Genomic DNA, 144,179 nt, shown 5'->3' on the forward strand with positions numbered 1-144,179 from the left:
ATATATATATATATATATATATATATATATATATATATATAAATGTGTGTGTGCATATTTACTGAATGTGGAATATGTGCCAGTAAGCTAATACAAGTAAATGGACCGAACTTCACAAAGTGCTGTTCTACAAAGTGTTTTAAGTTAATACCTGCCATTGACACATTTTCTCACACACATTAATATATTTGGCAATCAAAGAAATTACTAGAGAGCGTTTCTAACTTTAAAGAGCACAATTAAATTAAAGAGCACAATGTTTTATTTGATAGAAACGATTCTGAAAATTTTTATAATGACATTGATGAACAGACACACTTTTACAGTGTTTTATTGAAGAATATATTTACATAATTCCATAATTTAATGTACATTTAACATTTCAAGACAAGAAACAAATAATTTTCCTGTATTTATTTTTTATACATTATTGAGAAATGACTTTTGATTTATAAATCAGTCATTGTCAAACATTAAACTACATATTTTTCTTACTTTTTTCCAGAGAATTTACAGTATGTCAACTCTGCTATTGATAGCAAAGAGTGAAAATAATTCCAACAGAGTAAATTATTTTTTATTTCATTATATAAGCTACATTAACACAATAATACTTCAGATTGAGATATTTAAAAATACACAAAAAGTGAAAGAATAAAACATTTATTTATTATACTGGGAACACTGGTCACAGGCAGAGCTTCAGTCTGCTGTTCACTGGAAGAACTCAATGACTTCTGAGACGTCCTGGTTCACAGGCTGAAGCCAAGGATAAAAGAGAAATGATCCAAAAGTGTAATAGAAAATACATGCGATATGTTTCGTATAGGTTTCCTTCACATTCAGAAAAAGACATTTTCAGCATGTTGGGCTCTGACTCGTAGCATCTTTATAGCTAAATACCGACATGGTGAAGCTGAGCTGGGAAACAGACTGAAGAACAGCAGCTCCAGCTCTGATCCTGACTGATCTTTCCTCACTAAATCCTCTGGTTTTTAATGAACTTCTCCTCTAACAGCGGTTTTTCATCAGCTCTCTCTCATTAGAAAACAGTATGAAAACATTAGCTGCTAAGCTAACAATCAGCGGTTATTTCGGGCCAATTTAGCTACATAGGAAATATTTTTCGGTTGTTTAAAAGCGAATTTCTGGCTGCAAAGTCAAGTAATTCTGATCTTTCATCCTTACCTGGGGAAGGTAATCCTAATGAATCCAGTTTGTTTCGTAAAACGGTTGAAACAAGTCCACACAGCACAGGACTTAAGGAGCTCCGATCGCTCTGCTGCCACATACAAGATGGCGGACGCAGTTACGTACGGCTCAGCGCTCCATGAGGCGTCTACATATTGATGTCTATGCTTATGCCAACTCTTGTTTCCCAATCGCCAATAAAACCACGAAGAAGAAGATTTAAGCCAGTAAGTGGCAACAAAACACAAATTTCGTTGTTTGCCAGCCGCCAATAACATCAAATCTAAATCTTCTTCTGAAGAAGACCCTCTTATGCTATATTCCACTTGTACTCGGAACTAGGAAATCCCCACTTTCCTGTCGAAAATAAAATTAACAGTAATGCCCTCCTATGTCCGACTGCCCTCAACTTATGAGTGATTTTGCATTTCAAAATGGCCGCATAAACGGATGTAGTTCAAATGTGTTTATTTCATAAGACACACATGTAAAATCTATGCTACGTGTAAATTGAACAAATTAAAAGTGTTGTTTGGAAAATAAAGCTTAAAATGAAGCTTGTAAGATATATTACAATACAAACAACCTCTACGGGCGTCGCCATATTGAAATCTCGACTAAATAACTACAGTTGTTACCTGGGGTTTGACGTCAAACCCAGCCCCGATATCCGTCTTCCGAAGTGACTGGACTGGACAGCATAAACCCACAGCGCGTAGGCAGGTCAAGGAGCCATCTTGCCACCACACGCTGGGCAGATTTCCAGAAAAGCAGCATGAAGTATCATGTCAGGGTCACAAGTCTCCATAACAACAATTCTATGATATTTGTGGGCAGTGCCGTCTGGTTGATTGGGAGTGATGCCTTAAAAATAAAAAGCTTTCTCTGATCTGCCATGGCAAACATAAATGTGAAGAGTTTGCCAAATTTGACTTGGACTTTTAAAAAAATTTTATTTATTTATTATAAATAAAAAAAAAGGTGTGCTCTAGTCATGCGAGACTGGGACTGAGTGTTCGAGTGAAACAAAAATTCACTCCATGTTGAATTGGTGTGAAACAATCAATTACTAGCCAACCCACACTGAGTAGAAAAGCACCTTCTATACCATGGAGTACAGCAGATGATGTATGATGCTGTGGGCCCGTTTCACTTCCAAATTTTTAGGGTGTGTTGTGTCATGAAGGAGACGAGGAGATATTAAATAAAAATCTGAGATGCAACTGAGAAGAAAATGAAGAAAATGGAAAAGGTGTCATTACTGGGTCTCTGAGCAGATTAATTATCCAAAACATGTTCCCAAATCAACACAGAAGTGTTCGACTAAACAAAAAATATATATTCCACAGACCTACATCCCACAGAAACCCTGTGAGAGGAGCTATAGAGACAACAGCAGAGGACTCGGAACACTGGACAAGATGTTGTAAAGAGTACAGGTCAAAGATTAAATGTTATAGAAGACTTGCCCTATCGGGCAAAGGTCATTGCACCAAGTATTGGCCTGAATGCCTAAAATATCTGAGCGAGAAGTGGCAACTCAGGTTCCATCAGATGCTTAAATTTGCAGGGGTTTTGCTTGTGACATTTCAATAAGTTAGTATTTTGATCATGTTTTGATTTGCATTTTGGTAAGGCCACTGCACCACCATTCTGCCATTTTGATATAGATTAACTTCTGAACTCGGGATCATTGAAACAATGCATGAGCCAGTTTCAGCTGTCGCAGAGCCGGCCTCACCTTTCAGTTGAGAACATTTAGGAATACCTATCCCTTCTCTGTAGTGGATTAGCAGTTCAAAGAACCAACAGGGTGCTACAACTGGACTAATACAAGTTATAACTAATACCTTATGTTTCTCAAGTCTGTCATCAAAATTAGTCTCCACAGATTCCCCTGCCTGTAGGAATCTGCGCGTCATTCAGCGATTGGTCGGCTCTGTCCTAGCTAGTGTTTCAAAACAAACATCATGGAAGATAATAGGTCTGATTCCCTGTAAATGAGTTGAGTCACAAATGTTTTTCAGAGATCTGAAGTTTTGTAAATGATTCCAAGTTAGGCGACGAATTCCAAAAACATTATCCGGGGATTTCTGGGTAGATTAACCAATCGATGAAACATTTGGTCAATGGATTCAAGCTCCTTATAATCAAATCTCTGCCTTTGTGACAATAAATGTGGCATTGCGTGTTATGGTTGCACAATTTCACCTTAGTCATGAATGTCTAGAGGAAATTTTTCCAGAAATCTGGCAGTTTGTTCTGATGCAACTTTGGAAAACATGCTGACATTTTATTTCTCTAGAACCAAGAAACTTCTACTGGCAGCAGCTCCAAACCAACCATACATGTTCAGGCTTATTCTAGCATTGATCCATTGCATTAACTTATTATTGGCAAGACCTGACCTCCGTGTTGTTACGTCTCCTCATGTGCATCATGCCAACTCATCCAAACATTTGAGACGAGTAAACGGCCAAAGTATCTGCTTCAACAAAGATTGCTTTTGGTTGTTAAATTAAGCTTGCCTTACGAACTGGTTGATATGAAAGAGAACGCGTGTTTATCTCCATGGCTTTCCTGGCTAATTGTGCCCTTTATACAACTTTAGGAAGAGGTTTGGAGGTTTCCAAGGGAACCGCAGCTAGACGAACTGGTCTATCTGGTGTGTCCAAGAAGCAATGAGTCCTTTCTTTACGTAACTGAACCCAGACGAGGCATGCGCCATCTTGTTGCAGTGTTTGTTTGAGGAGAGAACAAGTGTGGCATAATAGAAAGTAAATCTCATCTGCCAGGACATGCAGAGAGGTCCCAGCACTATGGCTCTCTAAGGATAACATAAGCATCATGTGACTTGTCTGTGAGGACTGGAGGCTATTTTAGTAGGAACAGCAGCAGCATAAGACAGCGCATGGCAGTGACTGTAGAGCCAGAGTCTGGAAAGGACGGGAGTTCATCTCAGCATTTCTCAGGTTTTGATAAAATTAAAAAAATAGAAGATGGAGTAATATTTACATTTATGTGGTTTATGTCTTTTAACCTAGTTTAATGCATTTCTTCCTTCTTTGAATCCTCTCTTCCTTCCTTGTGTCCATCTTTTCTCTGTTTCCTCCTGCCTTGATGTCTTTCCTATATTTCTCCTTTCTTCCTCGTGACCTTCTCTCCCTTTATCACTCACTCACTTCCTCTATCCAGTATATGGGGGCGCCTATTCTACCACTGATCCACGTGCAATCACTTTCTTTTCATTCTTTTCTCCCTCCTTTCTTGCTTCCTTTATGTCTTTCAGCTTTCAAACTTTTGTCCTTCCTTTATTTTCCCTTTAAGTCTTTACTTCTTTTATAGCGTCCTATCACATTCCTTGTGTCCTATTTTTCCTTCCTCCCTTCCGTTATTCTTTCCTTCCATCCTTTCTTCTTTGCCTCCTTCCTTCTTTGTGTCATGCTTTTCAGTCTCTGTTTTCTTTCAAGTTTTCATTGCTAAATCCCGCCCGATTTTCTAGGGAACTTTTTAATGACCGGGTCTGGAAAAGTGTGAAAGATTGACACCAAACTGTCCAAGCAGAGCGAGTGGCTGCACGTCTGTGAGTTAATGAGGCGCTCACACTACGTAAACACAACTAATCAGACGTTTCAATCCGAGCCAAAAAAAAACAAAAGACATAACCAGAAGGCATCAGGGAAAGTTCGGACAGCACTGGACTATGCATGACAGGGAGGTCAGGTGACATTTGTAGGTTACAGAGCTCTTCATTGACCCCCTCCTCCCTCCACAACACATTCCTTCCCAAAAGGCCAAACTGATCAGTGTCCCTGCTCCACCCGCGAGACACTCCTCACGTCCTCCTGACTCCAAACAGCCAGGAACATACCAGTCCTGCTGGTCTGAGATCAAGCTATTAAAATGTGCCTACATAGAATGACTGAGCAGATCATCAACAACATCAAGGAATGTCAGGAGCTTCAGCATCAGACACTTCACAGGCCTGTTTGTTTGTAAACCACAGGTGAGGGCGGGGGACTTTTGTGGAATACCGCCAGCAGGAAGTTCAGGAGTCACTGTTGCACCACCATGTTAACCGTGCATCAGCGACGCAGTGGATGGCGTAATCGTGACCAGCTTTGTTTTTCGTGAAATGACTCATAATCACAGACAAAAACATCTCGCTGCTGCTGCTTCAAGATGAAATTCACAATCTGTGATAACTTGATAACTTTTGACTTTCCCCATCAAGAAAACAGCGTGTTCCAGGTGTGGCCAGGTGTGTTCCAGGTGTGATTCCAATTAACTCAATTATGTCAGTCTATCTATCAAAAAAAAAAAAAAATCCAGATCATGACATCATGATCTGGGCTTTCCTCAATTGCTTAAAGAGACAGTAACCATTCTGTCGTTCTGATTTTGAAGATATTGACAAATAAATCTGACAGATTCTCTCGTTATTGTGGCAAACAGAAATGTTTTCGGTCATTCCGACTGTCCGAAAACACATGAAGTTTGGTTGGATTTAACTTTAGAAAAAATGTGTATTTCTATTCACGGCATGCAAACCTTTGCTTTCAACTGTATAATCATTGTCATCGTCTCGTTGTTCCAGGAGTTTATGATCCCCTGACCCATAATCCTGCACAGCCATATGATTGAAGTGGGGGAAAGGTTATTTTCTTCTAAACATAATATTGTTGACCTTTTAGAGTGTAGTGGCATGTCAGATGACCAAGTACCCTAAAAGCACTTCACTGCTGCTATTTATAACAACCTAACAAAGCTTCAAGGACCCCAGTTACAGGAATGATGATAAAAAAAAGCCTTGCACGTAACAGGGCGCTTTGCTGGTACTGGGAAGTCAAAAGTTCAGAGTTCAGTGTCGGAAAAAATCAAACACAACTCTCTGTGCGGTCAGGAGAGTCGGACATCCTCAGCTAATCTGAGTTCAGATTAAATATGGCGGTTGCTCATATAGTTGAGGGTACAAATGAACGCTGTGTTTGGGTGTTTCACTCTCAGTTCTCAACTCTTGAGACACAGACACATGAGGAGACCTTTGACCTTTCCAGTTAGACTTCAGGATGCCTTTCTTGTTGCATTAATCCTCAAAGTTTTACAAGGACCAAACATGGAGACATAGCATTCAGTTTTTATGCTGCTCTAATCAGGAACAAACTTCCAGAAAACTGTAAATATGCTGAAACACTGAATTCCTTTACGTCAAGGCTAAAAAAAGACAACACCTGCGTAGAGTATGGATGTATATCTGCTTGATGATGGCATTTGATAAAATTTAATGTTTATTGCTTATTTTACAATTGGTTACAGTAATACTTTTATTGGTGTGAAGCACTTTCAGTTGTCTTTAGTCAAATCAAGTCAATAAACTTGACTTGAATCCTCATGGATTTAAGTCAAGTCAAATTTCAACTACCTTCATGAGGCGTAATCCGAAAGCAACTTAGAAGCGCTTCACTCAGCTGTCACACTCAATGTTTCTTAAGCTGAATGTCATAAATCCATGTCACACCACTGGTAACCCACCGGTTCTTGCGTAAAACTCCATTGCATGACTTTTGTTGCTCCATTTACGGGAACTGGCAGCGTTCCTCAAAAACACCACAGAGTAACAAAAAATAAATCTTACTCGTTAGTGAACATGACGCTATGTTTATTGCTGCTTCAGTGAAAAATATTACTTCTGACGGAACTGTAGGTCGATACGGAAGCTACATTTTAATAACGGGACAGTCGGCGGGAGACTGGGCTTTAATTCTGAAAGGAAAGCAGCAAAGGACAAAGTTAAGACAACACAGGCAATGAGGAGTGCTTCACAGTCTCTCTTTCTCTCTCTGTGCAGTTTGTTTCTTTGTGATCTTCACAATTGCTCCAAAGGAGGTTTTAGGCATTCAAATACACAAAAATATCACCGCAGATATGTTGTGTCTGCACACCTAGTGCTACAAAAAAATAATAAATCCACAAATAAAAATAATTAACACAGACAGCACAGACACAGACACAGCGAGCAGAGCTGTCGGTTTCTACCACTGACAGGAACGAATGTCCAGCTTTAATTCTTCCCAGGGTGCATTTCAACTTCCAGTCTCGGAGGTTCAGACCGGCCCTCTGAGTAACGTCATCCGGCGCTTCCTAACTCCATGTCCGAAGCTGCTCCTCTTCCTCGGCTGACGCTGTTCAGTCAGGACTCTCCACAGAGTTTCCTCGTCGTCTCACTGGCTCTGGCAGACGGTGGAGCCGCCCTTCCCCCCCGCCGCGGCCTTCTTGCGCCTCTTGTTGAGGAGAGGGTTGCTGGATGTGTCGAGGTCCTTGATCTTCACCTGGTCGTAGTCCACGCGCATGGTCGCCAAGGCGCTGGTCATCTCCTCCTGCGAGAGACAAGGAGGAAGGGCTTGACTGTGGTTTTCGAGGTGGCAAACAAAGAAGTTAATTATTCTGGTACTTTCTCAAACTGGAACTAATGTTTTCCCTACAGGAGACAGGAAGACATCAGTTTTTAAAAGTGTACAGTCACATTAAATAAATTGGAACAGACGTTCCGAGGAGTTATTTGTTAGATTAACAGCCATGTTTTTGAGTTAAAAAATGTTTAAAGTTTACAGGAAATGTGAAAATATCACTTGATAGCTTTGTGTTATCAAAAGACTGGAATATTAATACCTAAACACCAATTACAAAGTCTTTAAAAAATAGTTTATAGTTTATATACAATTTTATTAGTAAATTGTTTTTAAACCCTGTGTTTTTTGTTTTACTATTCACTGTATAATTATGCAATATTTTTTTGCTCTGTCACATAAAATCCAAGTAAAATGCACAAGTGTTACATGATGAAATGTAAATAATCATTGAAAGGCACTCTAGTAGCAAAAAACATAAAAAAATAAAAATATATGCAGAGAAAAAATAAGAAAAAGTGGACAGGCTGAGCCCAGATCCCAGGAAAGCTGGTTAGTGCTGATGTTAAGATGGGGAGTATTTTTATAAACCGGGTGAAAGGTCAAAGGTCTCTAAGCCAAGGTCAAGAGAAACTGGAGTCTCAGAGCCTTTTCCAGTTCGTCAGCCATGATCCACTCAGCCTGTACAAAAAGAATTACAATATTTTCTGGTTTTGCACCTCTATGTGCAGTTTGCCTAATTTTTACGCAACACAGCAGTGGTTAGTTGCAACACAGAAGCCCATTGTGAGCTTCTCATTTAAAAAAAAGGTCTATTCACTTTTTATCACTTCAGTCACGCACATTTGGTTGCTTGTGACGGAATGTGCAAATCTACCCTGGACATTTTGCTCAGTCGAATCAGGCCTGTGTGACTCTCACGGAGCGTCTTATGTTTGTGTATAACAAACAGAGATAGCTGGAAGGAGGCCATGACTAGTGTTAACAGAACATATTTAAAGAAAAAGGCTTGGGCCTCTTCCTCCACCTAGTGGCAGATGAGGAGTGTGACAAAAAACTTAACAGGAGTCGAACTCTGTCATCTAGTTTGCCGTTTTTCTGCCAATTAAATTTTTACTTAAACATAATTTATTAAATCAAAGTCTTTGCAGGTTTCACCAGCTCAAATTTGAAGATCATTATGAATAAAATTTAAGAACTGTATCATGACAGAAATTTACTGAAGAAAATATATTTTTGCTATGATCTTTACAGCCTTCATTCACCCCTACAGTGGCAAGCTTTTTTGCACATAATGCACATAGTCTTGTATAGGTTGACAACAGAAATGAGCCAATAACAAAGACAAACGTTGCGCAGAAAAATGGCGACAAATTTCATGACAGATGCAAAAACAGCTAGCTAGCTAGCAAGGATATACATATTAGCAGCTTTAGTTTTTAGTTCAGTCTCTAGGTTGTAATGGCAGAGTGTGACCAGAAGGTGTCAGTGTTGACAGTTCTCCAGCTTACCTTCACATCCTCCCACAGCTCCTTTTCTTCGTTCAGGACCCGAGTGGTGTGGAGCGGAGTGGAGGGAACCATCATGGACTGCTGCAGAGCGGGGAAACACACACAAACACTTACACACAAACTGAGACACACACATGATTGATGGGAGGGGATTTACAGGGTCAGCTGCTTACATTGATCCAGGGGTGGTTGGTGAACTGAGTGATGGTCATTCTCTCGTTCGGGTCCGTCTTCAGTAGCTGTTGGATCAGATCTTTAGCTGGGAAACAAAAAAACAAACAAACAAAAAAAAAGAAACGCATTGTCATTATTATAAGGTTAGTAGCTGCAAACAAGTGAATTATTGTCTCTCTGGGAGGGGCAGTGTGGCCTACTTATACAATTTCCATAAGTAAGGCAGAATCACCTTACAGCTTGAGTTTGAACAAAACCATACACCAACGTTTGGAACAAGAAAACTTGCACCACAGACGAAGCTGGAGCTGCAACTACTGGGCTGGTTACAAGAAGGCACACATGAGAAAAAGCTGAGGGTTTTGTGGCGAGACGCTGTACACATCTTGCAGCTCAGCCTGCTGCATCCAGGGCAGTTGAGTTTGAAGCCGCCCGTTGAGGCTTTCTGCATTAGCAGAACCGGCGAGTCAAACTAATCGGACCGCAGAAAGAGGCTGGGGTTGTAGTTGGAGATCACACTCCTTTACACAAAGCAGCACGTCATTTTGAATCAGAAGGAACGTGATGTTTACGTTTCCATTATTTTTTTTAATCTAATTTAGATCTAAAAAGTGTGGCTTGCCATTGTATTCAGCTCCTCTTTACAAAGTCGCCTTCCGGCGTCTCTTGTCGGCTTTACACAACCAGACCTATTGGCCCGTTTTCAATAAGGCCTCTGTGAAGGTCAGTTTTCAGGAATTTTGGAATAGATTCTCATTTTGATTTAGAAGTTTGACTAGGCCATTCTAACTCATCAATATGCCTAACTCATCAATATACACTACATGTATTTTAAAGTTGTAGTCCTGCTGGACGGGGGTACCCGGCCATCCTCCTCCATCTTAATATCAACACTAACCAGCTTTCCTGGGATCTGGGCCCAGAAGCTTCACTTCGGTCTCATTGTAAAAGAGGACGTTCTTCCAGATGTTTGCTTTTCACGGCTTGATGTGAACTGAAAATAGGACTTCTTATGCCTTTCTCTTTTCCACTGTGTTGTAAAAACCATATTTTGAACCTGCAGCCCTCTTCAACTGAATTAACTAAACAACATTTGGAATGTTTTTCTCTCCAAGTCTACAACTAATGCTCAATTTTGGTAATTAATTATTCTGATGATCTGTCTATTAATCACATACATACATTTGTCACATTCTGCAGATTTTTTGTCGAACCGCATAAGCCTTTTTGTGCAATGTCAGAAATACATGAAAAGGTGCAAGCAAATAAAAAATGTAGCTCCTTTTGTTGAGAAGAAAAGCCGATTACTGCATGTAGTGCAACAACATAGCATTCCTTGTAGCAAAAGATGCGTCTGCAGCTGAAAAAGACTTCTAATATCAACATGTGAAAAGCTTTCTGCTTGTCTTGACGTTAATACAGTGTAGGGCTAATCTGATTATTATGTTTTCCATTTACTGATTATAAACTGCATAGTAAAATGTGTTTCACAGGAAATTTTCTCCTTGAGGAATTTGAACCAGTTGAGGTTAAAACGAGGTTCTGAGTGGAACATATTTAAATAAAAATGGCCTATTTTAAAAATGCTAAATAGCTATATATGTTTTTTTTTGTTGTTGTTTTTTTTTTACAGTTTTGGCTTAATTACGACTGAGTAAATCGTTCTTTTAGCAAATTGACTTTGTTTTCTTTAGTTAGTTAACAAGTAATCAATTGCTAAAGTAGTTGATTATTTTACATCTCCACAGTGTTCCTTAATCTTCAGGATGATGGTTGTTCGCTAACAAATATTTGGGGCCTTCAAAGACCACACAAAGTTGGAGTCTGTTTACATATTTGGTGACTTATGAAAGCAGTTGGTTGCACTAGGTTGTTTAATTGTTGTGGAAATGTATGGTACACATTTTGATTATTTGTAAAAAAAAAAAAAAAAAAAAAAAAAACTGAAATGGGTGTGCTATTTTCATTCTATGTCATATTATGCACAACATTGTGATGTACTGGAGTGTTGTTATGGTTTGGGGAAAAACAAAAACATCAACTCAAGTGGGATTTAAATAAGAAAAAAAAAAGAACAAGGGGATTGACTCATCCGCTGTCATTGTTGGGTAAAAGGAGATCAGCTGGTTGAGGTCGGAAAAAAGAAAGACTAGAGACGAGACAGATCGTCTGATAGGTTACGAAGGCCCGATGGTTTAAGCTGAAGAAGACTGCCAACCTCACGCAAGCCACACAGAACAATGGGCCTGTTTTTATTTTGAAACCCGCAACAAAGATGCAAAGCAGTCCGATTAGTCAAAGCTGAGATGTTATCTTGTCCTGCGTGTATGGCCGCCGGTCACCTGACTAAAGTTTTCCTCTGTGTGAATTAGTAGGTCACCCAGTCAAGCTGCAGAGTCACTCTGTGCAGCCCCACGGTTTCCTGTTTCTGGTGCGGCTTGCTTCAGAATAAGGTCAACTCCACACAAAGGTGAGAGTAATAGGTTTCATAACCTTCCTTAAAACTTCGTTTGCTCGCTTTAGTAAAAAACTGACATGACTAAAGATATAGAATGTCTATATATCTATAGGAGAAAACCACAGAAAAAGAATCCTTCAGGGTTTTTTTGTTCATAAACTCTAATTCCCTGTCTAAGTGTTGAGGATTGTTTGATCTGCGTGTCCTCTCATGTTCAGGTGATTCCGGAGGTTTTTGACTTTGTTTGCCACAGATCCACTTTGGCGTTTGAACTCCTACCTTCCTGCGACACGTCGGACCACTCTGGGTTAGGGAACTCGTACTGGCCCATCCTGATCCTCCTCTTCATCCCGGGGGAAATAGCTTGGCCGGTGTTGGAGTAAAAAGGAGGGTAGCCGCACAACCTAGTAGGGGAGGCAAACAGATACGAGCGTTTTTTAATCTGCCTCCGATACACTTCTGTATCCACAGTACTTTACAAAAGTAACCATTGCCTTGATTTATTTTTTTTTAATCTTTTGTAACATTACATACACAAATGTTATGCATTTTATTTGGAACATCACATTGTGTGGTGCGTTTTTGTACTTTGACAGCTGTGAACAATACTGTAATTTAATCCCACAGCACAGGAAGCCCTTTGTGACATTTGTCTCAAAAATACAGGGCACGGCAGACATGGTCACATGAAACCAAGGTGGAAATTTCTGGCCTACATGCAGAATGCTACTTGTGGTGGAAGATTAAACACCAGCCTGAATGCATCACCGCCACAGCAAAGCACGGTGGTGGCAGCAGAGGACGGAGTTCACCAGAAGATAAATGGGAAAAAAAATAAATACAGGGAAATCCCAGGAGAAAACATCTTAGAGGCTGCCAATGGAATGATTCAGATCGAAGGGTATTTATGTTAGGACGGCCTAGTCAAAGTCCAGATCCAAATTAGAATCTTTGTCAAATCTGAATGAGAAATTCTGGGGGGAGAAAAAGAATGGTCAAGATGGATTGTCGCTAGGTGTGGTAGAGACAAAACCGAAAGGAGAGGAAGTGAAACGGGGATCCAACAAAATATCCACTGGACGCAAACGCACGCCACATTTTCCAGATCTTTATTTATTTGAAAACAGTTTCATCAAGCAAAAAAGCTCAACAGGTGTATCTATTATTGGAAAGCACAGCTTAAATCATCACCACCCTCACCCCAAAGAAACCCCTGACTCTACCGTCTTGGTACTTACAGGATGTACATGATGACGCCCAGAGACCACATGTCACATGACTTGTCATACTTCTCCGGACCCAAAACCTCAGGAGCTTATCAATGATAACACACCAAAACATAAACACAGAATACATAAAACAGTTCACATTATCAGACAGAAAAAGATGTTTGGTTTTTTTTTTTGCTTTGAAGCAACAACTCCAACTCCTGATATCATTTTACACATCTCAAAGACAAAAACATAAAAAGAAAAAAAAAAAAGTAATGAAACCTCTTACCCACATAGTACGGTGTGTAGCAGGGAGTCTGCAGGGGGTTATGTAATGTTGTCTCTTTCGCAAAGCCAAAGTCTGTCAGCTTCAGCACCGCGTTTTTGGCTTTGGTGGTGTACAGCAGGTTCTCCGGCTGGAGACGCGAGCAGAGAAGTGGACGGAGCCGGAGATTAGGATGCGTTTTTTTTTTGCAATTTGGAGGTTCTCATCTGGATACCTCTACGCACCTTGATGTCTCTGTGGGCGATGTCGATGTTGTGGAGAAACGAGATGGCGGTCCCGATGTCCCTCATGATCTCAGACGCCTCTGGGAGGAAACACATAAACAGACTCTCTCAAACCAGAAGCGGATCGGGTACGGCAGGATATGAGGAGATGGAGCGCAGGCCCGCTTTGGTTTTAACCTGCATGTTCGGTGGAAGTTTCACTTCCTATTTGTACCGGCGCAGATGAAGCCATGTGACCTTACACTGTTTCACACAAAAGATTTAAAATAATTTAAACTTCACACATGAGTTTTTTTTTTTTTAAAGATGACTCAGAGTGGCAGCTGCATTCTCGTGATTTAGCGTTAAAGAGGCGCATCCGATGCTTTCGGCTGAAGTGCATCTGACTCCACGGATCTGTCCTTTCCTGGGTAACGCCGTCTAAGGAGAGAGAGTCTGATGTGGTCGTTTATTCTCACCTTTCTCAGTGAAGGCCTGGTCTCCTCTGGCCTGGATTCTGCTGAACAGCTCTCCTCCTTCCATACTGGATAAACAGAGATCAATACATGACGGTTAGTTTTTCACGAACAAAATGACAAAGTCCAATTTATTCCTTAGTAGACACTGAGATTGTGTATTTTTTTTAATAACCAGTTTACTTTAAAACAAAGAATTTTAATTGATTCTACTGATTCTAAATCCCTTGAAATCGTTTCTTTAGTAGCTCTAAAAGATACTGGAATAAGTGAAGGAAACGTTTAAATCTGTTTTTGTTTTTTTGGCGTGGGTTTCCATGGTGAAGCAGATGCATTCAAGTAACATCCCAAGTGGGTCTCAGTGGTGTAAGTAGGACAGGGCAATAAATCAATAACACTGTACATACACATAATATCATCAAAAAATACGTCTGGAAAAATGTTCAACTAACTCACTCGTTTTTTGGTTACCTAGCAACAACCATTGAGTAACTTGTACATAACTGCTTACTAACAAAAAAAACAACAACAATGGTGTGGAGTGAAAAGTTGTGGATAAAACAGGAAATGTCACGTCAACAGTTTGGCTGTATTTCATATATTTAAAACAATATATGCCAGGTGCGTTCCAGAACGAGCACGTAGATTCACACGCTGCACAAGTTCAGCTTGAAATAAAACAATAACAAAACATTTTTTTTACGCACTGGCCTCGTCTGAGCTTATTTTTATGAGTCCTTCTTTCCCCTTGAGGAATTCACTCCTCCTCGGGTTTCACATGGCATCTCTGCTAAGATGAGAGACTAAATATAGAAAGATTTTATCAAAGCCCCTCAGCTTGTCTATAGTGTGAGCCTAAAACTCTCCAGTCAGTGATTGGAGGAAGGCACCTCTGTCCTCATACGGAAAAATAAGATTGTTTTGTTTGTGGAGTGCCAGAAAATGCTTTGCATCGACTATAGAAGCATAAAATTTTCTGTGGGTTTCTCTATAGTGGGAGTGTTTTTCAATTTACCAAAAAATGGTGACATTGGGTCTTCAACATTTATCTTATTTTTTTTTTTCTTTTTTACAAAACTTATACTGGTCTGGCGATCACCAGTCGGAGTCGATTCATGAAAAACCAGTAGATTTTAATCAATGGCAACACGTTCTGGAAACTAAAACGTCTTAGACAATGATCGACCTCGTTTACCACCCACGATATTTATTGTCGTTTTCAGATAAGGTTTTACTCAAGGATTACTGAACTCATTTACAGTTTTATTTTCATTTTTTGATTCAAATCATTCCCAGCATATGCAGCTGCGTTGCTTGAAAGTTTTGAGGGTAACGTCACCAAAATGTTCCAAGATCAGTTAAAAGTCTGCTCTCCCCCACTCAGTGACTGATACCTGAAACTCCCGTCTGCTGCTGAGCAAAGTGTGTCCGTTATCATTGCTGGGTGGATCTGTGAGCATTAATGAGTGTGTACTTTTTGTGGTTTACAGATGAGCAGATAGGTGAAGGACAAGTGTGACTGTGAGTGCGTTTTGGTCCACTATTTGCAGTGTCCTCCCAGCAGTGAATCTTCTTTTAGCTGCAGCTATGAAACATAGTTAACAAATTAGAGCAGCTGTAGCCGCTCTCTACTTCGTCAAAAACAACTAACTTATCACACACACACACGCACACGCACACGCACACACACACACACACACACACACACACACACACACACACACAAAATGAGCAGATGTGAAAGCTGATGCTGTTTAAATGCTGACATTTTGGGTGGTGACTCTGAGGACAGTCCTACTGTAGAGATGCACAGAGAAATGGGAAGTTTGACAGGAATTAGCAAACTTTCAGGTTGACTGATGACAGGTGGACGAAAGCCCAAAAAAACATTTCTTTTCCAGTCAGCGAATGCACCAAATTTAAGCACTGCACTGCAAAAAGCACACGTCTCAAAAGAAGTTAGAAAAAATATAGAAAACAAAACATTTTTCCCATGTTATAAGTGAAAAAAAATTGCCAGTATTGAAGAATCATTGCCTTAAAACAAGCTCCTATATCTTTCTGAGTTACTTTTAAGTTTTCTCTTATTTCAAGTGTACTAAGATATTTCCACTAAAAACTACACAAAAATATAGATATATATTTTTTGCAGCTTATCACAACATAACATGAACAACATTACTCTGCAATGTAAAAGTTGTTACTGAGTGAATAAAACCTAAATTTTGTGTTAGATTTGAAGTCAGGGAGATCACAGACTTATAAGCCAACAGAAACTGTAAAACAGTATTTTATATGTGAAGATGTGTCTACTGTTCATTTAGGGTTAGACAGAGAAACAACTCAGATAAAAGGAAGGGTCCATTTTGTTTTAAAGCTTTCATCACCTGTGTGTCATAAATCAGGCTGGATTTTAAATAACTATAATCCTTTAAGAAAACTCTGAGTTGGGGAAAGGAGCTACATTTTCAAGATGCACACATGAAGACTGCTGCTTTAGTAGTAATGTTAGTTTGCCATCATCAATAATACAAAATACTAAAGACAGTTTAAAATGCCAACCACATTCTCATTTAGTTCATCTCTAAAACCTTAGTAAAACTAAAGTGATATGGCCTCTACTTCTGATATAAATAATTATTGACTCTTCACAACAGGAACACACCTTCATTGTTGCTCTCATCGTGTAATTATGTTTTATAATTCTCAAGCTGAAATCAGAATCAAAATTTGCAGGGCTTAGCTTTACAGAAGAACAAACCGATATGCTAAACATACAGCACAGATGAGATAACTAACACAAAACAGGTTGCTATGTCTGCACTTGGATTTATTAAATGGAATTCTATAAAAAAAAAAAAAAGTGAAGATTTACAGGCTTGTACCAAAAGTTTGTATTGTTTGGACACTTTCTATCCTGCAGAGCTCTCCTGGCCCGTTTCTGTGTCTGAAGGAAAACGAGCTACTGAAACTTTTCTTAGTCTGATTCCTCTTTTGAGTTCAGAGGTAAAAATGTATTGTTGACTTGGAGCCTTATCTAAAGCTGTCACGGCCCGGCGGTGTTAATCAGCGGTTAAAGGTCATGAAGCGACAGTAGAAACGATATCGGGCTTTGATAGGCCTTCACTCACACGCTTCTGAATCAACAGCGATGCAGCATTACTCAGACCTTTCAACTTCACACCTCCCTACACACACGTACACACTCAGACAGTGAGAGCACAAAAAGTAGCAAAGAGCTGCGGCTTAAATAAAAGTGGTTACAATGATCAGCTGCTGTGTCAAGACGGTCATTTCCCTTCAGTCACTCCCTCCCTTCTTTTGATCTCTAAAATTATGCTTAACCATCAAAACCAAGATGGGATGGGTTTTAGTTGTTTTTGTAGGGATAAGTTTTCTACTCTTGTTGATAAAAAAAAACAAAACAACAACTATCTTTTCTCACAGCTTGTGAGCGAATCAAAGGTAGTGGGCCTCGAGTCTGGAAAGACAGCCATTTGCTTTTCTAAAAGAGAAGGGGATCTACATGAACTCAGCATAAAAACATGAGAGCCGCAGGCCTACCTTTAGATTTTTGGTCTGGGATTGTTAGATACAGGAAAGTATTTAACTCTGTTGCCATTTTTTAAAAACCTTAATCAGCTAGAGTAAGATTAACATGATAAAATCTTCAAACTTTAGCAAACAGAAATCCTGCCTCAAAAAAAAAAGAAAAACCCTTTCCATGACTTTCAGCTGAGGAGATACGAAACTACATTAATACAATACACAGCACTGTGAAAAAAAAAAAAAAACTCAGAGAGTGTGCTTGGGCTTCAAGTTACAAACTGACGGGCGGACGTTTTCATTCACGACTTCGTCAGAGAGCAGAATCCGTGGTCCCTTCAATTACAACGCAGCCCCAGACCATCACACAACCTCCACCATGTCCGACTCCTGCTTTTTTCTGAAAAGCTGTGTCGGTTTTATGCAAGACACCTAACGTCCAGAAACACCAACTTTTGTCCTGTTTACTTTCTCATAGTTTTGGGAATCATCCAGCTGTTCCTTTTGATCAGAGTTGTTTTGTCATGGAAGCCATTTTTGCAGAGACTCTTTCCTAATGCTAAATCATGAACACTGACATCAACTCAGATGTTGTTCTGGATTCTTTTGCGACCTCTTCCATGATTCATCGGTCTGCGTTTTGAGTATTTTCTGGTTGGCTGGCCACTCCTGGGAAAGCTCCCCAGTGTCTCATGTTTGCTTCATATGTTTGGATTTCTACAGATTTGTGGTTAATGACAAGTCTACGATTTTGCTTTACTTTCAATTTTTCTTTCTACTGTGAACCACAATGGTTTCAGTTGCTTCTTCCCTTAATAAATTAAATCATAATTTTAAAACTGCTTCTGTGGCATAAAAACGTGTTTTATTGTTTAAAGTGTGACCAAAGAAAGAAACAAACAAAAAACGCTAAAGTTAGAAGAAATCTGTTACGGAAAAATACCTATCACCATACGTTTGTCATTTTAAAAAACTTCTAAATTGTGACTTTATTTTATTACAAATATAGGATGTGTTGGTGTGTACAAAGCTGAGTTAGGTCAACATTTGTAAAGTGTCATCCTACCACTCCATGATGATGAGCAGGCATTTCTTCCCGTGGTGCATGTTCTCGTACAGACTCAGGATGCGAACGATGTACGGCCCACCAGACACTCGCCAGTGTAGCTCCACCTCCCGTCTGGCTTTGGGACTGTCGTAGAGAATCTGTTGGGTCAACAGACATGGAACAAGTGAGAAGCACTTCTTTAAGTTATTACTAAACGCCTATGAAGATGGGTGCAGATGCTACAAATGTAGAAAAGCCAGGTGTCCCTAAGAAAGGCTGAAAACAAATGTAAATAAAAAACTGAAACAAAAGTCTGTTCTTGTCTGATTGCTTGTTTCTGTGGGTATAGGATCTAATGCTATTATTAGCAAGCTTTATTTTGTCACTGTCTCTTAAATGTCGCTGCATTTAAGGGGCAGTGACATGTTGGGGGACAACTAACTCTAGATGGACTAATAAAGTTTTAGTGGTAATACAGGCCAGTGTCATCAATATAATGCTTAAATTCTCACAAATAAAACAAATCAGTGAGACTTTCAGCTGCTTCCATTCACTGCTAATGGAAGCCTAATAACTATTTCCTGTTACAGTCGTTCTGAGAAAGGGGGTTGCTGTACACAGATTGGAGTTACAATGCTGTTCAGAATCAGAGCAGGTGTAACTGTAATTATCTAAATGCCTCTAAAAATATGTTTTGTGAATGTAACTTTACTCTACTGTGTTAAATCAGTGACTCACCATGTGTTGCTTTTAAATGCATTGGTAGGGTCCTGGTAAAGTCTCCAAGCTGCTGTTCTCACATGTTATTCATGCGTTCTTACGCCTCAGAGGGAAAAATCATGAAATAAACATTTTCCTTAAAAAAGAAAGTGCATTCAAACTAAGGGCTGTACCAGAAACATGCATAGATGAAAATTGGTATGAATTGGTGAGAAAAAGATGACCTTAGTAAAGGTTTAAATTTAATGAACTTTTAGATGTGGGGAATTGTTTTGTTTTTCTTTCAGTAGAAATTGTCATAACAAGAGAATGTAATTTCCACATGTCAAACAGAAATGAGATAACTAGTAAGAACTCAGCTTTTAATAATGTGCTGTAGGTAGAAAAACTTGTTGTTGCTGCAGCCAGCATTAACTCAAGGCAAGATGGCTTCAAAATTGGTTCCTGTGGTAAAAGACTGACCCACATAAAGTAGCTAATAACATGAGGGTCTAACCTTGGGGCCTGCCCAAAGGAAACGGAGGAGCAGAGCGCAAGCTCTGCTCCTCTGCGTGGTTTCAAACTGTGACTTCCTAAAACCTAAAACTAAGAAACAGGTGATCAGTCAATGCTTGCTGCTTGCGTGACAAGGTTGGTGTGCTGGGTGTTTCAGTTCTTCACCTGTGTTTTTTTGTTGTTGTTGTTTTAAAATATTGTTGCCTTTCTGTTTTTGGAAATGTGTGCGCATTTCCAAAAACACATTCTTCATTAAAGTTAATGAAGTCAAGTGTCGCAGTACGCTTCCTAAAAAGTTTGCTAAACGGCCTGTTTAGCCCACAAGCTGAAAAGGCTAATTAGCGAGCGCTAATAGAAGCGCTCCACACGTCAGCAGTACTGAACTGAGCATGTGTGTCGCCTTTAAGGGCATTCGTTCAGATGGTTGGGTGTGTTTGACATATGCAGATGCAGGACGCGGTCACCCTCATTTAAGCTCACATGTAGACGTACGCAGCAGGTGTTTGACTTGGACGCCACATGCAGTCAGAGAGTATTTTTGGGTGCAGCAGTGATGGAGTGATATGCCGTTCACAAGGCCAAATAAACTGCAGTTCCTAACGCACACACAGTTTGACTGAGTAGCACGTGGCAGACACACAACATAAATCTGCGCTGTGTTAAATGGCGTCGAACTGTTGAGGTGACCCAAGAGCGAGCGCAGTCTGCCAGCAGCGAGCGCCTGCTTCGGTAACGTCTTTACTGCCCGGTTCTTCGTTCCATATTCCCCTGTCTGTCTTCACTTCTCTATCTCTTTCGAAACAACAACCATAAAGGGAAAAAAAGGGGACTATTTTAGGACTTTCACATTCAGCTACTAACGGAAAGAAAGGAAACTTCCTGGAAACCCCAAAATGTCACAAAACAACACCTAGCTGGTGTAAAGCCATGTTTCAGCTGGCTAAAGCTGAGGAGGAAGTCAAGAGATCAAGTGGAGCAGGGTGTTGAAAGAAGAAGTTGAGGATTTCCGCTGACTAAACTTGTCCGATCCAACACACTCTGTGTCTCATTTCTTTTTTAGCTTCACCCACTTGAGGCTGACTTTGACAAAAAAGCAGTGGGCAGGTTTTGTTTCTAATTGTGTTCTTTATGACTTTATGGCTTCAGTCTGAGCAGCAGGTTTTTCCTTAATTTCCTGGATAGGAAGAGATTGGGGGGCAGGAGGGGGGCTGGAGATAATAAAACTGAATTAAACACACCACAAAAACCGGGGGGAGGGGGGAAGCAGAACGTTGAGCGAATACGACGAGCTAATCTCATGATGGACTTTGAACACATAAACCAATCAAAAACGTCCCAGCACTCAAAGCCGTCTGATTTGTGTCAGGAGAGGCTTAACTCGCACCGAGACGCACGATTTGCCTGATCACTTCGCTCGTTTTAATTGCCCCGATACGTCTCAGAGAACCTTAATTACACGCATGCACACACTACCACACGGAGATGTTGACGCGCTATTAAGTATCGGCACGGTTCGACGAGGCCGTGTGTACAGCTTCATAAAGCTGTGGTTGATCTTTACAACCTTTTACCAATAAAGCAGGACTCATAAAGTGAACAACAAAGCGTGGGTTGAACATCCGATCTGTGAGGGTTGATTAAGCAAAGAAAAAAAAAAAAAGAGAGACAGGCCATTCACAAGTCTTGTATAGTCAATACAAAGACTTTTGAAGATGTTTAAACCAGGTTTAGGTTTGGAAGATAATATACCGAGCTCTGAACATCATTGTTCAACCCATCATCTGAAGGCATAAAGAGTATGATGAAGCTCCAAACCTAACAAAGACATGACTGCCCACCTGTATATCTCCTGGAAACCCCAGGACTGTCCTGGGTGGACAGTCATGTCTGGCAAGAAGAGCATTAACCAGAAAAGCAGCCAAGAGGCCTGAAGTAACTCAGGAGGAGATGCCGAGACCCATGGCTCCGGTGGAAGAATCTGTCGACGGTACAACTATTAGTTCGATTCTCCACTGATCTGGATTTTATGGTCGAGTGACGAGAAGAAAGTCAAATTTGAAGAAGTTGTAGTCCAGTTTACGGTAAGCCAGGTAAAGAAGCAGAAAGAAAAGACAATCTGTTTCAGGCTGTAAAAGAAAAGGTACGAGGTTCACCTTATGACAGACAACTCTAAACATAAAATAATGTTTATTCAAAGTACCGTATTTTCTGGACACTAAGGGTGTTTCCACACCTCATAGTCTGGTACACTCGGTTGAACTGGGAACCAAAATTGTAACCTTTGTTACTATTTCAGTAGCTGCGGTTCGCTTTCGCATTGCACTATGTCAAACAATACAAGCTAATTAAAAAAACCTACTCCTTGCCCTCAAACTAAAAAGTTCAATCTCTAGATGTGCAGAACTTGAGAGAAACATACGGCAAATTACATGCAGCTGTAAATATTGTAAAAGGTGGTTCTGAAAGGAGGCTGAATCCAACTGCGCACCAAGATTGATTTAATTTTTTCTTCAAAGCTTTAAAAAAAACATTTACAGTATGTGCTTTCACTTTCAAGTCACAATTATGCTGCATCCTGCTTTAGTCTTCTAGTGTTGGTTAATCCCAATGAATTACATTGGGATTGGAGTTTGTTCTTTTAATGTAAAAGCACATTGTGGGGAAAAGTTTCAGGGGAATAAATACATCTGCAAGATGCTGAACGTAAAATTTCTAAAATCGGTTTAAACAGAACCATCAGTGAATAAAGTCTGGCTCCATCAGCTAAAGGCAGATATATGAATAATTCACACTAAGAGAGACTTTAATTTCTTTTACAGGAGACTAGAAACAGCTGTCATGCTCCTCTTACAATCTCCTGATGTGTTCAACCGAGATGTCCTTGAAACCTGGGAGACTGATTAACTTGTTTAACAAGACCAACTACTAACGGAGAGCATGCAAGATATGAAACAGCAGCTTAGGAAATATTGATATTTTGTATTTGACTTGCAGCACAGCCATAAACACAGCTACCTCTGCTATAAAGGAGATCTATCCTATTCATAGAGACCTCTAAAATGAAATAATTACCGGCAAGATTTGTGCTTAATGGAGAGGTGCTCAAAAGGCCATCCAAACAACACGAGGAACCCTTTGTCCTGTCGCTAAGTGAGACAAATCTGAGTTAAAAGACGACAGTAACCGAATTACATTAAAAGGAATGGCTCCCGGCCAGCACTGCCGTAAAGTAGATTAGACCTATATCCATCTATCACATTTAGGGCTCAAAGCAACTTTAATTTAAGACACAAAATGGACGACTCTTTCGAATCCACCTTAGACCTTTGATCATTTCTACTCCAATTCTATTTATTTAGAGGCAAAAGGGGAGAAAAAAAAAACCTTCACCTGAACCCCGTCAACCTAGTTGACATTGTCACCACAACATACGATGGTAAAATACCTCACATCTATACAGTTTTGGGTTTTTTTTATACCTCCAAGAGGTGTCAGTAGGTGCAGACTAATGTGCATATGAACGTCCTTGGATAGACATTTGACAAATGAGAACAATGAGACATGTGACATCGCTCTGAGTCACTTGCCTCGATGTTAAAGCCAATATAAATGAGTGTGAGAGGCCTGGTCTGAGCAGAAGGGGCGCCTTATGCGATCCGTCAGAGCAAATGAAAGATGAGCTCTCGGGGCTGTCTGGCTCCCAGACGAAGCCAAACCACACACCACAGAGGGAGAGCTACATTAGAAGCATGTGTGTGTGTGTGTGTTGGTCTCCATCATTTTCCTGTAAAATCTTTAAATTTCATACGATATCTGCACGGTTTGTGATGTTTTCTCACACTTTGTGTCACAATGACCCTCTGTGGGCTCACGCTGATGAAAGCTAAAATCTGCCAATCATGAAAGCTGTTAAGCGATCAGACAAGAATTCGAGGAATTACATAACGCTGCTGTTAAACCTTGATAACATTTCATGCGAACAGCTCACTTTATCAGTAGGAAATTCGCCTTGTAGCCTCAAATTTTTAGGCAACATGCATTTTATCTCTCTCCTCACGGATGTTTGTTTCTGCCACAATATTTTGACTTTAGCATGTCATCTGTCGGTCGTGGTCTAATTTTATCAATTTTTTTCATCTTTTCTGAGGCTTTCGAATACACAGCAACACAGCTGCTGCTGGTTTTGGTCACTCAGACAGATTACAATAAGCCTGCAAATCTCTGAGCGTCTGACATTGTGCTGACAGGTGAGAGGTAAGTGTGCTGCGCACGTGCCTGACTTTAAGCGTGCGCTATAGTTTCCGCTGCTCACAGAGAAAGATATCACCATCAAAATGCACGCGTCTCTTTCAATAAGTGATATCACAAAGTGCTTCACGAGAGACCACCAACCTCACGTCTCAAGTCTGAGGGCCACTGAAGGTTTGTCTGCATCTTAGCACAGGGAACCACCTCATCATAGGACGTCAGAAACCTGCCAGGGACGTTATGGGTGCAGAAACTCTCCGATATAAACCTAAGGAAGAGCTCTAACTGGAAACCAATGCATCAAGATTGAAGTCACATGTGAAAACTTGGTGGATTTTCTCAGAAGCCTGGTAGAAGCATTTTGAACAACTTCGTTAAGACCTTTTTGTGCGTGAAAAACACGTCTAAGCATGATGAAACAAAAGAATGAATAATTGTTCTTCCATTCATAAGGCGAGTCAACGGAGCTTACTTTGGTAATATTTCTCAGAGGATAAAAACAAGAACAAACCAGAGACTTGACATGTGCATCCAAATTAAAAACCACAAAGTCTGGTAAAGATCCAGGAGGTCCAAATATCTCCTTTATCAACACATGGATATTTCTGGTGCAAAAACAATTATTTAAGTTTTTCTACGTTTAACGAAAGAAAACTGTCACCCTCCGCATTAACACCGTCTACGCACACTAACAGACTGCAGAGTTCAGACATTGTGCAACTGAATATCATTGCATAGCAGTGATTAGAGATGTCTTTTGATGTCTTTAAAGACAAGTGCATTAAACACAGAGTGACATTTCCTGAACATTTGCATCTGTTCCTCGGATAAGTAGATCTTCTCACCTCAGACATGTAAGCAACTTACAAAAGTTACTCGCACGTCTTGAACTTTTTTGTGATGTTACAACAAACTTCAATGTATTTTATAGGAGTCTCAAAGGTAGGCCAACAAGTTTGTGGACAATTGTGAACTGGATGGAAAATGATCCATATATTCCAACTTTTTACAAATAAAAATTGAACAATTTAGCATGCACTTGAGTCAATATTTTGCAGAGCCTCCTTTCACTGCAATTACAACCGCAATTCTGCTGGTGTGAGCATTAACTTGGTTTGCGCGTCTGAAGTTTTGCCTATGCTGTTTTACAACATTGGATGATCCCAGCCAGATTGGACAGAAAGCATTTCTGAAGACTTGCCACAAATTTTCAATTGTATTCAGGCTTGGGATTTACATAGGCCATCCTACCTCACAAACATAGTTTGATCTATATCATTCAATTGTAGGTCTGACTGCATGTTTAGGGTTGCTGTTCCACAGGAAGGCTAATCTTCAACCCATTCTCAAGTTATTTTGCACCCTCTAACTGGTGGATTTAGCTTCATCCGTCTTCCCGTGAACTCTGACTAGCTTGCATGTGCCTGCTAAAAAAAAACCAAAAAAACAAAAACAAATAAGCTGCGGCCACCATATATCATCATGTATTTGTGGCAAAGTATAAAAAGGATTTCTAATGGCTTTCTCTTCACAGATATTTACTTCTTCCCACTCTTCCATAAAGGCCGGAGTTTTGGAGCACATGTCTAATAGTTACTGTGGGTCCCTGGGATGTTTCTTTCTGCCATAAACCCATAGAGATAAGATGCCTCCCTAAGTGGAGACGATGTTATCTCACATAGCTCTGGGTTAAAGAAAAAAGGAATAAAACAAAACGTCAACAACATGTGTAAAATCTGAGTCAGAAGTCTTCCATATTATTCATTTCAAAAGAAAACAATTAAAAAGAAAAAAAATTGTAGTTATTACATAATCAAATAATAGGAGTGATTGTCTAAGGTGTCTATTGCTGCAAGGACTAAAAAATAAATAAGTAAAAACGATCTTTGGTCAGTATTAGTCTGCTTCCCACAGTTCTCCAGCTCAGCATTTTCCTCTCCCAGCTGCTCCACCTTCCTCTGATTAGCTCATCTGGACTCGGTGTCACTCTTCACTCTTTCCTCAGTTTATAAGTTCACTGACCTTCGTTGTCCTGTATTTGTTCCTCCCCTTACTCTGTCCTGTTCTCCTTGCGGACAATCAGAAAATTCTCTCTTTTATTAAAACTCCGCAATGCTTATCCCAAGCTTCTGTCTGCATTTTGTTCCTGCTCTCAACACGCAAAACATGACAGTGCTGAAAACTAAGCCGTCCTAACCACAATCAGCTGACAAAGTGAAAGGAAATGTTTAAATTAATTCAGTATTAGGTCATCTTGATTCTATTTCGGTGAGTCTGAGAGAAAATACTGCCCTTTCAAGTGCTTCCTTAAGTTACAGTTAAGATAAAGTGTCAGATGGTTCTGATGCCATTACAAACCAAAGTTGGTATATGATTTCTAGCAATCTGGAAAATCAGTTTCACTTATTTAACCATTAAATTAATAGCGACTTTAAATCAAATGTTAGTTTTTTTTCTGTGTTTTTCATCTTCCAGCTTATCTATAATCTTTATTTATTTATGGCAATCTAACTTTGAATGAAATAGTGAAGAACACTGGCCACATTTAAATATCCTCAAGAGAGTAAAATGTTGCTGGGTAGGGATACACGTCTGATTATGTGTGCTAATTGGGGCTTCACAGTACACTGTGAAGCTCTGCTGTTGTATGTCGACTGATTATTCTAGGCTAGTTTAACTAAAAGAAAGCAAAGTTGCCTAAAGCAAAGTGTTGTGCAGCGTCTTTTATTAAAGAGGCTAGCTTCATTATTACAATAAATAATGAAATTAAATGCATCAAGCAGTCTGTTTGTTGTAGCTGCATGCGCCCGTTGCACTACTGATTCAGCAACAGATAGATCTAATCTAAAGTAAAACAGCTAAACCTTTTAAAAACTGACACACTGATGGTAAACAACATGGAGCGCAGTGCAGCTTTTTAAAAGTACTTCATTTAAGAATAGCACACCTTTTATCTTATGAACCTCTATGTGTGAGTCAAACAATAATCTTGCCCAGGGCACCAGAACAGTGAGAGTCGGCTCTGCTTGGTAGGTTTAGACTTGTGCCATGCTCCTTCTGTGTTCGGATGACGGACTGAGCAGGAATCTGACACACATTCCAAGGTTGAGATATTATTTTCTAACCACACAGATATATTGTCCTTGACATGTCTGGTGTGGTCATCATAATGACACTTGTTGTCTAACAAACATCCATGATCTGAATAAAGAAGGATGGATATATATATATATATATAAATTAAGAAATTACCCAGATTAGTATTTTGTTTACTCACTGTTTGTTTACTCAACCTGAAGGCAGGTTGTTGCGCCATATTTTATTTAGGTGGCCACAACTACAAAAGCATGCCACACTTTTCAGATTTTTTGTTTTTGTTTTTTGAGGGGGTCGGTTAAGATGTTTGGTTGTATTGTAATGTGAAGTAATTTTAGGGTTATAACTGCTTTTAAAAGCTAATAATTGTTCTGGGCTCCTTATTTTCCCAAGAGTATGAGTATTTCTAACTCCAGAAAAGTTTTTGATACTCCAACAGGTTTCTCAGGCATTTAGGACAGAGTTAAAGGAGAAACTTATCCATAACAGTTTGCATGAAAGTACCAATATGTAAAAATATCCTGAGATAAGATGTTAGTATTGGAATAATTGTGTAATACTTCATAAAATCATCATGCTATGATTTAAAATGTAAGTGAACCAAGCAGAGCTGTCATTTAAACACAAAATATAGCAAAAAATAAAAAATGTTTTCAAAAACTTGCAAAAATTGAATTTGTTAGATGCTTTTAATTTCCAAATAAATCTGTTAAACAAAGCTTCAAAAATGTCCTTACTGTATAATGACACACTTCCTGAGCTCAAACAAACCTCTCCATTCTTTTGCATATCTCGTTTCTACAACAAACTAGCAGATAAGTGTCATGTTACTTCTTTACCTTCAGAGCGCACTTCTCTCCGGTCTTCTTGTTGAAACACTCCAGAACCTTGCCGTTGATCCCCAAGCCCAGAACCTGACTGGAAATCTTGTAGTCGTCAGTCACTGCGTTGCGCTTTATCTCCAGTTTGGGATAAGCGGGCATGGGGAAATGAGTGGACCCGGTGTCGGTGCCCTTCGTGTCCTCGGCTGGGAGCGCAGCTGGCGGCTGCTGCTGTTTCGGGTTGTCGGCTGAAGGTTCCGATTCGGTTCCATCGGTCTTTGTTGACTGCGGCGGTTTTTCCTTCCCGTTACCATTTTGAAGCATGATCGCACCCGGCTTGGAGCGAATCTAAGAGAAGTTGCTTGATGACTCTCGCAGGTCACCGCGTAAAGCCGACAGGTTCGGAACCCTAACCACTAATCTAAACGCCGATCACACATTTGTTCATCCTGGACAGCAGGTCTTCGGGGAGGAAGAAGGGAGAGATAAAAACGCCACAAAAACCCACTCCGTCTTCTTTTATGAGCTCATTAGTAATTTAGTTTCAGATGTTTCCTTTAACTGCGCGCCTGTTTTTAAAGTGTTCCCCGGGTTTCACCGATCAGCACTTATTCCCCGCTGATTAATTCAACACATCCGAAATGAAAGCCGAACATTAAAATCGTATTAGATCTCTATAAAGGACTTTAATCTGTTGACCCTGGTGATCTCCGTTTCCCGTTGATCTTGGGTTCTAGTTACATTCACATGGCCAGCTACTGTCACTGTTTGTTTAAGCGCCACCCCTCCTTCAGTCAAGTCATGTTTCTCCACTGACCTATGAGACAGTCTTAAAGGAGCAGGACGGAAATTCACTGAGCGCTTACTCAGTAGGAGCGCGATAAAGAAAAGTGGAAATGAAAAAGCCCAGACAGGAAAAAAACACACACACAAAAGACAAGGCTTACAACCGTAAACATGTTATTTAAAAAAAAAAAATCAAATAAATTGTAGTAAAAATTTTAAGTTACAGAAATCATTCATCACATTTTTTTTAACAGAACATTCTTGCTAACACGAGGTGTAGTAAGAGAAATCTGCAGGCACCGTCGCTGTGGACTGGTCAGCTTTATGGTGATGAATGCAAGAATAATTCATGCTATGTGCTCAGTGATCCAGTGCACAGAGCAGGGCAACCCCTCGTTTGACCCAGTACCTCTGACTTAGCTCTGTGGGCAGCTCCAAGGCAGTCACATAATTACTGGAAAGGCCAGTGGTGGACGAGCTCCCTATGGGAGAACAAACAGCACATTATCTGCATGATACAGTGTCTTAGATAATTATCTCACAGCCACAAACTTTAGTATACATTTTTTATTTTATAGCATAGAGCACCATAAGATAACACATAAATGTGGTAAAGTGATACGTTTCCCAATTTCTATAAAAAAAAAAAAGAATCTGAAAAGTGTGGCATGTATTTGTGCTACAAAGTATTAGGGCAAGGCTTAGAAAAAAAAATCATGAGAATAAAGTTATAGGTGAATAAAGTTGAAAAAATACAAGTCGTAATAATACGAGAGTAAAGTTGTAGTAATTACCAGAATAAACATACCGTGGTGTGTTCCGCTACTGATAATAAACTCATTGTGATGTGTTAACAGATTATTTCCTCATTTGTAAAACCAAAGTATAACTTTAGTATTCGACGCTCAACATTCTTCATTTTACTGCAGTTATAAGACTGCTCTTTCATGTTGGAGTTTTTATAATATTCTGACTTTATTCTGGTAATATTTCAACTATATTCTCCTACTATTTCAATGGTTTTCTCATCCAACTTTGTTCTTGTAATTTTATTTATTTATTTTGTCATAACCTTACTCTAACATTTGTGTTGAACCTCCCTAGTTTCACATCCTTTAATAAAATCTAGTGCATTTAATTACCTTTAAAAATGACCTAATTACTAAGGAGCAGTGGTGGGCACACTTTCACTAATAACTAATTTTTCATTTAGCACTAATTTTGAAATAGTTAAATGTGCTTAGCTTCCCCTAAATAACATTTTCAGGATAAACTCTAAAGCATTAATTTTCTTGGCTGTTTTGTAAACTTCTAGTAGGATAAAGTTCAACATCTGTGGGGAAGTTTCGGTTATCGACTGTAAAGAATTCTCCAAGTAGTTTGCTCTTATTTATATTATTTATATATAATCCTGAAATATTAACTTTTAACTTCACAGTTCTGTTTACACTTTTGCACTTTGTGTATTCGTTTTACAAGACCCAAAGTTCAGCATTATTTGTCACACGTACCAAGTACTTGATTCATAAAATGCTATGAAATACTTTTTTGATCTAAGCCTATACAAAATGTTGTAAACGTATAAATATTTAACCTCTGAACAAACTAACGAGACAGTCAGCATGAGACGCGGGCTTCGTGCTGTGGGTGGAAAACGCAGAGCTGCACTTTCAGCGGCTTCGTGAAACTCGACACTTAACTGGAGTCTATTTTGGATGAGTAATAAAACCACTTTAAGGAGGTGCACACAAACACTTGAGTAAGACCCTCGGCTACCAGGCACCACATTAAGACAGAGTTTACAACATGGGATTACAGATTTTCTTTCATAAATGTCAGAAATTAGCAAATTACCACAACCATTTACATATTTATCTGCTGTGTTTGGGTGGATTTTTTTTTGTCACTGTATAAGTACTGACCAGCTCGGCTGGGGGTCTTGTAGACGGGACAGAGGTAGATCCAGGAAGTTGCTCGACTGCTGAGGGCTTTGGGGATCAGCCAGATGACGGGCATTTGTGTGTGGAACTCCATGAGGGTGGAATCAGAGAGCCGACCTGACTTTTTATTCCAGCTGGCCCCCTCCAGGAATAGACCGTGGATGTAGCAGCCTGTGTTGGGTATTTCTCTTATCTCTGACAGGGGCTTCACCATCACCTGGGGGAGGAGGCATTGCAAGATATATGAGAAAAAGACTCGTATGTGGAAAAGTACAGCTTCCTTCACATGTGGGAAAGACACAGAGAGGTCAGGAAAACAAGACACCAGGAGGGAATAAGAAGGAGTGATACAAGAAAGGACACGAAGAAGGAAGTTAGAGGAAAATTTTCAGACAATGAAGCGAATCTAGTGTGCAGATACAAAAACACTCTTTAGGTTGCTTTCACACCAAAAATGCAACAGATGTGGCGATTTTGGTCCCCAATTGAACCAAGTCCACCGGACTATAAGGTATCCAGACACGGAAAGAACTAAAATCAGATTCCAGATTTTTTCCAACAAAATAATCATGGAAATATGAAAATAAATAAATAAATAAATTCTTTGAACTAGTATTGCAAATATAGCCTGATGGACCTTAACGTCAAATCCCAGTGTTTCAATAGGAATGCTGAACTGGCGTGCGTGATTCTGCAGGGTTCCGGTGAGAAAGGCTTGTGGGAAAAAGAACCCGCTAATCCAGAACACAGGTGGGTTGCCGTTGGAGATCCATCGCTGGAAGAAACTGATCCTCTGGAGAAGGTCCGACACCCAGGAAGCCAGAGGCTTCATGGAGGGGTAAGCCTGTCGAGAGAAAGCATGGCAGCTAGAAAGCAGAGACTAAAAGCAGGAAATATGTACAAATTTGGACATTCTAAACAGAAAACAAAGTGTTGGCTACAGTATATCTCTGAAACTTTCACATTATCAATACATATCATCTATCAATAAAGTCACGTATTCAGGCTTTACAGAGATTGGACAACGTTATGTGATAATTTAAGTTATTTCCAGTTCTCTGTGGCTTGCCTTGGCTTTCCATATGTCAGGCACTCTGTTGTTGAACAAGCTGAGGGCCATAACCTCCATGTCTGGAGACATCACAGCCGAACCTTTCAGAGCCTTCAACATGTCACCGAGACTCTGACAAACGACCTCCAAAAGCCTGTTGTATCTAAAAGACAACAAATAAGAATGAAAAGCATCTTATGTATTGATCGTTTCTGAACACATCAAAGAAAAAAAACAAACATAAAAAAACTGAAATAGAGCTGAAATAAACATATACACATTTTTAAGTGCTAAATATCTCTCAGTAGTCTAAAACTGAGTTTCTACTGGTTTCAGTCTGGCTTGTACAGCAAAAACAACCATCACACTTTTCAGATTTTTGTTTGAAAGACATTCAGAAAACCATTCGTCCTTTTTCTTTCACTTCATACCTTTGCACTACTTTATTTCGGTCTAGCACCCAAAATCAACATTGCAGTTGTAATAACAAGGGGGGAAAAAGCTCAGATTAAAGCTTATGAATGTTTTGTCAGACTGATCTCACCTGATGACCTCATGGACCAGCACTGCGTTTATGGCGCGGTCATACAGACCTGGGTACTTCTCAGTCACCGTATGAAGAGAGAAAGGCTGAGGGATTTTTCTAACAGTGCCGATCACAACCTCCTCCACTGTCTGAACTCAAAGAGGACACACAAACTGTCACACGTCTCTCATATTGACTGCAGGTTTGAATGAATAAGAACACACAGATGTTATTAGCACAAATAAAGGCAGAAACGTTATCAGTTGATGCCAGAACCTCATAAAATGTTTTGTCTCTAGTCGGCGTAGCGGGAGCTTGACGCTGGAGACCAATCAGAGTGTCCAACAGGGCAAAGGTTTCATTCTGGGCAAACCGGATATTAGCGTTCTCATGGAGACCGAAGAGCTCAGGTGTATCATTGATGGGCAGATCTCGGATGTATGCTAAATAGCCCTATAGGGTGAGAGGTACAATGACATTTTACACAGTCTTCATACAAGTTACATTCAAATAACATATTTTTAGGCGCCAATGACCTTCACACATCCTTATTCAGCACAAGTCATCACAACATTGTTTAATCCAAACAGAAAGATACCAACAGTCTCACCTCTTACGTTTCCTCATTTGTGATTTTGGGGATAGAGCAAAGAACACACTATTTATTGATGTGAATGAATTATAGTGTCTTACAGCATTTTAAACTTATGGTCAGACGACTGGTATTTAAATAAGAGTGCACCTTTCAGGGGAGCTTAGTCTCGAAGGACTGCTTTTATGCTCTTAATTTAAAACAACACATGATCAGAATTGTGGTTTTAAATTACTGACGTGCTGTGTTCGTGTTCAGATGACTGTCCTCGATGTCACGTATTCCAGACTCGTCTGTTTGCGGCTCCAGACAACCTTCTCAGTTTTGTAAGCCAACTGATGCACTCAAATTTGATTCTGAACGCACACCATCAATCAAATGGCTCTGTGTTTATCTAACCTCGATGCCCAGATTAGAGTCGACCTGCCGGTAGACACCAGAGTAGACGTGATCGTCACTAAGAACGGCAGGACAGTAGAAGTCTTCCAGCAGAGAGAGCAGACACCGTCTGTCCCAGATATCCGTCATGTGGCCGCCATAATTAACCGCTCCGGCAGTGTTTTTTAGAAGCTGGTAATGTGGAGGACAAAAAAAAAAAAAAAGAAAAAAAAAAGACAGACAGATAAATGACAATGCCTACAGACACATACTTTTAGTCTCAGATTAAAAGCAGTTCTATTTCAATTAGCCATTACAACATATTTTGTAGGGATTTAAAGTCATAGACCACAAGAAGGTAGTGCATGACTGGGAAGAAGAAAGTGAAGGAAAAAATTTTGTTTTTTTAATGGATTTTACAAAAACGAAAATCCGAAAGGTTGACATGTATTTTCGTTCAACTTCTTTTATTCTAATTTCACAAAATAAAACTCACTGAAACTCAAAACAAGATCCTAAACGTTCAATAACTCAAGGAGCCCTGAGCAATCAATCATTTAAAAACAAAGAGTACGACACAACTGCAAACCTACTTAGACCAGAGCTTATGCAGGTTGCACCAACTCAAATGTAAGACTTTTAAACACATTTTAGGACCGTTAAGAATTAAATTTAAGACCTGATTCTCCACAGAAATGGACAAACTTCTTCCAGCCAACTGGTGATAAATTTGCACTGAATGCATAAAAGCAAGCCAGCTGGCTTGGGAAGGTAGCAGCTAGTTACTGGTAGCTGCAAGTGACTCAAGTTACAGAACGCAGTCTGAGTGCGACTCAAACTTTTGCCTGACAAAAAAGTTCCACCAGAAAATAATACATAGAATATACAATATTAAATAGTCCTGCCACAACACCTGTGATTAATGTATTAATGCAAACTATTTTAAAAATATACATGTAAGACATTTTAAGGCCTTAATTTTAGATACATGACTTTATGTATGAGTTTTTAAGAATTTTTAAGGATGCACGGACACCCTACTAGACATGACTGTTCACTTAACTTGACAGGCCAGATGAGGGGAGCAGTAACCAGAGAAGCTGGATTGTAACTTTGGAGGTGATGCAGAGATGGATAAAACTTAATAAAAGGAAATAAGACCCAAAGCCCCAAGTGGAATGGGCTAGATCAGTCAAAAGAATGGCCCAGTCAAAGTCCCGATCTATCTTCACTGAGCTTAAGCAATATTAGAAAGAAGAATGGACAAACATTTCAGTCTCTGCACTTGTAAAGCTGATAGAGATGTACCCTAAAATACTTGCAGCTGTAATAGCAGCTAATTATTGACTTGGTAGAAATCTAAATAAATGCACACCACACTGTTCTTACTTACTGCTAAAAATGTTTTGAAAGTTCCTTTCACTTCATACGTGATCTAATAAAGGGTATGAGTTGTTTTGGAAGGTACTATACAAGGCCCTATACAAATATGTCATGCAAGATTTATTTTTTATTTTTTTTGTGGTTTAGAGAAATGACAGACACGTTTGGTCTAACCACCTTGTAAGGGATGTCCTGGTACTGCTCCAAAAACATTTGCAGCTGGTCTACACAGACATCCAGGTCTTCGTCAGTGAACTCATAGGGAGTGTTAAACCCCAGTGGGCCAAACCGTTTGCGCTCCACGGCAACCCCATGGAACAGGCAGAGGGAGAGAAGCAGTTGCTTAAACTGGGATTCCTACGAAGACAGAAAGTCATTGTAAATAATTTGAACTACACCAGCCCCTTTGAATGAAACTTTGCGAACAAGACGAAACAAAAATCCAAATGAAATGTTTTAATAAATAATTTGGAGATGAACGTAAAGAGGGCGACATGGACCTTTGTTGAAGAAGACAGAAACTCGTCGGTGAATCTCAGGTAGGCTCTCTCCAGGTTTTCCCTAATGCCTCTTGGAGGCTCGGCAACAATCTTGGAGCCATTTCGAAAAAGGGATACTGGAATCTTCTTAAAGGGAATAATGGTTAGCCACAGACGGAAATCCTTGTGGACCTGTGCACAAAGGGCGTGCCAGTAAAAGAGTAAAAAAGGGTTCTATATAGTCCAAAGTTATTTTCAAAAAGATGAGCTCAGTTGTTGTTTCTTAAAGTATTGTTTTATATGTCCTTACTTTTTTGGGACTGATGCACGCAATGAGTCGTTCCAGCGTTGGCAGCCAGTCGGGCACCAGGTGACAATTTTGGAAAATGACCCAGTGACCATTTTTCATAGCAGTCCGCATCATAGACTCAGGCATGGAACCCTGATGGGAATAACAGCAGAAGGTTAGGTAGTTTGAAAAATGGCAGGAGCGAAGTGAAAAATTGGACTTTAGGAGCGGGTAGTCTGGAGAATACTCTGATTTACGAAAGTTTAACTGTCCACACATTAGTGTAATACCTAGGGGAGGTTTAAATCGCAGTGTTCTGCAAAGCCCATTCAGAAGTGGATAGAACAACCACAATTGGAAAGTGTAGTTACTGTAGGTAAATATTTTCAGTGAAGTTTCCTTTAGATTAAGGCAATAACTCACCTTAAAACTGGCAGATAGGTTTATTTAATTTTCGCTGGAACGCTACATGTGGTAAAAGAAGTTTGAAGCAATGCTTGTATTCATCCATAAACAATCGAGAAAACCACCTCAGAATCACAAGGACGAGGTAATTCAGAAAAAAAAATAGAAAGAGAAATACAGAATATACAGTCGGACTTACCTGCCGTAAAGTCAGACAGATGCCGCTAACTTTCTCTGAGAAACCCATAACATCCGCAAACTTGTAGATGTCAGCAACGGGGTCAGTGCCAGGAGACAGAATAACGATGATGGGGTGGGTAGGGGACGACTCTTTGAAGGCTACAGACAGATCTGACATCTGCAGAGACACAGAACAACGTTCATATAGCAGCAAAGCCATCAAAACCATTACAGGTAAAAGTTCATTCTTGCGTTAACTTATTTTTGTGTAATTCTGTTTTGGTTGGGCATGGCCCAGTTACTGGTATCAATCCCACAGCAAGGTTGGAAAACGATACATTTCAAAACACCAACAATTTACCGTCATATTGTTCCCAACTTTTAATTTATTTAAATGAAATGCCAATGCTGGAGAGACCAAAGTGTTCTCTGCCTTTATGCAGCAGAGTACCGTCCCTCCCCCACTTGTTGCTGGTACTGCGGCTGAAATATTTTGAGTCCTGAGAAAAGGATAACATAAGCAGCCCCACTCATCATAAGATAATGTATTAAATTCACTTTGTTTTAAATAGTAGCATGTGCTTTTCAGTTACATTGTCGTTATATGTGGATGTTATTTGTTGCAGAGGTTTGTTTTCCTCTTTCTGCAGGTACAGAAGCAGATGTCTAGCATGTTTTCTTATGTTTTCTAGCCTTTCTTATCTCCCTCTTCTGTTTTAACGCTTTTCCCCACCTCTTTTCCTTCCTTTTTTCCCCCCATCATTTCCCCTTTGTTTTCTGTCCCTGTGTCCATTTAATTAAAACATGGACTTAATTCCAATTGAGATACAAAAGGTTGTTCACCAAGGAAAAATATGGATCAATCCATGTAATCAATGCAATTCACTTCCACGGTCAGCAGAGGGAGACAAAACTTTCACAATTGAAGAATTAGAGACCTCCAAGATGCTGGTAGGGAGATCAGAATATCTTCAGAAATGCTTGAATTAAGAGGAAAGTTAAGGCTTCAGGGAGGAGAAGGGTTTTTTACCTGAGTCTCTATGAAGGGCTCTCCCAGATGAGTAGACACAAAGTCCTGCACGGCGTAAATCACGCAGTCAGGCCGCAGGCATCGAAGGACCAGCAACTTCCGGAATGAGTTTAGGCCGGTGTCCCATTCCCCTGGGAGCGGCTCTCTTTAGACACACAGACACAGAAAGCCACCTTATAAGACTTTGACGTTTTCATCACAAACAAGTGAAGGGTGCATGTGTTTGTACGGGGTTAATCTTTTCATGCCTGTGGGGTTGCTTGCTGTCAAAAATTTTCTTGAAGCCCTCCAGATGGTCTGTGAAGCTTGTTGCCAGTTCCTCAAAGTTATCCAGAGTGCTGAGGTCTAAAATGTCGTGCCAGGCCCGATCCGAGAGCCAGACTACTTCTGAGCTGGTCAATTTGTGGACCGGCTCCCCTCCAGACAGCAGGTACTTCCACTCACTCTGCCATAACATTAAAAGATTCAGGGAGAGTCAGCAAGCGAACATGGGCGAGGCCGATTTGAGTCTTTTACCGACTCTTTTACTTACGGTTTTGATTCTATCCTCGTTCATCATGATGCGAGCACACAGGTAAAAAGCAAACATGAGTTTGTGTTTCTCAAACAGGCCTTGGCACACATTCACGTACAGGCTGAAGGTAAAGCATTCATTGATGCTGTTGATTCTCTCCTCCACTGTGTCTGTGCGACAAACGATGAAGATATCCAACCAAAATCATAAAAATGTTTCATATTTAAACTGATTATATTAAATACACACAAACAATTCTCCACAAAATCAGTCAGTTTCGCTTTGTACCTGCTGTGTCACAGTTGGCAATAGCCTTCATGAAGATGGCAAGGAACCATTCGAAGGAGTACTGGTACATCGGGTCGAGATTGGATAACTCTGACACACAAAAGAACAGAATCCGAGCCCGCACTGCCACTGGTGAGTACTTCAGACGAACAGCGTCAATACCCTGCTCCGTATTCTTTGCTTCCAGTATTTTAGTCTGTCATTAAATTAAACCCAAATAAAAGCAAATCAAAACCAACACCAATAGCAGCTTAAAGTACAATATGGCAACTTGCAAACATAGTCATAACCTTTGAACCTTTCCACATTTTACTCCACTATAATTTGGGATTTCCATTGTGACAGACCTATAAAGTAGTGCATGTTTGTCAAGAGCATTTGTATTCAGCCTCTTATCCTTATTACCCTAAATATAATCCACAGCGACCAAATGCCTTCAGAAGTTATTGAAAGAAGTTCACCTGTATGTAATTTAATCTCAGTAAAAATCCAGCTGATTTGCAAAGGCCTCAGAGGTTTGTTAGAGAACATTAGTGAACAAACAGCATCATGAAGGTCAAAAGACATGGCAGAAAAGTCAGGCAGAGCTGTGGAGATGTTTAATACGGAGTTAGGTTATAACACAATACAATCCTGCGCTTGAGGTATTTTTCAAAGAAGAATTGGCAAAGACTTTCGTGTCTTGATGTGCACATTTGGTAGAGAGGAAGGATGTTCAATTAAGGATTGACTGAGACTATGAGTGATTCACCATCCAATTAAAGACATGCTCTACTTTGTGTTGGTCTAGCACATAAAATCGAGCTAAAACCCTTTGAGGTTTGTGGTCGTAGCGTGACATGATATGTGAAACTTCAAAGTTTATGGATACTTTTTAAAGGCCGCATACATAAAACATTCAGTGATGACTTCAAGATCTATCTTTCCAATGGTCGGACCTTGATCTCCTTGGCTCTGATCTTACAAGCCTCCAGCTGTGGATTTAAATCCTCATCCACAAATCTTCCTGTTGCGGAGACGAGAAGTAGCACAATCTTATCCTCGACGTCCTTCAGTTCCTGTGTCATTTGGGCGCAGCTGACTATCAGTTTGTTCTTTGCCTCCTCCACGTCTGGAAGCTCCTCGGCTACCACCCGGCTGAGCAGCTGGTCTTCCATGCCGCTGATTGAGCACAAATTGTCCAGTCAAACACAGGGACTCCAAACAGAGGCATACATAATAGAGCTGACATACCAGGGTAGTGTATGATGATGTCTTTAGAATAAACATTTCAGACGGGTGTTTGGTTTCAGGTGTTTGGAGTTCCAAACTACTCTGCGCTGCGGTTGCCACTAAATATATCTTGTACTTGTACTTCCCAGTGATGCTGTAATTGTTACCATTATAAATCCATAAGTTACTACTATGCTTTGTTGCTTTTTCTTCTCTCTTTCTGCAGGTGTAGAAGCAGACTTCTGGGTGTTGATTTGTATTCAGTCAAAGCTTCTTTCTCTCCTCTACTCTTATCTCCTTCTAGCTCTTTAAAATAATATAGAACGAACATTTCCAGTGTGAAACTTGTGAGACAAAAATGCTAGATTTATTAAATTTAGATGTAGATATAATACGATGACTCAGAATTACTGCTTTTACAAGACACAATAGAGTTTGCAAAAGATATTCATGATTTTTGAGTGCATTCACATATCAAGCAGGTAAGTGCCCTGAATCAGTGTAATATCGATGAAAAGCCGGATGCAAAATATGTTTTCTAACCCAGTTTTGTCAAACTATTGGGAAGCTCAACACTTTAACAGCTGCTATTTAGGAACCAGACTGACAGACCATTCTCTTTGAATCCAATCTTTTCCCCTGAGTCTCAATAATGACGCAAACGGTAATGAACAACAAAAATGAAGCTTCTCTGTTTTTTTTTTTCCTTCTACCGGTTGAACGTGTGTGTGTTACCTGGTTGACCCACTGAAATTAATGACGGTGACGCTGGCAAAAACCTCTGGAGAGTAATGTGGGTTTGGCAGCTTCGTGGTGATGTACAACCTGAAGTCCTCAGATAGCGGAACGACTGAGTCACCCAGCCTCAGCACCGTCTTGCCTTCCTCCTCAAAGGTCTATGAGCGACAAATACAGATTAGACAGCTCCGTTTCCTGAAAATGTTGAGTTTCTGCCAACAGATGTAATAGGATGAACGTGTAACCACCTGTAGGTACAAGACAGGTTCTATAGCCGGATCCAGCTCCTCTACTACATTCTCCACCAAGCAGGGTTTGCCATCAAGTATAGCATTCTTTATACCTTGGACGAATTTACTGTGACTGAGCCTCAAAACCCTCAGATCATTGACCCGCTCCTGGGTGAAAACAGCATCAATATAAGTTAATATATGAACTTTGTTAACTTTTTATGCAATACATCAACAACGCCAAGTAATTAAGGTACAATCTGAAAGACTTTACCATGTTTTTGATCCATCTGTTGGCTTGACCCTGTGGATCTATGAACAGTGTCCAGCGGGGAGAATACTGGGCAATTATGCTGTTTTCCACTGATGACGTATTACTGGGCAATCCTTCGATCTATGCACATGGAGTAAAAACATGACAATGAATTCAAAATATTCAAAATTCAGATCATTTGGAGATGTAAACTTGTAAGAACAGGTTTGACCTAAGATGTAAAAGGAACTGAAAAATTGGTTTAAAAAAAATAAAAATAAAAAATAAATCAGCAAAAGGAATCTAAATCTATTTGATCGTAGAGCCTCCAATCACGGCCAGCTTCTGACCTTCCAAAAGTTTATCATGATAGGATCTCCTAAACTGCTGATCAAGTTAGTTTCCTCAGTGTGTGGAAGACCCAGCTCTTTGAAACATCTGAGCCATTCTTCTACTATGACTGTCCGATACTCGTCCTGAAGACAAAACCAGCAAATAAAAATGATCTTAGTGGAAATACACAGAGCTGTGCTAAAATTACTCCCTCCACTTGTTCACATTTTGTCACCTACACAATTCAATGCCTGTAATCAAGGTTTTGATGTAAAAGATTGATTTAGAGCCACAAATTTATCCTCTAAAGCAGGCACCAATACACATGTTCTCATACGCTACCAAACTTCTAGCAAACTTACACAGAAGGGTCCAAGGTAAGTGACGTATCCTGCACACAGAAGCATGTCTCCGGCTAAATTAGAAACCAAATTATCGAGATGTATCACTGTCTCCTTCCAGTGCTCTTCGTCCTCTGCAAGCCCTTCTACCAACTGGAGAGCAAACAATAAACGTGACAAAAGCTTAATATTTTCCTTTTGCCCTGAGCTATGAAGTTTTTTTTATGTTTTGTTTTGTTTTATATGTAAGCCTCAGTCTTTCTCCTGACCTCTTTTGCTCGGACAAGGTGAGCTTCGGTCAGTTCATATTCGTTGACCAGCTTTTCCTGCTTAGCCAAACATTGCTGGTACTTGTCCTCTAAAGGGGGAATGCTTTCTTCCACTTCTTTCAGTCTTTTCTGGCCATCAGAAACAACCTGCTGGGCGGCACTCAAGTCCTCTTCAGCCTCCTTGAGAACTTGCTGCAACGGTGTTGACAAGTCCGACAGTTTAGCGGCTCTCCCTGCATGTCTGTGAATCTTACATTTTGCACAGATACCGTTGTCAAGAGAATGCTTCAAGCAGACATTTCAGATCTCACCCATTTTGGTTCCACAGCTTTGAGCACAAAGTGATAGTCATACATGGCTCGCACCCACTGGCAGAGAGAGCTGCAGGTGACGGAAATCTTGACAAGGGCAGGAGGTTGAAATTCTTCATCGTCGATGTAGGGCTGTAGCAGACTGACAGCATCTTCTGAAATGTTGTCCTGCACAACAGGCATCGGGGGGGAACAGAATTAGTTTTAAATGCAGCAAAACTGGCAAAAGACAAATTGAAATTAAAGCATTTAAGTGCCAGCCGGAAATACAAATAAAACTTAACTACTTACTTGCTCATTAAAGTTCCAATCAAATCTGGTTGTAATGTGACAAAAAATAAAAACTCCAAATGTTAAAAGCCTTTGAAAATCTCGCTAAGTATTTCAGAGCACAACGGTTAAAATAAGTAGCGGTACATGGAAATATTTATGGGTTTAACTATATCTGAGGGATCTCTTTGCTTGATTAAAGACCTGTTGAGGGCAACATTGTCTCTATGTCCTTTTATGTAAAGCATTATAAGTGGTGCGCCTACTATTCCATGTACCTGTATAATATCAGTGAGGTCTACCTTGTCATAGCTGTAGAGGCTCTCCAGAAACACCACAGGTTCTTGTAGGAGACCTTCAGCAGGTTCCATGTATTCTTCAAAGTTAGGCGCGTCTGGCGTTTCTGTAGCGCCCTTAACTGGTTCGATGCCTTTCATGATGCAAACTGCTGCAAGGACAAGCTTTATCTCCCGGGTATACTGCTCAGGGTCTTGGAGCTGTGAAATATTCAGATCATAGCTGTAAAACGTATAGTGCAACACAGCTGCATGAAAGGTAACAAAAACTCCACGTACCTCAATGAAGCTGCTTGCATTGAGGGTCTTCAGGCTGTCGAGAGCTTTATCCAGCGTCTTCACAGCCTTGTCTATGTCTCGCTGAGCATTCACACTGATTGCCTTGGCAAAACGCTCTTTGTCTAAAACTTTTGTCTGCTCTTCTTGCACAAATTTACGAATCTCCACTGCGACTGCCGAAGTGTCCTAGTAAAAGAAAAGCCAGAACTCAATGTTCAACTGTCAGTGATAGCATTTTGTTCCAGTGTATAAAGGGCGGACAGCAAATCAGAGTACCGTTATTGTACTTGTTGTTATACATGCAAGTAAGGCTCCTACACTTCTGTTGACATTTGCTTACATGAATGGTCTGCAAAGCGACTTCAACATCTTTTGCAGCTTCCTCCAAAAGTGGCTGCATCGCCTCTTCCTCCTCTTGCAGCCTCTTCACGACCTCAACTGTGCTACAAAGCTACAGACCCACCATAGAATGTTCATCAAGTTACTAATGCTCACTCAATGCTAATTAAACACACATAATTCATTCCTCTAATCAGTTGCTATTCGGCGCCTCGCCTTGTCAAGACAGCCATCTATGCGCTGACGAGAACTGTTCAGCTTCTGTTTCTTGTGCTCGGTCAGATCTGTGAAGAGTTTGATGAATTCTGCAAAGGTCTTAGCTGTGATGTAGTTGCATCGAGACAGCTCCGCCTGGTACTGCGCAGTCTTCTTGACCATCTGCTGATGAATGTTCACACACATCAGGGTCTGTGGAGAGAAATTTTCGGGTCATGTCTTCTGCGGACAGTAAAGCCACACTCCTGTTTGTCTTTCAAGACGTTAACATGAATCTGACGTAGTCACAACTCAGTTGGACAGCAATAGTAAAGGGACGTAAATAACTTGACCATCATCACTGAATGAGCGTTGGTTCACACCACGCAATTAGAAGGTTTGTGTGTGTGCTTTGCTGTCACCTATTGGACAAACTGTGCCAATTTCTGTTTTAGAAGATAAACTTTTCCCCTCCAACACAAAATTATCTAAATGTGCTGAATGCCAGGAAAATTAAGCATCCTCCCATAAATTACTTTCTGTATTCATTATGATCAGCTTTGTCGAAGCTGACCACAGTGACGAGACAAAGACGTGGACAGAACAGGTTCCTATGGTAGCTTTCTGTTGAAGGTGACAACTTACCCTTTTTGAGATTGACTACCTGAGAAAGAGTCAGCAAAGATCTGCTAACACCTTTCTGAAAAGACCAGAAATTTTCTTCAAAAGACACTACATGATTTTGTCATTTAGTGCCATTAGTAAAATCTTCAGAGGCACAATTACTGGCCCCACTGCTGTGAATACATGAGCAGATCCTCTTTAACAAACTGACAGCACATTGTTTTTTCCTAACACACTTCACAAGGTTGGAGGACACAGAGAGAAGAATGTTTGACCATTGTCCTTTGCACAGTGTTATCTCCACTGATCTCTCTCTCTCTCCTCTATTCTCTCTTTTGTTCAGTTAACCCAGGGGTGTCAAACTCCAGTCCTGGGCCGGTGTCCTGCAACTTTTAGATGTGCCTCTGCTGCACCACACCTGAATAGAATAACTAGGTCATTAGCAAGGCTCTGGAGAACGTTTCTACACAAGAAGAAGGTAATTAAACCATTTCATTCCAGTGTTTTGTACCTGTGGCACATCTAAAAACCGCAGGACAGAGGCCCTTGAGAACTGGAGTTTGACACCTGTGAGTTAACCCTAAATGTTTTTGGTAGGATTTAGGTTTAAGCCCTGAGATGGACTTGGAAGAAAGTGTTAACTCTTTCTTTCTTTCATTCTTTTCTTCTCTTCCTTTCTTTTTTTCTTGTATGAGTGCATGGTTGTTTGACTTCCATCAAACAATGCACGGTTAAGTGAATATAATCACTGGATGGACGGGATTGCTATGAGCTGACTTTGTGAAAAAGAATAAGTTCTCAAACTCAAACTAGAAGTTTGAGTTTGAGAACTGAATAATAACTGAATGCAATAAAAGCTGAATTTATTATTATTATTATTCTTTTTTTTTTTTTACAACAACAACAACAAAAAATACACAGGTTCGTAGAAAGAAGTTCACAAACCAGCTTCTTACCACGGTTTTCTTAGTCTCGGGACTGATATCCAGCACAAGAAGCTCATTTAAAGATGCTCTCGCAACAGCCTGCAGCGCCCCATCTGGCCAGGTGTCAAACCAGTCTAAGGTGCAACATTTCACTAGAGAAGGATACTGCCTCAACCGTGCACGGAACCCTTTACTTGCAGGGCTGGGGAGGTAAAGAAAAAAGAAAATCAATTTGCAAAAAAATAAAAATAACATTAGCATTGAAAAGGAAGGATTTTTGACCCTTTTCTGACTAACCTCATGCAGAGAATCAGGTGAAAGTTGCTGTGAACTCTCTTACAGTAGGCAGCCATCAAATTTTCTTCTGTTAGCTGCTGGTCCAGGTCTTCCACCACCGGCTTCATTGTTTTAAAGATACGCTCTTGTTCCTCTGACGAATACAGGTTGGGAAGCTCTCCGGTGATTAAAACGTTGCAGATGTCCTCCAGGAAAAACTCCTTCTTAATCTGGAAATTGGATAACAAATAATTGACTTGCTAAAACCTTGTTTGTAGAGGACATGATGGGTTCAGTAATTGCATCATTATGAATCAAAAACACAGCAACAGAGGGTAATAAAATCGTGCTGTTTACCTGAGATTCAACAAAGAGGAGTGTGATCTTTTGGTTCTGAAGACCAGCAGAGAGCATGTTGTTTTTAATATCGTTTCTCCACTCGGTCCTACCGTAGTTCTTAGACACTGCAGCCTTTAGACATTTATATCCCGATCTATATGTGGATAAACACAATGTTAGGACTGGGCCAGTACATCATACATCACACTGGTCTTTGGAAACATTTAATAAACCTAACACTAAATCCCATACATTGTAAAAGTTGAGTTGTTTTTTTTAGAAATTCAGTACAAGTTAAACTCATATATTGATTTGGTACACACAAAGATGTGTGGGATGTACTTCAAGATTGTATCTCCGTTGCTTTTTTTGTTTATAAAATACATTATAAACCATATGACCAGATTGATAATGATTTAGTATAATAATACTATCTTATGGGTATAGTTTATCCTACTTAAATATGGGGACAACTGCTGAATTGACAGTTGTTGAGTAGACAGTGTCTACTCAACAACTAAAGAAACTGACTTTTCACAGAGCTCTATATCCCAGTGTATTAACTGAAAGTTAAGTGGAAAAAAAATGTAGTTGGAAAGTTAATAAAACTCCTATATTACACTATTCCCCACCTTAATCTGTTGATATTTATGTTTTTGTGTGTGTGTGTGTGTGTGTGGTAACACAGACTAAAATTGAATGCAATCTGCAACCCTGAATGTACTTTAAATAATAAAAACATGACAGCTTGTTTGACTCTCACATATACGAGGCAAGTCTGGCGAGTGTCTTGCGGCCACTGCAATGCCCTCCGAGCAACAGGGCGTGGCCGAGGGGCTGGCGCAAGATGCGGTTGATCCGACACACGTGTTCAATGCCGTCCATAAAAAGTCCCAGTGGCGCCTTGACTGGGCTGCTTTGATTGAAGCCTTCAATGTACTGCTCCATCACTTTTTTGAGCTAGGCAAGGAAACGCGACATAATTTGTAAAATATCACATAATATTTCATTCACAGTGGAAAAATCCATTATATACACAGAACACGGATGCATACCTAAAATGTACCCCAAAACCAACTGGTACTACTCACTTCTTCCTTGTCTTCTATAACTGCGTAGACTTCCTGGTCAGATTCAGGAGACATGAAATCTCCAAACAAAACAGGAGAGGAGGGTAAGACGTCTTCAATGGCGCAGCCAAACTTGTCGATGAATACCCTCAGCAAGGTGCTGAACCAGTCCCTGTCGCTAACACAAACCAGGCGGTCCCGGAAAACCCGGCAGCTTTCGTGGTACCACAGGCGTAGCAGCTCAACTTTATCCTTTATACACAGCCCAAAAAAAAAAAAAATGCAAGGATTCAACTTTTATATATTAGCTTAATGCATTACAACAAATCTGAAATTCATCACAAAGATGTAGAACCATTGTAGAATCAATTCAGTAATTAATATGTGACGTGGTAATCTCTAAAAAGATTTAATAAGCACCTTTATAGTGTATGCCTCAGCCATCAGTATGCCCTGAAAGACCTTGGACAGGTCTCGGAAGCTGAAGGTGTAATGGCACTTTGCTGGAGTCGGAAGGAGGTGATGAGTTACGATGGTGTAAACTTTAATAGTGGCATCAACAAGAGACTCCTGCAGTCCCTGGGCAATTAGAACAGGTCCTGATAGAAAATAAAAGAAAAAGGGATGCATAAAGGAAAAAACTTTAAAATCTGCCTTTATTAAATCAGTACTTAAAAAAGGCACTGAGATGAGTTTAGGAGGGAGCCATATTAGTTACAATTATCCTACATATGCAGTTAGAACTGCAACTAACTTATTTTGGTAACCGATTATGTTTCAGAACATCAAACCTGTTTAAATACTAATCAAAGGCAACACGTACTGTATCAACACAAAATGCAGGACACCAGTCACATAAAATAGTGTGATGTGTATTACTAAAATGCCCACAGACCATAGTAGCTACTTTTAATCATGGCTTAAAATGTATTGATGTTTATTGATCCTCTCATTGAACAAACATTGAAAAACATAGTAAAAAAATAAATAACATTCCCAACAATATGAACAGTTTTTTTTAAGCATCAATAATTGGAAATTTATGATGACAACAATAAATAAAAAATCTTATGATAGAAAATTTATCATGATACAATAAATGCCCACCCCAGTATGCATATGCATAACTTTACTTTATATAGATTATTATATTACAAGTAGTAATCTGTTGGGTGTATGTTTGAAATTGTATTCATTTTAACATAAACAAGAGGTTTGACTCACCCATCCAGCTCCCAAGAATGGTTGTGAAAATTGTTTTCATCGAGTCCTCCAAGCCATTAAGGGACAGAATGTTGAAATGCCGCGTGAAGCGCTGAGTAAAGGCATTCCTGTCTCCTCTGGAGGTACCCATGGCACAAACTAAATTTATATCCACCAAGTGATTAAACGTTCCTGAGCAGGAGTAGCAAGAAGACACAGGAGAGAGTGAGTGCTATCTCTCTCTCTCAGTCTAATTTCTTTCATTGGACAAATATCTGAAGAGCTAAATCCATAATCATCTAAGAAAACATACCTATCAGATCTCTGTCATACCAGCCACCATGGCACAGCCACTGCCTCAGAAGTTCAAAAGGAGTCTGATCTCTACACATTTCGGACATGGGCATGTGGAGGTCATCAATGAAGTAGATGAAGTTATCCCCCATTTTAGGTCCAAACACTCCTTTCCGCCTGAAAGGTTATGCATCTGATAAAGAAGTGGTTGTGTACGGTGCAAGTTCTTACATGCGTTTTATTTTGTATAATCGTCATTAGTTTAGCTTAGAGTGTCAAGAAGAAAGCGGATAGTTACCTTAATACCTGAAAATCTGTTTAGTTTTATGGGAAGAAAATGTTCTGTTTATACCACAAAGATTTTTAAATGTGCTAAAGGTTTTATTACCGAAACGTACCTTTTGCTTAGTTTGCTTTCAAAGAAATCTTGAGTCTGACTCGCCGAGGTGCTGGCAGAGAACATGAGAGCATGTGTGATGAATTCATCAGGCATGTTCCTCATCAGCTTGTTTGTCATGGTCAGGGTCTTTCCTGAACCAGAAGGCCCAACACACAGCAACTGGATCACACAGAAAACGGAACAAAAAAAAAAAATAGATCAATAACAAATACAATCTGATGAAGTTTGTTCTATTTGCTTTAGATTTTTTATGTTTTCTACCAAAAATGTTTCAAATTCTGATGTAGTTTGAGAAGCACACTAACAGGTTTCCTGTGGGTCAGCAACAAATCCATCAGGAAAGACATTCTCTCTGTCTCTGGGGTTGGAATAAATATGTCCTCATAGGTCGTGTGTGTAGTGAAGACAGCACTTTTTGAATATTTCATCCAGTTGGCCCACTGCACCTAAGGCACAGGAAAAAAACAGATAACTGGAGAAAAACTGTTCTTTTGTTTTCCTCCAGCTATTAAAAATTCACGGTTTAGACATATATGTACTTTTTTCCCCTCATCTTCAACGTCAGGCCTGTAGTCGTAAACTAGACCTTCCTCAGGAAAAGATAGTTTGATCTAAAAAAAAAAAAAAAAAACACAAGTATAAAACATCTATATTTACATGTAATTTCATCACTAAAACCTCAGACAATTATAGTGACAATTCAAAACAAATTCTGGGAACACTTAGCTTTTTAATACCAGTAGCACATTCATTTAGTGTTTGTTTTTTTTTGTTTTTTTTATGACGTTTTCACTCTCCAGACAAAACAAGGCAAACTAATATGACCTGTTCTGCTGTCATTTTGTTTCGGAGCCAGTCGCTAAAGCCTTGTTGGCTGGCTCCGTCTCCAGTGGCTCCAACGCTCCAGACCAGAGAAAAAAAGAACCAAGGTTCTATCAGCTCCTCGACATGAGCCAGTTCCTTTTGAGACGGGGGCTTCTCACCCTAAAACAAAGCAAAGACCACAACAGTGAGCTATAATCAACAATACTCAGGCATGCAGGACAATCAAATAGCATATTAGTGAAACTGGATTTGGAGAAATGAACATACAAACCTCTTTAACGTAGTAGGAGCTAAGAAAGCAATCCATCAGTTTAAGAAGACTACAAGTAAGGTTGCTATCCAGAGAAGGGATGATCTCGTTCACTGATGAGCGCACAAATGAAATTGAGTCCTGTACACATAGAGGGGGAAAAAAGGGCATAGGATGGCTTTGACTATCATTAGGTGCTGTAATAAAGGAGTGTTAAAACGACTCCGCTCTCACCGGCAGGAACCTGGAAAATAGTGAGTTCATGTGCTTTGCGTATTGTGTCAAAGCCTCAGGAATATGCTTCAGCCAGCACTCTGTGAAGTAGGAGGGCTCTAACAGATCGGGCTCCAAGTAGACCATACCACAGCGAGACGCAGTAGTCGGAGATGCTCCTGCCAGGTCCTGCACCTCAAACATTATGGTCATTTCCTGTTGGGTGGAGAAAACCAGGGGACGTGTTAATGAGACTAGAAGGAGGAAAAACAATGTGGGAGGAACTTCACACTTAAAGAAAGTCGAGAAAGAAAGAAAAACTTCGTACATCAGTGAAATTTATCACTTCCCCACAACTTAGGTACAGTTTCTTGTTGTCATCCAGAACAGTGTTCAAGCCATCCATCCACTCCGCTTCCAGAGGTCCGTCTAACACGTACCACTGTTTCTTTTTGTCAACAGCTGCTGCTCCCTCACGGAGAATAGCCGGGAGGATACCATCCTTCCTACATGATTTGAAATAAGTCAGCGTTTGAGTCAATTTTTTTAAATTATTTGTAGCACACACTGTGTCTGAAGGACACTGTTACTACCAGTGCTGGTTGTGAGTCTTGTAGTTTCCGTAGAGCTGTGGCACCGTGATGGATTTGGGGTTGAGGACATGAATCTGGACAGCCTGGTAAACGCCGCCCCGAGAAGAGGGCTTGCCCTCCAGAGCCGTTAATGCAGCAGCCAGAACCTTGTAGCACTAAATAAAGAGTTCATGAGGAGAATTAGGTTCAGCTTTTAATGTGCGTGTCCATTTGCAATCACAAACTCAAATAGGTTTATGGGGAAAAATATGCAAACAAATTTTGCATTGTTTGCGATAAGCTAATCCAACAAATGACCCAACACAGCGAATAATATAAGTGGTTTCTCCAAATTCAACTCAAAGTATCACTTATAGTTACTACTGACGTTTCACGTTTTGTTCATGTCAAGCATCATCAGTTCTCGGTAAAGCAGCCTGAATGTGATTTATAGAGAGTCATCAGTTTCTGAAGAATCTTAACCCACGTATGATGGTCAAAAATGTCCAGCTAATATTAAATATTCTGTAGTTTGAATGTTGCAAACCCAGATTTTAAATAAAGCAAGTCAGGGAACTATGATCAGTTCCTCCGAGATATTGAGGTGTTTTTTGTAATTGTTGCGGCACCTTCTTCAAAGATTTGCGATGGAAGTTGCAAATTTTTTAAGCTTTATTTTTGTCATACTTAAAAAAAACTTGAACTTGTTGCACATAACTTTCCAAAATAAAGACTTGATTTTAACAGTTAATATTCAATACGTAAATAACATTTTCTTTAAATAGCGCCCTTAGTACAAATAAAATCATGTTGCGATGGGGGAGCCAAAGTCCAAAAGAAGATTTCTGTATTGGTTATTCAGCTTAACATGAAGTGTATAAGCAAATCCTACAGAACATCTCCAAATGGTTTTGGGGGAAATTAATTAATTAAATAAATATTACAATTTTCATCTTGGGATTAGTGAATATCCAGTGAAGTCCAAGTTTCAGCTTCTCCTCAGAGAGAGTGACATTAAGACTGCACTAGTGAATGAAAGTAGGACTTAGTGTTAAAATTAGACCAAATATTTTCAATATTAAATTTGTTTTCCTATTTAAACTTTCCTCATTAAAATTGTTTGTTGTGTATTGGAATCACCAAAACAAATTTGAATTCTATAAATAGACACAATTACAGGTAGATGACTTTTATTGCCATAAATAAGTGTTCATGCTTATTTAACTTTTCCCCATTTTGTCTCATTAGAACCAGAAGCATACATGTATTTTATCAGCCTTTTTGTGTAACAGACCAACACAAAGCGGGAAACCTGAAGAGGAAGGAACAGCATAGATGGTTTTCAAAATATTTTTGACTTAATTAAAAAGTAGAAGTATGGTGCGATTTTGTTTTCAGTAACACAAAGATGTTCCAAATTGTATCTAAAAAAAAATAATAAAAATTTGAACCATCTATTTTCCTTGTCTTTCACAATCATTCACTACTTTGTGCTGGTCAGTCACGTAAAATTCCAATGACATACAAGTTGACGGTTGTAAGGTGACCAAACTATGAAGAATTCAACCCCGTAAACCTCAATACTATTGGTACTTTTGGAAGGAACTGTACCTTGGTTTTACCGGATGCAGGAGGCCCCACCAGCATTAGACCGTGTCTCACCACAGTGGTCTGGTACAACTGAAGGCATTTGTTGATAAACCCTGAAATGACCACAGTGCCATTACAAACTCACTCCAAAAAGACAGGACGATCCTTGGAATTTTTGCCAATCGAGACACGAACCAAACTCATCTTTGAGGTTCTTTGCTTTGCAGATATCATGCAGGGACTCCTCTAGAACGTCATAACCCATGGGCATTTGTGGTGTTTCAAGGAAAAGATCCCTGAGAATGGCATTAACGAGTTCCAGGTCGTTCTGCGAAAACTGTGGCATGCTTACTTCTTGGATGGCCTTAAGGCAGATTGACCCCTGACAACAGAAATATTAAGGACAGTAAGAATCTTAGTTCATGACGAACTAGAGCTGCACAAAAGAAAAAAAAAACAAACCTCATTAATGTCGGGGTTGTCTCTCCTCAGATTTCCAGCTACAGAGATCACAGCCTTCACAGCTCTTATGTCAAAATAATAGTGGTCCTTTGAAATAAAACCAAAAGTGAATCTTTTACTTATTTCAAAGATGAAACAAAAATAATGAAAATTATATAAATTCATATCTTTTCAAAACTCAAACCTGAGACTCTAGCTGGTCAAATAAGAGCTTGAAAAATGTATCAATCTTCTTGGAGAGGGCTTTGGCATCCAAAAAGCCTAATGAATACAAGGAGATTGCTGCAATCACATCGTATTCAGGGATAACCATGGATACGGGGCGGAACAGATTCTGCAGGGAACGTCAAGTCATTTGTTGAATCTGACCAACTTTTTCTCAGTGATACATAGTTATTTGGATTTCAATCATGGTCACATACCTTCAGATTGACGGGTATTTTATTGCAAGGAGTGTGACCAAAGTTCATGGTAAAGAATATGGCACAGGAAGGGACTAAAGGAATCTCCATTCCATCAAATACAAAATTCTCAGCCTAGAAAGAAAAAAAAAACAGTCACTATAGAGTTAGGGATAGGCTTAGGGTTAAGTAACCGTAACCCTATCCTATTATTAACAGAAAAACTAGCCAACAGATTAATTCTAAACTTTACTGATGTTTGTCAAGCAGAAATGACTTAATTATTCACCTTATAATGCAAGAAACAATATTTTTAGCTGCAGATGCGTCCTTTGCTACAAATGATGGAATTAAGCATACACTAAGGGAATGCTGTTATTGAATTTTTGGAAATAAGATGTTTATTATCTTATTTTTTTAAAACAAATCAAATCACTTGATTATCTGCATTTTTAACAAATGTCTAATTTGGTATGAAATGAGCTCTGGTGTTTACAATAAAAATCTGCAGAATGTGCCAGTTTGTGTCAGCCCATCAACTGATTTATTGTCAGAACAAATCGACAGAATTTTCTATTACTGAAATAAATGTTAGCTGCAGCCCTGAACGACACATGATTCTAACAGGAAGATGAATGTAAATAATCAGTGCATTCAGTTTTTGCCTGTTGCTGTTGGGCCTTTTGTATTGTGGAGATCTGCTGTGCCACGACAGAGAGAACCTCCACATGAACGCGAGTGATGTCATCCAAAATAGCCCAAGCACCCGAGCTGTAAAACAAAACAGAAAACAAATCTTACGTGAATGACGGCATGTGTCGTGCTTTTTCATCATACTCTTTCACACTAGCTCGCTGTTTTCTTTTTTTTTTTTTTACCTGGCTACCCCTTTAAGAAACCTTTCTACTGCAAAGGATTTGAGTTTATCGGAGCAGTTGAAAACCACAGTGTGCATGGCCAGAGCATTTCCAAGATCTTTAATGGTTTCTGTTTTCCCTGAGCCTGTTGCGCCTGCGACCCCGCCTCCCAGCCTGCGATGCAGCGCTTCTGTAAGGCTGAGGTAGCATCTAGAAGAGCCAGAAGCTGGGAGTCAGTGGTTGCGCCGTGTAACAAGCAGAGCGCATCGGTAAAACCATCCAATTCAAGCACTACCTGTTAGTGAGTGGGGTGATCACCATTCGTCTAGAGTTGCCAAGATATTCATATCCGTATAAGAACTCTGCGTTCATTGCATGGATGTGCAGCTCCTCGTTTGTCCAGTAATATCTGCAAATAAATGTAGGGGTCAAATAAATTCTACGCAACAATGCCAAGTGGTAAAAGTGTGTTTGTTGGTAAAGTAAAGCAAACCTAAGCTGGCTGATCCACTCAAAGTCATTGACGGTTGAAACTTTCTGCTCCACCAGTTTGGAAACGACATCTTTTGCGTAGACTTCTATCACAATGAGGGAGGACAGAACGGCCTGCTGCATCTTAGAGATGTCTCCCCTCATTAACCGCACTAAGTCAACAAGCTACATAAGCAAAAAGATGAAAAAGGTTAGAAATAGTCACGTCTGCACGATGTTCAGAAGAGCAGCTCATTAAAAATAATGTAAACTTAAGTCAACGAATTGCGGCTAATCAAACAGGTATGTGGGTTTAGTGCTAGTGAACCTGATTCTGTAGTACAGGAAGAATTTTATTCAAGAATCTCTTCTCCAAAGCCTTAGACACCTCAGCAGTCCAGAAAACCAGAAAGCTGGCAATCGCCACTTGACCAGGGCATGAAAACACCCACTCAACATGTGGTTGCTATGCAGGGAGAGAGGGTGAATATGAAGCTTTTAAAAGTGCTTCAGTAAAACTAAAATATCTTGTTAGACACAACAAAAAAATAATCAACCAGCTTACCTTAGAATAACCTTCGAGAGCACTCTCAATGCTATCCCTCAAAGTGGTCTTCATGGACTTTTCTAAGTCCCTAAGCCAGTTGTCCACATTCCCAGCTGCCGATACTGGTGGCAAGAGTTGGACTTTTTCTTCTTCTTTAGAGTACATATGCGTGATCTGTAGGTCTGACTCAAACTGCAGCTACAGGCAAACAGAAAACTTGGTCACTGATCCTTTTCTTCTGTTGTGGAGTACTCCGAGAATCAACAAAGCAAAGCAAACCTGTGAGATGTTCTCAAAGCATTTGTGCAGTTGTTGTTGTATAGCAGTGGGATCTTTGGACTGGGATAAAATCTGCAGAAGCTCAACGTCCGACAGAAAGAAATACCTGCATACAAAAGTTATGCGCAATGCAAACAGAATGTTTAGCGGTCGGTATTGATAATATAGTGCACCATTATGTAAATGCTTTGTTATGACGGAAAGCAATTCTATGAAGCTAAAGGCATGGATGAACACAAATGATTGTCACACTATTTAGATTTATACATCAATAAAAATTTAAATGTTTTTTTTTTCCTTAGCCAAAGCTTTGTCTTGGCCTATAACTGATAAACCTCACAAAATTCACCAAAGTTTCTTATTGTAATATGACAAAATACTTGCAAAAGTGTGGAGAAAACACACACATACATATATATATGTATATATATATATATATATATATATATATACATATATATATACACACACACATATTATTCAATAGTATTAAGATTACCATTCAAGAAGGTACTTTAAAAATCTTACTTGCACTTTAAGTATTAACTATGTTAAAATCTTGTCTTTTTTGCAAAGGTTACAGGCAGCAATTTGAACTTTCTTGTAAGATCATGTTATGGCAAAAATACCGCATAGAAATTATTTGCAACTCTGACCGTAACTTTTAGAAAAAAATGCTGCAAAATCAGTAATTTTAGACTGCAACGATCACAAAACATAACATTTCACCATCCAGGAGGTGCCTCTGCATTTTAATAATTTCTTACCTTGGAAAAGAACTTCGCTTTTCCTCCAAGTATTTCTTGAGTCCTTTCTGAGCATTTTGCAAAAACATGTTGTAGCGCTTCAGCCTACTTAGGAGCTGAACATTTTGGCACATTTCAATCACCTAAAAATAGACGCATACATGTTGTCCATTATTAACACTGGTGCCAAGTTGGTGTATTACACTTTTTAGCTGTGCATTCAAAAAAGGGCAAAACATAAAAGTTCAAACATTTTGCTCTCTGTCAACATTGCTCATGACGTTTCTCCAGCGCTGCTCTATGTGCTTGTACGTATTTCCTTGCTTGAGCTTGTTCTTGACCTCATCGCAGCTAAAGATGGGCTCCAAGGTCAGCCAGGCACTCTGGCATTCCAGCCACTCTTCCAGCACATCCTGGATTCAAATGTGAAAAGGCAGCAATAAAAAAGATGAGACACAGGAAAAATATTATGAACCTAATGGTTGGTTTTGTTTGTACTTGAGTTAGCCTGAGCTTTTTCTCCCAGGTGTTGAGATGGCTCTCAAAGACTTTTTTGACCGGGGACAAGGACAGGTTCTGAGTTTTGGCAATATGGTCATCCAGCCTCTGGAATATTTCATCTGGGACCTTTAGGATGGACTGTTCAGCCTCCTTGTCGAAAAGCGAATCAAATTCAATTGTTGCCCACTCCTCTTCCATCATTTCCAGAGCCTAGAGGAAAAGGCGGAGAAAGAGGAGCAACTTCAGTAAAGACATCGTCAGACAGACTAGGAGTTAGTAGGTAGCTTCTTTGATAATGTGCACAACAATGGAAAAGAATTTAAGTTTTAGCAATGGTTCCAATGTAAATGAGCAATTTGACAACAATTTATAGACATTATCTAACAAAGACCTTATGGATCACTGTATGCATCACCTGTTCAATGCTGTGTTCTTGTCCGGCAGTCTGGGCCACACTAGTTATTTCATCCAAGTGGTCCTGAATGCCAAGTTCTATGTAGCGAGCAAGACTCATGTTTGCTTTTGGGCGAACTGTTATGTTAATGTTTTCTGAAATCATCTCCCAATGGTAGCTCTTCATTCCCGGGCTCCTAAGGCACTGAATCAGAATGGAGAACGGCTGGAACTCCTCTATCCTGCCAAGCATTACACTTGTCATTGTTTGGACCTCTAATATTGTGTAGAACGACAGAGCATCCCAGGACGCAGACAAACAAACAAAAAATAAATAAATCAGACAATCACTTTTTTTTTTTTTTGCTATTAGAAGATTTTGTAAGGTAACAAATCAGCTGCAAACCAGTATTGCCCTCGAACTGTTTAATTAAACCACTCATGGTTTGTTGGGCTTCTGTGACGAGACGGTCAAGCGGCTCAGAGTCGATTGAAGTAAGTGGGTCATTGAACCAGCCATCTGTCCAACGTTGCCAGTCAGACGTGGTGGTCCAGAGCTTTTCAAAAGGCCTGAAGTCATTTATTAGCTTATTCAGATGATCAAACTGTAATAAAAATTCATAATTTGTAGTTTGAAAAAAAAACCCAACAACAATGACCAACAAACAACAAAACCAAAAGCAGGTACTCCCAGCCATATTTTGAGTGATTCCTGTCAATTGCACTCTCACTGAAGCTCTCTAATAAACCTACATTTGAGATTGGTAGACCAAGCAGACGCTCTCTGGTGTTGTAGGTTTCCGACAAACTCTGGCACTGCTTCAATTGCGCTTTTGCACGCTTCGCTTTGTTGGCGATCTCATGGGCAAGGTCAATGTCGTCATATCCCACAAACTCAGCAACGACACCCTGTTCACAAAGGTATATTTAATGTTAAGACCTGCTTTAAGACAAGTACAGTGTGTTGCAAAATATTCAATGTGTTGCACAAGGGGCGGGTGGGTAGATGCGAACGATATAGATTTAAAAGTTCTATCATGATATTTTGTGGTACTATCATGATAACAATAAGAGGGACAATACAAACTATTTATTGCATCTTTCTTAATGTAACTCTATGACTGTGTGTCACAGCAATTAAAGTCATCCAAAGCAAATACTGAGTTCAAAAATATGGAGAGTTTTGGGGTGTTTTAAACATAACCAATTGTGACAATGATAAATTAAAAATTCTTATCACGATAGGAAATTTATCACAATAAATGCTTTATATATATTCTGCAAAGAAGAAGGGGTAAAAGTATAAAACTGTAGATATGGAGAGCTGGTGGAGTAACATCTCAACATACTTGCACCTGTATCTGCAGTGAAAATTGGTTTAACAAAATACATTGAAATTTGCGTCTTTGCAAGGCGACTCAATGTGGAAAAGTTGAAGGAGTACTAGTACTTTTCCAGGTCGTTATAAATTGGGACAAAGAGTGCGGAACATCTTTAGGAAGCAACCAGACAGTTATCCAAATAATACCTTTTTATATGGACTCAAAACATATTGTGATTGATAAAAAGAGATGGAAAACCTGCAGCGCCTCAATTTGCTCCTGGAGTTTGTTTTGGTCTGATAGTTGGATCTTGTTGAAGCGCTTCTCATCTTCCTCATGCTGGGCATGTACTCTCTCCACTTGACAGTTTATCTTTAGTGGCCACCCAACAGCTGTCCACCTGCACAAAAGAGCCACCGCAACAGGACCTATAATGCCACAGTTCCATCTTAGATCCCAAGCTGAAAACAACAAATCAAGTCAAAGCGCAGTCTTATGATGGCTTTGCGTCTCATTAGGTGTTGCGACAACAACGGGGGCACAGAACATTCGTAGGAAGAAAGTCTATTTGTGTAAATGTTTCTAGGACTCACTTTTACTGTGCACTGTCATATCCTAAACCCGGGTTGGGCAACTCCAGGCCTCGAGGGCCGGTCTCCTGCAACTTTTAGATGCATCTCTACTTCAACACACCTGAGTCAAATAATGATGTCGTTAGCAGGACTCTTGAGGACTAGACTGTACTTAGGAGGTGATTCAACTATTGGATTCAAGTGTGTTGGACCAGGGAGACATCTAAGAGTTCCAGGACACCGGCCCTTGAGGACCAGGATTGCCCACCCCTGTTAAACCATAAAGAAAAAAAAAAAATCTTTAAATGTAATTAAAGTGAAGACTCTGCCCGTAATCTTAAATTGGCCATGTAAGATCACTCATAGATTTGAGCAGTTTTTCAAAACTCACCCACAGAACAAAACTCTCCCAATAGAGCAAATTTTGAATTGCAACAAGAAGAAAAGTCCTGGAATTAGCCACTAAATTTCAAAGAAAGCGAAAATTTAGCTCTTTGAGATATTTTGTTACTAAACTGCAGGCTTTTCTAAACTGACATTTCCATATTTTGCATTCAGTTTTCATGTATTTTCAAAATGCAAAGTACTTTGAAGGACAGACGGACGGTTTGATGGATGGATCGATGCATGGATCTTTGTTGGGTTAAATCGTTCTATTTTGAGGACCACATCACAGAAAATAAAGTGTTACAAAGCAGCTGCTTTGCCTTTATCAACTTTCATTTCTAAAACTAAGTCATATCTGCAAAATACTAAAATTCATAACTTTTCCATACTTTTCAAGACTGTGTATAAACCCTACAAAGTTAATGCATGTAATTTCAGCATAATGAATACACACTTACTTTTTGCCAAAATCATCGTTTGAAATGAGGAAGTTGAGGTCTTCCAGTACCTCATAGTCCATCAAGATTTTGGAAAGTTGTTCCTGTTGTTAATAGGTTGTGAAGATAATTTGTCTAAATCTTAAATTATTATTGAACATAAACATGCTTAAACTCACTAAGGTGTTCAGTTTTGTACCTTGTAACTCTTAACCTGGTCAGGGATTTCTTTCATCCATTCCCTCTTTTCAGTCAGCTCTTCAATGCTGTTGGGTCTCTCCTGTAGCATTCTGCTTAAAAGAATGCACTTTTCACAGGCCTAAACACACACAGAAAATAATATATGCTTTTCAGAAGAGAGCTACTAGTGAACTCTGGTACACAAAGCAGCATGTGAAAAGTAAAAAGAATGGCCTCCGAACAAATGACTTACATCATCGATTTCTTTTGAAAGCATCACAGCAAGATTTTCCAGGAGTGCGTTGGCCAAAAACCACCGCTTCTTTATGAGTGCCTGTCGCACAGCTTGCACACGGACAAAAAATGGACCAATAACAATGTAGGATGGCAGCGAGAACTCAAGCTTCTCCATTTTCTTAAGATGATATTCGACCTGTTTCTTCACCTCTTGAGGGGCCAGCTTTGCATTGAGGGTCCTGAAGCATTAATGAAATAAGAATTAATCGTTCAGAGGACAGAATCACTTCATTTTGAACTAAAGCAGAAATAAGACTCAACTGAATTTTGTCAAATCCTAAAGTCAGACGCAAAAATGGTATCAAAGTTTGAAACAACTCTCCGACCTAATCCATAAAAACGGCATCAACAACAAAAGAAAAACAAGAAAAATAATAAACAGTTCATAATAAAATAACTTATTTTGATCATCTGAGTTTGCAGGTGAAACATTTTCCATTTTCATTCCAGGCTTGTGTGCATATGGAATGTGAAGCCCACTCAGTATAACTCATTTAGTTGCCTTACTTACTCGAAATCCCCTTTTGCAATAATCTACGCTATGAAGTATTCTACTTTGAAGGATAATTTAAACTGATTTAATGGTCAACATAATCCCTTTTTCCTGACCAGCTAAGTTCTCTTAGTGTTGTGGAGCATCCTTTTTCAGTAATCTACACTTTAAAATTGAAACTTTTAACTTGAAAACTATTACAAAGCTTTCTTTTGAAAAACTGAATAATTTCTTGTGATTGGTTTAAATATGTCAGCATTCCAAAGCCCATGTTTGCAATTATGTATGCTTTTAATCTGAAGGTCAACATATCTTTTGGGAAAGAGTTACTCTTATTTTGGTGGGTAGCAATGAGCTTTACTTCTAAAATTCACTTCTAAAGGTACATGCCTAGTGCATGCAGAGTCGCTGGTGGTCATGGTAATTTCCAGTTTTCTGCTTTTTCAACCAAGCTCGCAAAAGATGATCCCATGTTGCTAATGGATCTATAGCTGAGTGACGAAAAAGGGATCTCAAAGTCTGCTACTTTGCTATGCACCAATGGAAATCAACTTACTTGAAAGCGTCTATGTCCAAAATGTGTAGGTCCAAGTATTTTTTATATCTGGCAGCGTAGGCCCTGAGAGGTATTGTTGCTTTCTTTAGAACATTCCGGACTTTTTCTTCCAGCTCTGTTACTTCTTTTTCGTGGAAACACATCGGCTCAATTAACAAACTGCCCATGATGACCAGTTTCTTCATCACAAACTGGTGAGAGGAAGAACCAAGCTAAATCTTTGACATTACGGTGACCTATGTTTATGTCAATATCAAAGCGCTTGATTTTCACTGTAAATACACAAGAAAAGTTTGCTTTGTGCTTACCCTGTAAAGCTGTGGAATTTTGTGTGTGACCAAAATGGCAGATCTGAACAGTTTTGTGACGAAAGTCTCGAAATCTTCAAGGGGAGTACTGTAATGAACCCCGTTCTGGTCCAGAATCAGATCCACAAGGAACAGAGGATTCTTCCTTGACCTAAGTAAAGACAAATGTAGAAAAATTACTCACAAAGTACTGAATGTCAATCAACATATGTGCACCTTGAGGACAAGTTGTTAGCTTTTCATTAATGCAATTATCTGGGGAAATGATCATCTGAGTACCTGTGGTTTATCTTACCTGTAAGGGCTATTGATCAGGTCTTTTCCCCAGATCAGGTCCTCAGTAAAATCCTTGCCACATTGACAAGATTCCAGAAGGAACTTGCTCAGGTTTTTCAGTGAATCTAACACAAGGGTGCGCAAGGAGTTCCTCATTCTGAAGACCACCTGTTTCATCAGTCTGTATATGATTTCGTCGGAGTCATACTCAGGGAAGACCTTAGAGATTGAATTGCTAGCGGAGCGGATGCTGTCGCTGAGTGAGATGACCCACTTCTCCTGGAGATACACGGTTATCTAGAAAAAGTGAAAGCGTGTTGGTCCTTTTTTTTAATCCATGTGATGAAGAATGTGTGTGGAAAAAGACAGTTTCAAGCATCAGGTTTGGATAGCTACAGAGTAGGGCTGCCCCTAGCTATTTTTTTTTCTTTTGATTTTACAAATTCTTCAATCATTTAACAAAACTCTCATTTATTAGATTTAACTATACAAAACGTTCACATTTTTTCCTCAGAACACTTCTGTATTTTTATTACAATCACTTTTTGGAGACATTTTTGTTATTACTAACTAGGGCTGTCAATGTTAATATGCTTATGCATGCAATTCATCTAAAAAGTTTAACACGTTAATATTACATAATGCAGACCAATCGCATTATCTGTTTTTGACCTAAAAGCCTCTCTGCCGCGCAGCGTTACAAAGCAGAACGTTAAATGGTCTTGTACTGCGGTCAACAATTCAGACTTGAAAACGCAAGTGAAAAGATGAGTGAGAAGAGACTAACTGGTGTGCTCCGCATCAAATCTCGCTTTAATAAGCACGCCGATGGATGTTTAGATACAACTAAGGTAGAATGTAGCACACTTACTGCAATGGATGAATTACCCTTCCACTGAAGTATAACCACTATAACCAGTTTATAGTTAACATTTCTAAATTACGTTTGAAAAAACAAAAAACAAACAAAAAAAAAAACTTATTTTGAACCTTTCTGAATATGAAAGTCTAGAAAACTCAGATGTTTGGTTTTAGGCAATGAAACATTTTTTGAAAACATGCGTGTTTCTATTTCAAGCTTACACAGTTACGCAGTGATTTTTAATCGATTGACTGCACTTTTAATAAATGACTGAGACGGAAAAGCATATCTGTACTGCGAGCTTACTTACCCCATTTTGAACTTGAGACTGGATGCGTACAAATTCATCCACTCGCTGTAGTTTGACGATCGTCACGTCGAACAGCTTCATGTCTGTCACTTTGTGGCACGTGTCCAAAATGTCATGTATCACAGCAATCACCTCAGGTAGGTTGAGCAGAGAGTTCTGGGCAAATTCATTTTGCTTTATCTTATAGTGAAGGGGAGGAACTGGAATGCATACTGTACGAGTAAAAGAACCCAGGGTTTAGTTTCTGAGAGTGACCCTTCATCTTCAAAAAAAAAAAAAAGTACATGTTGATTAAAAAAAAAAAAAAGGAGCTTACTATTTTCTGGTATTTTCTCAGGATTTTTTTGTGGCAATATAATGTCTGAAAACTCCTCTGAGAAGGCCATCACAGTACTGTCAAACACCATGCGGTTCATAACCCGGTCATATTCCAGCTTGGCCTGGTTCTCCAAGTTTTTTATACATCTCTCAAAGCTGCACATAAAAACATAGACTTCTTTGACCCTTTTCTGTGTTCTGTCAGAAAAGCATTACAAACAGGCAACAACGAAAGGACTGACTGGGAAAGACATTACTCACAATTTCCCGTTAAAGCCGCAAGCAGACTTTACAAGTTCCTTGATCCGTTGCAGACTGGCATGACTGAGGGACGGATTTGCCTCCCAGATGGGCATGCAGTCTACAGACGTGCTGTAGAGGAGCTGAATTTCTCCGTCCTTTCTCAAACGAAGAGCAGACTCGATTCGGTTTGCAAAGATTCGAGGATCCTCAGCTTTGAACAACAGCCTGATCCTCGGTATCCAGTGCTGAGTGCCTCCATACAAAATGGTCATGTCTGTGGCAAAGTGGTTAGTTTATTTTATCAAAAAATAAAAACTGTAAAATACAGCTGTAGTCAGATGTTTTCATGTACTGTGTATAAAGCCCTGTATTCAACACTCTCTGACATTAAATAAAACTAAATATTTCCTGTTTTAGGTCTGTTGGGATTGCTAAAATTATTGCAGTTTGCTCACTGACAGAATTAAAAGTGAGATCATTGTTGAGATTTTTTTTTTCATTTTTTAGTTTTCGTCAAATTCTATAGATTAGATTAATTTCATTACTAATTTGTGAAATTGTCAGTTTTTAACTATCTGGCACGTTTAGGGCTATCATTTCACAATAGTTTGGTGGAAGTTTGCCTATTTATCCAGTCAGAACTGGTTTTGTCTGAGTCAGGTTTGTAAGCTGACTTCCTACCTATGCTTGCTTTTTTTTTTTTTTTTTTTTTTTTTGTACTAAGATTAGGGTTTTCTGATGGCCAATCCAATACATTGACTTTGTTTCCCTTAAGTAACTTTGTTTTGGGTAATCCTTAACAGTAGTTGTCCACAAAGTCTTAAATAAATTTAACCCATTTATTTATTGCTAAATAAATGGGTTAAATGTCATTTATTTAGCCAGTCCCTTCTGCTGCAAATCATCATACTGCTTCTCCCATACTTCGCAGTGGGAATGGTTTTCTCAGGCTTGCAGGCCTTGTTCTTCTCTATGTCCAAAGATAACTTCAGTTTTGTTTCTGTCTGTCTGAAAAAACGTTATGGCACATCTACGCTTTGATTTGATCTACACAACACTTCCACGCATGGATGTAATGTAGAATCATGTGTCATCTGCGTAGTTATGCTAACTAATCTTACTATAGTCTCAGCTAGCAGGTGTATGTCTATATTAAAAAAGGAGGGCTGCAGGACTGCAGGACATGCGGGAACCTTGGGGTATTCCACATGTGGCGTCTGTCAGCTCTGATGAAAAGTTGCCTACTCACACATAGAGTCCCTGTTGTTTAGGTAAGACTCTTCTGACTGTGATTAGTCAGACAGTGTGAACAAAAGATTCTGTTTATGCAAATATCTGCTGTCAAAAATATATCAAGTACTGTCACTACTCTACGCAAGAAAAACAAACGAACTACTTACCTTTCTTGTGCCTTTTTTCAACAGGTTTTAATTCCTTATCTTTCTTAGTGCTGTCTTCAAGCAACTCCTCCTCCTCTTCCTCCTCTTCTTCCTTCTTGTCTTCCTTCTCCTTCTTCTCCACCTCCTCCTCCTCCTTCCCTTCCTTCTCCTCCTCCTCTTCCTCCTCCATCTCCTCCCTAAGAACCTCCTCCACTAGGTACTGACATTTTTTCGTGCAATAGTCAAGAACCCCAACTAAGTGCCATTTGTACTCAGGGTATGAACTTTCTGAATCACGTTGGAAAAAAGACAAAGACACAAATTGTGACTAAAACTATATATTTAAAAAAAATCTATGAATTTATACTGTAGAGAAATAATTTTGCACCAAAGAGAACGTAATCACCAGTAAGCAGCAAGGCCAATGCAGGAATAGGCTTTTGATCAGGCCATTCTTCGTTTTTGCCCATAGCGAGCCAGCTTTCTGGTGTCCGGCATTCGTAATCATCATTGTCAAATATCTCATAAAATACAAAAAAACAATAAAAAATAAAAAAACCACATCAAACAAAAAGAACAAGGAGGATGTGGGCATTTTAAAGAACGCAATACATATATGTGAGATGGCTGCCATAGAAGTACTGCAGCAGTAACACTATATTTACCTCAAGTGGAAGGAAGGGTGACACCAGCTTGTATGACTGAGGTTCAGAATCATCCTGCTTTTCTGGCAGCGCTGGCATCAAGTTGTTAGACCTTATGCCTTTTTCTGCCAGGAGTTGAAGTAAGTCTAAAACCAAGTATCCTCGACGAAGTCTGGTAAGAGAAAGAAAAAAAGAAAAACAAAGACCTTAAATCGAATTATTATTTGATATAAAAAAAGAACATTCTTTATAATCTTTATCACAAAAACAGCTCATACCTCTCTTCCACTAACTGTCGAGGAGCGTGTCCAGGGATGGTTATGTAAGGAATCTGAACCTTGGGTGTGTCGCCACCGACGGCGAAATACGGATCTTCTTGAAGACTGTTGTCAATGCAGAGGTCCCATGGAGAAGTGAAAACTCCTGTTATGACACATAGCGTGGAGAGGAGTTTCTTTTACTATGACCCAATTAAGTTATTTTAAGTAGAGCTACTGTGTGCTTATTTGAAAAAAAAAAAATACTATCTGTACAGCAATTTGCAAAAATATAATTTGTTTTTATACTTTTCATGTTACAACTAAAAAAAAAAAAAATTCAATATCTTTTTATTTTGTTTTATAAATTGGTAGACGTTTCAATCCGAAGCGAGCGTAGGAGATGCCCTCTGAAGAGCTGGGTCTTAGTGAGTTTCTTGAAGACAGACAAGGACGCCCCTCTTTGTAGGACAACATCGCTGACTTAAATTTGATTAATCTAAGAATAACAGTGGGGCTGGGGACAAGTGACGTGTGCTTACTTAGAACTTTATGTGACTGCCGATCACAAAGTGGCAAACTTTGTGAAGTGGGAAGAAAAGAAAAAAGAAAAAGTGATTTTCAAATTTTTGGCAAAGAAAAATAAAACTCACATAACTATTTATACAATAAAATTCAGCATAACCCGTTGTCTTCAGAAGTTATCTACTTATCAAATAGACTCCACCTGCATCAAGGGTTTGTTGGAGAACATTAGTGAAAAAAAATACAAAGGAAGTTACTTACCTAGAAGGGGAAAACACACAACCTAATTGGCTGGGTTTTGAACCCAGGACCTTCTTGCTGTTACTAAGAACTAAACTATAGTTCAGCACTGCTTAATAGTAAATACTAGACTTGCATTTTGTCATATTTTCAATTAAATTAATAATTACTGATGCTCATGTAACAAACTACAGAAAAACTTATTCAAACAGTAAAATCCTGCTGTACGTTTATAAGGTTTGCTCAAATAATCAGTTTATTAGTATTATAAATCGGACAAATCTTTATGTAATGACTACATTCCCCCACACATAGTACACAATTCCTAAAAGGCATACAAAACTTTTCCAATTTTCTTGTGTAAAAACTTTGGAAAACACTTTTCATCCACCTCACAATTATAGAACACTTTGTGTTGTAGCATTAGAATCTCAATATAATAAAGTGAAGTTTGTTTGACGTGAGAAAACGTTCAGATAAAATATATCTGGAATGCTATTATTTGCATACACATAAATGCTGCACTAATTCACTTATAGCTACAATATCCTCACCCTCTGATGCCTTCTGAATAGCAAATTCCAGTCCGAAGGACGATTCACGGGGCACTAGTTCTCTAACTCTGTGCCTTACAAAAGCAGGCTTTTCTCCCGGAGGTCTTGTGGGTATCATTGGTGGTTTCGGATCTTTCTTGTCTATTTAAAGGAATGCCAGGCTGCCACGCCATCAACGGTAGGATTCCAAAGCTAATAGGTGCAAATTCAACGACTATTAAACGGTTGGCTTTTTTAATACGTTGCTACGAAATTGTCTAAAAAAAAAGAAAAGTTAAATGACATGAAGTGAAGTGAATACAGTGCCCTACCGTAAACTGTAACACTGACCCGACTTATTTTATATAAAAGTCAAAGCTAACGTCACGCTGAACGCCACAAATCTCGGTTTAGTTATCCACAGTAACAGTAAAGTTGCTCGCTGTTGCCATGGAGATTCAGTACTGCTGTACGCTTTGACCGTAGGAGGCGCTGTTGCGTATTTACAGCACAACTTGACCTGTGTAAGAGAAGAGCATGCTACGTCAACAACGTAAGTTTGGTAGGAGATAGTAGTAAAAGAAAAAAGAAAGAAACCGGAGCAAACCGAGATATTGTTGACCTTCACTGTTTCTGGTGACGCTCTGCCTCCTCCAGTATAAAAGTATAAAAAGTATCATCTGAACTCTGAATTTATGACTCGAAACGAAATATTGGCGGTCACAGAATAATTTACTAATTTACTATAATTTACAGAATAATTTACTGTTATTTATTGATCAGTAACTTATTTGAGTCAGGCTGTTTCTGGTTATTTATTTTCCTCTAGTAAGTAATTTAACCACTACTGTCACAAGTCTCCATATTATTACAGGTGCATCAGAAAGAAGAACCTTTTGGAAGAAGATGGTGGAGTTTATTATGTTTTTATGAGAAAATAAACATTAATATGTAGGTCCGTTTGTTAAGGCATGGTAAATGGATAAATTGAATGTAATGTGAAGTGCTTTGGGGTTCTCTGGACTTAACAACTATCACTATGTAAGTACAGGCTTTTTTTCCCCCAGCCAATCAATAAGACATTCTTGGTGAAATGTTTAATGGAGGTCATCAGATCCTTTGTGTCCCAGAAGAGCTACATTTCCAAAGAAATGACCTCACTTTAACAAGATATGAAAATCACACTTAACACTGTCTCTGAGGATCTAAACAACCCACATCTAATAATGGGAATATTAAATCAGAGCAGCGTCGGCGCTCAGAACATGCTAACCACAATAGGTTATTAACGATTGCCACATGCTAGAGCTATTAAATAAATCCATGTAAAAGACTGGAGTTCCAAAGAAAACCGCATGAAAACCACAAGTCTCTCATGAGGTGGCGGTCCTTAAAACCTGGTTTTTCTACCAATGTTTGCCTGACAATGCCTGCATCCACTGTGGAGCTTGGAGGCCACCATGGAGATAAGACCTAAATGTAAAGTTGTGGCTAGCAGCTCTGGTTAAGCCAAACTCGTTAAACCTAAAAAATTTTTTAAAAAAACTAAAAAAAAAACTTGATTCACCCTGTAATCCTCATTCTTTTCAATCTACAAGCCTGGCTGACTTTCTGCTGGAATTAAGGTTCAACAGAACATCTTTCTCAAAAGAATGTCAGTGTAGATTGTTTTCATGATCTCTGGAAGGTCAAGGAATCATCAATTCCTTTTTTTTTTTTAAAGTGAAAATCACTAACTGCACATTAATGACATCAGCACGGGTTGCTCAGTTCACCAGATGTTCACCAACAGGATCAAACCCCAGCCAACCCCCTCTGTCACAACTTGTGGGCAAGAAGCAGCTGCACAGAATTCCTGCTTAGACCCTCCACAGAAACGTATATTCTACAGTAACCACAGCTGTGCCACCTGGTACTCTATGGTTGTGTTTTTATCCTGAGTCCAGATGCAGGAAAATAAAAGATCCTGTGATCTTAACAGTACAGGTTCCATTTATATGGGGTAAAAAAAAATTGCCTATGTATTGTTTTGGAGAAAATCATGAATTTCTCTTCATTTTTTTCAGATAAACAGTGGATTGAAAACATATTTATCTTCCCTTTCATTTTTTCACATTAACCAATTCAACAACTACAAACATTGATTTATTTTATTAGAATTTTCTGTTAATAGATTAAGAGAGTAGTGCCTGTTAGTGAAGTGGGTATTTTTTTATTATTAAAATCTGAAACGTGTGGCATGCTTTTGCACCGGCGCCATTGCCGACGTCCTTCAAAGCAAATCTGTTGCAGCAACTTGTCTTCAGAATTGACTTGATTAAAAAATTAAGTCCACATGTGCACAAGTCAAGCTCAGCAAAGCTACAGAACATCACAGAACAACAGGAAGACCAAGAAGCATGACAGACAGATCGAGGGTAAAATTGTGGAGAAGTTTAAAGGAAGTTAGGGTTTTAAAGCAACATCTTTAAAAATGAAAAAAAAAAAAATGGAAAGAGTCTGGTACAAATGCAAAACCTACAAGGTGAGATGACATGCTGTTGATGAACAGTGTCCTTCGCAGTTAACCACACGTTTAAACCGTTATTGTGGCTCGGGATGGCACACAGGTGGAGTTGGCGTGCCAGTAAAGAAGAGCTCTGATTGGCTGAGAGGGGCCTCAGAGCCCAGCAGCCCACTGGATCAGGCAGAAGGAGCAGTCTAGAGCCCCCCCCCCCCAGTCTGCGTCCCTCAACCTCGAGCAGCTGTCTCTGATTTCTCCTCTCATTAACTCTACTTCATTGTGTGGCTTTTGGAGTGAAACCAAAGTCGGTACCCAGGGGCTGTAAAAAGGCTCCAAATAGTGAGGAAAAAGCCATGAGATCAGAAAATGAAAATTGATTTGAATTATTAAAGCATCAGATTTGTGTCTGCTCGTCTAAGCAATGCTGACTCCCACTGGTTGGGGGGGGAGGGGAGCAAGGAACTTTAATTTATTATTTCCCCTTTACTATGTTGACATTAGCTCTTTCCTTTACATATGAGGTCTGACGTGATTTGCAATATGAGGCAGTCAGTTTTTCATCGAATACAGAGTGTGAGGCAGGAGGGAAAGAAAACAGTGAACGGCGTCTTTAACACGTGTCTGTTCGTGTCGTTGTAGGGAAAATATAATCTGCACTAGTTTGAGCGGGAGGGCGACGAAAAGAGTTATCAGCTGGCTGTGTCTTTGTTTGAATGTCTGCCTGCTGATGTATGTGTTTATGTGAGGGGAGCTGGTGACAAAATTTAAATCTTGAGCTCATTAGAAAGTCACAAAACATAAATAAAAGAGTCCAACAGAGAAAGGACATGGAGGGGTTCAATGTTTCAAGTTAGCATGAGGGGAGATGAATGTGTGGACAAATATTGAACACAGATCCCAGCCATTAACAAGCCATCTTCATCTCAACTGAAGCCTCGTTTGGTAGAGTGAAATGGAAAGTGTTCTTTTTATATATATATCTACATAAGATACTTTCACTGGTATTGCCAAGAACTGCGCGAGCCAAACAGGCTCTGTCATCCTCATTAGCATCACCGTGTCTGTTGGCCAAACTGGTTGGAAATGTATTAATCCTTAGAGCATATTTTAATTTATTCATTCTGTAGCTTTTCAGCACCGTCATCATTACACTGAGTTACACCATTTCTTTTTCCCCTCACAACTGTTGAATCGCTCTGGCTTCGTCTCATGATGTTCCTTTTCTGTATGGTATGTCTGCATGGCATGCACAAGGGAGGGGACTGAATCAAACTTACAATTTCCACTGTTTCAGTCATGCTTAGGTTAGACTGTGACGGTTAAATGGGCTAGAAACAGGAGTAGCAGCTTATTGATCCGACTGTTTCATCAAACAACTTTCACTGTTATGCTAGAGAAAGAACATCCTGGTAACCTATCTAGGTGAGTAATTGATTTCTAGCAGCTAAAATGCCTCAGTAAAGATACATTTAAACATTATTAAAAATGGGGTGGGGGGAAGACACTTTTCAATGAATTGCACCCACACTAGAACACATGTTGTTTACCCTAGTTTTTACGGTGACTTTTTAAACAAACACTTTATTGCTTGTGGTTGTTTTTGCACTGCCGTATATGATACAAAATTATTCCTAACTACAGCCTGGTCCGCTTAAGATTGAACATGTCTTGCATGTGAAAGCCTAAATGAGCTCTATGTAATTTACTTGCACAGACGTTTATCGCACTTGCCGCTCTTAAAAATGTTTAACAGCCCCCCCACATTAAACCCTGACCTTAAACTTCGGCTTTAAGTCAAACGAAACCTGCCATTTGAAAGCCTTCTCAGAAATCAAAAAGCACACCAAAGTGGAGCGAAATTCTTTTTAGGGCTCGCCAGACCCACATCCGTGATTTGATTCTATGTTTTAACCATTACCTCCGTCGTTCTTAGACACACAAATCCACACAGGTCAGATGTAAAAACATGGAAAGCTCATTTCTGTGTTTTGGGCCGAGCCAGAAGTGGACACTAAATCATTTCGAGCCAGCCCAAAAATATGTCTGTCTGGTGATAAAAGTAATGAGCAGCATGCTCACATGTTTTAAACAGGAATAACTTGATCTTTCACAAACATGTAGATTTTTATTCGCACATGTGCGAGACGAAAAGAGAACACGACGAAGTGGGATTTTAGTTTGGAGCATTACAAAAAAAAAAAAAAATAAGAAGAGAGACAGATGAAAGAACAAAACTTATTAGATGCCATAAAATAAATAATCACACACCGTGAACAGTCTCATATTGTGTCACATTGCCACAACCACAAACTCAGGCTGAATGTTACGTGATTGGCCAACACTGAAGAATGCTTAACTGAGAATTGGAAAAGTTAAGGATTTATGCTTTTCAGCAGTTTTTTTTAGTGGGAGTAGGACCTGTTTGAATAGCCGATGCAGCTGGGAGCTTTTTTTTTTTTTGAAGGGATAAATTTAAATGTTTTTGAACTGTGAAATGTCAGGGACACCACAAAGCATTTGCCCTTCATAAATCACATACCAGCGTTTAATTTAATAGTAAATGACCCCAAAAATATTCGTTGTTTCTTTTTCTTCAAAAGCACGTCAGGGCTCAGGCATTGAGGAAACTTGAAAAGAAAGGCTGATCTGTATTCTGCTTTTGTCAGAAATAAAAAAAAAAATTAAACAAATAACCAGACAATTTCAGGAAATATTTTGTTTTTCTTTGAACTGGCCAAACATCTGGGGCAATTTTTATGTTTCACATCTATACTGACGTTCAAATCTAAAGCCACAAAACAATACGAGGACACTTAAAGCAACAGCGTTAATGTTTTGCTTTTTCTTTTTCCTTAAGATGGAAAAAATAAAATAGTTTTAGCGGACAATGGGTACTTTTGACTTAATGATTTCTAGACTCATTTGGGTTTGTAGAAAAGCTCATCCATGTGTTGGAATGGATAAGCCTGACTAAGACGGAGTTGTTTTCATGACTGGGCAAAAATATTTAGCTCCAAAAAACATGCACCTGCATTTGCAGCAAAATGTGTAGAAAGCGCCGACTCAATATTTGAAAAATATTTTAAAAACCACAAATCATTTTCCTATGGAAAGGGATTAGGACAGCTAAAATAAAATAAGGAATTCTGACTTAAAAGTCAAAGTGCCTCTAAACTGACAGCTTCTTCTTAAGCATTGTATTTTAAATTCATTAAGTCAGACTTATTTTTGTTTTTCTTCAATGGCTCTTTTCTCTTCCGCATTTTCCTTCTACTGTTTATTACAAAAATTTAAATAAATACGTTCATGTTTATGGTTGTACAGTAAAGTGAATATAATGTATTTTAAGAGTATCAATACTTTTTCAAGGGAGTGATGCTGTTTACAAGAAGAAAGTTAACTCAAGTAGAAAAAAAACTTTGCAAAATGCCACTAAACTGTCAGCTTCTTCTAAAACATTGCATCAATAAGAACAAACATAATTGCCATCATTTGTTCTGTCAGCCTTTAGTAATTATGTTTTTTTATCCTTTTGTTTCAGGAGAAAGGCAGATGGTCAGATCTGAAAGCAATCTGTATGTCTCTGAGAATGTTTATCAAAAAACCATCCCAATTCCATGCGTCCATTTCAATTTCCTGAGCTCCTTTCTCTCCCAGCTTAAACCATGAATCTGATCTGACAGAGCACATATTCTTCTTCCAGCTCAGTCTGTGTGAGAAAAAGATAGAAACATCAAACTAGACAAAGGACTATATGTATCCCGTGGCTGAAATTAATTAAAAAGGACTGTCAAGACTTTGTGATGTGACTTTCTGAAGACTGTTTATGACCCATTGTTACAATAAGGAACGACAAAGAGAGCTAACCATGTGGGGGGTTGAAAAAAAAAATCCCTTTCTTGTCTGGCTCATTTGCATGAAACAGAAAGCTGCCAGATTCCTCTGGTGCCACAACGCAACCAATCAAGCTGCTTGTGACCGAGTACTTATTATTTTTTATTATTATTGCTCAGGTTTCTCTGTGCTCAGCTTCAAGGAAGCTTTCAACTTGTAATTACTGCAGCTGAAAAACAAGTGGGAAGAAGACGATAAACACATTTCTAAGCCTCATTATGAGGCCCCGGGAACTGAAGTGACCGCGTTTGGATGGTATGCACTGTGATGCTGGTTTATATTAGCGGTATGGGTGAGCCAATGTCAGTCGCAAGTCTGTCTGTCCCCCACTGTGCTGCCAACCTCTGGAGGAATCGTGTGCTGTATGTATGACAAGGAGAAAACAAGGAAGTTTTAGGGTGGTCCAAAAAAAAGTGAGAATATATATATATATATATATATATATATATATATATATATATATATATATAGAAACAATTGGACAACTTCACTGAATCCCATTGAGAACCTGGTTATTCCAACGGATATTAGTATTGTTGTTTCTAAATTAATATGAACTTGTTTTCTTTGCATCATTTGAGGTCTGAAAGTTCTCATCTCTTTGGTTGTTTTGACCATTTCTCATTTTCTGCAAATAAATACTAAATATTTCCTTGGAATTTCGGAGACATGTTGTCAGTAGTTTATAGGATAAAAGAACATCCATTCTGTTCTATAACAGAATGGTGGTGGAGGGGAAGAGGAGGCAGTCGATTAGTCAGCATTTTGCAGGGTTGGATATGGTCTCCCCTAAACCCCCCATTTGGGGCGCCACTGGGCGTCATTCGCTCAAGGGCCGCCACTGCCTGTATAAATAGAGCGTAAGCTCCTCTGCTGAGCCTACATACTGAGAGCGCACATTAACAGGACGATTAATATTTTAGGCTTGCTACAAAATGAATAATAGAAGTGTTTACATGCTTTTTTATATATATATTCTACGACAGAACGAGGTAATCTCTCTATGAGCGAAATGAAAGACCAGTAAAATAAAAATAAAAGAAAGCAGAGTTGGAGCGCTCCTTTTCTTTCCATCTTCTCGAACCCCCCGCGATGAACCATCCGGCTCTGCCCAGGATCCCTTGATGCTGCAATAACTTTCACCTTTTCTTCCACCGAGCGGTGGAAGAAGAATCCTGGCTAAATTCTCCCGGAATTTGCCAGGACCTGGACGCGCGTTGCGTAACTCGCGGAGAAATGTTCTTTAACTGGGGTAAGTGCGATGCAGCGACCCGTTGCTGCGGGATGGCGTGCGTGTTGTAACCTCAGAAGGAACCAGGATGACTGTGGTTTGCGTGCTGGGCAGAGGAGGGCAGAGCATGCTGGTGGCGCTCGGATGGCTTCTGTTAATCGGGACGCGCAGCGGAGCAGGTGAGCAGCGCCCGTGTGTTTGTTGATGCTGTTAATCTGTTCATCACGCCGCAGCCATACAGCTTGCTGATAAATCTGACTTCTTAAAATTCAGTGTAACCTGAGAAACCCTTGATGCTGTGAGCAGCAGCAGTGATGTCATGGTCATTCAGATTAATAATTCATGGAGAACATGAAGAGGTCGACTTTGTTTTTGTTTTTTTGTCCATGATGTCAGCAGAGGAAACGTTCACGGGATTTTATGTACACACATTAAGTTATATATAAATGTGAAGTATAAGGGCAGTTATTGTCACCCTGATTCAATACTGTAATTCTACAACCAATACTGCAAGTCTTTTTCCTGTCTTGCCGTGATCTTAAACATTCAGTTCTGGCTGCATGGTTTGGGTTGGTGCCCTGCCGGAAGTTGAACCTCTGTGTCAGTCATTTGCATCATGTTGCAGGTCTGGCTCTACATTCAGCTCAGTCCAGAAGTTTAGCCATTAAGTGTGCTTGTCATTGCTTGGAAAAGTCTCCCTCTGGTGAAACAACAGTCTTGCCTGGCCTGCGGTCTTTCTGCATGCTGCATGCTTGGGTTCTCTCCAGGTACCTAAAACATGAGTTAAGTTAGTTGGTTTCTCCAAATTGTCCTTAGGTGTGAGTATGTATGGTTGTCTCTGTTACACTGTCTTGGGTGTACCCTGCCTCTTGCCCAATGACCTCTACAACTGGGTACCAGAACCCCACAACCGTGTAGGATAAAATGATTAACTGGATGGATGCTGCCACCACCTCATTTCACTGAGGGAATGCTTAGTGTGTCTACCGACACACTAAGCATTTTGTGTGAATTCTATCAGCACCTTCTTCCACATGTACACTGTGTCAATAGCTGAAGGTACGTCAGCCATTATTGACTTACCTTCACCAATGGCTGTCATCTTGTCCCTCTTTTTTTTCTTTGGTTGCACTGGGTTTTATTTACAGGGACTGGTGTAAAGGGGGCAGAAAACAAATGTTCAAAACACCGATTCTTTTTGCAAAAGCATGTTGGCAGTCATGCATCACTTTCTTCCAGTTTATGTTGTTTCTGTCGTTTTCCCGTTGCTTTTTGTTGGTCTACCACATAAAATCCCTATCAAGTGCTCTGAGGTTTGTGGTTATAACATGACGCAAGAGGAAAAGCGCAACTGGTTCAAATACTCTTGCAAAGCATTGTATTGCCCAGTTTGTCTTTTCACCAACTCGTTCACACTCTGTTTGTTGCAGCATCTAGATGTGCAAACCAAGCCTGCAGTCCACCTATTGGGAATCTGGCTAGTGGCCGGGCACTTCTAACCCGGACAAACTGCTGTGCCAAACATTTCCAAAGTTTGTGCCCCCATCCTCCAGAGACCCCCCACTCATGCCAAGAAGACACTCATCCTCCTTCTCTGATGACCGATGACCCGTTTTTGCATCCGGACACCTGGTGGGCATCAAGAGGAGGCAACATGGAGCAGGACGAGATCCGTTTGGATCTGGAGACAAAGTTCTGTCTGTCTCATGTAGTTTTGATCTTCAGGTCTCCCAGGCCTGCTGCAATGGTCATTGAGCGCTCCGCTGATTTTGGAAAGACCTGGGAGGCTCTCAGGGTGTTTTCTCACAACTGCAGGGTGGAATTTAACTTGGACGATGACCTCAGAGGGCCGGGCTCGCTGTGCACGTCCCGGTACTCTAGTCCTCTCCCTTGTAGCGGTGGGGAGGTAAAGAAGTTTGCACAAAGATGTAGAGCATTTTCATAACACCCAACCAGTGCTATTTACCTCTCTCCTCGCCTCTCTGCTAGGTAATCGTACGTACTCTGGATCCAAGAAGTGTAAAAACCTTTGACCCCTACAGTCCAGAGGCCCTTGTCCGCCTGACCATCTCAAATCTCCGCATCAGACTACTGAAAGCTCAGACTTGTCCTGCATCTGTGAACTCTTCTGCAACATGGACAAACCCCACAGCCACTTCAGAAAGCCCACCTTCTGCACCATTTGCCATTTCCACATTGCTGGCCAGAGGGACATGCCTGTGTCATGGGCATGCTGAGTATTGCTTACCACATAAAATCAGTGAAGACAGACAAGACAGTGACAGGGTAAGTGGTGTGTCTTGCATTTGTGTCAGACTAGAAGCTAGGACATACAAAAGTGTCTGATGGTTATTGTAATATCTGTTCCTTTTGATGGGTGTTAAATCTATCAGGAAAAGGCGATTCTGAAAGCAAACATATCAGTTAAAAAGCTGAGCTCACCTGCTGTAGCTCATCATCCGACGCTCAAATCTTCCTCCTCCTTCCACCTCACTCTAACCTCCCACGTGACTACATGGGACACAGATTTAAGACACCGTGCGTCACGTCTTGCTTTCCTTCATCCCACCTGTATGACACTGCAGAGAGGTCATCCCTTTTAAATGCTAGTTATTTTAAGCTGTTTTAAATACTGTTCTTTCCATTTAAAAGGGTTTAAAAAGTTTCAAAGTGTAGCTATTTTCTTGGTGTTGCCGCCAAGTCCGTCACAATAGGCAGTATATTGGTTAATTGCATGAAAAATTAAAATAAGCTCAATAATTTCTATTCTGATTGACACTTTTTATGGTCTCAGTTGTGTGTAGTTCTTGTTTCAGTTTTAATGTTTTTTGTGTGTGTCATTTTGTTAATTTATTTTGGATATTTAAAATATCTTCCATTGTCAGTGTTAAATGTTCCTTGCAAAATTAAGGTTTATGGATTTTTTTGAAGAGGATGAACTTGTGTTGTCATGCAGTAACACTGTTTATTCACATTTCTGTGACAATTTATTGTCCAGCAATGACTCGTGACTTCTGAAGACAAACTCACACATGGTTTTCTTATATGGCCTGTTCTCTTTCTTCCTCATTTTAAAGAGTGGGCCTTTGTTACATTTAAACTCATGAAAATGGCGTAGAAAATGTTTTTTAAAAAAGATATTCAAGTTTAGTTAATGTGAAGATTAGCTTCTGCAGTAACGGTACATTTACCTTTAAGGCTTTTCACAAAATTACCAGAGGAGCTGATAAATGCAAAGAGATTATTTTTGATATTTTGTGTATTTTTGCTCCATTTCTTGTGCTTGCTTTGTAGTGTACATTTGGGTGTTTCCAAAAGTACCTGTTGACAAATGGATCATCATTAACACTTCCAACTCTTGAGCCTTACACTTTTTTAAGAACAGGTGTGTGTAGCAATTAACTAATGTTGGATAAAGAGACTGAGCAGCATCTCATCTAGGTATTTGGAAAGTGTCTCTGCGTCCATCACACTGATGGGGATCACTGTGAGAGGTGTGCCCCGCTGTACAATGATCGGCCCTGGAGGCCTGCCAACGGCAGCAGTGGTGAGCCGAACCCATGTCAGAGTAAGTGATCAACATTGGACTGTGTTATCAGACCATTTTAGTCTCAAAGCCCCGAGTTTTTAAGTTTTTGTTTATGGCCAGTCAATTTCCCTCCTTGCCCCTCTACCACTGATGACGACTTCCACCTCTGTTTCTGAAGAGTGTGAGTGCCATGGCCATGCAGAGAGCTGTCGCTTCTCTCTCCGGGCGTGGATTTCCACGGGTGGAGTCAGCGGAGGTGTCTGTAACGACTGTCGGCATAACACCGAGGGCCGCAGGTGTCAGCGCTGCCGTCACGGTTACCATCGCCACTGGCTCATGCCCCTTAAGTCTCCCTACGCCTGCACACGTAAGAGTCCATTGATCATGAGTTAATAAGAATTTAGGGTTATAACATTATGACCTTGTAATCATGGTTTTAGTGGTTTATTGATCGTCCCCTCATTCATGGATGGACAGACAACTGGTTGGATAGATGGATGGTTTGTTGGATCGACAGATTAATTTACAGATGGATGACCTGTTGGATGGATCCACCTGCCTCTGTCATTGTCTCATTGGCCAAAACACTTGACCCATCTTGCCTGCTGGGGGGTTGAGAGGGTCTGGTGGCAGCCTCACTTCTGACAGACTGGCCCAGGGCAGCTGTGGCTACTATCCAGTAGTTTGCCATCATCACAGTGTGAGTGTGTGTGTGAATGACTGATTGTAGTGTGAAGTGCTTTGGGGTCCTCTGGACTCAATAAAGCGCTGTACAAGTACAAACCATTTAACATGGATGGTTTGTTGGATGGTTTGTTGGATGGATGGATGGATGGATGGATGGATGGATGGATGGATGGATGGATGGATGGATGGATGGATGGATGGATGGATGGATGGATGGATGGATGGATGGATGGATGGATGGATGGATGGATGGATGGATTGCTTGTTGGATTCACAGTTAGTTGGATGGATGGCTGGATGGTTGGTTGGTTGGTTGGTTGGTTGGTTGGTTGGTTGGTTGGTTGGTTGGATGGATGGATGGATGGATGGATGGATGGATGGATGGATTGCTTGTTGGATTCACAGTTGGATGGATGGCTGGATAGTTGGTTGGATGGATGGGTAATTGGATAATTGGTTAGTTGGATGTAGGGTTTGCTGTTTGAGTGTATACAGTTGGATGGATAGATGGACGGTTTGGATGGTTAGTTGGATGACTGAATACATGTCTTGTTAGGGTCACAGCTGGATGGATGGTTGGATGCTCTCAATCTTAAAGTTAATCGCGGCTTTCATGATCACTCCGTTTCTGTTGGCATTGGGTCAAAATGAGACGGTTGAAAGATTCTCCCTGCTAACTTATTGAAAATCAACTGATTGAACTAGTATAAAACATTAAATAGTAAGTGTGCTAACCCTTTCCGTCTCTGTCCATGTTACAGGCTGCTGGTGTGATCCCCGGGGCTCGTTGCCTCCTCCACCTGGACAGGTGTTACCCTGGTGCGACCCCAGGAGTAGCCAGTGCCAGTGTAAGCCTGGCGTAGGGGGCATGAGCTGCAGCCACTGCCGCCCCGGCTACTGGGGCTTTGGAGAGGATGGCTGCATGCCTTGTGTCTGTCCAAACAGCTGCGATCCAGCTACTGGACTCTGTTTGAACAGGTAGACTTTCAAAGACATTTAAAAAAATGAAATTGCAATTTGAAAGAAATCTGACTGTAGATTGATCCAACCATAAATAAAAACTATCACATACATTTGCCTTCAGCATTTTTACTTGATACTTAGTAGAACCACCTTTTCCTGTGTCTACGTCTGCAAGTCTTATAGGGTAAATCTCGACCAACGTTTGGATAGAATGCATCAGTAAAAAGAAACAAAGCAAGTCTTGGGAGAAATTCTCAATTGGATTCCGGTCTGGGCTTTGACTGGGACTTTAATACATGGGCAAGGCCTGTGGTTCAAAGCTCAAACCATTCGACTGTAACTGGCTGTTCTGCTGAAAGTTTAACCTTCACTCTAAAGTGTCTCAAGTTCCCCCTCTCAATAAGTTTTTTGAGGGCAGGTCATTTTTATGCCGATTGGTTCAATGGGCAAAAAATGTATTTCCACTTTTACAGCTACCCAAATAATCAGGTACTGAACGTGCCTATTGGTGGAAAAATCCCAGACGTGGACGACATGTTCACAGCTGAGGAAGAATGGTCGAAGGAACATGCAGTGTCTGCTCTCCACTACACAGGTGATGTTTATTTGCACTGTCGAGAATAATTTTGAAGCACTAAAAGCAGAGCATAACGTACTGTCCTCACACAGGGAAATGCAGGTGTAAGGAGAAAAGTCTGAGAAGCGTCTCTGACCTCTGCGAGACCAAACACGACTACGGTGAGAAAAGAACCGTTTATGACTGGAATGGCTTCAAAGAACCGATTTGATCTTCTTCCTTTGCCGTTCACGACAGTGATGAAGGCGAGCGTGCTGTCGGCGCACGACAAGGGCAGCCACGCAGAGGTACGGGTCAAAGTCCGTAAGGTGGTTCGATCGGGTCGGGTGGCGCTGCGCTTGGGGACCGCCAGTGTGTTCCCTCTGCCCTGGACCCGTCGGGGCTGCACCTGCCCCGTCCTAAACCCAGGTAAGTGCGTCGCAAAAACTGTGCTGCATCAAGCTTAAGTATTTAAGTAATGCCGTGTTGTTTAAAACGCAGCACTAAGAGATCTTACTGTTACACGTTTCCTCCTTTAGGTGCGAAATACTTGCTTGCCGGCCCAGAGGAGCCGGAAACGGGTCGTTTGTTGGTCACCATGCAGAGTGTAGCGGTTCCATGGACGCCTCGAGTATCTTTGTTTTTATCAGAGGCGCTGAGGAACGGATGTCTGTGATACAAACAGGCAGGACTAAATTTAGAGGACATAACTTGATGTGAAAGCGGACTACTCAGCAAAAGAAACTTTGAAAGTCTGGAAGCGACTGAAAAAAAAAAAACCCCAAAGACTCAAACTCAAAGCCAGATGACTTCACAAATTGCCTTGGAAGAGTTTTCCTATGAATGATTCATATTGTGTCATGTTACAACCACAAAACTTAATGGATTTTATTGGATGTGTATGAATTTGACCAAACTAATGAACTATTGCTTAACTGAAGGAAAGTGGTGTTCATCATTCTTTCGCAGAACGTCAGAAGAGCGTCATGCATTCAGCACCGCAGCGTCAACACTTTGCAGTCCTTCTTTACAGCTACTTTGCTTTTCAGCATTTCTTTACCAGCTCTGCACATCTAGATTGGAAAGGGAAAAAATCATCTAGACAGAATTTATCTAAACTTGAAAAGTTTATTTTTATTTTGTGTATGAATTCATTTATGGGCTCCTGGCGTAAATGTCAGGTCTTCAGATCTCATTCAACCCACACCTTCCGTTTATTTGTCAGCTTTCTTTTGTCGACCAGTAAAAACATATTTATTCCATGAAACGTAAGGATATTGTTCCCCGTCTTCAACAGAACAGCAGATCAGAGGAAGAAAAACAAAACAAAACCGAGACGACCAGTTTAAGACAGAATTTTTTTTGCTACAAACACAGAGACACCCTGAAAACTTGACAGTGACTTCAGCGACCACTGAACGACTTTTTCTGTTTGTTTTGACAGCAAGAACATTAATGACATTAATTTGTTGTGCGGAGATTTTTACTGGACAAAGAGCACAGTGAGAAATGGAACACGTTCCTCTAATTTTTCCCTCTGTTTTGGTCTCAAGTGATAAAAAGGGAAGTGATATTACACATCAATAATATCTTGAGAAAAAACAAACAAACCATCAAGGTATTATAGCTCAAACTAATGTCACTTTGGATTTTAAGTAATTTTCTTTAGCTTACATTAACAGACTGACACTGATGTACAAATGAAAAAAGGCTCTTCTGTTATCCACGAGAAGCAGCGATATTAAACTGCTGTTGCATATAATGTAATGCAAGTCCAACAACTCGAGTCCCTCCTAACAACATGAGGGTAACCTTTCATTATTTAGTGCTTAGAAGACGAATCACTTAAGTAAGTCCTCTGCTGTTGTTCCATGAAACAAACCTTTATCTGGCTAAAGACGTTTGGCTCAAGAAGAGTCACTCTGCGATGGTCTGACTGGCTCTAGCTAGCCGTCTGCAGCCGACGCGCTGTCTGGTGAAGCTACCGAAGGAGAGTCATTCTCAGACAATAAGGCGGAGCCTTCGGCGGCAGGAGCACCGCCCGATTCGGCTTGGGGAGGGCTTTCTTTGTCTTCCTCCTGTGGATAGAGGTCGGGGTACCTCTGCATGCACTCCTGCATGGTGCGGAACTGCTCGATGCACTCGGAGCCCTTCACCTCCTCCTGGCTGTAGTGGAAGCACGAAAAGGCCTCCTTGAACTGAGAGCCGCAGGGCCCACTGGCCATGCCGCCCAGGCAGGGGCAGTTCCAGTTTATTTCTCCATTGGGCAGAATCAGGCCTTCACAAACAAGATGTTGACACGGGTCAGTTTGGCTCAACTTAAAATAATACAAGCATCATTCCTTTGCTTCCAAAAAATATTAAAACAATAGACCCTTTTCACAGTGACGTCAGACAATGGCCGCCATAACTCAAACCTGGGTATCTTTACTTCCGGTGTGATTTTGCCTTGGGAACCAAGCTGAAAAATTCCCGCATTCTCATAATCTTAAGGATATAATAAAAGGTAAGTTTAATAATAACAGCATTTAAGTGTTAGATAGCTGTTATTAATTATTGTAAAATCACCATTCTCTAACTGTGTATAAAATAAACAGCCTCCGATCGGAGAGTAAACCACCTAGCAGCAGCTTTAGCCACATTTAGGAAAAAATATACTCTCTGTCAGTGCTGTAACGTTTAGAGGTTCACTTTCTGTATTTTATAAAACAGTGTTTACGTGTTAGATAACCGTTATTAGTCATTGTCAATTTACCATTCTCCAACCAGCCTCCGATCATGAGTAAACCAGCTAGCAGCAGCTTTAGCCACAGTTAGGAAACATATACACCGCCGCCTGTCAGTGATGTAACGTTTAGAGGTTCATTTTCTGTATTAATGGAAAATAAAGGACATAAAAATAACTTTAATCTGATTACTGGATTTGAAATACGAGCTCGTTAGATTATTCGTTACCGGAAAAAGTGGTCCGATTAGAGGAAGGCATTACAAAGCAGCGGCGGCACCGGACATCTCTGCTTATAACAAACAAACCCCTATTTTATGGGATGAGTGGCAACTCCAGTCTATAATTTAAGAATCTGATCAAGATTAGAGCCTAAAACGTTATAGTTCAAAAACAGTTAAACGTTCTGGTTAAGGAACAGTTATGTCACGTAGTTAGCTAGCTAACAAAATTCACTAATGCTAAGCTAACGGTTACACAAAACAAAAATACCTACCTTCATAGTCAAACAGGTATTGTTCGGTGAAGAATTTCTAGCCTTTGTCTAATTTAGATTTTATTGTCAGAGAAAATTGGTTTGCAAATCGTGAGCTATCTTCAAATCTTATTTTAGGCAAATGTTTTAGAGACTGTGTAAACTCCATGCTCTGGTGTTCTGTCTGATCAACATATGCTGTCAGATATATACATATATATATATAAATATCTAAATCTCTCTTTCTATATATATGTCTCTATATAGATATACATAGATATATATGTGTCCATTTTACATATATGAAATAGACAACTTTATCGTTACTTACTATGTACACCGGAACTAAGGATACACAGCTTCGAGCCAAAACGGAGGTTGTGTGACGTCATGTGAAAATGGTCTATTGACAGATATTTACTTGTTCACAGTTATGCTTACAAGATTTTGAAATGTGTATTTGTTATGCAAGTTTTTTTTTTCTTTCAAATTATTAGAAAAAAGCTTGCAAAATTTGAATGTGGCTGCTTACAAACATGATTACCTCTTAGAAATTAAAACTCTAAATGCAATTTGGACGTCAGAAACCATCTGTTTTAATCAGAGAGACATGCTTAAATGAATGTGACTATGATAATATATATTTCAGAAAGTAAAAGAGAGTTCATCTCCACACAATTTTTTTTAAATAGAGTACACTGAAATAGATTAGTGGTTAGATTAATGTGAAATAAAACCATGATTGGAAGGACTTCCACTTAATTCTTCAGCTTCACATCAACTGTGAAAACTTGGTATAAATGCATAGGTGCAACTTACAGAGGGATGTTTATCCAGTTATGTCAGGTTGTACTTATATGTTTGAGCTCATGTGGGTTAAAGTGTACGCAGTTCTTGTTTTCTGATTATGCATCATGTACATCATTAAAAACACAAAATTAATGTCTTTTATGCCATGGTTGAGCGTGAATTTAAAAAAAAAAAATATATATATATATATATATATATATATATATATATATATATATATAAATTAACCTTTTCACTTGAACTGTGTGGCTTAGTTACACTGCAACACTTAACTTATTAAAACTAAACTTCTCAATGAGAGGCTGCAGAATACTCACCCTGCTCCTCATAAGGATCATCGGGGTCATCTGCTATCAGCTCGGCGTTGCTGGGAGTCTCGTGGTCTTCTTTTGTCACGAAGATGATCCGGTCCTTACCTTAAGTAAGAATGAAAAGTCAGCAACAATGAGTGAATGTGGTTTGCTTGCCAGGTTATCCGTATTATAGGGACAAAAGCTGAAGTACTGTAGAATTATCGCCGCTGTTTCACTGAAAAATGGACAGACAGCGCCCTCTGGTGGCCACACTGATTCAAATGATTTCCGCGACTTATTAAACAACACTACAGACAATTTATCCTCTTTGTCTGTTATGGCGGTACTCACGGTGTAATTTACTTAAGCTCTGCAGTTTAGTTCCAGAATAATTTTACATCTAAAGACCGCTTCCTTCCTAAACCGGCTATCTACAGCTCGAGGCTGTGGGAAGTTCTCGCTGTTTCTAGACGTTAGCTTAGCATGCAGCATGCTTGTCCCTTACCTTCCCCGAAATGGACCGAAACATGACACTAAAAAACATTTAAATTACCTTCCTGCTTGCAGTACGACATGTCTGCTGGTATTCTTGTCCGTGGACCTTCGTCCCTCTCGATAAAAGACGACCGAGGCGAAAGGCACCGAGAAACAACTGAGATTTCATTTGACAGAATAGCAGGTGTCACACGGAGTTCTGTGACCGGCGGCGTTGACTCCGCCCCCGAACCGCCTGCCTGCACGGTGACCTGTCCCTGTTCGCGCACAAAAATGACGTCACACAAGTACATTTTGTCATTTAACATTTACGGGCAAAATTTCTGTATTTTAAGTGTAATATTGTTTTTGACTTTTTTTTTTTTTTTAATTAATTGAACTTTCAACGTTTTGTCACTTTGCAACCGTAAGATCTCAGCTTTTGACTGATAGCCCACGTGTGTGTAGTTTAGATTCAAACTGAACGTTTTGGGCTTCATGCAAAATTATCTTTGGGGAGAAAATCTAGCATTGCGCAAAACACTGAACACAACACTCCCCACGGTGAAACATGGATGTATCATTATATATGCCAGAAGAGTGTAACAGATTAGATTTGGTTATTTAAAAAATATAAATACTGTGACTAATTTTACTGCAATTTACCTTTTACACTACTGTCACTTAAGCAAAATTTCTGGCAGCCCTATCCACCTTGTGTTACTTTCCTGAATGACAAACAAGCAGTTTTACCAAAATGGCATCTGGGTTTTAAACAAGCTTCATGGTTTTAATGCCATTTTTAATTTTCTATGTCAGTTTTGTTTTGACGACCAGTGAGATGTTCATATTACTTTGTCTTCATTATACTGTTTGAAGGCCATAGAGGTCTACGAACAAACTACAGCTTTGATCCACAGCACAGTTTTGATGACTTCCTTAAGGTGGCATGTCATAAACAACAGGAGCTTCTTAAAGAGACAGAAGCCCAATTTCAAAGCGTTAAAATGCAAAGTCAAATTTCACTTGTCATGTTTGATATATATAGTATTTGTATAACAATTGAAGGTAACAGTTACTAGATGATATAACATATCACTATGTGCCTGGAAAATAAGACATAAGATATTTTTTTTATTATTCGTCATAATAAAAATACATAACACTGCCCATATAAGAAGTTCAACAGGTATCAACACTCCTTGCCTCTTTTTTTTAATTTTACCATTTTACAAATATCCATTCAAAGATCATTATAAAAAAATGAAACCACAAACTGTGTTGGAAAACATTCTCTTTTTTTTAATAACACAATTATGTCTTACATAAAGTAAAAACAAAAATGAACCCCTTTCTCAGCCCTATCAAACCCACCCTCATCCCGACCATCCCGGCAGTTTTCAGCAGCGATTCAGTCTGGGGATAAAAGAGCATGGCGACGCAGGCGAACACGTTCCACTGAGGGCCCAGGGACATTGGACAAACGCTGTTCCCAGCGCAAGATGGCTGTGGATATAAACAGTCTGTGATTTAAAAAAAAAAAAAAAAAAGAAAGAAAATGAACATGACAAACAGTTTGTCTGAGACAACCGGAGACAATTACGAGGAGTGCCGGCATATTCTCGGTATGCTTTCCGCATCCTACTCTGGGCTCCTGGAAACCTCAGACATGGTTGACAGAGGATGTACACAGCATGGCTTTCTATTAACTCCCCCCAAAAATGTCCAAACATAATATTTTCTGCTTGAGATCAGGATCAAAACGATGTTGCCGTCTTAGTGTTCCTTAAACGCCTACAATTAAAAAAAAAAATGCCTGAGGTAAGTCGAAGACAGCCACTCACAAACCGTGTGCTTTTAAGCGTCATCAGGCTGCTAGAGCAACCAGAAGGCGATTCAGGCAGCCTGCAGAAACCTCTACAGAAAGAAAAAAGATGGATGACAACCAATACTATGCTCAGCTCTCAATGTAACCAAAACAATTTTCTCAAGCACGAGCAGTACGGTGGAAAACAAAAAAATAGTGGAGTTAAAAAATAAAAAAATTACTTATCCCTGCTGCGAAGTACACCAACAGAAGAAGTTGCAAAATAAAAAACAGGCGGGTTCTTTGTATGTGTCAGGAGATTGGCAAATTTGATATTAGAAGAGCAGCGCTCCCATACTGCCAACTTCACTCTGCTCTTTCACAAAGATCTCAAAGTACTGGTAGATGATGGTGACGGCCAGGAGGATTCCTGTCCCCGAGCCGATGGCTCCCAGGAAGTCCGCCATGACAGACAGCCCTCCTATACAGAGCCCTCCGAACGCAGCAGCTGTGGGGATATACCTGCAGAGAAGCAGCAGAATTAGACAAGGAAATAAAGAACGACGTCACCTCCCCGTTTCCAATAAGGCTCCTCTTGTAGCTGGCTAATAAATTGTTTTAAGATACGTTACCCACTCATCTATAAACACTTTGTAAGTTGTAAATTAAAGATGAGAAGGAGACTATATGCTAAAAAAATTTGTTTACAAGGTAGTCTGAAATGTTTAGAATAACAACTCTTGATAAAACATGCAGGTGAACAGACTTATCTCACTATTTGGCAAGAAACCTGTAGATTTTGTCTCCTCACCCTTATTTAATGCATAATAAACAGTTATTAATGACTTATAAAGTGTTTAGAGATGAATTAACATATAAACCAGTAAGGGGAACCTTCTTGTAAAGTGGTACTGTGGTATCTAATGCATTCGGTACCTGTTTAGTTCATGCACCATGGAGGTCTCTCTGTGTCCCCTCATCACCATCTGCTGCTCCTTCAGCTGCTTGGCCACCTGATGGGAACCACATGACATCCGTAAGCGTTTCCGGCGTCAAACCCGGCCACAAATCCAGCTGCGCGACGCGGCACTTACGTCTTTGGCTGAAGATCCCGACACCTCGATCCAGGTCTTTGAGAAGAAGGCACAGGAGCCCAGCATGAAGACGATGTAGATGACGGCGTGAACCGGGTCATCCAGGACAGAACCAAACGACTCGGGAGGAGAAAGGTAGTAGCAGAGGCCTCCCACTGGGTAGGCCCGGGCTGGTCCTCCGCTTGAAGTGTCCTGGAAACATTTTTTTTGGTTTGGTCAGGAATCGTGAAGGGAGCGGTTGTGAACTCGACTCGATTGTCCGTCATTCAGACGGGTGAAATCTGGAGCTGGGTGTTTGACAGAACTCGATGAAGACGGTCGAGGGCGACTCATAACTTCTGCCGAACAGACGGTACAGTACACAGACTAAAGAGTCCTGCCATGTCAAAATTTAAGACCAAAGATTTGTGTTTTAAGGCCAAATTACATTTAAAAAAACAACAACAATTTTAAGACAATTTTGGATACATGAGCTCAAGACTTTTTAAGGATGTGCGGACACCCTGTGTTAAAGGGGAGTATTTCCTTTCCACTGCAAGCTCAGTATGAGGGATCGCTGTAAAGTCAATAACGCAAAGCAAGCAATTTTCTACTGTTGGCTACGTAATCGTCCAGGATGAGTCAAGACTGCAGATCAGTCAATGCAATCTGGCTGCTTTCCTTAGATAAAAACTTTTTAAACTACTTTGAATAATTAACTGATCTTTCTGTACCGTTTGATAACTAGGATCAATTGAAATTTATGATTGAATTGAGATTTTTTTCTTCTTATCGGTGAAGTGCATCGAGACACTCGTGAATTATACATTGAATTGGTCCTTGTCAACACTATGAAACTCGCACAAAACAGCTGGAATAAGACAGATTAGACATGTGGCATCCATGTACTGCAACTGGTTGCACTGAGATTTCATTAAGGGGAGTAAGGAGGTATAAAATGCAAACTTTAAATAAAAGACAAGGCCAGCGACCCCTAATAACCTTTTCCTTCCCATTCTCACTGATGTGATACTTTGTGTAGGCGTACATTAAAATTATTAAAAACATAAAAAGTTTGTTGTAACGTGGCAGCCCCTGTTATACTTACAGACCAGGTTCCTAAGAGATTGACCAGGAAGTTCCCGCTGAAACGCGTCGACAGCATCTGGGAGATCACATACAGGTTGGACACTAAGGCAGACTGCAGGATGATGGGGATGTTGGAGGTGTAGAAAAGCTTGATGGGGTAGGTGTTGTACTGCCCGCGGTAACGAGCCGACTTGATGGGCAGGTCCACTCTGAAGCCCTGACGGCGTCACAGAAACGGGAATGTGTGATCCAAGTTCGTTTTGTACAACGGAAGGTCATGCGGCGCTAAAAGCCTCACCTGGAAGTATATAACCACAGCGAACACGAAGACGGTGGCGATGAGGTTCATGAGATTAGGCAGGTTTTGTCTGTAGAAAGCTTCTCTGAGGGCGCGCACTTTGTCTGTGCGTGTGGCCAGCAGGTGGAAGAGAGCGATGATGGCTCCCTCAAACTCAGTACCTGGATAAAACACATTGGTTTAGTCACAGTAACAAACTGAGATACACATTATTTCTGTCACTAAGCTTAAGAAATATAAAAAGAGAGTATGTTTTCAATGCCAATACCTCTGCCAGTGTTGACAGTGGTGGGGCTGAAGGCCTTCCAGACGATGGTTTCACAGATATTGGTCGCAATGAAGAGAGAAATACCAGATCCCAGACCGTAGCCCTTCTGGAGAAGCTCATCCAGGAGCAACACTATCAGACCAGCAACAAAGAGCTGGAGAGGGAAAAAAAAACCCAACTTCTGAGCAAAAACACGAAGATTAACAAGGATCCATTTCCACTTTTCCCATCTAAAACTTTAACAGCTTTCTATTCTCATTAGTAATAACCTGAATGATGATCAGCAGGCAGATGCCAGCACCCATCTCTGAAGGATCTCCGTACATGCCAGTCATGACGTAAACAATGGCCTGTCCAATGGTGATGATCATTCCAAACACTGCACACACAAAGAAAAGAAAAACAACGTCAACAGAGAACAGACTAAAATTATTATTATTTTTTTTTATACAAAAAGTATCAAATGGAGACATCCTCAAATGCAGACGTACGTTTCTGAGCTCCATTGAAGAGAGCTCTGTCTTTGGGGGTGTCACCAACTTCAATGATCTTGGCGCCAGCCAGCAGCTGCATGATGAGGCCTGAGGTGACGATCGGTGAGATGCCGAGCTCCATGAGCGTACCTGCAGGCCAAAGAGGAGGAGAAGAGCTCAGCTGCAGCGCTAAAGAGATGACGACTGAACACATCTCACCAGGAGAAGGCCTGAGTCTTTTTTGTTTCACTTGACTTTATTACGCAGGAAATATCAGGGTTTCTGCAGGACTCACCAACTCCAATTTAAGACTTTTTAAGACAATTATGAGTGGAATTCAAAAGCAATATCACCACAGAAATGTACGAACTTCGTCCAACCAACTGGAGATAAATTTGAAAAAAAAAAAAAAAAAAAGCTAGCTAGCAAGGATATGTTAGCAGATTTTTACTTTCTGCCCAGCACTTCCACCATTCAGCGTGAACCAAGCAGAAGATCACATAATTGGTTACCAGAATATGTCTCTGTGGGTTTTTAGTAATGAGGGCTTCTCATGGATCCTCTAGCTTTTGCTTAGACATGCAACATACACACCTCTGTTGGAGGCCAGGATTACTCTCATCCAGTAGAAAGGATCTGCTGAATCTGATGACATGATGCCAAACAGAGGAATCTGAAAGAAATGCATAAAAACATCAACCTTAGCTACTGTGCAGAAAAAGAAAAGCTGTCAGAACAAAGCATCGGACGTGAATACAAACCTGGCAGCACACCAGAAAGATGAATAACGTGATGGCGGTCCATAGTACCTTTTCCCTGAACTGAATCTGCAATTTAAAAAAAACATAAGTAAATAAACAGTTGAGATGTTGATCCTACAAAACCTACAAATGTATAAAGAGGGGGCAAGAGCTTACCTTTCTTTCTGGTTTCTGAATCTCTGGCAGGACTGCGCAGAAAGGCTTGATAACTTCCAAAAATTTAACTGCGTGAAGAAAAAAGAGAGAGGATAACTGTGAGATCCGACAACTTTCTTTTGCAACGTCAGCCACATTTTAACTTGACCTACACCTCTCTGACCAGGTGAGCGCTGATGCAACGTCATCACTAACCAGCTGCCAGCGAAGCAAAACAACAGCAGAGGTTAAGTGGTGAACATGATCAATGCTAAATATGTGAACCTGAGAAAGCCTCGGAGCTACTGGTGTCCACTGCGCAGTCCCTTTCCAATGTTTTCAGTCTCTGTCAGCTCTGTCCATCACTGATGCTGACTATAACAGTAGCTAGAGATTTAATGACCACAACCCAGACGACATAGTTAACTACAAAGGATAGGTATCAGACAGCAGCGTTTAATAACAAACGGAAGACAAATTAGGTGCAGATTCAACTGAATTAACATTAGCTAAATGCTAACTGCTGTGTTTCACCGCAAACCAGCCGACAAAAGCGTTCAAAAGCCACAGCCGACGTTCAACCGACGTTATAATTCTTGTGTAATCTGTAAACTAACTCCACCAATGTTCAGTAAGCCACGGCTTTAAACCTGTGGTCTTTATAAGGAGGTTGAACTTTCCACATAACCTGACGAAGGTTAGCTAATTAGCTTCCCTGCGAGAGCTCACTGTTCCCTCCTCTTCCAAGTTTTAAAACGCAGCCGCTAATTCAGATATCTTCATGAAGATAAGCAGAAGAACAAAAGGGGAAAGCACTTACTCCCCATGGTGTCCTTGGGCCGACTCCTGCTGTGTAGCTGTTAACAGTTTTGAGTGCACAGAGGAGTCAGTGTGGCTCCATCAGCCGCTGCGAGAGGAAAGAGAGAGTTGGAGAGACACGTCACCAGACAAGCCGCAGGCACACGTCACTTCTCCGACGAACAAATGTCGTTTAATATTATCCACCACAGGCGGCGTGCACAGCAGTCCGCAGGCACAATTTAGCAAGGCTTCCAGAATAACTATTTCCATGTGAAAAATTAGTGATTTTTTTTTAACGCTTGCATTTTAAAACAAGCTTCTACTATCCACAAAGTCCTCCTGTCCGCTAGAGGGCGCCCCAATACTATAGTAACTGGTGGCTGTGATTTGGAGACTTCAACCAGCCAACCAACCCCACCTATCTGATTGAAGCTGCAGATCAGCAAACCGTTTCTTTTCTTTTTCTGTCTTTGTTCAAGTAGGGGCAAGGTAAATGCATTCAGGAGAATTTTTAAAACCTAAAGTTGAGATTTATAAGACATTTAAGGCCCACAACCCCTCCCTTTTGTTAATTTTTTAAAATTAAAGATCATAGAGTTCACATTCAAAAGTTTTACAGATATTCACTGTTTTCAGTTACAATAAGGACTCACCAGAGTAGAATAGAATAGAATAGAATAGAATAGAATAGAATAGAATAGAATAGAAATATTATGGAGAGAATATATTCTGAGACTATTTTCTCTCCATAATATTATTATTCCAGTCCCATAGGTAGGAGCGTAAGTGGAAGTATTCATATTCACACAAAGGAAAACGTAAAAATAAGTATAAGTGACTGCACAGTAAATTGCAACATAAGACTGTAATACTGTACACGTATTGACAAATAGCATACTCAGATTTAAAGAAATGTGCAACTTGTAAAAAAAATAAAAATAAAAAGAGGTAAATTAAAACAGATATATCTGCACTAGGCTTTTTAAACGGTAACTTGAATATACTAACAAGTTATGTTATATCATTATTTATTCAGAAACAAACACAGCAGACAGCAGAAACATTATATTACAAAAATAAATCGTTTCTCTTATCTTGCCCCCTTAATCTTGGAAGAGTTGATATTTCCAAATCATCCAGCAGATGGAGCAGGAGTCATCCCCAACACTGTTGTCCAAATGTGTATTTTTCTCTATTTTCTTTTTTGCTTCTTTTATTTTACACCAACGACAAAGTTTGACGATGTGTTCACAAGAAATTAGGAAATCATCTTTTAAGTTATGACTTTGTTGACACAACTTTCAAACTAAGACGGTTTGTGCGTTTGTCAACATACCCTGTGTGAATTCAGTTTTTCCTGGATTCCAGACTGACCCTAAATACAAATATTATTATCTCCTTTAAGTCAATTTAACTGATACTGTAACATAGATAGGTCTACTTTTTTTCTTTCTATTTAAGATCAACCCTTTGATCAACCACAGATGTAATGAACTGTTATTTTCATGAAATTACATAATTAAGAACATGTTCAAAGGGGGAAAAAAAGGAAAATATGGCACCAGTTACGTTTAACACATTTAGACTGAAGAATAAATGCTTCAAGTGAGATTTCAGAAGTACAGAAATTAAAGAATCATTTCAGTAGTAATATTTCTGCTAGCCACTAGAGGTAGTTGTTTCCTATGTGGTGTATGAAATTATTTTTTTATTTGTTTACATGTATTAATTGGGACCGTAGCAATACACATTGGCACCTACTATTCTCCATCTCTTAAAGAAACTCTTTATTATGTATTTATTTATTTTTTCTGTCACCATCAAAGCTGGTGCATGTAACTTTTAGTAAAATGTTTTTACATTGGTTAATACTGTCACCATGTTGTGGCAGTATAATAAGAGACACATAATCTATGAAACAAATCAAGCTGCTACTCTACACTGCTCCTAGTTGAAAACAACCAATTAGAACCACGAGGAGGATCTCTTGTACTGTCAATCAACCTTGTGAATGCGCTGCTCAACATGCTAATGGTGGAGAAGCAACTTATTGTTCCAAGAAATCCTTTTATCCGCCATCGTAGGTGGCCACGTTGACTAGCCTGAGCAGTTGTGGTAGGCTCTGGTGACTGAGAGAAACTGCAGCACAGCAGAAAGCATGGAGGAGGCTGTGAACAGTATGTACACAAGCATGATTGACATGCTTCAAACAGTGTTCAGATCTTACAGTTATTACCTTATGATATAGGGTTCATGCTTGTAACATCAGACATTCTAATGCCATCAACATGATAGTAGCTCAACATTCTAGTGATAGTTCACAGACTAACATTAGCATTTAAGCTAACATTAAAATTTGAGCTATTTTTTTTATATCAAAGCTAATCTTTACATATTAAATAAGCCAATGCTAGTCAGCATGCTGGTGACAACCCACATTCTACTGGTAATGTCAACATTCTAGCTGCTCAACATGCTAGTTACATCATGCTAACTAACCCTCATGCTAGTTAGCATGATGATTCAGAGAAATGTTAGTCAACATGCTAAACTTAGCTATTTTTTAATAAAAATACCTAAGTTTAGCATAGTGAATGGAGTGAGTTATTGTTAGTCAACATCATAGTGATAACCCACATATGACTGTTAGCATTTAAGCTAACATTAGCATTTTACCTATTTTTAGCTTATACACCAATGTATGCCTACTGAATGGAGTAAGTAAATATTAGTCAAAATGCTAATTATTAACAATGTAAAAAGGTAGCAGTTGAGGTAACATTAGCATTTGAGTTTATTTTGATATAAAAACTAAACTTTATATGCTAAATGGATTAAATGTATGTTAGTCAACATGCTAGTGATACCCCACATCCTATTGACTACATTTTAGCTAAATTTGTTATTGCTGTCCATTTTTTTAAATCAGAAGCTATGGTTTTGGTCTGACCAATATGCACACTGTGGCATTCCCCTTTTAAATTTCTTCAGACATTTTATAATTTATTTATTTAATTTTTTGCCTTGTAAAGAGCATAATTAAAATCTGAAATAATAATTTAGTAGAGACACGATTTATAAGGAGGGATTTACCCTGTCTAGTATATGTGTAATTCATGATTCCTGTGTCGGTTATTAACTTAGCTTGTAATGCTTTCCCTATGGCCCAGACTATAGTAATGCAGCAGAACAAACACACACACACAGACACACGCACACACACACACACACACACACACGCGCACACACACACACACACACACACACACACACGCACACAGAGAGAGAGTGAAGAGTGCTCTGAAGGCCATTCATCTTGATTTAGATAAAGAGATATTTGTTCGCGTGGTTACATAATGACCAAAGAGCTGTGAGCTAACACAGAGGTGAGGACAAGCAAACATCACAAAGAAACCCTCCAGTCTCGGCTCTGTACTGTGAATAGTTTGCCATATTGTGGCTTGAATTCAATAAAGTCTCGACTGTCGGCTGTGCAGGAATTCTGTCGAACTCTGAATTAAACATTAAATTCACCTTATGTCTTAATGAACTGAACGGTAAATTAGAAATGAAACAGGTAAGCGGCAATGATTTAACATTTTATTGAAGAATTTTTTACGTGCAAATGATGCTTTTTAAAAAACAAAAACAAAAATGAAAGATAGACAAATAAAGAAGTGAGAGCGATGTGGCTTTCTAATAACCTGCCTCCTCCCTGCAGGTGGACCTGCGTGTCCTTGCAGATGTCCCGTGTGTCCTTAATATTTAGTTTATGTAACACATGGAACTGCGAGCAATGAAAAACAAATGCAGAGCTGTTTACATTTTCAAGTAGCAAGTACACTAACAAGATAAGAGCACAGACTGTACCTCTGGCGAGGGTGCTCCAAAGCTAACGAGCTGTCGGGGCCATCTGAAGAGACGGACCAACAAGCGCTGTGGGTCACTGGTCAGCACTGTCCTTCAAATAACCTCTGCTCTTTTTTTTCATTATTTAGTAAAATAAAGTGAGCTGTTGTTCAGTAGCTCAGATGTGGGATTGATCTGATGTGGCGCATGGAGGACATGTCTGATGGATCTGTGGCTCAGGCTGAGCAAACACTCTTGTCCAACATCCAACTTTACTAAACCAGGCCTACCAGCCAGGTTTAATAAAACGGCAGAAACTGGACCAAACATTCTTTGTCATCCAGGCAGCTATACTGATTGATTATGGACGAGTGTAAAATTTTACTTTTAAGCGGCTTTTCTGTCAAATGACTCAATGGAAGGAAATTATTAATCTCACCAAGGCAGACTTTTACTAAAAAAAAAACAAAAAAAAAAAACAGACCCTATTTTTAAACATCTACCTAACAGCAGTCAACTTTACAAATTGTTGCTTGACGTACACACTTATCACACACACACATACTACTGCTGTCATAAAATCCATCACATTGGATCTGGCCTCATTTCTATAATAAATTACACACATCACCAGACACGTATGCCTCCACCTAGTGATGTAGTGCAGAGTGACACAGAAGTGCAGCGTGCCTGAGGGGGTGAGGCTAACATGTGAGGAAGATGTGCTGTGATGATGATAATGATGGTGATGATGATGATGCTAACACATAGATGAGTCATACTTTGTCTTATTTATTTATAGGAATGAGTGAACGTAAACAGCACAGTTCACCCTGAGGGTCATCTGGGCAGCGTTCTCAGCAGATCATGAACGGACCTCAAGAAAACTAGCCTGACAGGAGCTGAAAGTAGTTTTAAAGGAGATTCATCAGACTCAAAGGAGTTTCTAAAGATTCCTAACCCATGAGTAAAAGGAATCAAAAGGTTAATTGGAATAGAAAAGGAAATGAAGTAATACTTCCTGTCTGATCCTGAAACGCCATCAGGAAGTGGACATTTTGGCAGCCGGTTAGGACTAGAGAGATTCAAATGCCTTTTTGTGTTCATTGTGTGTAGACTTTTTTTTAAATTTAAATCCAAAACCTCCTGTAATCCTCAATTAATCCATTTACAACATGGCACTGCAACAAAAAAAGCCACACGAAACATAATCCGAGAGAGCAGACGGTCTTTTTGGGGTATTTTTTCTTTTTAATTTCACCTTCACTTGTGAGTAAAGAGTTCGTCTGGAGTTAATTTATGCCTGTGATGGTTCATTACAGTAATTAAGAGGTCGGTGTAAATAGTTCTGACAGGGTGGAGCGATGCACGGTGGGAGCCTGCGGCCCGGCTGCGTGCCCCGGACGCCTGGCGGACAGCGCTCTCTGCACCAAGTTACGTAATACCCTAATTACATCTTGGCTTCAGTTTGCCTTTCCTCTCCTGGTTTCTGGATTTTGCTGTGGCCATATAATCAGTCTCAGGCTCTGAGCCCTGCTGTGTTGACACGTCACGCTCTTTTGGACGGTTAGTTTGATTGAATGGGACAGGTAAATCCTACTGCACATAAAAGCTACTGATGTAAACAAGAGGAAGGAGACGAGAACTGAATGGTTAAAGGATGGTAACGAGTAACTATTTATGTGACTGACATCATGCTGCAAACACTGTATTTTGCTCCAGTACGATTCATTTCCAAAGTCTTTACATTGCTCATGTTTTGATTGGTTTTAATTTTGTAGGATAAGAATAATCGACACATTAAAAAACAGTCGGAACACAAAGAGCGCGTACGGACGGTTTGTTTGAGTATTCAACAAGATTTAACGCAAATGGACACTGACTGAGCAAATTATCTACAGAGTTTATATACGGAAGAGGCACAAACGCCTGACCAGAGTAGCTTCCTAGAACACAAACACAGAGGAATAAATATAGAAACCTCAGTGTTTTTCCCAACATTGCGTGCTGGCTCAGATGTCCGTAAGTGTAAAGGTCAAGGACGGATCCTGCAGCGAACAGCCGTCGGCCAGGGCGAGTTCCTGAACTGCAGTGTGTTTTCTTAAGACTGCAGAACTTTACAGAAGTTTTCTATTCTTCCTGTGCTACTTTGACACTCAGGAGAAAGCTTCAGATATCGACCTGCACAGTATTTTAGTAGGATTTCGTTTTGCACTTTTACTTGGCAGCTCACGGCACGCAGCCGTTCGACTCGATTCCTCTGCAGAGGAGTCAGTGAATTTAATGAATGAAGGATGAGGGCAGACGGTGCGACGTTTTCAAGAACGAGGATGCGACTACAGGGACCGAAAAGAAAGGAAAAATTTGACACCCTTTTAAACTCGACTGCTGTTGCCATAGTGACTTTACCCGCGGTTATGCAAGAGCTCCACTTGTGGTGGCAAACTCCACTGTAGTGATGCACAGGCTCCCATGTGATTCGGAATAATTCAAGAAATGTGTTTTTATTCATTTATGTTTCTTTCTTTTAAAGGCGATGAAACTTATTAGATGTACGGAGCGCAGGCCTGGACGGATGCGGCACACGGAGCGGTGACAGAATGGGATCACTGAGCTGGCAGCCCACTGACCCCGAGGCTGTTATGTAACACTGCTTACACTCTCCCTCCCCCCACTCCTACCAGCAGCGTGGCGAGGGATGAGCGTATCTGCTACCTCTCCATCCTCTCATCTGTTGTTCTATCAAAGCGCAACATTTAAGCATCGACTGGACACAGTGCTTTGCCAAGAATTTGTTTGTCTCGTTGCAACCACAGCACAAACCTCGGTGCATTTTCTTAAGATTTCACACAAAAGTCGTGCATAATTTAGAATTTTGTGAAAAATGTGGAGTGCGTTTAGATTTCGAACCCTTTCTCATTCTTACACCCTTGAGTAAGATCCAGTGGAGCCAAATGTCCCCAGGAGTCAAACTAGATTAGGTCAATTAGATTTAATGGTGGTATAAATACAGCCTGTTCTGAGCAGGCCTGCGAGCTTTTCTCAGAAAACTTTTCTGAGCCACTGGCGTTACGAGGACAGTCTTCCTGTTTTAATTTGCAACAATATGTGAGAAAAGTTTTCCTTCCACTCCACAGTCATGCACTACTTTGCGCTTTAGCTGTAATGTGACGAAACACGAGAGACTTCATAAGTAATGCCATTTTTATTCCAAATCTGCACGCTTTCTTTTTTTTTTTTTTTTTTTTTACATTTGAATACAGATTTGAAATCTTGTCACTTAAATTAGGTCTGCTGTTTTTTATATGTACTTTTTAAACCTTTCATGTCAAAAAAATGTATCAAAAGCGATATCCGATCAAGGACAGCATGTGCTCTTCCTATGCTGCCCTGACCCGCACTCTTCAGTTGCGTCACTCACAAAGGGTTTGACCCACAGCTGAAGGGATCAGCATCTCATCAAACCAAACGTGCCTCACCAGTGGAGCACAATGCTCTATTACTCTGACTGGATAACTACAGAAAATGGAAAAATATAAGACTAGAAATACTTCATAATATGTTCCTTATTCACTCATTCACACACACACACACACACACACGCACACACACACACACACACACACGCACACACACACACACACACACACACACACACACACACACACACACTCACTTCCGAGGTTTGACATGCCAAAAACCGACGTAACAAAAACTTAATAAAAAAACATAGTAATGCTATTTTCTGACTTATAGGAACACATTATATAGATGTATAAAATTAACTTGCATCCTTATCCAGTCTTCTTGGTCTTTAAGTTCAAGATGTTATGAACATTTTAGCCATTGTTCAGAAACTGTGGGTACCTACAAGTGCATTTTCTTTGGGTCATTTTCTAATAAGACCGAAAAAAAAAAAAAAAACACATTTGGACATATTCTCTTGTCTTCCCCCATTTTTTAAGAGCGGGTAACAGAACTGGGTTTCTATTTTGCATATTTACTAATTAAATGTCCTCAGACCATCTTAAAAAGTCAAGCATACACTACAAAAATGGTTCAGTTATATTTATTAGAAATTAATTGTTAGCAGGACCTCAATGATTTGTGTAAGAAACATTTACTTCTTATCACTGCATTTCTTTCCTCACTGACTAAATAAAATATAATTCAATTCAACTTAAAAAAGTACTTTATTGATCCCAAAGGGAATGTAAATGTTGTTGTAACTCATATTCATTAAAAATTTATTGTAGATTGTAGATCTGCCACACTCTCAGGGCGAGTTGATCCCAGTGACTCTGGTGGATCTGTACCAGCAGTCTGGCACGTTTCTCAGCGCCCTAATGGCCTCTGCACTCTGTTGACACAAGCCCTCATCTGCTTATGAACTGTTTTTTTTATTTAGTTTTTTTTTTTCCACGCAAACAACTGATGTGCCTGTGACTCCCAGAGCAAATGAGTCGCCTTCATGTCGCCGTCTGCCTCAGACTGGTTGGCGATGACTGAGACTGGCTGAGGCTGGCTGAGGCGGCCTGGGGATGGGGAGGGAATGTCGTCACCAGCCTCCTGCTGCAGCAATCCACAGCTACTGTCTGCAGTAAAAACTCCTTATGGCTGAGGGGATAAATGCCTTAGACATATATAGGGTTGGTATGTTTGCATCACATGTTAAAATGTGTTCCTACTTCTTATACTGAATGCTGTCATAGTCATGCCTAACAGCTGGCACAGTGTTTGACTCCTCAAAACAATCTTATTATTGCCAAGCAGCTAAACGTTTGCTCCTCATGCACGCAGGAAGCTGCAAATTTCAGTCAAGCTTGAAGAAGGTATCAGTTTTGGAGTAAGAACCAGTCTCCTTGCATGGTGATGTCAAACTCAGTCCGATGTAGAAAGTGACATCTTTGTTCCAGCATCTCCTGGTTTATGACAAAAAAATGTCATGAACTATTTTATTATATTTTTTGTCATAAAATTTCATTTTACTTCATTTTACTACATAAAATGACATCAAATTTTATGTCATAAAATGTTCAGAGACTGTTGGAGAACTTTCGCCAGAGCAAGGTGAGAGTTTGGGTTCAATGAGTGAAACACTGATGCTCTAACAGGAGCAGAGATCCCAAACAAACACAACAAAACTGGTTTCTGGAGCAAGACGACCTGTTTGGTCCAATTTCCAGCCAGAATTTTGCCAGAAACATTTAGATCAAAAACGTCACGTTTTTCTCTGCAACTTGGGACATTTACCCAAACACTATTGGTATGGATATATTTTGCCCTGTATTATTATATTTGACCTGAATGAATTAGCAAAACATCACAATAAATGTAAGTTCTTGTTTTAAGAAATTATTAAAGGGCCAAGGAGAAGTTTGACTTTGCAATTTGATGCCTGGAAATTGACCTCCGTCTCTTTAAGAAAAAGAGACGGAGGCTTCTACTCTTTCCGACACTCCATGTTCACAGCACACCACAACAATGCTTCTCATTATGCCGTTTACAGCTGTTCTGGTAACACTTTATTTGAAGGAGTGTGCATTAGACTGTCGTGACACTGTCATAAAAGTGACATAACATCTGTTATGAACATGAAGGAGTCTCTATGAATGTTTATGACCGTTACTGTGAAGTGTCATTCGGTAAATAATGACACTTTTAATGCAAAGTTGCTTTAAAAGTCGCATTTAAAGTGCCGACTTTGTATTATTTGGTAAACACTGGTAAAAACTTTGCACTAAAAGTGTCGTTATTTACCAAATGACACTTCCTGACAACAGTTGTAAACATTCATAAAGACTCCTTCATGTTCAAGACAGGTGTTATGTCATATTTATAAAATAAATATGAAGTGTCAGTCTTATGCACACCCCTTCAAATAAAGTGCTGCCGCCATTCTTAGGAGCGTTGGACTGAGAAGCAGTTCTTGTAAGCTCAGCAGATGCACAGTTCCACCAGATGTTTGCTAATTGCTGCTGCTAGTCTGAAGGAGCATGAAAGATTCAGAGCATCGCTCGAGGTATTTCTTTGATGAGGGTGTAACGTAATAACATCCTGTTATTATGTCGCATAATCACACCAACCTGTTTAAAGATCAGATCAACAAAAAGCCCAAAGTGAAAATGATATTCTTAGACGACGAGTGTGTTTGAACCTTTGTGAATACAAGTAGATCCTGGAGGTATTTTATTTATTTCTTAAGTCTCTAAGCATGTGAGGTACAAATGAATCTGACATCATAGATTCTGGTTTCTACAGCCTCACACTGGGAGAAGGTTTGCATAAAATTTGATTGCTGCATTCAAATCTACTTAACCATTTGTTCCCTTACAAGGTTAACAAACAACAGAAGACATGCTGCTACCACAAAGGTTTTAATTCGCCTCCAACAAATCGTGGACAACACGGGAAAAAACAAACAAACAAACGAGGGAGAGGTATCCAACCATGTCAAATAACAATATTAATCAATATCATTATTTTAACATTAATAATATGGAATGTACTAGCCTCCATACATATTCTTTTCTTTTTCTTGTTGACATTTTTAGTTTATTTTATGAAACAAATGAAATAAATAAATATCTCTCTATCAACTCTCTGAGATTTGTTTCGCTTTAGCAGTCGGCAGGATGAACATGTAGAAGAAGAACCAAAGCCGCTTCTCTCCTCACACTTTCCGTCGTCTGCTTCTCCCTGTTTCGGTAGAACACACACTCCCTTTTTAGAGCATGTCCACGTGTGTGTGTGTGTGTGTGTGTGTGTGTGTGTGTGTGTGTGTGTGTGTGTGTGTGTGTGTGTGTGTGTGTGTGTGTGTGTGTGTGCAAAATGACACTTTCTTTGGAAATCTGACACGAGAACACCTGCTGATCTTAGACGTTTCAATGGCTTTGTATCCACGGCCGTCCCCCTTCTTCTTATTGGTTACTGTGGTTAAAACGGGACATTCACAAAGACGGTTCTTTGCTGTTACTCTTGGTTGGCTGTCAGTCCCAATGGTAACACCAAAAAAAAAAGAGTAAAAGAAAAGCACCAATGGTGAAAACAGGAGGAGGTAAAGAAACAGCTACAGCAGTCCTGTCCTGGAACCGAGGCTCTGAGTCTGCGGCTTGGAGCCTGAATGTGTTTTTCGTCTGACTGCTCAGTCTGTGCTGTGGTTCTCCAGCTCAGAGATGATGGTGATCAGGTTCTGGATGCCAAAAATGTAGCCGCTGTCCTTGCCCTCGTGGACCACGCTGTCCTCGCGGTAATGTCTGCAGGTGGTGTGAGCAAAGTCAATCATTCTCACATCCACCACAGGGCTGCGGAGGTCCGAGCAGGACCGGCTGATTCTGGAGCTCCCGCCGCCACCGCCGCTGCTGCTGCTGTCGCTAGATGGTGCCGGGCAGTGAGGAGAGCCGGACGCGCCCTCCGTTTCGCTCTCCTCCTCATCCTCGTCCTCGTCCATTTTAGGCTCAGCTTCCACCTCTTCCTCGTCCTCCTCCTCCTCCTCCTTGTCGTCCTCCTCCTCGCCTTCAGAGAGCCTGTCTTCGGTGCTGGAGAAGTGTCTCCTGCGCTGCGCCCCGTCGTAGATGATGAGCAGGGAGCTGGAATAGAAGCGGTACGACTCGCAGGACTCCAGGACGGCCTGCATCTCCCTGAGCTGGCTCAGCACCTGCAAGAGCAGCTCCCGCCTCAGGCGCCGGCCGCTGTGGAAGAACTTGAACAGAGCCTCTTTGAATTCTGCCACGGTCAGCTTGTGGCCGTGGAACTTGCTCATGAACATGAACTGGCCAGAGTCAGAGTGGTACACCTGCAGAGAGCGAAAGATTTTAAAAGAAAAAAATTAGAACTTTCTTCTTTTTTTTCCCTGTGAATATGCCTTGCAAAAATATGTTATTTTCATATTGTAGTATTATGTGTGTTTTTTGTTTTATAGCATAATCAAACAACTATGTTACTTTCAGTTGTTATAAACAGTGCTATCAAACTTAAAAGGAGTTTTACTTCTTGGTTTATCGGCTTAAAACTGGGCCTCTATTTCTTTAACATCTCCTGCTCTTTCTGAAACTCTGCCTTCAAGAAGCTCAGAGGAGGAGCTGTGACTTGAAGGCGGGGCTTGGTCCAACGAGGCGTTTTTCATGGCTGAATGGTTGCCGTGGGAGATTAAAGGACTTTTTAAACATGCATGAAAGAATCAAGGCAACACTCCAGTTGTGTTTTGACGAGGGAATAACATTATTAAAAAAAGTTGATTTTACATAATACTGTCCCGTTAAAAAAAAAAAAAACTAAATTAAAACAGAAATAATTATAGCTAGATATTGGTGTTCAGAGGATGCCTAATGTAGACCAACTATCTGTCTCTTAGAGTTTTAAGGCAAGATAAGCTCAGTGTCTGCTGGTGGCAGGCAGGACCGGACTTGGAAGAATAAGAACCCCTGGGCTAGAGCAAGTTTTTGGTGCCTTATTCCCAGAAAATAATATCTTTTGATCGATCAAATTATAGAACATTTGAAGGGTCCAAATTGGTTTAAAACTTTCTCTCTTTTTTGCTGCTCCAAGAAATATGATAATTTTCAAATATTTGAGTGTAGTTTAAATAATAAAAATAAAAATATTTTGATAAAAACACCACATGCTAAATGAGTCCTCCCCCTGTAAGCCCTTTGGCCCTGGTGGCAGGCAAAAAATAAAATAAAAAGGAATCAATGAAGTAGTGATGTCATGTTTTAACAGCAAACCCCCCCCCAAAAAAACAAGTATGACTCTTCACACCTGCATGCCACTGAGGCGGACCCCTAAGGTGGCCGATGTGCTCTGCTGGCACCTGCGGATGCGTATGGCCTTCTTCTCCTCAGGGGTGTCGTCTCCGTGCTGCCGCGTTCCCATCTTCAGGTCCAACACGCACGGTATCGTGTACCGCCAGGTCAGGTTCTCCAGCAGGATGAACTCTGAGACACCGGGTTAAGGAGGATATAGCTGTAGAACGTAATGCCTGAATAAAAAGAAACTGGCACCCTCGCTATACGGCTTGATGATAAAAAAGACCAAAGGTTTCCGATTCGTCGCATCATTATAACCAGAACATCGGATCATGATGTTATCAAGTAACCGATGGCAGTGATTGTGTAACACATCCGTTCTGCTAGGAAACTGATAGCAGAGTACTGAATAGCTGGGTTCAGGTACAAGCCGAGGCTGCGGGTAAACACAGTGGTGCTCACAGACGTCTTCGTGGGTGGGGTGCTCAAGGAGAAACTGAGGGCACCTTGGAACCGGCGGCGGGTTTTTGACAGCGCCTCCTGCACGACTTGTTAAATCTGGCTGCCAATTTCCATACACTCACACAAGAAAATAATAAATAGCTTTGTTTTTGATGGTATCTTTCATTAAAGCAACCAAAAAAAAAGTCAAAGGTAGACTCACAACCAACCTTCAGGCTGTTAATTTACAAATACGCATTGTACGCTGTAATAATAGTAAAAAAAGATCTCAGAAGGGCACTTTTTTTTCTTCTTAGAAAAGGACAACACCACCCGATACCCATCTGTGCACATTCAGATCCGATCTAGAGGCTGGGAAACGTCGCGACATTGAAGGATACTGTACTGGTTGTGGTGCTTGGCGTTCTCCTTCATGCGCTGCAGATGCTGCTGCTGACACTTGAGGATCAAGGGGTTGTGTTCGAGCTGCGGGGCGGCGTTACTGTGACTGTGCTCCAGGCTGTAGTGGAGCTCGTCGGCCTGCTGCGGCTGCTCCATCTCCAGGTAGTCCTGCAGCGAGGGCCACCTGAGCGAAACGCAGAGTTTTAAGTTAACCGGACGTGGAGATGTTTCGCGGTCACTGTGCGTCGTTTTAAATTTGACGGGCGTCGGCTCCTGCCTCACCTCTTGTCCTGGCCTTTTCGAAAGTGGTGGCCTCGGCCGTCCTTGCTGTAGATTTCGCTTTCCAAAATCTGTGCGGACGTGACCATTTGGCCGCGGTGGAGCATCTTCCTCTTGGGATCACAATCGGCGGAGGGGTCTTTGTTCTCGACGTCAGCGGGCAGGTCGCTGTGCAGGGGGTAGGCGATGAGGCAAAGATTCCCTTCTTCATCCTCCTCGAAGCTGACTGACACAACACCTGAGATGCATGGAGCAAATAAAAAAAAAAAGAGAACATAAACATTTTAGATCTGCTTCAACAAGACATACATTCAACAATAAATAAAATAGAAATAAATATATGTTTGGGACCACTTTCTTGTCCGGTCTTTCAGTGATTGACCGGTTGGAAACTCAACAGTCTGATACTTTCCCGATCGCTAAACACATCTGTGTGAGCTCCAGGCATCACTGACAGAAACACTTCTCAGTGCGGAGGCCAATACTGAGTGAAGCAGCTATAGATGACTCAAAGTCGGCTGTTTTCGTCATCTGCGAGTCTAAAATTAACTCAGAGGACACAGAAACACATACAGAGACGTGCCTGTAAAAATAGATTTTAAAAAATAGAGCTAATTTTCACAGAGTTCTCAAACGTTCCTCATCTCCAGAACAGTAACTTCGGGACATTTGTGTATTTTCACAACATCCCAACTTTGCTTATATCATAAACAGCTACAACATTATCTTTTGCGGTGCCTTCCGCCCAGCAGCTTCATGGATTCTTGTATTGCCAACAAACAGCGGCTCCGACCTATTCACACTGACTTGCCTAATTTATTACAAACAGTAATAAACAACAGACGGGGAATAATGGTATCCAGCCGGCTGCCAGCTATGGCACCCTCTTGTGGAGAAACTTGGTAATTTTTGGCAGCCTTTTAAAAAACAACGTTTCTGTAGTTGTAGGAAGTGCCCACAACAATCTACTGATCCGTCTCTCATGCAGGACCTGCACCAGCTCATAAGACGTTTGAATTAAATAATAATAATCATTTTAAAAAATCCAAAGTCATGCAGATAAACCAAAATAAATAAAAGGAGTGTTGCGTTTAAACGACAGTGTAGGTTAGAAAAATGCTCACTACCTCTGTACTGTGGGGTGAACTTCCTCATTGCAAGGGGAAGAGTCTTATAGAACCGATGCTCCCGGGGAATTAGGGGCTTGCAGATGGTCTGCTCCCCGAAGCGCAGGACGCAGCAATGCCCCCCCACCTGGTGCACAAAGGGCTCAAGCATCACTCCCTTCTCTATGTAGCAAGGCTGGTGCTGCAGCTGGTTCTGCTGCTGCTGCTGCTGCTGCTGCTTCTGCTCTGCATCCATGTCCTCCTGGGCCTGAGCCTCCACAGCCGGACTCATCCTCCTCTGGCACCGGCCACCCTACGGCGGGCATTAGCCTCCTCACACACCCATGCACGAATGTGGAGGGTCCGTTTTTTGGGGGCCGGAGGAGACTCTGTCTTTCAGGGACGCTCACGGGCTGCAGATCTCCTGATCAGAAGTCCTTGTGTGTCGCATTGAGGTTGCGGATTGTTGCGAAATGTTGCCACGGTGTCCTCAGAGGCTGATGTTGTGATGATCCGCTCGGCTCTCGGGGGACGCTGCTGGTTCACAACAAAGAAAAGAGGAAACGGGGCAGAGAAATCGGCCGATTTTTATTCCTCTCAACTCTCTCCCAGGCAGCCCTTGAAGCAGAAAAGAACGAGAGGAGCGCTTTTCAGAGTGTCATGCCACGGATCTTTGCTGCTGCTGCAGCAGACGGGACCAGCAGAGAGATATCCAGCTCCGCTGTAGACTAACCGCTTTCTGACAGCCGAGAGCCTCTTCACCACTGGTAAAAAACCCCTCACAAGCCTGACGCTCGGCCCGCCCCGACACCAGGAGTCCACCAATCAGGAGCCTTCAAAGCAGGTTGTTGGGTGGTAACCCTGCGAGGCGAAGAGGAAAAGCAAACAAAGGCAGCGGCAGAGGAGTCTGGGGGAAGGGAGAGAGAAATAAAATCCAGAAGGGAAGCCGAAGCTGGACTCAACTGTTTCCGTGTTTTTGTGACGGCAGGGTTTTTAAAGTCTGACAGGGCAGGCAACATTGTTTACCCAGAAAGACGGGTACAAGAAGATCAAAACGAGGAGCATGCCCAGTAAAGCAAAAAGACCTTCCAGATCAGATTGTATTTTTAATATTAAAATCAGGTCCTCATATTTTAAAAACATAAAAACACATTGTTGAATTTGAAAAAAAAATAAAATAATAATCTTTATCAGTGAAAACAAAACCCACTGGCTTCCCCACAGTAGATGATGGGCAATTAATGTCGGTAAAACTCTAAAATCGAATATTTCCATCAAACTTTGGGGCAAACTTAGAGGCATTTAGTGGAAAGACCCTAAAAGGTATCAACATACCGTCTTCATGTTTGAATGGAGCACAGATTTATCTAAAAACTTAATGTTGAATAATACTAGTAACTGAAACTGTGGTGACACAGCAAATCATCAAAAATAGTGGATTCAGAACATCCTTGTATGTGGTTTTTGACTGATTCTGTTACCATGGTTACTCCAAATGGCACTAAAAATATAGGTACCTTCTTGAGATCGAGTGGCAGGTTTTGATATATATAATATGAGGGTCATTGGCACAGTTTGGGCAGTATTAAAGCTACAGTACAGTTATTGCTACAGTTTGCTATAAAAGAAATCTGTTTTTTATATATGTTTGTTAAAGTTGTCACTATGTTGTGACAGCAAGGTATGAGTCAGATAATCTGTGAAAAAATATAACTGCTCCACCTCTCTGAGCGATTGGCAAAAATGCACCACTCCTGGTCAAAAACAACCAATCGGAGCCAGGAGGAAGGCCCTAGCGCTGACAATCATCCTCATGTACACATTTCTCAATGTACTGCAGGCCAAGGCACAAATCTCTTATCGGTTCATCTCTAATAGCAACGAGTGGAAATTAAAATGTTGTAAATTTGAACCTGAAGTTTGCTTTTTATGCTTTTCTAAAGATGTGCTACTCTCACTCCTTGTGGCCGTTTTAAAACCTTCCTCCAAAGCTGGAGCTGGAGATGTGGTGAGCAGTGGTGACGCACAAGGTGGCTTAGGGCTCGTGTCCTGACCAGAGTGGAAACTATAATCCTCATCTTCAACCCTCCTAGCACTTATTGGCACAGATTATCTCAGCAGGCAAAAAATAACGTCAGATCAAGCCGGTCGGTTTTTGTCTCTCTCTATTCAAGTAAACTCGTTTCACTAACGCTCAAAGCAAACAAAAAATAAATAAATAAATAAATAAATAAAATCTACATGAACAAATAAAGTACTGGATGGTTCAATTTTATTTCTTAAATATATAGGTCAAACTCAAATTCAAAAGTACTCTGTTAATCCCAAAGGGAAATTAAATGTTGGTATAACTCATTAATTTAGATTATTCAGAGAGTTATTGAAGATCATGATAGCTGTTGGCAGGAGAGATTTCCTGCAGCGGTCTGGACTGCACTGACTCGATTTATTCTGTTTTCAAAAACCCAAAAACTCATATCAGAGAGTTTTATGGGTCTTTTTTCTAAAATTATCTTAAAGAAGCATAATATAAACAGATACAAGCATTTTATTCAAAATACTTCTGAGTGACTTTAGCATCTTAAATTAATGATTCGCTGGTGTCACATCGGTCTACGTGTATATGCTAAAGGTTCTACTTGATTTATGAGATTTCCAAAAACATTTATCTGTTTGTATACATTCTGTTGTGCTATTTTAAATGATTATTAAAATAGAAACGTAATTTTTAGAGTTACGTTTTAAAAGCCCATCTAGGGACAAATGCTGCGAATTACCTGTTGCTATTGCACCATGATGCAAACATGGGACTGCTGTTTTATTCAGTTTGTCTATGTCGATGTGTGTCTGTCCTTATCAACTACACACAGCATGTTTTGCTTGACGCAGGTTTTTCCAAATTCCTTTAAAGCCTATGAGGAAGCTAACTATTTTTAATAGACGTGTCAGTGAGAATAACCGGCTTGTCTGGAATTCAGTCCAACACGGAAAGAAACTTAAGTGAAAATAAATCTTATCATGGGAACAAGTGCTTTGTGTCAGATCTGCGTACAAACATCCAAGTTCTGAGTCAAAACACGGGTTATATCCTGCAAAGACGAATTAGTGAACTCATTATTAAATTTTAACTATTAAAATTAGTTCAACCAAACCAGTTAAGTTGAGTATCAGCAGCAGAGAATAAGTTAGGTTAGCTTTGTTGCAATTTACAACATAAAAAAAGCTTTATTGAACTTTTTTAAGTGTTGCCCACACATGCAGGTGGCAGGAGGCTGGAATGCAGCCAGTACACCACAAAACATCCGAGCAGCTAGACAACATTTTTTGATAGGATCAGAACCAACAGGCCAGATTTGAATCTGTCCAGCAGTGACGCACACGGAGTGCAGCTTTGAAAACGAAACATGCTGGAGGTTCAGGCAACCGCAGCAGAAGAAAGTTACGACTCATTTGAGGTCAAAGAGAAGGTGTCCTGACATCACCTTACCCATCAACAGGTTAAGAAAAACCGATGCTGAATCTTCAATCAGCAAGCAAATCACTTACAACAGACCGTGAAGGGAGAAAAACAACGCTCTCACGCGAGTTTGTCCCTGAGAAGGTAGATAATAATCAAGGCTGCTTTGGCCTCCGTACAGCAAAAATCATCTGAAAATCTATGAACGCTTGGCAAAATACGACTCTGGGACAACTTTATGCATCGCTCCTGTTCAACTGTTGGCAAAATAACTCACTGAGGTCATTTAGTTTATAATTCCTGTGGGTGTAAGAGGACTTCAAAGCAGTCACATGAAGATCACAACTTAGGACTCAGTCAAGTTAAAAAAAACACACACGTGGCGTTCCTCTGATGTTATTCATATTTATTTATAGTGTGATGTAAAGAACAAAGCCGATATGTTATTCTAACACTACAAATAAGGCAGTTGTGGAGGGACGTACAGGTGAGGCTGATAACTGCGAGCAAATGAATGATGGTTGTAAATATTCGCATGGTTTTGTTAAAATGTGCAAAAAGTGTAATTATGTTTCAATGAGTAATATTAATTAAGCAAATTTGTGCACTTTTACGGTCAAAGGAAACATTAACCAGAACATTCACTAATGTGCAACGACCGTTCCCTGCAATTACAGCTGCAAGTCGATGGAGAATATCTGCAAACAGCAGTTTTTGAGCCTTCCCACAGACTTTCAGCCATTTTAACACCTGGAGTACTTCCATCTAAATAGAAAAATGTATCTCACGGTGTTGTGGACAATGTTGAACCGAGCTTCCTAGGTAGACACAACCAAAGCTGCTCAACAATCTGCAAGCATCTCTACAGATTTCTATTTCTGCAACATCCTATCAATAGCAATTAATCGGCAAAAACAAAGAGCCTCTGTCTGAATCACAGGGCTGATTAAAGAGTAGAACAACAGGCCAGTGGGAAGGAAGGACGGGTGAAGTTGGCCTTTTTGTCCTTGTGAGGCCAGTGACTTTAGATGTGCAGAAAGCTAATATAGAAGTGGTGAGTGATTACAGACGTAAAACAGGTGAAAGACACAGAGAGACTGGCAGAGATTATGAGGTGCAAATTAATCTAAAGTATGATAAGCCCTACTGCTATAATGGTTTGTCCTACAAACTAACTTTAACCTCTCATGTATGAAGTGCATGTCCCAAATGCTACGCCAATAAATATGAGCCAAGTCCTGGATGTATGTTTAAACTGGGATCTGAAAGAAGGAACGAAGCCAAATGAGGTGACGTGAGGTTGAGTTTTACCTGTGAGGATTTACATTAAGGCCAACAGGAAATAAGTATCTGCATGTACAGAACCCAGAACCCAGAGGAGTCCACACATAGAAATCACATGCCAGTAGAGGAGAAACACAGCGCTTCACAAACCCACCGGGACACGGAGCAACACGGTGTACCGTCGCTGTCCCCGTCCCTGGCATGCCTGCAGTGGAAAAAGGCTGATCTTACCTACGTGGATGTTTGCAGGGTCATTTCCAGACCGATCATCTCAAGTCACATCAGGCCAGATAAACCTGCTAACCAAATCCCCACGGGTCACTAAACACCTAATCCTCCCTTCACTAAAAATACCACATGCTGTTGACAATTCAGGCCGAGGAGAGGCTATTTATAAGAAAGCCCGCAACATGCCAAATGTACCAGACAAATAAACACGGGGATTACACGGGGAAGGAAACAATCCTCTGGCAATGGGGTGCAGACACCGAGGTACTACAGAGGTATCTGGTGGTCATGTGTCGGCAACATGTCTTTGTCGCATATTCAATGACATTTTAGTAAAGTGTTACAATGTGGGGTTTTCATGCACTTGCCTTTTGTGTTGATAAATGAAGAAAAAAAAACTTTTGTACCTGATAATGAAGCAATAAAAGCTAAGTATAAAAGACTAAAAAATAGAGGGAAGATGGGCAGATTGAGATGAGTACAAGTGTCATAAAGTGGTTGTAGTGGTGAGAACGAGGACGCAGGCAGACCCAGGATGTAGGTGAAAAAAGATTAATTTAATGATAAGTTACAAGGAACAGGACAAAGGAGAACAGCACGAGAAACATCTGACGGTGGAACTGACAACACAGAGAAAACAGGCTACGCATGACAAGGATCCGACAAAGAACACAGACAACAGGTGATCGAAGTACAAAAAATATGTCTTTTGTATGTGACAGGGTAACAAACCGGACTTTCCAGTCAAACAAAACTAGATTTTGATAACAGCAGACCAAACTGGGCTGGTGTGAATGCAGCCTTAACTACAACTGAAATGAAAGGAACATGTGTAATACTGCAAATGGGTATTGATATTGCTATGTTTAATTTGGTTATGTCTATTAGCTCATGCCTATACAGATCTGATATTTAGTTCTGTAGAAGCAGATCTAAATATTAGGGACAACAATAACATTTCATATATTTTCGTTCTTGCTAATGAAGACAACGTTTACAGCTTCATGACTTTCCCTGGGCCCCAAAATGGCTCCTGTTGGTTTAAAGAAAATGTATATAAGATGTGGATACGTTCAAAGAGGAGTGTCAATGGAAGACATGTGCTTTATATCGCCTCTCTGTTTTTCTCCCAGTATGCAACAGCAGCCAGAACTGATGATTGGACGGCAAGTCGTGGACCGTAAAGTCTTTACAGCTAAAGATTTACTTTTAAAGCTGTAAAGCCCTACAACTGTGGAGGAAACGGGGATGGGGATGTCATGTGTCCAGGATTTATCCGTTGGCACTTTTTTTTTTTTTTTTTTTTTGCAGTCACACACACTCACTCAGAAAAGAGCACAGCATCATTAATCAGAGCCTATGTTGGCTGCAGACCAGAAACAATGCAGTTTATCAGCTTTGGTTTGGCACAGCATTACTTTGGGGAAAAGCTTGAAAGCACAATGTTGAATATGAAAAAAAACCTAACAAACCAAAAAGTCCAGCAATGTTAGCTTTGCTACGAGACACTGAGCCCTGCTTCGCTGGGTTGTTTTTATGTTTCCGAGACTCATGCATGTCTTGACCGGACGGATTTTATGTTTATCTTGGCTGGGCCTCTAGGCTGCAGCTGGACGAGGTCAGAAGGGACTCACTAACCCAAACCTTTTGGTTTCCTGGAACTTCAGCACAGTTGGAATAGGAGAGTCTCTTCTTAATCCCTAAAATCACTTCAATGTCATGGTGAAGGAGACAATTCTGACTCCTAAAGGAAAGCATTACGTTAATCATCATTTTGACACAAGAACGGAACAACAAATAACTGGTTATGAGGTAAAAAAATAAATAAAATAAAATAAAATAAAATAAAATGTGTTTTTCCTATTTCATAAAACAACAAGCTAACAAAATGAACATTTAAGTTGTTTTAAATCACTTCCCTTTGATTGACTGGTCAGTGTGAATAAAGGAAGGCTCTCATTGGTCAAAGAGCGTCTCCTTTTGAGCCTCAGAGCATGACAGAGAAATTGGTGTCACACTGTAAACAAATGATACCTGTCAACACATGTGAAGCAGAAATATCAGACTGGTGCCTGAACCAATTCCTAACTGTACGGGCGTTAAGCACACGTTCTAGTATTTCTAAAGATAGGGCTCTTAGCATAGTTGTAAGCCAACAGCACTCAATGGTCTCTTGCTATCTTTTAGCTTTACATGTGGTGGATGGGGCAGCGTTTGATTTTTAAAGCCAACACTGAGGACGAAGTATGCAAAAATTGGCAGAGACCATTTGTGACACAGAAACCAAGGGCCAGGCATTAATGTACTTGAGTTTCAGATTGAAACATTAAGGGAGATAAGTAAACACTAGAATAAAGAATAAAAGAAAACATCACACTGTTGATCTCGTTGATGTTCCATGAACTCTGCGGTGACTCAGTAACAAAGTGTGTCTCCTTCCAGTTTACATTTTCTTTGCATTACCTAAACAGGGCAAATGAACAAGTACAGGCTGTAGATGGAGGTAATGCTGGCAGTTCTACAAAGTATAATTAGAAGAGCTGCATAAAAAAAAGCACAGTAGACTGTTTAGATTTCTATTTGTAAAAAAAAATAATAATAATAAAAAATCCTGTGTCCTTGTCCTTCCACTTCTTCATGGTGCACTAAGGCACTTTGCATTGCTTAGAATCCTGAAACAATACATTGAAGCTGTAGTAAAGGATTTACCAAAAAATAAAATACATTTTAGGCCCAACTTCAAACCTAAAGCTCAATTTCATGCAAAATATTGAGCAATATTTTTGGGAGAACTGACCAGGTCAGCATTCTCAGTTACATACAAAAGTAGAATGGCATCTTTACTCCAATTTTAGTCCAAGACTGGAATATTCTCTTAAGGGAAACATAAAGATGTGAATGTAAGGGGGAAAAAAACAACCAGGCTGCCAGAGCGCGTGCTTTTCCAGTGACAGTTTTACTGCAGAGTTTCATCAATATCAGTTTTAATACTATAGAGCTATTTTGGACGTGAGCACACGGCTTGTTTTTGTCAGAATAATATCCTTGATGTGTCCTGAGGGTGTCATCCTGCAGAGTGGCACGTGAGAGGGGCTACGCGTCCTTTAGCAGGTTGGCACGTCTCTCCCACCAAATACAAACACACACACACACACACACACACACACACACACACACACACACACACACACACACACACACACACACACACACACACACACACACACACACACACACACAAAATGAGCAGATGTGGCAGTCACACACTTTATTGCATACTTTAAAAAGCTTGGGACTCATAAACACAACAGCTTCCCATTAGTGGAACTCCACATCAAAGCCTTTAAGCAAACAATAAAACAGCAGTGTGCAGCCAAACACGAATTAGATGTGGCTTTCACTGACCCAAAAAGGCCCGGGTCAACGCAGGGGGGACAACTCAATGTCAAACCGTGTTCATGTCTTTATAAGGATGTGATGGAGACCAACTCTCTCCTTTAAACAATTAAGTTTGAAAAGATATGAAGGAAAAAAATATATAAGAACAAAAAAGTAGATAACGTCAAAAAAACAACAAGAAGTGAAGGAAGTCGGTGGTTGGAAAACATGTGCCCCCTGTTCCAGGTCAGACTGGGAGCTGTGTAAATCCATGGCTGGAAACTTCATATCATTAAATTAAAAGTAACATGATCAATACAGCAAAAAAAAAAAATGGTTTCATCCAGGACACCCAATACCGTAAACCAACACAGCGTGCAGAAAGCCCAGTCTTAACCCTGGGTGACCGATGCCCAGATGAATATTAATCACTGGAAAATAGCCCCACACGTGCAAAAAAAAAAAAAAAAGTAATACAGTAAGGCAAGGCCTCGATGTGGAGTACAGTTACAGCTAATTGAAGACCTAGTTCTGACTTTCCTCAAGTTCACGGGGCCACTCTTTATAGGCAAAGCCACAAGTAAGCACAAAAATAAAGACGTAAAAACTCTGAGACCACATAACTAAAGTGACAACCAACAGCATGCGGAGCAGTTTATTTCTGCTTAAAACACAGGCTGTAGTGAAAGTTATATGATCTGTAGCGCAGGGCATAAACAAACAAGAAACAAACTTTCTTTTCAAGGTTTTTGATAGCAAACTGATTTCTGATTTGTCATATTTAGTTATTAGTAATTGCATAGTGCATCTGATATTAGTGTGCATTTTCCTTAAAGGGAAATGAAAAATCAACTTTTTCGAGCTTTACATCATAACGTAACCATTCATCTGTGCCGAGCGCCTGGAGCGACCTAGCAGCGCCTTCGAGACGCAGGCCGTCCTCGGAGCTGTTGTTTCCAGGCTTCTGCCTCACAGAGCAGCCTTCCCTTCAGACTAGCCAACAGCAATTAGCAAATACCTGGGGGAACTGCGCATTGCAAAACTGGTAAAAACATTGTTAAAGGGTTAACAGAGGAGCAATGTTGGGACGACTTCCTGATGGTGGAGCATCAGAAAGAGCAGCAGCTTCTTAAAGAGACAGAGGCCCGATTTCAAGGCCTTAAATTACAAAGTCAAATTTACTTGAAGTCATATTTGGTATATACAGCATTATAACATAGTTACTTGATTGTGCTACAAATTACATGGAAAATAGATAATACTGCCCCTTTACTCGTTTTGCCTACATTCCTCCCCAAAATGCAGAAAAGCTCCACCAATATGAAGGTTTTTGCAAGTCACTGTTTGGTACCAGAATGTGAACTTCTTATCTAAGTCCGAATGACAGAGAACGATACTCCACAGTGACTCTGCAGACCACTGGACACAAAACATCCCGAGAGTGTAGCAACACTCGTGTCACTGCGGCAACAAAGAACGGTTAAGCACACAACAACTTCCTTATTTTATTTTGTAGACTATTTAAAAATCCACCTGCAATTTGCAGAACCGTAGACAAGAACAACAAAACTTGCCCTACGGGTTTATTGCTATCGTGCGTGAATGTTAAAATGAATGCTGATTCCACATTTGTGTTGAACTCAGTCTATATCTGTTGGTGACTAAATGTGCCTTGAAGGAGCAGAGCTTGTTTTCTTTGGCAGCTGATAAATAAGCTTCAATTAAAAGCTTGTAGACATTTTCACCCTGATCTGTTATTGGGGGGAAGAAATAATTCAACAGTAGCACGCCATTGGTTGAAACTTTCCAACACACACTGATGAAGATGAGAAGGTATAAAAGAGGTCGATATTAAGACTTCAGAGAGATTTTTTGTGACAAGACAATGACAATGAAGATTTTGTACTGAAGAAACTATAACGAGGTATCCGTGGTAGTGTAATAAATCTCCGGCTCGTCTATGGCCTAGCAGCAAGAACTACGTCTCTGTGCGTTATTTCTTTTACTTAGATATTTAACAGTATAGCCACCTTTCAAATCTTCGACAATGAACAATTGTGTAAACTGAAAAGAATAATTTTGAAATATCTCGAAGCCTTTTATATCAGACAAGCCTGATATAAAACGAATAAATAGCAAAGGGGAACATGATCAGCATCAAATACTTTGAGTACTTCCACTTCTGCTGGATTCTATATTTACTGGCTCATTTTCCTCTGAAGCTTCCTGGGCTGCATGTGTGCAAAGCAACTTTTGTTTACCAGAATTGGTGTAGATTATCTTGAAATATGTACACTGGCCTACATGTTCAGTCATCCAAGTCAAATACTTCAAAATACAGCAGAAACAGACCATTTTAAGAGATGAACAATCTTGCAAACTTTGTTTATGTTGAAGACTTACATTTCAAGTCTGCAATTCCTTTTTGTCCATATTTTATGGGTGAATTCAGATGTTTACTGCTGTTATTCTACAGAACTCAAAGCCTTCAATCACACAATCAGATGAACGGACTGGAAAACAAATCTACGGACAGATTCAAGACCAACACACAGTAGACTTCGAACTGTGGAGGAAAGCTGTAATGCACAGACGTATTGTATCATCTGGTGAGGTGGAGTGTATTTAATGTTGTGTAAAAATTCACAATATAAAAAAAGAAATTTACCAAAAAGAATTCAAACACAGATTTGTAAAAAAAAAAAAAAAAAAAAGCAAATACAATTCAAGAGGAACCGATTTTTTCAAAATCCGGAGATTCAGAACGACAACAATCAAGACATTTCATTAGAGGTGAAACAATTTAAATCTCCTTTTGCATTTAAAAGAAATTTGAAAATCGTTATGATGGAGCGGAAAGGCAGTGAATAAGCCAATGTTTTGTTGTGCATTTTTTTGTTTATTTGACATCTGTCTGTAATAGTTTTCTGAACTGAACAGCTAACTTTGTTTCATGTGAACAGATTTCATAAGTTTATACTTCTTTCTGCTCCTTTTCATTCATGACTTCTTCTAGTTGCATGAATGGTTCATATTTACTGTTGAGTGAGTTAAATAAAACAAAAAGACATCAATATGACCTCTTAAACATGCAGTATGGCGGCTTACGTTGATCATCTTTTATGGTCACGATGCAAAGCTCTCTTTCTGTCTGATTCTCAAATCACGGTGCATGTCAGCTTTAAAACCAGTCAGTCAGCAGAATATTTCTATAGAAAAGAACTGCTTGAACTACAGTACATCATAAACCATGACAAATACTCATACTGTGTGTGCTTTGGCAAGTCAGACAAACTCTCCCTGCAGGAGAATGATGGATGCTGGATAACGGGCCAAAGAGAAAAAGACAGGATGTATTTTTGTTTCTTTATCGATATACTCGAAAATAATACTCCGATTGTATGCTTTCCCAATATTGTGCAGCGAAACGCATGCTGATTTAGTGAGTGATCTATAGGAGGTCTGGGATCAGCATGAGTAGGAATGTTAGCTGCTGTAAATCAGTGTCTGGTGCACTGCCAGCGCTTTTTGTTTTTTTCTTCTTTTTGCCAGATAGACGACTCTGCAGTGCAGTAGTCGTCGTGAGCACGTGAGAAAGAGCGCACATGTTGGGGGATTACAGAGAAAGTCCCCTAGGACTCTTCCCCCCCTTGAGATAAAGTATGCACCCTGTGCTGCAATAATGCAGCAGGTTTTTTTCCACCCCATGAATTTGTCAAGTGAACATCCAGTCTTCAGTAAAAGCATTTATGCATCAGAACAAGCACTTCATCTCTTAATCTGACACACTACAGACAACGGTTGGTACACAATAACTACGGTTTGAGACAAAGACAAAAATGTTCTTTGGGATATTGTATGATCTGCTGAACCCAATGTAACCCAACATTTTAATTCTCCTCCTGTCCCCTGGTCCTAATGCGTCCAAAGACAGAGCTGTGTACCTGCATAACAAGTGTTTGCTGATAGATCAGGAGGGTCATGCAGAGGTTTTAGAGACTGCTGGATGGACTGGCTGCAGAACACCTGAGGCTCAAAGAGAGAAGGAAGGATATGGAGCTAAACTGGGACCATAAAGTTTGCAGAAAATGTCTCTGAGTCAAATCATCTGTTTGGATGTATATGTTCAGACATGTGATAAATAATTTTGTACTCATGTACGTAGTTAATCAGTTTTTGTTTCTCTTTTCAGTTAATTTTTCTTTTACAAACTATAAAGATGACTAAAGAAAAAGATCTTCAAATCTTACTTTAAAAAAAAAAAAAGAAAGTTAAATCTATTTTATTTTCAGAAGACTGAATTACAGTGAGAGTGTTTACCAAAAAAGAAAACGGTATTGCAAAGCTTTTTTCTGTTTTCCCGACAGCAGCATTCAGTAGCAACATGGTGTAATGTCAGAGTTAAAATTGGAAAGTTAGTTTTCCAGTTATATTGTGTCAATAGCAGAAACAGGTAAGAGCCTTTTCCTTAATAAAAAAGCAAAGTCTAAGCTTAATCTATGTGCACATGTCTTAGAGATTAGTGTCATTTCTGGGATTCAGTTTTCTCTCTCGCTTTCAGGATTAAAGTTTAAAAATTAAAAATGCAGCATCATGTGTATTGCCGCAGTAAAACTCAATTGCTGTCCTTGTAAAATCTTAGCAGAGTAGAGAGCATCCAAACATAAACAGGATAATGAAGAGCTTCATAACGCAGTAATTGATATTTCCTTTGTTGTTGGACTTTCAGTTTTGTCTATGTTCAGGTTTTGGGGTCTATGAAAGAAACTCATTGCAACCAACCGAGTTTAAGAGATGAAATAAATACATTTTGTGCATCTGATGTGATCGTCTTGGGTCATTTCGCCCATTTTAAGTGAGTGTCCTAATTTCTTTCTTACCAGAAATGTCCTCTTTTTAAAATGACATGTTACAGATTAACTCAAAATGTCTTTTCTTCAGCTTTACTGTTTATTCATAGCTGAATTTCCCACTACTGTGAAATATCTTAAAACATAAACGTTGCTGCATAGGGTGTCCTTATTTTCCCACATTCCTGTGTACTGGAGCAGGTATGTATAATTTTGACCCTGTGCAGATTTGACAAATTCATCAAAACATATTTACAGATGTTGACCAACTTCTTGCTTTCCAAACTGGTTGAAGTTACTGTGTCAAACTCACCACTAAAAGCCTAAAATCACAATAAAAACGACACTCAGGCCAATAACAGGTGCATATAAACGTCTCAAAGATCTGGACTGAAACAAAAAAAAAATTCTCCCTTCTATTTCAGTAACGTTGTAGTGTCTGGATTAATACAGTACGTTAGTGTATATGCCATGAGAGAGCTGCCAAACTGCATTTCCCTCCGTATCAAACCCCTCAGCGGCCCTCTCAGTGAGTCAGTGACCAATTTAAAGGAAACCTTCTTTGGCTTTTGTCTCCTGCAGTCGGAGCATAGCGTGTTCCTTTAAGCGTAGTGCACACGTACACAAAACTGTCTGATACAAAGAGTGAAAGCTGTGCGGATAATCAGACAGTCAGGCACGCACAGAGACGCAGAAAGCCGTCGGAAACAACGATTTCAGTGGAAGAGAGCTCTGATTGTCAGGATAATGATGAAAAAGCACCAGTTTTCTTTGCACTCAGATGATGTGCGTGAATTGAAAAAGCACATAACTAGTCCTGCGCTGGTAAAAATACACTATCGAGCTTTTGACTCAATATCAAAAGGGAGATGGCCCCTCTTAGTGGGGGGTCAAAATGGGTATCAACGGTAGTGGGACGAAGAGATCCCAGCCCAGAATAGCTGGCACTGCCAAAATCTGTTCCAAGAGTCCAGTGATGGTGAGAGCAGAGCTATGTATATGCTCAGTAATCCTCCAAACAAAAGGACACTTTACGAGATAGCATGCTATGAGGAATGCAGACGGCAGAGGTCCAAAATGACTCAACAGCCAACCAGAGCAGGTCATATCCTCACACCTTGGAGCTCCGTCAATGACAAATGCCACGGCCTGATTATCTTTTCATCTGATTTCCCTGGCACGGGCACCCAAAAACAACTTGACGAAGGCCTTTAAAGGACTGCACTTCACTTTTTACGCCTCTCAAACTAGCGACTAAGCAGAAAGAATAAGCCGGTGAAAAGATTATGATGTACAATCTCAGGATTAGAATCTGTCACACGTTCCATGACTGAGAGATGGTGACGGGTTGGTAAGTCCCAGACGAGAAGGGCAACGATAGCTCTGCTGGCACCGGGTAATCGCCTGAATCATTCAGGAAGGTCAAACAGGTCCCGTCGGCTCCAGGGCTACATCATTATTTGATACTTGGGCCTGAGACTTCAGCATGGTGTAACTTTCTCTCTGCAGCACAAACCTTTCATGGCGTAGTGATACAATAGAAAGTGAGGACATCCGCACATGAGCAGCAGGAACAGCCGCGCTGCATGATCTATCTGTCTGATGATCTGACAATTATGTTGCTCGGCAAAGTCCAATCCAGATAATAACACTCAATACCAACCGAGCTGAATTTGCCTGATGTGGTTCTATCATGCCGCCTTCATTCAGATATGTGTGAAATGTTGCCAACGGTGACAAACAGGTTCTGACAGGAGCTGCATTTCCATTAAATTTCACATCACACAGGTCACCTGGTCAACAACTGGATGTTACTCCTGGCGGAAAAGATGAAGTAAACGACAGGAAGTGGGAGAGGGATGAAGGTGTGGTGTGTTTTTTTTTTTTATTTACTTATTGCATGAACAAACTTATTCACATGTGATTTTAATTCTGTTTCTTATTTAATGGAAGTGCCGTAATTGCACATTTGTAATGGAAGTGCAAATTATGTTAGCATACTGTCAGGTCAGAATAAGGCACATAACTAGTCAGTTTTTGGTCATACACAGAAAATTTCCAAACATTCAACTCTTATCACGTTCTGATATACGAAATAACTGTGCACATCTATTTTGAGAGAAAGACAATGAGTTCTAAGTAATCAAAACTTATTAAACCATCACAAGGTTTGCCCAATGACCAAAGACATTCCTTTAATCGCATCTTCTGCAAAAGTTTAACATTATTATTATCCCATAGGATACAACTGCAACCAGAGAAATTAAAGGTCTGTTGCTCTTTAGTGAAGTCTCCCGTTCCTGTAGCCTTCGGAGAACTATTGGACCAAAAACGGTCTCACAGGTCAGAGCTAGATATGCTTGTGGGGGAAACTGTTGAAGGAGGATCCCAATATTTTGTTACAGTCACTGGAACAGATGATGAACGTAGTTCCTGGAAACTCACTTCATGTTCCCCCAGCACAAGGGGAACATGAAGTTACAGCTTTTGGAAATTGGTTTCTTTGGCAATTGTTTGCTAATTAGTCAACATGAATGTAGCATTAGTTACGTCAGTATTTTTTCTTTAAAAAGATACCTTTAAACTTACAAGAGTGACATGTACATGTGAATAAATTAAATATGATCTAAACAGGCAATATAAAACACCAACTTACTTTTGAGAGATACAGGGGTCTATTAAAAGCATTTCGTAAAGTTGTTCAATCTTATAGAAACGCTGCCTATCTGCCCACATAGAGCCCAAACGTCACCACCAATGTAAAGTTTCTAGCTTATACCACGTGTTTCCAGCTGGGTGAAATGTAATATTAAAGCCATGCCTGATCAACACCTGCCAGAGTGCACATGCACGCCGGGGGGAGAAGAAAATGAGACATGTATGGGAAATATGTCAGGCTAAAACCCATCTTCAGTCAGGGGACAGCTTGTCATCGCTGATACGACCACCTGACAAATTTCCACAGACAGTGACACTATCACAGCACGAAGGAGGCCACGCATACCAGTCAGAGGCCCTCCACACATGGGGGAATCCCTTTGATCTAACGTAACACTATACATAGACCAACCAGATCAAGGGACATCCCAAAAGCTTTTAGCATAACGAACGTGTTAACTGAACGATAAATGATGAGTTATGTACTTAGCAGAAGAAAACAGACTTAGCAGAAACACCGTTTTATGAGGAAATCTGAAACTACAAGATGACCGTGGTAATCTTGTAAAAATGAAAAACATTGCAGCCCTGTCCAATTAATTTTATCCAAGTCATATTATTTTAAATAGGAAATTAAATATCTGAGTTTTAGTTCACTCTGTAGAACTTGATAACTCATCCTAGCCTTCCAGCTATTATCCTAGCCTAGACATTGTTTCCTACGCCTTCACTGCTCCGTCTGGGCTTTCTCCCATATGTTTCTTCCACAGAAGTGGATTCCTCCCTCCTGAAGAATTTCAACCAAGACAGAAGAAGTTGTGAAAGATGAGGTCGACATTCTGCGCTGTTTTAGAATTAAATGGCGGCAGAGACATTGAAGGAAGCCGTTCAGTTCGTGTTGGTCACGCTTCCAAATACTGCACTAACATTAACAGCCATGTAGTCCGCCTTGGCACTTCTCTCTTTGGAGGGGAGGATAGCTGTTTACAGCGCAGGCAACTTCCGGTAAGTTCCGGTCGAACTTACGCACTACCTATGTCACGGCCAAACGTTCATCTTATTGTTATGGTCCCGCCTCTACAATTTAGTTGACCTTAATATTTCCTGTATTTTATTTCAGTCATTATTGTTTCACTTAGTGTTGATATGTGTGTGATAGGCGTGTGTAAAGAAATGCAGAACAAATCGTATTGGTTCATGCAACATTTAACAGCCAAATACGATTCCGTATTTTAGGGGACGGGTGGCAACCCCATTCCCTCATGCTAACATTGGCCTTGTATCTAAAATACAAGACATTTAACATAATTTCATATTCATATCTATTAGCTATGTTTGTCATACTGAATGGATTAAGTCACTGTAAATTAACATGCTGGTGCCACTAGGCCTGTCATGATAACTCATTTTGTCAAGCGATTAATTGTCTAAAAAATTATTGCGATAAACGATAATATTGTTTCAAGACCTTTTGACACTGATTTAATGGAAATGATTAATAATGCATGTGATTTCCTGCCATAGATAGAAACACTTTATTTTCAAAAGAACACATAACACTGGAACTAATAAACTAAACAAAACAACCAAAAACTAAAATAAAATGGATTCTCAGTCTCCATTAACAAAAAACTTACTTGAATGAAAACTAAAAAACATAAAGCCAAAGTGGAAATAAATACTGCATTCAACCAAAAGAGTGCAGATATGAAATCTGTATACTATGTTGTCCTTCAGTAATCAATAGATTTAAATAGAGAAGATGGGCACATCCGACCACCTAATGCAATAGTTCATACTACACGATTTTTTTTGCTCCTATTTTCCCCTTATGACAATCTTAGATCGTTGGCCGCTGGTGATTTCGTAAACGATCATCCTGCAGTGTGTGATGTGTTACAGTGGATCGTCGTGGCCGCTCCGATATAAATCAGGGATTTCCCCAGACTGGAAGCGTCAATGCAACCCGCTGAATGTGACAGGTAGCCAATCAGAAAGCGCGGATTCGCCTCCGTGCTTTCTGAGGGGAAATTAAGGAGGGCACGGCGCAACCCCAAGTCCAGCGGACATTGGAGATGATATATGGAAACAACATTAATATTTATTCAACATTTCGTGCAAAGAATATAGAAATGACAAGGGGAGGAACTGGAGCCAAATTGTTACCGCAGTTGATAAACCCGGTAAGTTTTCAGCTGTTCTTCATGTGACATAAAAAGGTTATAATGATTTTCATTCAGTCAGAACTTTACGCTGACTCTAACCACATGCATCACAGGTAGATTCTAGTAAAGCATTGATTAATGCCTGGTTTAAAAATTAGTTAACTGGACTTGTAGCCATTACTTTGTGCCCATGTGGCTGGACACCACAAGGCATGACGAACCCGATTGAACTACTTAGGATTTCTGTCAGGTTTTGAAAATGGGCAGACAGTCCGCCAACAACTCGTGTAGTGTGCGCTGGACATTACACTAAGGAAGAGCACCGGGGTTGAGCCTTTTTTCATTCAGTGTCATCAACAGAAAGAAAAAAAGACAGGAAGAGACGATAAAGCTGATAATTAAAATGAGGTCGATATGTTTAATTTATCGTGCGATTAATTTATTTATCGTTTATCGCGACAGGCCTAGGTGCCACACATTACCAACAGCATTCAAGCTAACCTTAGCATTTTGGATAATTTAAATTTATACACTAATATTAGCATATGATGTCAGTAGCATGTCACCACCATGTTTCTTACGTTGACTTAATCCATTCAGTATGGTAAATATTGCTAATAAATATGAAATTAAGTAAAATGCTTATTTTAGGTACAAGGCTAATGTTAGCAGGATGGCTTTCATTAGCATGTTGAGTCACTAACATGTTGATACTACTTGCATCACTTAAGCTAAGCTTAGAATTTTGTATAATTTTAATGTATACACTAATGTTACCATACTGGATGGAGTAATTTTGTGTTAATCAACATGCTAGCGATAACCCACGTCCTACTGGTAGTTTCTACAGGCTGATGGCACCATTACCATTGATGCACCATTACTCAGCTGCTATTTTGAATGAAGTGAGTTCTTATCTCTTTGAAGGATGTTGAGGAAACTACAGACGCACCACCTATGTGAGAAATAAAAACATGCACCTGCTCCAACACTTCCTGGCAGTGATACACAGGGCAGGATGGCAGCATGCTAGAAAAACAATACTTTATTGCACACTGTCCCTGCACCGCTAACACGCGGTGACTGTAACATTCCCAGCCACCAGTCGTTAAGCCTTGTGACCTATGTGAGCCAACGCCAAGGATGTGAAATGTAGAAGCACATCAACTGATTGATGAGATACATTTACGATGTTAGACTGTTGAGGTTTGGAAACGGAGCAGGCTGGATGACTGCAGCTGGTAGTGTCACTCTCTGAGGGATAAGTCAGCCATCTTAATATGGCTTTAAACTTGCAAGGGGAGGAAGTGAAAGATGCTGATTCCTTTTTTGCAACTCTGACCTGTTTATGAACTCGAAGTAAATTGATTCTGGATTAAAATCAGAGAACAGAGGAATCTAGAGTTTGCTCTCAAAAAATCAGGTAGTCAGCATTTATCTTGTAGTTAATTGGAGTGATTATTGGTAAAGCATTTTTATCATTTTTCCCCCCAGAATCTTACCAAAGAACAAGAAGTCAGATGGCTAAATCATGTTCATTTTTTAAAATTACATAAGCTTCCGAAGCCCAACAGGCACCATGGTTGCATTGTTCGTGGGAGAGCAACAGCAAAAATCGTGAGTAAACTTCTGAATTGCCGCTTTGATATAGTGACGTAGATCAGCACCCAGGCATTTGCAAAGGTCAGCACAGTGCAGAGAAAGAACAGCAACAATAGAGACAACAACACCACAGATTAACACAGAGAAGCAAGTCACCATGATGTCCTTGAACCTCGTTCAAGAAACATGGAGTGGGTTTGTTACTTTCTAAGCAGTCAGTCTGGGGAGACAAAGCCGGCTTTTTGTCGCAAAGGACAAAAGCGAGGTCAAGCTCCGTTCCCTTGGACAACCTTTCTTTGTCAAATCATGGTGGGTTATATAACAAGGGCTCCGTAACAAGACTTGTTAACACAAATGTACTGGTATATTTTATTTCTGTTTTACAAAGGCATTTCCTTGGATTTTGTTTCCATCTTCTTCATCGTGTTGTCTGTGGTTTTTACGACAAAGAGGATCTTGCAGTCACGTCAATTGCCACTGTGAGAACATTATTTGCCACTGAACTCATCAACTGAATTTAGTTCCTGGAATCTATAAAGGCAGCTTCAGATATTCCTTTGGTGACAAGAAAGAATGCAAGAAAGATTGCATGAAGTCATTAACCTGCAGCATTCACCTGAACTGGATGAGTGACAGCAAACAATCATTAGTGTTGTGTTATTGACTTTACACACTGTTGAACCAAAGATTATTGTAAGTCTTTTGTGAAAATTGGAGGGGTAAACAGAAAACATTTATTTTGTTGCGGAAAACACACATTTTTGTACTTTATATAAAAAAAAGTTGCTTCTTTCACAAACACACAACATAAATTATAGTTGTTTTTACATTTTAACAGTGCAAAAGCAACAGTTCACATCCAAGATTTTATTTTTTTTTAATCTAGAGAAATTAGAAACTAATAGCTATTTTTTCATTTGGATAAGATAAAATTATATGTGCAACAAATAAAAACTATTTGTAAAACTTACTGAAATAAAATGTGAAATAACCGCATTATTAGGATAATCGATCAGAAAAAGGTGTTAAGTTTACTTGATTAAAATTTGTACAAAACAGAAACAGCAGAACAGATGTAGGATGTACTTCTGAATGTGAAGTAAAAGTTAATAAGCAGGAGAGCGAGAACATTTAGCCATTTACAGAATCCTCACAGGGAAAACTGACTTCCAGGAAGGCCTGGAGACGTGAAGTGAACAGCCTGAGGTCGACTTGGTTTGCAGGAAGACACAGCCTTCGCGTCTGCTTGCTCACTGTGTCGACGTTAGCGCTGCTCCAGTTATGTAAGCCCTGAAACCAAATTAACCAGAGCGTCTGTGTGAGCTTCTTGGAAGTGGAGCGACGCTCAACAGGGTTTTGATTAATTGGAGCAATAACATCCCCTCTCTGTGCGCCCGTGCATCCGTCCGGCTTTATGGACCACCCGCCACTCGCAGGGTTCTCTTTGACCACCAGGACAGACTTGCTTTAGAGCTTGACCGACATCTACATGGATTCTTTGAAACCTTCCAAGACCAAGGAGAACAAAGCTGCCAGGAAACAGAGCTAAACACAGCAAGCAGCGTGAAAAAAATAAAAAAAAAAGAGAGGGGAGGAGGCGGGGAAGTGTTGTGTAACACTCTGAGCAGGATGTTCGATGACGGTAAATTAGATTGCAACTAAGAAGAAATGGGGATTATTGGTCTAGAACTTAGTTTTTATGTATCTTTTCAGCATCTTGATCACCCTCAGAAACAAACCCTGATGGGCTAAACTTAGTTTAAAATGTTTCTTTCTAATAATCTGCCATTTTAAATATTTTCACTTGTCATTTCTGATGGACCAATTCATGAAAACAAAATCCCTGCACGCAGAAGACAACTGCACGCAAGACATACTTTTGCAAGGTGCTACTTTTGCACCCCTTGAATATTTGCACAAATATAACACTACATCAATCAATTCAATGTGTTTTGTGTGTTTTATCATATGATAGAACAATGCAAAGTAGTGCACAAAGGTGGAGTGGACAAATGAAGGATATTTTCAGTTTTTTTCCAAATGAGAATCTGGAAAGTGTGGCTTACACTACGTATGTTTTCAACTTCATGTAGGAACACCTTGTAATGCAATTTCAACATTTTATCCAAAATAACCACATTGGAAGCATTCGTAAGCATCAACTTTCAAGTCTTGACATAGATTCTCAATTTGATTAAGTGTGGACTTTGCATAGGCCATTATAACACATAATCAATCCCATATAGGTCTTTGCTGTATGTTTAAGGGTGTTGTCCTGCTGGATGGAGAAGTTCTGTCCCAGTGTCAAATCTGTTGCTCTTTCTCTTCGGTCAAAGTTTGATTATTCCAGCAAAAAATTTGAGCTAGCAGGCACACGAGTTGTGAAAGCTAAGCATTTTTTTTGATGTCTTCTCTGCTTCATAATAATGTTTTTTTCCATTATTCTTTGAAAGCAAACTTATTTCAGACATAGCAGGTGTGTGTTTAAATTTGTCATTACAAGAAGTTTTCTATCTGAAACCCAGTTTTGCAAATCAACACTCGTTTCTGCACCTTCTATTTGTACTTTTATTTTAAATGTATACATTTTTGCATGTAACATTTTGCTGAATGGTTGAGAACTTTGCACCATTTCATCCCTTACTGTGAATTCCCTGCGATTTAACACACTTTCTCTCTGTTCATTATCTATGCACTGCTGATTAGCACATCCCCACAGAGAGAGCCGTTCGGTCATTCATTCAGGTTTCAATGGCAATGACGGAAATCTCTGACCTGTTTGGTGGGCAGTGGCCCAGGCATGTTCTTTTGGACTGAGGCCCTGATGCCTCAACACACCAACAGCTTGGCACTCACATGAGCCGGAACAGCTGAGAAACAGTCTGAACCTCCAATGTGCCAGGAGAGCTCCAACAAACATCCCGCGGTCCGTCTGAGATCCACCTGGCACAATGTTTCCTGATCATGTAACAGCAATTGGATTATGTTCCAGTGTTGTGCTCTAATTTCCTGGTGAGAGCAATCAGTTCAGACATATAGTCAGCAAAGTCAAGTGATGGCCATAAAAGACTATGACTTTACCGTTCTAAATGCATACCTACATAAGTAAATTCATACATAAAAGGATTGAAGTGGCAGTTACTGCCGAAACCCGGGATCGAACCAGGGACCTTTAGATCTTCAGTCTAACGCTCTCCCAACTGAGCTATTTCGGCGCCTGATGACGTTGCAGGTGTGGTCATATACAACGTAAAAACTGCAGCTATGGAGCTGTGGTCTGTGTTTTTGTATTGTTGTCTTTCTTTGGTTGAGAAGGACAAAGGAAAATCTGGTATTTTCGCAGTAAAAGATAAAAACAAAAAATAAAAACAATATATTATTCTGGATATTTAAGAACATATTCGTACACTCTGATAAGCATTACATTTTCCAGAAATTACAATTGCTTTAGATAAGTATTTTATTATAACATAAAGAAATGTGAATGTTTTAATGTAGAATTCAAGATAGGAGCAGTAGTGTTTTTTACGTGTTCGCTAAGATGCAATAAACGTGTCTGCAATGTGTCAAAGTTCCCACCAGAGGGCGATCAAACATAAAACTTTGGTTCTCAGCTAATATATTGAAATAATTTTTCAACTATAATTTTATTATAACTAATGAGTTGTGTTTATAATTTCCCCAAATTAAACTGCCTGTAATACCATGAAATATTATGGATCATGCTATGTATCAGTGATGTATGTCTTTGGGGCAGGAAATATGTATGGAACTAACCTAATGACGTCATTCTAAGATACATGAGTAAGATCTGAATGTTAGATCTTTGCCTTTTAGCTTCTTGGGACTAGCCTTTACTTGAATCTGTTCCCCCTGTACTGATGTTCCTAATAAATATCTGGTGAGGATTATAGAAAAGAACTTTGTGTGTTAATCAGAAGAAAACACTCAAAGTTTTAACGACACTATGTTTGTTGTTTTCCTTTAGTTGAAAGTAGCTTGAAAAGTCAGTTTATGGGTGTGATGATAATTAGCCCAGTTCTTTGCAAGTTTTCAGGAAACATGGCCCTGCAGAGGCAAACCTGGAACTCAAATAACTGCATTTTCCCTTGGTTCTGGGAATGCTTTGGAATCTCATAGAACAAGCTGAAAGGGCTGCTGGGAAAAGACACGTTCAGTTTTCCACTCTGGACCTGTGACTCTGCAACCCAATTAAGGCTCATGGAAGAGATCAAGACTTTAACTAGATAGAAAATTAGATTTGGGATTTGAAACAATAAATGCATTTTACAAATATATTCATACAATTAACATACACAGTAGTATGAATGTTGCTGGTGTGTTAGAAAAGTGTTTTGTGAAGGCAGAATATCATTTACCTAATCTTTAAATTTGAATGAGTTTGTAAACAAAATCTGTTAAAAGCAGATCTGAGGAAAATGACTGGTGACTGGAATTGGCCAATTTTCAACTTGATCGGTCCTGCTGGCAACCGTGTAATTGGAAACTCAGGAATCCAATCTCTTGGCAATCAGGAAACACATCATACCTAAGAAGGCTGCAATGACAACACTTTTCAGTGACTCAAGGTTAGCCATTTCCATTACCTTTGATGTCGGTGAAATGAAGTCTGAGGTACCACACAGCTGTAAGAAACTATTGTAAAGGAAACTGTATTTATTGCAGTTTGAGACATCTGCGGCTCATTCAGGTTCCGACTGAGCAAGAGAGATCAAAGATTTCAACAGATAACAGGATGGCTGCTTGTATTTCTATATAGCAACAGTTCTGTTTTATCCAAATTCTCTGGGTAAAAGACACAGAGATATGATGTTAGTTGCGCTGATATTTGACTAAAGAAAGTTTAAAACAGGAACTTCGCAATCATTTTGCCTTTGTTTTTAAATATTAATAAAACCCTGCTTTTCTGCTTCATCACATAGGTTACTGTGATGTTACTTCTGCATTGTTACAGCTAACTCTTTTTAGTGCTGTTCTTCTATTCTTGTTTGTCATATAGTTATTTAAGAGAAACTGGAACTGGCCAAAATTTGCATCAGCAGAGTAAAGCTTTAGAAAACAAACAGAGTTCTGAAATTGGCCACAGAATCCTGATCGGTGCATTTAATAGGAATCATCAAATTAGGAAACCAGAGCTTTGACACAAAGCTGAATGTTCTGGTTCTGAAGAACAATCCTGAAAGCAGTTAATATTTGTGTCGTGTTTCGAAATTAGCTAGTGGAAGGAAAAAATATTAATTCACTCATGGTGAAAATGTGAAGAAGTCATGAAGCAGAAAATTACAAGCTTCATTTCTCTGCGCCTCCTCTGGTTTTTAACACAGTTGGATTTCTGTGAATCAGGAGCTTCTCTAATAAAAATCAGCATTCTGCATTGATCAAGCTTTGCAGGCAAGTTGAGAAAATTACTCTTTGTTCTCTCGATGCATGGCATGTAGGATCTGAGTGAAAAATAGAAGGAATAAAAGGTGAAAAATTTCATTCATTCATTCCTCACCGTGAGTCACTTTGAGTTTATGTTTGACGACCGGGTTTGGCACGATTGGCTTTTGAAAATATTCACTCAATTTGTAGTTTTCAAACATTTATTTCTTCTTCTGTTACCTCATTGTTTTCAATTTACAAGACAGATTTCTATGAAGATTATGTCTTGATGATTTAAGGAGGAACTTCTGGGTCTGCATGTTACCTGTCTGTTTTTTCTGCTGTAATTGTGTTATATTACTCCAAAAACCACAGCGAATAACTCACCTTGTGTTTTTTTCTTTTTCTTTTGTCAGGATGGCCAAATTTCTATTTGTAACTTTAAGATGTAATAAAGTAAGTCTGACTGAGAGCTGGGGATTGAGTTGACAAATTATTTCTCACTGTTCCCTAAAAATCTCTTCACAATTAAATTTCCATTCAGGCACTAATTATTTTTCTGTTTAGTTTTGTGTGCAACAATGACCCATAACTGCATGAACCTCTCTGTTTGTTAATTAAAAATTCAATGGGGCATCTATCAGTGAAACTGTATTATTTCAGTTTGTGAGGTTTAGACTTGATTTATTATTTATTATTAGCATTACTTCGTTATGCCTCCTGTTGTGTATGTGATCATGGTCAGAAGTTTATATTCTCTCATTTGGGGATGAATTTCGACCCAAACTCTTGCCCAAGTTGTTCTTGAAATCTGCCTTTGAAATACAATCATGAAGCACTTTTATCCCCAAGGCTCCTGAATGATGCAAGCCAAGAACTTCTGGGTTCTGGACCTCAATAAAAGGATGTATAAGTGCATGCCTGGATTGCTCTTCTGCTTTTGTTTCTTATGTTTGGTAAAATAGTCACAGCATTAAATTGTCTGCGAAAATTAATACAAATAAATATAATAAGTCACAGACTGTCCCTAGCACTGTGCAATGATTACTACATGAATAATCCTAATGAATTAATAGTAATTAAAAATAATAGTGGATAAAAGGCTTCAGAACACTTGTACCACAGCAGGTATGGAAAACCACAAAAGCAAAAATTAAATCATATACAAATCTATTAATGTCTTTATGTTATATAAATAAAAAGCATAACGTTTTATTTAAGTATTTATGCCAGCTTGAGTCATGCAGAGCTGAGCTGATCATTTCCATAGCAACGATCAGAAGCAAGACGTTGTGCCAGAAGTCCAGTGAGCTCACTGATGAGGTCATTGATGATGACCTCATGACATCATGTACATCACAGTAGATCAAAGAAGTTCTAATGTTTGAATCCTGGCATCTCTAAGCATCAATCAGGATCCAGACAGTTCTTGGAGATTCAGATTTGTGTAGAGCAACAATGTTTAGTTTTGCGAAGGCGCTTGTTCCCCTGACATTCCCAGTTGGTTGGGGCATTGGATAAGCTGTGAGTACTGGGATGAAGAAAGTGTGTGATCGTTTCTTTCCAGGGAAGGATTCCAACAAAGGTTACGATCAGGATGATGAGGACGATCTGTTTTGGAAAGAATTTCCATCCAGTGCCAAAGAACAAACCGACCCGGCTGGGGAAGTTTGTTTGAAGACGACGGTACACCGTGAGGGTGAGAGTACAGTCACAGAAAAATCCAACCCGGCTGGGGAAGATTTGTCTGTGGCTGATCTCGCAGCCAAAGCTGTGGCTGAAGTGACAGCACAAGCTTTGGTTTTGCTGGTTCCATCGCTTTCCTTAAAGAAGAGTTCTCTGAAGGGCACTTTCACAGGCGCCTTTGAAATATAAAAGTTCCCCGGAGGGGGAACATATTTCAGATGACAACAGAGTTGCTCATTTGTCCAAAAAAACCATCTCTAAATGCAAAGATTTCTGTTGTTGTCGAGATTTCCTTTTCTCCTGAAGTTAATTCAGTAGATAGCGTTGGCTGAGATATCCCAGATGTAGGGAGGACAGCAGCTGCAGGACAAGGACAAGCGGAGGAGAACTTTTACAAGTTCTCCAATGAACTCCACAACAGCTGGGTGATCGCTGCATTCCAGAGCGTCCTAAACCTGAGCGTCACCAAGCGGTGTCTCGCTCAGGAAAGGGTTTTTCTGGAGGCATCGTCCATCCCCTGCTGTGGCGGTCTCATGCTCTCAGCTGTCCGTCAGCCCAGCAAGCATTTTTGTCAAAAAGACCTTTCCCCAGTTCTGATGGAGCTGAGGGAGAAGAAGCTGCCGTCGGACGTGGGAAAGGACTATGACATCAAATGTTTGCTGGAATCTGTGCTGGTCTGGTTGGACTCTTTTGGCGGTGACACAGAGAGTTGTACAACAAAGACCCTTGCTCTAACTGTGGAGCCACTTCTCTTGAGCTCCTGAACAAGGGCCCCCTGGTTGCCCTTCCACTGGTAATGTTTTCAGCCAGCATATTTTCACTTTTTAATATATGGTTGGATTCAGAGGCGCAAAAAGTGGGTATGCAGCGTATGCAACGCATAGGGGCGCAGCACCAGAGGGGGCGCCAAAACCCCGTCTGGAAAGGGCAACGCGCCGGTTATGTTTTTCCATACACTTCAGCGCGCTACACGCTCCTTCACCTGTTGCACATAATGAGGTAAATGTAGCGATTTTTACACTTCACGTATCGTCGCCTCGGGGGGGTGAGCGTCCCTCCTTCACCCTGACGTTCCTTCCCTAGGGAGTGGGGGGGCGGGGGCGCCGATTTATGTTTTCGCATCCACCTGAATAATGTGCAGTTGCACCACTGGTTGGATTTGGGGTGCAAATGCCACTGTTCAGGCTGCAGGTCACCTTGGCAGAAAAAACACTGTCTGGCCGATAACAAGGTGCTGGTGTTTTCTCTGCATAGGTTAACCAGGACACACCAAATAGAAGCCAATAAGACCATAGGTGTGCCTGCAGAATGTGGAACGGAGAGGTACCACCTGTCCTCCGTTATCTGTGGGGATCCAAAGCTAACAGACTTCTCCTGTTATTTAATGAAAGGAGAAAAAACAGTGAAGGCAGACAACGAGCATGTCTTCACTGCTGCAGACAGGGACTGCAGTGAAGACATGTCCCAGAACGGTTTGATTTACATTTATGAGAAATGATCTGACACCAGATGTTGCAGTTTCTCCAGCCCCTCCTCTGGAAGATGGAGCTAAAAATATTAAATTCAGAAGAAGAAGAAAATCCTAGAAGGCCTAATTAGTAACCATTTTGATGTTGGAGAAATCTGATTTGGATCAAACGTGTCTGACTTAAATTTATGGGACAAAAGGGCAAAAAGATTTGACAGGTTTCCTGTTTGCAGGTTTCTCTCCGGGCGCTCCAGCTTCCTGCCACTGTCTGAAATCTCCACTGAACCCTGGACCCCTGGAGGCGGGTCCGGCGGGCGGCGCCGGTGCAGGGGGCCCAGTCCCCAGCGAGCCCAGTCTTCTGGTCGCCGTATTTCTGCTAGCTGTTTTTCCGTTTGCTGTTTTTCTGCTACATCGTTATGTTAATAAGGAGAGCTGCCTTCTATGTCCACTATAGACCCTTTTCACAGTGACGTCAGACAATGGCCGCCATAACTCAAACCTGGGTATCTTTACTTCCGGTGTGATTTTGCCTTGGGAACCAAGCTGAAAAATTCCCGCATTCTCATAATCTTAAGGATATAATAAAAGGTAAGTTTAATAATAACAGCATTTAAGTGTTAGATAGCTGTTATTAATTATTGTAAAATCACCATTCTCTAACTGTGTATAAAATAAACAGCCTCCGATCGGAGAGTAAACCACCTAGCAGCAGCTTTAGCCACATTTAGGAAAAAATATACTCTCTGTCAGCGCTGTAACGTTTAGAGGTTCACTTTCTGTATTTTATAAAACAGTGTTTACGTGTTAGATAACCGTTATTAGTCATTGTCAATTTACCATTCTCCAACCAGCCTCCGATCATGAGTAAACCAGCTAGCAGCAGCTTTAGCCACAGTTAGGAAACATATACACCGCCGCCTGTCAGTGATGTAACGTTTAGAGGTTCATTTTCTGTATTAATGGAAAATAAAGGACATAAAAATAACTTTAATCTGATTACTGGATTTGAAATACGAGCTCGTTAGATTATTCGTCACCGGAAAAAGTGGTCCGATTAGAGGAAGGCATTACAAAGCAGCGGCGGCACCGGACATCTCTGCTTATAACAAACAAACCCCTATTTTATGGGATGAGTGGCAACTCCAGTCTATAATTTAAGAATCTGATCAAGATTAGAGCCTAAAACGTTATAGTTCAAAAACAGTAAAAAGTTCTGGTTAAGGAACAGTTATGTCACGTAGTTAGCTAGCTAACAAAATTCACTAATGCTAAGCTAACGGTTACGCAAAACAAAAATACCTACCTTCATAGTCAAACAGGTATTGTTCGGTGAAGAATTTCTAGCCTTTGTCTAATTTAGATTTTGTTGTCAGAGAAAATTGGTTTGCAAATCGTGAGCTATCTTCAAATCTTATTTTAGGCAAATGTTTTAGAGACTGTGTAAACTCCATGCTCTGGTGTTCTGTCTGATCAACATATGCTGTCAGATATATATATATATATATATATATATATATATATATATATATATATATATATATATATATATATATATATATATATATATATATATATATATATATATATGTAAATATCTAAATCTCTCTTTCTATATATATGTCTCTATATAGATATATATAGATATATATGTGTCCATTTTACATATATATATATATATATATATATATATATATATATATATATATATATATATATATATATGAAATAGACCACTTTATCGTTACTTACTATGTACACCGGAACTAAGGATACACAGCTCCGAGCCAAAACGGAGGTTGTGTGACGTCATGTGAAAAGGGTCTATTGGCCAATAGAGCTTTGGAACCAACGTCACTGCGTCAGACGTTGTGGGGCGTTTAGGTGCAGTCGGCCTCAGACCAAAACAAACTTTATCCCGGTGGTTTTATTGTGTTACCGAATGCAGTGAAGTGAACCCCCGAGCGCTTGAGGAGGGAACTAGAGAACGGCTGACCGAAATTAGCGTTCATAAATCAAATCAACCTTGAGCAAAACGCCGCTTGGTTGGCGGATATTGGAAAATCCAATATCCAGCTCGAAACTAACAACTTCACTGTAGTAGTGAATTGCAACAACAGATTATTGAGTACAATGGCCCCTGGGTGGTGGTGGAAATTTCTAGAGTCGGTAGACGTCATCAATTTGGCTCTGGAAAGCTCCGCCCACCTCCTTTTCTCCAAGCAACAAGACAAACGGTTGTTTAGACGCCATTTTCCTCCCACTCAAATGACTGTGGTAAGTTTCTTAGTGTAAGATAATAACGCCATTTTATGTTGTAATTTAAACAGCAATTGTTTTGGAAGAACGTTGTTTTTTAAGCCCTCGTTTGAGTGAGCTTTGATGTCTTCACGCACTAATTATTTAATTATTTATAAAACTTAGCATTTTAAACTTAATGCTATTAAAACTGCTGCCTAGCTTAAAATGTATTCCTTTCCAACTCATCTATGTTAACCTTAAATACATATTCTAGCCATATTATGTAGTTTTTTTATTATTATTTGTTTGTTTTTAAAGAAACATAGCCACAGTTTTTTTTTGTTTGGTTAGTTGTTTTAGCTGGGTGATCATCAACATTTGACAATAGTCTTCTCCGTATGTAAGGTCTAGATTTTTTTTTATTTGAGTTGTAGGTTAATAACTGATTTAACTTTTTCTTTTCACGTGTTTATGATCTTATTTTGATTTTTTTTCTTCATACTCTCTGGATGTGCCTGATGTGCAAACTAACGCCAATTCAAGATACAAATAGTCTTTCCATCTCATCTTCATGTTGGTTTATAAAAATAAATATGTCAGTTTCCTCATTAATTGCGCCCATGTAATGTGAGTCATTGTGTAAGTGGGATGTTGAGCTCCGTCCTCTTACGTCAGGTGACTCTCTTGTGCGCAGGTATTGTGACTAACAAAGCTGCATCATCTGAAAAGCACTTTATTTTTTACCAAATCACATGCATCTTGTCGTTCAGCCAAAAGATCACGTCATGCATTTATTTGGATCTTCTGCTGCTGTCCTAGTCAGCATACTTCCATGTCCAGGATTTATATATTAACTCAGTCCAACTGTATCCCCACTGAGCAAAAACTGATTGGAATGTAAAGAAAAAATGGCTTTACTTTCTGTGTTTAACAATTGTCCAGTGGGTGTTAGTGGCCAGTGTCCTTCATCTTTCTCTCCGATTTCTAAGTTCTTAGTTGGAAATAAACCAAAGAAGCCCCTGAAGTTTGAGAGTTTTAAGGATCTCCAAGGAACCTTAAGTTCAACATCCAATAAGAATGAATGATAAATGTTCTGTATTTTATTTTATCTGGTTAAAGAGATGAAATAGAGAGAAATACATTAAAGGATTGTAGTGAAAATCTCCTGTTTCTTCTTATGTAATCAAAATCAATCAATAAACTTCTAAGGTTCATCAGATTGCTTTTAATCTTTAGTTATCACACTAACATCATTTATTTAAAATAACTACTGCTGGTGAAAGGTGAAAAGATAAAGTAGAATATGGATTAATTGTTGCATTCATAATGTAGAAATGACCAAATGAAGTAGGGCTGAAACGATTCCTCGAATGATTCGAGTACCTCGATTACTAAAATTCCTCGAGGAAAATTTACCTGCCTCGAAGCTTCTTTAATTTATGTTTTATTAGTTAGCGCACCGTGTTCCGGCCGGGACTTCATTTGCGTTGCGCGGAGCTCTCACTTCCGCCTGAGTTGTTGACAAAAGCTAAGTCTCAGCGGCATAAAGTCCAATCTTCAAGATTGGCCCGTAGGGATTTTATTGATTGATGATAATGCCCGACTTTTTATCGTTTTTGGGGAACCAATAAGCATCCTTAAAATGACTGGAGGAATGTCTGGAGTACGGCAGCATTTCTCCTCCGGGGCTTCTGGTTGAAAGCGAACGGCGGGAAGAGCGCTGAGGTGAGCGGATAGACTGAACAGGGCGGGCGGCTGAGTAGCTGATGCTTACCGTGTAAATGTAGCTTTACCGACGAACCGCACAATAAATTTCATATCCCGGTCTGAAGAAACGGGTGGCGGAGCGCATCGTACATGGCTGGTAGATGAGTTTCTGAGTGTGACCAGTGAAGGTGTCGTAAATATCCCGTATTGCTTCCCCCCGTGTTCGTCCCCCGGTCTAACGGTTCGTCAGTCCGCTGGTCTATTTCCTCCCCTCCACCCCATCTTACGTTCGTTCATTCGCCCTATTTCAAACCCAAAGCGTGAACAGGTATGGGGCAAGGTGAGTTTAATTAATCTATTAAACTCACTGAAGATGAATACATAAACTAAAAGCTGGATTGTAGACATTTTTTATAAGCATATTTGTGAGCCTGCCTCTTTGTTATTAAATTCAATATAATTTCAGATTTTTCTATAACTTTTCTTCTGGTTAACTTAGAAAGTGAGCTATTATTGTTACAGGTTAGTTTTCTAAACTACAAAAAAGCAACTGTTAGGGATGCTCAAATATGAAAAATTGGACTGATATTGATATCTGATAGTAACACCGTTATTATGCCAGATTTACCAATATTTCATTTTATATTTTTTTTTATCCGATTACTCGATTAATCGTAAGAATAATCGATAGATTACTCGATTACTAAAATATTCATTTACAACAGCCCTAAAATGAAGATATGAACTAACGTCTAAATGTTATTTAAATGTTAGCTCTTGTGGCCCAAATTAGCATCTAAAAGACAGTTCAGCCCTACTGAACCAAATTACATGTATTTGATGATGCATGTAATTTGGTTCATATAATGATGTGATGATGATCATCATCATTTTTGTTTTGGTTGAATTTGGGCAGGAATTGAAGGCTAAAAAAAGTCTGATTTACAACACAGTTTCTGGGTCAAGAACAATGATTGTCTGAAATAAAATAGCAGACATAAAACCATTGTTTTCATTTTATCCCAAAACCTGTGATGTTAGTTATTTGTTTTTAACCAGCAGATAAAAATCATCTGAGGTATCAGTGGCCTACTTGTTCTCTCTGCTGAATTAGCCTACTTTGCCCTGCAGGCTTCATCCCACATAGATGACCCTCTTTTTTTTTTTCTACTTTCCTGCTGAGGCCTGCAGCTCCTCCTTCCCACACAGCACAGAACCCACGCAAAGTTGATTTCTTTTTTTTTTCTTTTTTTTTTTTAATTTTGCCAGCTCTAGAGCTGGTGTGTATGTATGTGTGTGCAGGAGGATCCACAGGGAGGAGCATATGCTGAACAGTGCCAGGTGGACGCGATCGGTGCCCACTCAGGGATCCAAAGCTGGACATGGATACTGAAACAATATGGCGTCATGATGGAGCTCAAATAGGTCAGTAGGGAGGAGGTTCAGTGAAACTATTCTGAAATCAACTCAGTCCCTAATTTTCTGATTGAAAAAAAATATAACATACATTAACAAAGAAAGCAAATTAGTCCCTAATGGTTTTTTAGATTTATTAAAGTAATCCACTGGTTTCTGGTACATTCACTATAAAACAACACCATAGAGAACACATAAATATCGCATATTCTTGGTGTGAAACAACAGTGTTTTGCATTTTCCATGTGTTGACATTCAAAAATGCATTGCAATAGCTCACAAGGATGCAGTGTGGGCACATCTTCAGAACAGTGAGCACACAAGCAGGAAGTCAACAGCAACCACGTGTCCAAATAATAATAATATTAACAATAGTCCCACTGATCCCATTGAACAGGAGCCGACTGCCGTCACGTGTGAAATACTCCTCTAATCTAGAAAAGTTGGCCAAAAAGCTCTTTCAGACCAAGTTGCTTGTTTTGAAGAATCACGAGTAATAAATCACAACTGGGCGATATTTACAACATGTACGTACATGTTTCTTAAAAAGTTCACTCCACCAATGAGCTACAGACATCTACTCAATACTATCCAAATATCATTTGAGAAGGTCTCAGCTCCACTGTTGCTTCGTAAAAAGTTCACGTAAAGTACTTTTTTTTGGTATTTCTATCCATTTTACAGGGTTAGTTTGACTCATTTTCTCAGTCATCACCCACAATTCTGTCAATATTTGGTCTTTCTTTTGAGCTTACTATGAATAAGAAAAAAACTAAAACATAATATATATATTATTCCATAGCCAGTTTCTACAGTGCCTTGCATACTTGTTGAACCTTCTCATCTTTTGTCTCGTTACAACTTAAAACCTTTTTGTGTTTCATTGTGATTTTACTCCACAGAATGACAAAGTAATGCATGATTGTGAACTGAAACGAAAATGTTGCATGGTTTTCAGAATTTTCTATAAATAAGAATCTGCCAAAAAACAGAACAAACAAACCCACACCATGTTCCATCATACGGATGGTTAATTCAGAGGGTGTTAGTTGTTTTTTCTTCATTCTCCGGCCCAAACAACTGGATCTGTTTGTAAAACATTCTAACCATGTATTATTTTTGTTTTTATGATTTGGCACTACTTTTTGTTTGGTCTATGCAAGGCATTGTATTAAACAGAATAAAGTAGAGTAAAAAGAAGCAATGATCAGCTAATCTGCAAGTTTGTGCAAGATGTTACACCATTAGTTAAAAACTGGGAAGAAAAAAAGTTGAAGTGATATCAACTGATGATGCAAATTTTTATATAACCCTGTTATGTCCATGCAAAATTGCAAAGCTTATTTTACACTTTTACTGTCTTGAGACATGATCTTCATCTCCAGACCGAATCCTTTAGCCTTTCTTATTTAGGTTTATTCAAGTTTATGTGGCAGTGTTTTTTTTTCCTTGCTAAATGTTTCTTCTGCAAAATAGAAAGCAGGGCTGGTATTGATTAGATTTGAAGAATATCCATGTATTCAAAGTGAATGAACATAAGATCATTTGAGTGGGAGAGCAGATCAGATCATTCTCTGGAGAAACCCATTCTTGGTAACAGTTACATAAAGACTCTGTGTGTAAATAAACCTCAGTATTTGACAAAGTAGGTACAAATGATACAGCCTCATTTATATGTGTGCTCCACTCTGACAACCGCGTCCCGTTTCAACCTGTGCCTGACGTGAGCGGAGCCGTGTTTAGCCGAGCCTTGCTGGTGGTTACATTTAATCGTCTCCCAAAGGTAAAAAAAAAAATGTGCTCTTCACATTTTTTACAGCAGCTCCTCGCTTCAGTGAAGTTCATGATGGAACGCACCTGCGACCTTATTCTGCTTTTTAATTATTCCAGCTGGACCCAAGAGTCTCGGCCTCAAAGGGCCTCAGCCAGGTGACGGTCTGTGCCTTCGCTTGCTTCCAGCCGCACCTGTCGACTGGTCTTTCTGGTCTCCACCCAGGAGTTGTGGATCACCGTTCCCCCTGGGGACGGGTCCACCTGAAGCAGAGACACCACCCTCTTCTTCACTTTGGCACGAAGGGCGCGGCGCAGTTTCTGTCGGGTGAAGGCATAGAGCAATGGGTGGGAGACAGTGGTGCCATAAGCGAGGGCCAGGAACCAGAGCCGCAGGCTGACCAGGACGTCACTGGGGCCGATGCTTAGTATGAGTATGTTGGTCACGGAAAGAGGAGCCCAACAGCACAGGAAGGTCGTGATGATGATGAGGGACATCTTGAACACCCGTTTTTGTCGTTCTCGACGATCTCGATGGCGTCTCACTGCCCGACGCAGCGCTATTATCGCCGAGACAGAGGCCTGGACGCCCATGGTGGTCGGCAGGGCAGTGGCAGCACCCGCCTCAGAGGCGATGAGAGGAGCGGCGGAGGACTGGGCGGGGGGAGAGGTAGCTGTTGGGGTTGGAGACTGGGAAGGAATGAGTGGTGGGTGGCTGAGCTGTTTAGTACCATCTGTGGTGCACTGTTCCCCTCCTGCCTCTTCGTCATTCCTCCTGAGTCCCACCTTCCTCTCTTTCTGCCTCTTGTGGTGCCCCCTTCTCCGCTGGCTCTTCCTCATGTGGGAGCCGATGCGGATGTTCAGAGCCCTCAGTATTCTGGAGTAGGTGAACAACATGACCACCACGGTGACGAAGAAGATGGGCACCTGAAGTATGAGATGATAATACATTCCCAGACCTCTGTAATAGCCCTGACCACCGACACATAGAAGGGTCCTGTTCCGCCATTCTGGCACAGCTGTTCCGCCAATACCAACTGAGGAGGTCACCTGACTTGTTTCCTCTGCTTCTGATGCACCGGACCACTGGACCTCCAAGAAAGGCATGAAAAACACTGCAACCGACGTGATCCAGACGGCAGTAAGGAGCAGTGCCGCTCTCCGTGTTGTCAGCAGTCTGTTGGCCGGACGTACCGAGATGTCGTAGCGGTCCAGGCTGATGACCAGGATGTTGATGGCCGTGGCGATGCTGGCGAATGTGACACAAGCCTCGTGGAAGCAGCAGAGTAAGGCCAGGTTGGGTCCTGGCGGCAGCAGCACCACCACCAGAGTGAGCGGCACACACAGCAAGCACACCGCTATGTCCAACACGTGCAGATTGACCGTCACCATGTTGCTCACAGAGTCCACCAAATTAGACTGTGAGCAGTAGAGCACCAGCACTGTCAGGTTGCTGCTGAACCCCAGCACCAGCTCGAGCATGAGGAAGGCGGTGAGTGACACCTGGAAGCCCAGTGAGTACGGCATGTGCCAGGTCACACCACTGACTGGTGAGGCATCTCCTCCCTGATCCTGATGGGCCTCCGTAACCTCCAGGCCTGCTGGCATCCCCATCCAGTCAGTGGTGGCAGGGCCTGCGGTGTAGCTGTCAGTCTCCATGCCGACCCTTCAGTCCTTGTCGTGTGTTGTGTCTGTTCCACTGCAGATTAGTTCCCATGATGCACCGGCCCGATCCTCCATGGTAAGGTGGTGAAAAACAGCGTGGCGACAGTTCTGGAGAGATGAGAACACAAAACAGACTGATGAAAAATGGACTGCGTGGGACAGAATCCAAACGTCGTTCCCAAAGGGTTTGAGCGTGGCTATGGACTCAAATGTCACAAGACACCCATGCATGTTGGCTAAGATATGTCAATCTCATGCATATGCACACTGATAAACCCCATCTCCTGCACAGAACAAGTTCTGAATTATGCATCAATCAACATGCTGTCAATCAGTGTCACTGATTAGCATTTTGTCTTAGCCACAGATGGGATATTGTATGCATGTTAGCTGTTAGAACCACAGGCTGCTGCAACATGCTGTACTGGAGCTCAGGGGGCACAGCCAAACTGAACAAAGGGAAGTCATCAGCTGCACTCAGTTCATCAACACTAACAACACTTTGAACATAAGATATAAAATTAGCAAAGATTTGAGCTTTGCTGCTCGTGGAAAACAACATGGTTATTTAAAGCCATCTGAATCTTAAGAGGAGCTAGGTCCTTGCTATAGCTATAGCAACAGAGATTATTTCATCGACGCATCAACAACTGAAAACTTGATTCATTTGAAGGACGAAAAAGCCAAGGAATAGTTGGAAGAAGAACAAAGGATGAACAAAGAACAAAAGATGCAGATTTGCTGTCTTCAGTGTGTTTAAGGCAGCACCCTAGAAACTTTATGGCAAAACGTACCCAATCATAGCAAGTTATTAAACATGATTGAGCAGTTAAGGTGACATATGCTGTACCACGTAGAAGTAAGCAACATCCTTTGATGCATTTTTGTATTTTGTTTAAATTTTTTATGACAGACCAACACAAAGTAGCACAAAATTGTGAAGTGGAAGTCAAGGTTTTCTTTATGATTAACCTCCACCCATTCTCCCATCAACTCTGACCAGTTCCCTGTTTACAGAAGAAAACTGATGATGTTATGATGTAGGTCAGAGAATATTCTGACCACAGAGCTCTCTTTCACATTTTCGCCGTGTCCCCAACATGGCTTTTTGGATTTATACTGTGATTTAAAATAGTCTGAGTAAAGGGGCTGAATACAAATGCCTCAGACCTTTCCTTTAAATATGTATAAAACGGGTATCTTTTTCCGGTAGCACTTTATTTGAAGGGGTGTGCATAAGACCTACATGACACTGTCATAAACATGACATAACACCTGTCATGAACATAAAGAAGTTTTTATGAATGTTTATGACAGTTGTCATGAAGTGTCATTCGGTAAATAATGCAACTTTTATTGCAAAGTTGCTCTAAAAGT

The 144,179-nt window shown here is 40.1% G+C and overlaps 7 protein-coding genes and 1 non-coding gene across 8 annotated transcripts; 1 reads left to right on the plus strand and 7 right to left on the minus strand.

Moving 5' to 3' along the window:
- Positions 1-6,444: 6,444 nt before the first annotated feature.
- Positions 6,445-28,626, minus strand: mapkapk3 (MAPK activated protein kinase 3). Its single transcript, XM_014996155.2, has 10 exons — positions 27,910-28,626; positions 18,530-18,669; positions 13,921-13,985; positions 13,463-13,542; positions 13,242-13,368; positions 12,980-13,055; positions 12,021-12,145; positions 9,283-9,368; positions 9,110-9,190; positions 6,445-7,568 (listed from the first exon to the last, which is right to left on the minus strand). The coding sequence occupies exons 1-10, from the start codon at positions 28,213-28,215 to the stop codon at positions 7,413-7,415; spliced, it is 1,242 nt and encodes a 413-aa protein (XP_014851641.1). The 5' UTR covers positions 28,216-28,626; the 3' UTR covers positions 6,445-7,412.
- Positions 28,627-28,834: 208 nt separating this feature from the next.
- On the minus strand, positions 28,835-65,078 carry dnah1 (dynein, axonemal, heavy chain 1; the record flags this gene model as incomplete). The annotated part of the gene is made up of 76 exons (XM_088005965.1): positions 28,835-29,159; positions 30,600-30,834; positions 31,255-31,461; positions 31,687-31,831; positions 32,213-32,343; positions 32,471-32,647; positions 33,186-33,356; positions 34,725-34,904; positions 35,048-35,218; positions 35,337-35,468; positions 35,920-36,078; positions 36,931-37,075; positions 37,179-37,375; positions 37,463-37,614; positions 37,733-37,928; positions 38,671-38,893; positions 39,680-39,840; positions 39,931-40,080; positions 40,187-40,306; positions 40,516-40,641; positions 40,861-40,992; positions 41,109-41,300; positions 41,420-41,587; positions 41,992-42,186; positions 42,265-42,450; positions 42,605-42,715; positions 42,820-43,011; positions 44,379-44,550; positions 44,646-44,854; positions 44,982-45,117; positions 45,727-45,923; positions 46,055-46,285; positions 46,454-46,632; positions 47,258-47,428; positions 47,550-47,707; positions 47,929-48,089; positions 48,236-48,376; positions 48,470-48,541; positions 48,756-48,914; positions 49,027-49,146; positions 49,240-49,434; positions 49,547-49,724; positions 49,812-49,966; positions 51,402-51,493; positions 51,576-51,762; positions 51,843-51,929; positions 52,027-52,176; positions 52,265-52,378; positions 52,909-53,014; positions 53,122-53,310; positions 53,396-53,509; positions 53,594-53,757; positions 53,900-54,037; positions 54,137-54,316; positions 54,398-54,503; positions 55,165-55,286; positions 55,395-55,556; positions 55,642-55,854; positions 56,060-56,313; positions 56,444-56,642; positions 56,791-56,946; positions 57,618-57,759; positions 58,777-58,859; positions 58,955-59,074; positions 59,189-59,411; positions 60,282-60,472; positions 60,590-60,740; positions 60,885-61,162; positions 62,038-62,249; positions 62,354-62,511; positions 62,617-62,872; positions 63,999-64,062; positions 64,183-64,265; positions 64,384-64,498; positions 64,643-64,793; positions 64,900-65,078. Coding segments are annotated over 76 exons (12,249 nt in total), but the record flags the coding sequence as incomplete, so codon positions are not given.
- Positions 65,079-73,892: 8,814 nt separating this feature from the next.
- On the plus strand, positions 73,893-80,215 carry LOC106923221 (netrin-4). Its single transcript, XM_014996146.2, has 10 exons — positions 73,893-73,983; positions 75,235-75,710; positions 75,794-76,090; positions 77,246-77,372; positions 77,512-77,700; positions 78,782-78,998; positions 79,457-79,578; positions 79,653-79,721; positions 79,798-79,968; positions 80,079-80,215. The coding sequence occupies exons 1-10, from the start codon at positions 73,893-73,895 to the stop codon at positions 80,213-80,215; spliced, it is 1,896 nt and encodes a 631-aa protein (XP_014851632.2).
- Positions 80,216-80,647: 432 nt separating this feature from the next.
- chchd4a (coiled-coil-helix-coiled-coil-helix domain containing 4a) lies at positions 80,648-84,576 on the minus strand. The gene is made up of 3 exons (XM_014996149.2): positions 84,396-84,576; positions 83,867-83,965; positions 80,648-81,817 (listed from the first exon to the last, which is right to left on the minus strand). Exons 1-3 carry the CDS (start codon positions 84,415-84,417, stop codon positions 81,486-81,488), a joined length of 453 nt encoding a protein of 150 aa, XP_014851635.2. The 5' UTR covers positions 84,418-84,576; the 3' UTR covers positions 80,648-81,485.
- A 1,021-nt stretch (positions 84,577-85,597) lies between these two features.
- Positions 85,598-91,160, minus strand: LOC106923220 (protein transport protein Sec61 subunit alpha-like 1). The gene is made up of 12 exons (XM_014996145.2): positions 91,041-91,160; positions 90,242-90,309; positions 90,086-90,151; positions 89,919-89,997; positions 89,343-89,474; positions 89,121-89,230; positions 88,852-89,005; positions 88,584-88,744; positions 88,305-88,502; positions 87,218-87,409; positions 87,060-87,136; positions 85,598-86,645 (listed from the first exon to the last, which is right to left on the minus strand). Exons 1-12 carry the CDS (start codon positions 91,045-91,047, stop codon positions 86,459-86,461), a joined length of 1,431 nt encoding a protein of 476 aa, XP_014851631.1. The 5' UTR covers positions 91,048-91,160; the 3' UTR covers positions 85,598-86,458.
- Positions 91,161-101,231: 10,071 nt separating this feature from the next.
- On the minus strand, positions 101,232-106,620 carry LOC106923219 (inositol hexakisphosphate kinase 2-like). The gene is made up of 5 exons (XM_014996144.2): positions 105,867-106,620; positions 104,743-104,977; positions 104,460-104,644; positions 103,631-103,806; positions 101,232-102,665 (listed from the first exon to the last, which is right to left on the minus strand). Exons 1-5 carry the CDS (start codon positions 106,135-106,137, stop codon positions 102,015-102,017), a joined length of 1,518 nt encoding a protein of 505 aa, XP_014851630.2. The 5' UTR covers positions 106,138-106,620; the 3' UTR covers positions 101,232-102,014.
- Positions 106,621-128,609: 21,989 nt separating this feature from the next.
- Positions 128,610-128,682, minus strand: trnaf-gaa (transfer RNA phenylalanine (anticodon GAA)). Its single transcript has one exon. It is a non-coding gene; the product is annotated as a tRNA-Phe (tRNA).
- Positions 128,683-141,236: 12,554 nt separating this feature from the next.
- On the minus strand, positions 141,237-143,078 carry LOC106933608 (G protein-coupled receptor 22-like). The gene has a single exon (XM_088006007.1). It carries the CDS (start codon positions 142,794-142,796, stop codon positions 141,279-141,281), a length of 1,518 nt encoding a protein of 505 aa, XP_087862133.1. The 5' UTR covers positions 142,797-143,078; the 3' UTR covers positions 141,237-141,278.
- Positions 143,079-144,179: the final 1,101 nt, after the last annotated feature.

This window comes from Poecilia mexicana, unplaced genomic scaffold (assembly GCF_051168715.1).
Source record: "Poecilia mexicana isolate PSO_F unplaced genomic scaffold, ASM5116871v1 scaffold_5, whole genome shotgun sequence".
Classification (NCBI taxonomy): Eukaryota; Metazoa; Chordata; class Actinopteri; order Cyprinodontiformes; family Poeciliidae; genus Poecilia; species Poecilia mexicana.

Coding starts and splice junctions, on each gene's coding strand:
- LOC106933608 (XM_088006007.1), bottom strand. CDS start 142,796: ATGGAGACTGACAGCTACACCGCAGGCCCTGCCACCACTGACTGGATG.
- chchd4a (XM_014996149.2), bottom strand. CDS start 84,417: ATGTCGTACTGCAAGCAGGAAG. Junction 83,966..84,395: donor GTCGTACTGCAAGCAGGAAG/GTAATTTAAATG, acceptor TTCTTACTTAAG/GTAAGGACCGGATCATCTTC. Junction 81,818..83,866: donor TGATCCTTATGAGGAGCAGG/GTGAGTATTCTG, acceptor TTGTTTGTGAAG/GCCTGATTCTGCCCAATGGA.
- LOC106923221 (XM_014996146.2), top strand. CDS start 73,893: ATGACTGTGGTTTGCGTGCTGGGCAGAGGAGGGCAGAGCATGCTGGTG. Junction 77,373..77,511: donor TGAGCCGAACCCATGTCAGA/GTAAGTGATCAA, acceptor CTGTTTCTGAAG/AGTGTGAGTGCCATGGCCAT. Junction 79,969..80,078: donor CTGCCCCGTCCTAAACCCAG/GTAAGTGCGTCG, acceptor TTCCTCCTTTAG/GTGCGAAATACTTGCTTGCC.
- LOC106923220 (XM_014996145.2), bottom strand. Junction 89,006..89,120: donor GCCTGCTGATCATCATTCAG/GTTATTACTAAT, acceptor TTCCCTCTCCAG/CTCTTTGTTGCTGGTCTGAT. Junction 86,646..87,059: donor ATGGTGCATGAACTAAACAG/GTACCGAATGCA, acceptor GCTTCTCTGCAG/GTATATCCCCACAGCTGCTG.
- LOC106923219 (XM_014996144.2), bottom strand. CDS start 106,137: ATGAGTCCGGCTGTGGAGGCTCAGGCCCAGGAGGACATGGATGCAGAG. Junction 103,807..104,459: donor CAAGCACCACAACCAGTACA/GTATCCTTCAAT, acceptor CCGGTGTCTCAG/AGTTCATCCTGCTGGAGAAC. Junction 102,666..103,630: donor TCCGCCTCAGTGGCATGCAG/GTGTGAAGAGTC, acceptor CGCTCTCTGCAG/GTGTACCACTCTGACTCTGG.
- mapkapk3 (XM_014996155.2), bottom strand. CDS start 28,215: ATGCTTCAAAATGGTAACGGGAAGGAAAAACCGCCGCAGTCAACAAAG. Junction 13,369..13,462: donor TCGCCCACAGAGACATCAAG/GTGCGTAGAGGT, acceptor TCGCGTCTCCAG/CCGGAGAACCTGCTGTACAC. Junction 12,146..12,979: donor GGCGTCATCATGTACATCCT/GTAAGTACCAAG, acceptor CTCCCCTACTAG/GTTGTGCGGCTACCCTCCTT.